Raw genomic sequence first — 144,179 nt, forward strand, 5'->3', positions numbered from 1 at the left:
ACATAAACATAGTGAGTGTGGGAAGCAGCGGGAGGTTAATTATGACATAATACTCCATGAGCTATGTAAATCACAGTTTGAACCGACATTCCTGCACATCAAAACCCTTCTTTCTGTCTGTATTGTTTTCTATACAGCAGATGTACTCAAGTTAAATTCCTTTGAATAGGAGTTTTCCATAGGCAATAGTTACTCCACCTTTTCTTTTTTAATTCTTTCTGATAAAAACATCTAAAAGCCATTTGATTTATAGCTACATCTAACACCTACACCACAACATTTACATCCAAGAGCATGACATCCTCATGTGGAGCCCAACTAACAGTGTATCAGAAGAGGAGAAAAGAGAAGTGCTATTTATCATTTGCAATTTCACATTTATATGACCTGACAGATTAAATTAACTACAGGACTCATTGTCTTTTATCAACTTCACTACTCAGCAAACACTTTTATGCACGTTCTTTTAAACATTCATCCACTTGTGTTTTATCCTGTTGTTTGTTCTGTGCTTTGTTTCTCACTCTCTGTGAGGCACTTTGTTAGGACTGTTTTTAGAGGAGCGCTATATAAAGAAAGTTTATTATTATTCAGGGTCATGGGGGACTGGATCATTTCCCAGGATGCAACAGACGAAAGCAGACACTCAAAGCACAGTGCCAGTCTACGGATGGACAATCGCTGATGTCGGGCACCTATTAGTAGTTTTGAAGATGACCAGATAACACAACATTCAAGGCTATTTCACCTATTTTAAAAAAGAAATGTAAACAATCAGACGACCATCACAAAAAGTATTGTAAATTGCCGTGTGGTTCACACAACTATTTAAGACAGATATATACTGTATTAAGCTTCTCAGTGAAATACCGAGGAGGTACAGATTGTTTACATTCATATCCTCTGGTTCTCTTTATAGCTGCAATTAAATATGAATGTTTATACAACCTAAAGTCTTTTCACAGATCCAGTGGACATGCTTTAGTTGGTAGCCTATGTGCGTTACACGTGTTGAAATGCAGGTTCCAGCGAGTGGGCCTGAGTTGCTGACTCCGCTTTATCTACATCCACAGCCATCATGTGGCGGTTCAGTAATTCATTAAAATGAGGGAGTGGCAAAGAAGATAAAAATGATAAATGGTCACATTTGGTCCTTCCTGACAAGCCATATCGACGGCAGATGAATGTTCTCTCAACAAGTAGGTCCATTGTTTGTGATTATGAAGAACTGAGCTCAGGATCCTGACTTCCTCTCCAAAACAGACCAATATACACACAAGATGCAGATTGCAGACTTGTACTGAAATTTCCTGAACACCAGGATGTCATATGAAATGGAAAATGTTCATGTCACGTAATGAATACATGGCTATCGCTTAGCTTAGCTCGTTGGCCCAATAAGTGTTTATCTACACAAGCTTGTCACACGATAAATACATGAAAAAAGATCATGGGAACAATTGAAAGAAAAACTATTCACTGTTGTGACATATTATTCAATAAAGAATTAAACGTCAGCTCTCATCAGTTTTGTACTGTTGCACACCATATTGTCCTGGTCTTTATTGGGATTCAGAGCTGTTCAATGTTCCCAAAAACACACAGACACTAATGTGCCTTCAGGAAGTCGATTCCTCTGCTGTCTGAAAGAAACCACCTATGGATAAATAAAAATAAAATATCCACCTGACGATGCCGAAGTTTGCAAACAGATACATGACCCTTTTCTTTCTCAATGGACCGCTGAGCTCCAGTTAAACGTCGACCTTGCCACTCCCACGGCTGGGCAGACTGGTCTGGCCTGGACGTTCATTCTTACCTCCCTCCTCCATAACCTCCCTCCACCCCCTCCGGGCATCAGGACGGGACTACAGGGAACGTCTCTCTTCCTTTCGCTCGCAACATATTCTCCATCTGACCTCCAACCCCTGTATCTGCAGGAGCATGAGTAATCCTGTCTTTCAGGAGCTGTTTATACACAGTTACCGGAAAATTGTTTAACGCTGGAAGCTCTGTTGTATCGATCATATGCTGACCCTGACCAAAACTTCTCAAGACGCCTACAAGTATATAAGGACTGTGAGAGACAGAAGCAGCATGTTAGATAGAAGCATTGGTGAGAAAAAAAAATACAAAGCAATTTTCTTTTAAAATCATACTTTCGAGCCTGGCAACTTTTATTGTTTACTATGAAGACAGAACCGGACGACAGATTGGTGAACAGGTTGTGAGATATAAACCCATTGAAGTGAGCTTCTGAGTATTCCGGGTTCCTATTAGTTCAGCAGCTCTGATACCACACCCCCATTTTTCTGTAAAAAGTGAAAACAATCACATTCAGTATGATTGAGCACGAGTTAAGGGCACAAGGTCAGGCGAAAACCGCCGCTGTGATGACACAACTGAATAACAGTATTTACGTTGTTATCCAAACAGAGGGGACGTTACTGGAAGATATGCTATTTCCGGGACCTTAGCGAAGCAAATATCTAAAAGAGGATATTTATTCTCGGCAGACACGCGCATCGCTGAGCCTGAAATGCATTACTCCTCTTCTCTCATCTCTCACTTGAATGGCCCTGGATGGCCTTTCGATGGGATGTGGCGTTGCACTGCACTGATGGCCAGCGCCAGTTGAGCCGAGTGATGACAATGAATTTAGGGGAACTCCTCATTTGGAGAAAAGAGTGTGGGAATGGGCACAAGCTCCCAAGGGGTGGCGGGAAAATGGGGCAATTTCTCACTAAGCAACTCGTACTAAGCCGCAACAGCTCATTCAGAAGTTCGCTGTGGCCATGAGAAGAAGCAGGCAGCAGTGTCGGAGGTGTGCTTTCTCTGATCTCCTCGGCTTCCCGTCGCTCCTCCGCTGCCAAAGACGAGGCGATCCGCGCCTCCTCCAAAAAAGGCAGAAACATTTAGGCTAGCAGTGCGCATCCTTAACCCAGCCCACTGTGTCCCTTTTCAGGTCTGCTCTATAAAAACCAGACTCAAGGAGTGTGTGTACCTCGCAGGGTCTGTTTTATACCAGGCCACTGTGTTGCTGTTGCACTCAAAGCACCGGGGATGCAGGTCCGAGGCGAGCCTACCACTCAACACGGTGTACCCGCCGTGTTTATACTGAGCTTTCAAACCAACTGCTCTTCTTATCCCTGATAGATGATGATGGTGACGCAGACGGAGCTCTTATGCAAGATTGCATTTATTGTATTTCCAAAATCTCAGGTGGAGACAAAACAGTTACATATCAAAGTTTTGCAACTATGATCTGGGAACATTATATTTTTGTAGGTTTGTACAACAGATTTTTTGGGGGGGAGGGGGGTATGAATCAGCCAATAGAAAAGACTCAAACTGAGAAAGAAATTGAATAAAAAAACCTGAGGTGAGACACTTACCTGGCGAACAAGGCTGTTGGTTGTGGTGTCAGACGAAGTGCTGCCATCTGAACCTTTGAAACGACTTTTTCTTCGAGCTCCTTTGTTTTGACACTTCAGAGCAAAAAAGCACAGTGACATTGTTAAATTAAATAGAATTTACAGTGTTTTCAAGTACATCTTAAGTATGTGCAGCCAAACTGTCTTATCATCATGACATCTCTTGTTAACATAGTTGCAGTGAAAGAAAATAAGGATGGATCAAGGTTCAGTGCAAAGTAATACAATGGTTAAATGGTGTGTTTTTTTGGTTATTTTTAGAAAAAACAAGGATAAAGAAATGTGGATATTTTTCTTTTCAACAAAGTCTGTCTGTAATTAGTTATCTGACTCTAAGACTTTTGTAATGTATGTCTTTGTATTTACATCAACACCCTTTTCTCACCACGTTACAAAGTTTGGAATGTTATGGCAAAATTAACCTGTCGTCCAAACAAAAGTTTGTGTCATTAACTCAAACTTTCTGTGGCCTCATCAAATCCAAGAGCCAGGCACAGCCATAAACAATCGCTGTAAGTAACATTATCACAGTTAGCAGCATTTTATTCAAAGTATAATATTATGACGTGTCTCATAAGATGATGGCAATTATGTGGGTGGTCGACTGTGCAAGCTGGAAAAGTAATGCACAAGTGCTTATATGGCATATGTTGCCAATAGCAACTGAAAACCAGAAATTCATTCTGAAGCTTCCTTTTATTCCAGCCTGCTCCCTCGGGACATGTTAATCATGCATATGAAGAGCGAGCAGCAGAGATTGTTTCTAAGGAGCCGGTCCTTTAGACCAGTTTAAGCTGCCAAGAGAGCGAGAGACAGTGGATAACCGAACAGGAATAACATCATATATGTAGGAAGAAATACATTTAATTAATCATATTTCACTTTTATATTCCCTCATTTGTCTCGTATTCAACGTAAAGAAAGTTAGAAGAAAGACTTTACAGATAAAGCTCGTGGTGAGACCAACATTTACTAAAGTAGAGTTGTGGCTAAAGTACAGCTACTAAAAAAAAAAAAAAAAAAATCCACTTTATTTCAGAGAATCAAATTCCATCCAGACAAAACATATATGTTGCCATTAGATGATAAAGGTCATTTGAGCGGGGTTGTTTTTTTTTTATATAATTATATCTTGGCATATCATTGGTTAAAACAACATATATATTGATAGATAGATAGATAGATAGATAGATAGATAGATAGATAGATAGATAGATAGATAGATAGATAGATAGATAGATAGATAGATAGATAGATAGATAGATAGATTTATTTACAAATTACAGCTTCCAGGTTTGTTGTAGTTGATCCAAACGTCATTTATTTATTTGCCACATTAATTGTAAGACATTTTATTTAGAGATAACTATTGTTTTTAAACCTAATGATATTAATTCTGAGCATACTTTACCCAGATCACCCATGGTAGTTTGATAGACCAAGTTGACATGTCATGTAGCTTCAGGGCAGAAAGCCTGATGAATCATTACCTGGGTTCAGCGACTGAAGACATGTATATTTAAGTTATACATTGTTAACCAGTTGGTTTAAAACTATTATTAATATTGTAAAGATATGGGCAATATTTTCACAGATAAATCCGTGTAGACATTAAATGCCTCAGGCTTCCAAGACAAAGACCAGAAAAAGAATTGTGATTTGACAAAATCACTCATAGCAAGATTTCAAGATTTCTTTTGAATACTATACAGATGTATAAACAATTAGCAATATCTCAATACCATATGTGTAGAATATAACACACTATATCATAATATAAATATATAATGTTATTTGCTAATTGTTTGTTTTACAGTATCTGGGTTTTTCAGTATATTGCATTGTTTACACAATTAAATGATACACATGGGATAAATTAATACATCTAACATTTAGTTTTTGGTATTACAAAAACACCACGTAAACTAAAACCAACCTTTTGTATTTATAAGGACATAAACATATTTCACAAATACTCAAACTATGCAATTATTATGAGATTTAATAAAAATGTCAAATTAAAATCGTGCCGACGCGCGTCAGTCCTTGTGGATCAGTGACAACCAATGGCGTCGAGGGAGTGGAAACAGGTGAGGAACAGGTGAGAAACAGATGAACTCTTCCACCCAAGTTGACTCAAGTTTGAGTAAAGAAAACTACACACTACTTGTTTAAAGTGGGATTATAATGAACTTACTTGTAACGTCGAGTGCTCGAAGGAATCCATGTGTTTGTCCGGAGCTCGTCTGGTCTGTGGAGTATTATTGAGGACCATCATCACAGCAGCAGAGAGAAAAGAAAACACGCCTGTCTGGACAAAAGTCGCAATTGTAGAAGTGCATCTTTACACAATTATTTCAGGCAGTTGATGAGAGAAGACGCTGCTGCTGTTCTGCTGCCAGTCGAGAAGTTTTCAGAGAGAAAGGAGGAGCCTGTGCGGAAGAAAAGAGTCTCCCTGCTTTTTTTCTTTCTTTCTCTCTCTCCCTCAACTTCAGATGATGATGATGATGATGACGATGAAGGGTGATTCGAATTCTCGGATAATGTAGCTCTCAGCCTCACTGAGCCTCCTCATCGCTGCACGGCAGCTCCTACCCACATTGACTGAGAGCCCTCCTGCTCCATGCAAAACCCTCATCCAACGCCAACACCTCTGCCTCCTGTCAGCACAGAGGCAACATGCAGAGAATCCAACAAACACTAATTAACACTGTTGCAGATTGGGAAAAGCTCTGCAAGTGAAATGACAAACCTGCAAGGTGATGCACAATGAAAGTATTCAATATACTGGGTCATCATTCATTGATAGTAAACATACCTGCAGGGTACAGCGAGGGCGGAGACTTAAACGTGTGTTTTTATTGATCTCTAACAATGCAAATATGAGTTAGAGATCATGTGTGACATTATATATGAGGTACAGGTGATGCAGGAAGTGACACAGTAAAGGTTTGCAGGTGAATCACCGTCATCCATCTATGTTCTGTAGTTGTTTTATCCCTCTTAGGCCCTATTTACACAACGATTACAAGTTTATCCGCAAAACTTTCTTCACTTTTTTTTTTTTGGGGGGGGGGGGGGGGGGGGGTTACACGGCACCAGTGTGTTCAGTCAAAATAGAATAAATGCATTTGTTCATATATACAGTATATTATTGTAAACCAAGCTATGTATTGCTCATTTTATTATCATTAAGTATAAATGACCCAAACCAAAGTTGGCACACTTATAATTGTTAACCAGATATCTAAAAATTTAAATACATTCTACCTGCTTTAATAGAAAACAGAATGGCATCAGTCTTTGCATTTGTATTCCTGAGCAATTGCAATTAGAAATTGTAATTTGTCATACAGTTAATAAAGAGAGCTGTGTCACACATCCTGTTTCTAAAAAAAGACATTTTCATCCAGCCCTCGAGGTTTCTCATCTTCATTGCCCTCTGGTGGCTTCATGTACATTTACAATTTGGAAAAAACACTATTAATAATGTCATACAACTGTTTTTAGTGATGGAGAATTCTGTTGTTGTCAAGGGAATTCGTGAATTTAAATGATCATGGATAATGAACTGAAGATAGTGGTTGCATGCTGGGAAATTTACTATCTAGGGGGTTTTTTTGTGCTGAAATTTAGCAACCCTGAACCGGATAAAGCCAATATACTAGTATTTATGCGAGTTCAAATGTAGACATTGTAAATGATAAATTATGGTTTTAGAAGATGACTAAAAAAAATGACTCATTCTATATAAATATTTTTTAGAAAAGTAGTAAACAAAGACTGAGCCGGTGGGGTTTCATTTGATAGCAACATGTGCAGAAGATTGTTTTCATTCAGATCGTTTTGTATAAAAGGGAAAATATCTCTCCATTTCCTGTTCTGCATTTCTGTCTTCGCCTCTCTATTGTTTCTTTGCTCTGCTGCCCTGATGACCCAGGAGTTGAACTCTTCTTCTGCTGAGCAAGTGTTCACACCAACAAGGTCCAGATAAAAGCGAGCCTTTCCTTCCTCCATCCTGGCACCAGTTGCCCTGAAAAGGTGCACACATGCCAAAAACAAAAATGTGTCTTTGGTGCTAAGGAGCGTGATTTGCGCATGAAAAAAAGTCAGTCTGAAGCTTTCCTGGAAATGCCAAAGAGGTTGGGATTTCTAAAATAACAACAAAATCGCTCAAATAAGAGAAAATGCTCTAGACTTCCTCCTATTGTTTGAAGGGTACTGGGGAAGTCACAATAATCAGCGTCAGCTTTTTCTGACTTGATCGCAAAATAATCTTATGACACTGTTGATACATCTGACTTTGCATTTTGCATAAAATGACAAAGGAGCCTAATCACCACACGAGTTGAGTAATGAAACTAATCTCCAGCACAAATAAGAGTAAATTTCACTCAAATATGTTGTTGAATACTCTTAAATAATATTAATTGAAACTAGGACGAAAGTATTCCTGTTTGCCCACTACCTCTGTTGGTTTTCCAAAAATTTGGTACAAATATTTGATTTATTGTGTTTCATGTATCTTATTGTGCTAATGTATTCATCACAGTCTTTCTTCCGCCCCCTCCCGTTTCAGGCCCACTCTGACCGGCAAAGAGCGTGTGCTCTGTGTGGGTCGGATCGCTGCCGCATTTCTGTCTTGCACGGCAACGAGCGTTAGTCATCCAGGTTGGTGGATGAGAAGAACAAGTAGCTCAGGTGGGTGGAAGTGCCCTCATATTGGATCACAGAGAGGCCTCAAAAAACAAAGAACAATTCCTCTGAGATGAGAGGCTGAAGCAGAACAACGGTTTTCAAATCGGACCTCCATAAATAACCTATTAGAGAACAGCTTATGCCTGACTAAAAGCTTTTAGTGCCTGTTTTGTACCTGATGTTAGACTTTCTCATTTACCCATTTGCTCCATTTGGTTTTGTACACTTCTTTGAGAATCTGATGTCGGTCATGTTCAACTTTATGGGTTGAAATCTCCTAATAATATCTCTCAGCATTATGTAACTTTCCTGGAAGTCACTACTTTGTGTAATTTTATACGTATAACAGAAAATGCATTCTTTGAAGTATTAAGGGTTTTTGACCTCAGCAGACTAGAGGATTGCATGACTGAGAGAAACTAATTAAATATGGATTAAATATTGACTCAACGGGGCCAGATGGTAGTCATTTTGCTTGCACTCTCACCTCACAGCAAGAATATCTTCAGTTTGAGTTTATTTGGGGACGTTGTGAGGAGTTTCTATTTTTCCCTGAATGGGGAAAAAAAAAACATGCATTTCACATTGACTGGTCACTCTTGGTGTGGATGTGTGCTTGCTTGCTGCCTTCGTCCATAGTGAGCTGGGATTGCTCACTCACCCGTCTCACTATTGATAAAGCTGTACTGAAGATGGGCAGATAAATGATTTTTCCCAATCAAGATCGATCATTTTAACACATTTTAAATGATTACTTTAATCATATGGGGAAAAAGATCAACTTTGTCTAAATCCTACTAAAAAATAAATAAATAAATCCACAGTTTGTCACAGGACACAAGATTGGCTGCTCCTTTTGTAGAGTTTCTCAGAATGATAAAAAACAAAAAGAAACTCAACTAGCATTAAAAAGCCATTTTGCGGGTCGGCAAATTACATCAGGTAATATTCCTCTCTGAGATCAGAGAGGACAGTGATTCATGAATCATGTGGTTTTACTGCTTAAAGGAGAATCAGACTATCCAATGTTATGGCAACATCTGGTACTAAGGTAGGCAATAAATGTCCACCAAATACTATAAATTAGTGTGTATAAATAGAATATACATTTGTGTAGTTACTAACTTTTTTGCAAATCTACTGGTTGTTGAGCAATGTAAGCATCTTAAATCAGACAATTTGAGATAGTGGGAGTTTTTTGCACTTGTCCATGTTTGGTTATGTGCCAGACTCACACCACAGATTGATTACTACCTCACAGACAGTTTGGAGACAACAGAAGATCCCTTCAGTAATTTAATTAACATGAGATATTCAAGCACAGTCTCTAATGTCCTTTGAGATTCTTTGAAATGTCACAGTTCTTTGACATGATATATTTTAAATCATATGAATATTACACATATTTAAAGTGACACCCAAACCAACAAAGTACAAAAATCAACAAATCTCCATATGAATGTGATGATTATAAAATTAATTTTTCATCGGTTTGAAGGTGATAACAAAAAATAGATTTACAACAAATGTAAAATAAGTAGTTTTACAATACTTGACAATACTGAATCAATTTGATTGTCTGAGGCAACATGAACATTTCACAGAGCAACAGTTTCAGCTGTGCTGCTGGCAAACTAGACATTTAGTGTCCAGATACAGGCACTAGTCATACATAACAGAAAAATAAATCATCACCGGTAAAAAAAAAAAAGAGGCTTTGTTTAACATATACATGGTATTATTCTAGAGACTACAACCTCATGAAACACTAACAAACAATAATTCTGTGTTACAACATGATGCTTTAATATTCATCGATGTGTAACTAACAACAATTACTTGTCAATGGAAAAAAAATTAAACACCCTAAAACATGTCAATGTTGGCTTATGTTCAGCCTTGTCTGGGGAGATGTGTGCTTTGCTTAGAATTTGAGTTCATGTTCAAAGAGCGCGAGCAACAAAAGACAGGTCCAACCCAACAGGAGGCCGAGGTTCTGGAGGAGAAACATGAGGCATGGTCGTTCAGTCTTCACTCGGCTCATCTCTGGAAGCTAAGGAAAGAAAGGAAAGAAAGCAAAAAAAAAAAAACGAGTGGAAACATTGTTCATATAACACTGCGAAAAGACCAAATGGCCACAGTGACAAGGCCACGTTACTGTAGATGTGTTGCTTACCATTTCTACAAGCGACAAGTAGAGAAAGATCCCAGCAGTGACGGAAAAAATCCACTGCTGGACCTCTGTCTCGGAAGATACAAAGAGTCCAATATAAAGCCCCATGAAGGCTGTCAGTGCGCTGAGAAAGTTCATGAGCACAGCGGTCTTCACTGAGAGTCCTGAACTGAGCAGGACGGCAAAGTCTCCTTCAAGACAAGAAGCAGAGAAGAGGAGATTGTTGTCTTTCAGCAGCCAAAGGAACAAAATCATCTCAAAAGTAAACACTGTGACCCGCTCACCCATCTCATGTGGGATCTCATGGCACAGGATGGCGACGGTGGTCGCCATGCCGGTTTCGACCGAAGAGGAGAAAGCCGCACCGACGACCAGGCCATCTGCAAAATTATGAAGACTGTCTCCAACGATTACCATCACAGCCAGCAGAGGAACCCCTTGTCCTGGGAACACAAAGGGAGTCTGTGTTGTCGGAGCTCACCGGCAGACCGTGACAATTGCTTTGTGGTGCCCGGCAACTGATTAGATAGTACAACATGTTCATCTGTGTGCAGACCAATGTGCAGCACTTTCTGAAGAGGCAGTTTAGCTTACTCTGCTGTGAAGGCCTCTGTATACTTGTATGTTCAGGAGATATTTCTGTACACTCCAAGTCATCCACTGGTCCCTGCAGGATAGAGCATATGTACATATACATATATACATAACTATTTACAACACAGATTCAAACAATATTCACCTTTGATTCAATCATTGGTAATCCAACGTAAAGAGACAAACAAAAGGTTTATGTTCTCTGACTAGGAATGTTGCCTTAAATGGAAAGGTCTTGCTCTTTCACACCCATCTTCAAGACCAAAGTGTTCAACCAATTAGGTATGCACTGTATGTACATGATTCAACACAAGCGTGAAGTGCTTTCTGAATGATTCAATGTTTCTCATACTCCAACATCCTACATGCTCTGTTCCTTTACCCCCTCCCACACCACTCCTCTTTATCTGTTATGTAAGAGCAATGCCAGAACGGTTTATGTGGATTTCACTGGATTAATACTACTGCCTGTTTGCCCAAAAGTTTTGGATGGAAGATAATTGGGTCAAAATCATGCCAATGTGTTGCACAGTCTTTAAACTTGTCACATAAGCAGTTCCCTTTATATGACTGAAGGCATTATTGGGCTGAATGAAACATAAACCCGAATAGGGCCAAAGTGTCACAGGTCAGCCACCGACTGCACTGAAGCCACATGCCCCTCTTTAGTGGCTCCCTGTAACCTTCACTGAAGTATATGTAAATACGCTACGTCATCTGTTATTTAATGTTACTTTTATCTTTGAGGTGATAAATGTGACTCTTAAATTTATGAAAGTTTCAGTAATTTGATAATAAAGCACTGTGAATACTTGCCGGATGCATTGTTAACCAAGAACAGTAAAAAGTTACCTGTTTAGTTTTCAGGCATGTTAATCGGATATATGAGATATGTATATGTGTGTGTTTGTATGTATGTATGTTCATAAGTTGGTCAAATTAAATGGAAATTCTATATTGTTTTTATAACTATACTTTCTTAAGATATTATTTATTTATTACCATCAAATTGTGTATATATTTTTGGATGTATGTGTGTGTATAGAACTATTAGATATGTACGTGATTGCACAAAATGTATTAAATGGCACATACCTGAAATGAATAAATAAAAAAAAAAGGTTCCTTTAAGCCAGTGAAACAGGCCCATGCTTCAGAATAACTCAATCTTGTCAAGAAACATATAGCTCCAACATAGTGAAGAATTAAAGAAATGCACAGCTTCTGAAAATCCCAGCATGAAATCAAACCTGTACATCTGAAGTCTTAGCAATAATAACTGGATGGACTTCAATGAAATATTTAAAACACTTGGTTTCACGTCATTCAAAATGAGCATAACATCAAAATAACACTAACACAAGTGAGACAAATGTGTTCACTTCAGCTTTAAACCCTTACTTCCTCTCATGTGCACTTTCTGTAAAAGTGCACATGTGTGGTGCAACGTGGTTTGATGGTCAATTTCCAAGAACTGTCTTGTCACCGTCCCTATGGACTTCGTTATCACTTAAGTAAATGGCACAAATGATGACAGGAATCAAGGCTTTCTGCCAAGAACATTTTAGAAAAAAAATATCAGAGCTCAGTGTTGGTTCTGATAAGACTCACCAGCTGTATGGTGGAGATTGACTTGCCCCTCTGTGAATGACCATTGCAGCTCAGCTCTGACGACAGGTCACTGAAGTGACCCTGCACACAAAAGAAAGTCATGATGCTGCTGTTTCTCATCATGCACAGTCATGACAAACATCACTTCCTCAACAGTCACTATATCTATACTCTGTGCTAATACAAAGGTGAGCATAAAAAAAGAGAAATCTTACGTGGCTATGGGAAGGAATTAAAAAGGCAAATATTCTTTCAATAAGGAAAAAGCCATAGATTCCAGCTATGATGCCCAGAATCTTCCAGAGATACTCCTTATCTCCAATGTCATCATCATGACTATGAGTGAAATCGTGGAGGCCAAGGATCTGCAAAACCAATGAAAAGGAACAAAAGTAATTCACACTCGAGTCACACACAAAGTTATTGATATTTGGCTTTAGGGAGAAATCTATGGAAAATGTAAGAAATTCACGCGGCACTGAAATTATATCATGAAAGCAGGGCATTTAAGCATAAAATTGTGATTTTCTCATCTCAACAAATCAAATTGAAACACAAGCCAAGAACAGTGGTGGATATACCACAACAAAAATAGTAAATATCCAGCCTCTATGTTCAACCTGCTGATTACACTTTAATTCAGACTTCTGTCTGGGAACATCCTGTTTGAAGCGTTAGTGGCGAGGTGCTGTTGATCACTTGTAAGTTGTTGTCTTGCTCTCATGATGTCAAACAGTCAAACAGACATGTGCATTGAAAAGTTTAGAGAGGGTCACATTAAAGTAAAGGTTATTGTGCATTTTAGGTTCATCCTGAAATTTCGCCCGAAAGCTGAACATCCTAACGCTTTTTCTGAGCAGTGTACCGTCGATAGCTTTCGATTTATAGCGCGGTGTCTTTGTACCTGAGGTATGAGGTGCAGGAGAGCATCTCCAGAGAGGGTTCCCACTGCCAGGCCCACAAACAGCTGCAGGATGAGGGAGTAGGTTTCCTGACAGGAGTTGAAGAAGATCAAGCAGATACCGAACATAGAGCCCACTGTGATGAGCAGCACAGCAGCTGTGCTGTAGCCATACTCTGGGAAAAAAGAGACAGCCATGAGCTTCAAAAGCACTGTATGTGGTCTATGTCCTAAGTGAACCAAATAAAGGAACTATCTTCTTAAAATGTCTTCAAAAGTAAATCGATTTTAACTGAATTTGTAATGAAATTTAAAACTGTGCTCATTATATTAAGAATAAAAATAATAATCTGGATATGTTTGGTACTTTACAGAATAACTTACATGACTAAATTTCAATGGAAAAGTAGTTATTTCAAGTTAATTTAAAAGCTAGTTTTAATATGTGATCTACAAATTAATTTGAATTAAGATCTTAATTTATTCAAAGATTATGTGTTATTTCTTAACCATTGTTCTCTTTGTTTTCACACAGCGTCCTAAAATGTACTAAAATATAATATTCAAAGGAAAAAGTCCTCCCCTAATTTCTATATGTATTTCTGTTTGTGGAGCGAAGCAATGGAGTAAGATTTCTTACTCTCCACAGCAGTGGGTAGAGATCCTCTTGGTTTTTGCTCTGCGGATTTGCAGGCATTGCCTAGCAACTGCTGAATGATGGCTGGGCAAATATGTCTGAAGTGCTCCTTGGAAATTGGCAAATGAGGATCCAGAGCAAAAATATCCACCAACTGATTGGCTGAAAAACACACCTGATTGGAATCAAAGAAAACAGATAAATGTGAAGATGAGTGGGAGGCTTTTCAAGTCAAGAGCCACTGTACCTGCATGTAGTTCGCCGCCATGTACGTTAGTGTTTCTCCAGGCTATACCAGTCATTTATTTCAGTCTTACCTGTGCCCAATCTCTGCCTTTTCCCTCAGAATCATGGTTGCAGTCTTCAAGCGCATGCACGGCCAACTTCTTGGAATTGCTTGTGATGCTCCGCCTCCTCCTGTGAGAGTGCGTTTTCCCTTCTCGTCCTACTCCCAGCTGATGAAGCAGCTCCTCTAAGTCTAAGCAAAGAAACGGTGATGATATAATAGCATTGGGTGAAATTCAGCAAAGTGTAATTATATGTTTATTTTTTCTAACCTCTTTAAATATTTCACATGACTTCTTGCATCATTTAAACTGAGCCTGAGTCCATTTTTCATACTACATGAGGGGATGAGGAAGCAGCACCCAATGGTGGCCGGATAAATGGTAACATGATGAAGACCTAATGTTGTAATAACTACTAAACCATCGACGTGAAATGCACAAAATTAATCTTAATCAGATTTCAAGTGTAAAATTGGCTGCTTGTACAACTACAGCAGTAAACAGAGTCAATAGATTTATAATGGTCAGAAAATAGTGGATCAAATCACTGCATGCAATCGTCAGTTTTCCAATTTGTGTGTGGAACTGTGATGAGGTGGGATTTCTATATTAGCTGCAACATGTTTTCCCGAACTTACCAAAAATCTGTAGATTACTTGTTCTGTTTAAAGATTGAAAGATGTAGTCTGTAAAGAAGGCAGGTGACGGGAGGTTGGTTCGTTGGAAGCAGTGACCCCGCAGAATGTGGCTGACGACCGCTGCAGCCACTTTGGGCACCGTGGATTCCCCGGCACCTGAACTCCCCGTAACGTCAACGCTTTCTAGTAGATGAGCTGCATCAATACACTGTGGAATCATGGATGGAATATTTATATACAGGAGCACGTCTGTGATGACGGGACAAGCCCGTGAGAAAACAGTCCCTCACTTGCAAATCCGATGCTGTATTCCCATTGGAGGGGTCATAGTGCTGGTTGATGAGCTGGAGAATACTTTCTGTTTCACTTGAAGAAAGGAATTGGCTGTCCTCCGCTGGATGTAGGTTGGTGAGGGCCAATACGTAGAACTGGAAGTTCCCAGATGAGGAGGATGAGGAGGGACGGGGAGCAACGTTCGACACACACAGGTCTTGGAGATTAATTATATAGTATAGTAAAACGGTTGACATCCTTATATAGTCCTCTTCTGTTAAGGAAGCCTTCCCTTTGTCCTCAAGCACAGAGAGGACAGTATCAGATGTCAGGCACTGCAAAATCAGAAAGACCATTTGGAAAAAAGAGCAAGACGGATTCAGTTGGACCTCAAAACAGAAAGCTGTGAATATTGACTTTCAGACAAACTTGAACGTTTAGCATAGACGTTCAGTCAGCATGAGGTGCAGAATGGGTCAGCTTGATAAAAGGTCTGTTTTCTTTCTGCACACACTGTACCATGCTTCTTGGAAAAGGTTTCATGGTGCTGTTAGTGTTGTGGTGACTTGAACACAAGCCCAATTACACCCACGCACAAATCAACCAAGGTTAGGAGAGTGGGTGAGCAGTCTTCAATTTAAGAAAAAAAAAAAAAAAACATGCTTATTCCGTGAACAGGGACGAAATATAAAAGATTGCTATTTCAATTCATTACTTTTACAATTTCGTGGCTTAACAAATGCAAACTCTTATTGTCAGTCCGCCTGCGTTTAGTACCTCTAAATCCACTGTCTGGAGTTTATTGTGTCAAACTTAAGGATGTCTAGCCACTCAGCATGAATGCCTTATACAGGTCAAGAACTTAAGCCTCAACATTCACACACATTCCTGCCATAACAAGCATGCCTCCAGGATACAGAACAGGACAAACACTTAATAAAAATAAGATTATAGAAGTTATAATATATTGTCAGCTAAGTGACAGCACTGGGGTGGGCCTTACCTTCTCACACGTGTCCTGTGATGTACCCGTCTGCTCTGCACAGTGCACTGCCTGCAGCAGCGTGCTGATCAGGTCCCTCGTCCTGTTCGTCTGGAGCTTCACCGCGTTGCTCATCCCCACGGGCAAATCCAGGGCTCTGAGAGCCTCCTGCAGGTACCCCTGGTCCTGCCCTTTCACCTCCAGCCCTCTCAGAAGCAGACATAAATGTAGCAGCAGCAGAAGCAGACGTGGAGCGCTGTTCCTGAAGTGCATGTTGCTACCAGGGCTGTTTCTCCAGTTCCCGACACTGTCTGAAGGACTGAATCCGCAAGGAGGTGATACACAAAAAATATAGGCTAAAAATAGAATCGAGAGAGGAATTTACATTAAGGTAAATGATCATGGAGAACGGAGAAGCTTCTCTAAAAGGAGAGCAGCAATGTGTTCTTGCTGAGGGAGGCGTTAATAATAGGCACCGCTGATGTGCTGGGGGACACGAGGACTCGCCCGGCACTCTTCAACTGAAGCAGCCCTTACTGTGCCGAATGGTCAGCCAAAGCCTGGGCCCCTCAGTCCACAACAAAAGGATTATTGCAGGCAAGGGAGAGAGAGCACAGGGGCAGGGAGAAGGGGGCACGAAGGGGGAGACTACAGAGAAAATCATTAGTAGTAAGGAAAACTGGAGAGAAGGGATAAGTTGTATAATGTCGTGAAGCTGGAGACAGAGCTACTCATCTAAAATGAACTATCTCGAAGTAATTTGTACAGTGGGGATGTATAAAGCACCCTTTATGTAATGTCAGTTTAGAAAATGCCTTGACTTAAAACACTCATTTTCCTTACAGTGTGTCAATCAAAGCAGTCTCCTTTTTTTAGCATCAGGAGGAATGGAAGCATTTCTGAGTATGTTCATACGCTGACATGAATAAATCACTTGTGACGCTTAAATCGACGGTTGCCTAATTGTGCGTGATCTCTGAGTCATCAAGGATCAATCATACAAAGCAGAACATGCTTCCCAGCATCCTCCCACACCCCGCAGGTCGATTCAAGCCAGCAATGAGAGGACATAATGATTGCAGAAAAATCCTGAAAGCTACAGTAACACCTGCAATAGAACCGATTAAAAAAAAAAAAAAAAAAAGAAAGCTTACCAGAAGAAACAGGCCTGCCGTGCTCCCCTCTCCGGTGCTTTAACTAGATTTGTTTTCCCTCTGAGATGAAGGTTTTCCCGGCGGATAAACAGAAGACGCAACGCTCGCTTGGGGAGAATTCTTGGGCATCAGTGTTGTTCATAAAGCCCTCTTACGAGAAGTAAGAATTGAGTAAGCTCCCGAGGATTAGCTGCGACAGCCTTAGAGGACTGTGGTTTCCATGGAGAGCGCTGCCTCATTTTCAACAATGAGGTGATGGAGGAAGGGGGGGGCAGCCTTTGGTAGAGGTGATTGAATGGCTGGGTTTTATAGGGTAATACATAAAAAAAAGAATTCCCTTGATAAACAGATTTTCTGTTGACCTTAATTGTTTTGCTTTTGTACAGGATTCTTTGTACTCTTTTACCTGGAGTTTGCACTGAAAAATACCCTTTTGCTGCCAAAATTTCTCAAAAAGGTATTCATTTAATTTTCATATAAATTTTGTTTGGTCTTTTATGTGACAACACGTTGCATTTTATTGGGTCATACACGGAATTCCTATGCAGTGAATATATAACGTTAAAGACAACCTATGTCATCCTCACATTGTTGCATATATATCACCAGCAGACAAAAAGCAAATAAATGTATTTTAAAGAAATGTAAAATGAGCTACCAACTCTATCTCACACTATTACCCCTAAACACACACACATACACAGCACAACATGTGAAATGTGTTATATTGTGAATTATGACATCTGCACCTTTTGTATTTTCACAATAAGCATCATGTTAATGGGTCATGGGGGTCCGTGCATCAAATTGTTTTGGTTTTGATTTATGACATGAAAATATGAAAGGATAATAATGAAAACAGGACAATGTAACTGTATCATTATTTACGGGACATTTATTTACAGTATCAAAGACCCGAGCAGAAAAAAATAACAACTTGGTTGAGAAAGATCTGCCAAACTGCCTTTAAGGACATCTTCTGATTCGTATCATGTAAATGATGCTGGTTAAACTCATTGCTAAAAGTAAAAAAACTAAATATCTGTACACATCCCACAAACTGTCTTGATGTGTTTTTGTATACAAAGAACATCTTATCCCAAATACTCAGTTTGTGCTCGAGTCTATATCAATTATTAGACAACGTTTCCACAGAACATAATCAGTTTATCAATTCAATTAAAAAAAAACAAAAACAAAACAAACAAAAAGAAAAACACCACAGGGTTTGTGTGAGACCCAGTTTCCCAGTAAAGTGACCCCCCCCCCAAAAAAAAGTTGATATGATCTGCTGATATTATTTGACCTGCTTGCATTGTTTATCAACCCGTCCCTCTATGCTTGCTCATTTTGCTCGATGTTGGCCACCAGACCTTTGGTGTCTACAGGAGCTCGAATTGGATTGTTGAAGTACAAATTGTTGTCAAAAGTGCTTTCTCCCAGGACGGGGGTTGGTATTCGTTTGCGGAAGAGGAGGAAGGCACCAAGTCCAACTAAAGCGATCACGATCAGTACCACCGCTACAGGGATGCCAGCAGAGCCATGCGAAGGCTCTTTCATTTGTGCTGAGGAAGCAAAGCAGACATCAACATTATCAGTGGCCAAGCTTTCATTTGCAATGTTAAAATTGGATAACTTTCTTGAACATACCAACAGCTGGAGGTTTTTCTGTCGGAGTGATAACTGAAAAACAAATAAGAAATAAAACCAAAGTTAAGCTAATTGATCTTCATTCTTAAGCCTAATGTCTAAACTATTCAAGCTTTGACATCCTGTTTTCTGTTACTTTCCAAAGAGAATCTCTTTATCTTCACATCAAGCCCCTGCCTTTGAGATAGTGCTACTGTTGTCTAACCGTGCATTACTGCAGGTTTCATTACTTTCTCACACTACATTTCATTTGCCTCAGACTGGTTTCAACAAGTACTCAGATCAACTCTGTACCTTTGCAATTTTTACACCTTCACGTATCACCCTTGTTCTTCAAGATCAGTACAAGCGCACTCCTTTTCACTCTTCAAGCCATATTTTAAATTGCGCTCCACCCTCTCGCCAAGGTATCATGCCGCCACAGGTATGGCATCCCGACCAACTGCCTTTAAACTGCTCATTTTACTTAAATCCAACTCCCTAATGATTGAGCTTACCTTTTGGTTTTTTGCAAATGTAGGCTGCGTATCTCCTACAGCTTTGCGTACTCCACTGTCCGCTGTCAGAAATTATGCTCACACACTTCTCTGACTTTGGATTGTCGTTTTTCCAGTTGGTATAGTCTACAACGGTGTTATCGATCCACATCCAGTCATCTGAAGAACAAAAACCAAAAAAATCTTCATTGACTCTGTCGATCACTCACAGCATTCCAATCCATGAGCCACATGAATAACTGACCAACAGCGGGAACTTTTAAAGTTCTTTTATAGGCCCTCAAGCTGGATTTCACATTATGTGCTCACCATCATTGGACTTGTACATGCCAATCCATAACACTTTAACCTCATCCTGCAGAACCTCCAGGTTCTGCTGTATGAACAGACCCTCTACAGGGTCCTGAATGCTGAGTAGAGCAGCGCCTGAGAAGAGCAGCCACAATAGTGCAATGTTACAGTTTACACACAATAGTATTAGCTAATAGCTAAAATTGGAATTCATAATATTTTACCGAATTTTAGACATTCCACTGAAGCATAGGGCCAACTGGCTGATTCTGAGGGGAAAAATGAATAACAATGGCCTCTGAAAGGTATCCAGCTGTGATCTTTTGAGTCTGGACATCTGCCAGGAAGCTGTGGGGGTTCAGTTGGAGCTGCGTCTGAAAAAGAGGCCCAAGATTGCATGTCAGTCTTCAAAATATTGGGCTCAGAATGCTTACTGGTAATATACAGTGCAAAACCTGTAAGTCCAGAAATGGTCTGACCTGGTGATTTTTTGCAAAGAGCATAGTGAGTGTTGGTACACGGAGCAGTCTTCCATTGTTTGTCCACATCTATGTAAACACAGCCGTAGTTGTTTCTGGGCTCATTTCTGCCCCATTTGGTGAAAGACAGGAGCCAGTTATCAACCCACTTGAAGCGACCCCCAGTCTGGAAATAGACGTTTCTGATGAAAATATGCATAAAGCCGGATACGAAGTAGTGTCATGTGATATTCAATAACACAGCTAAACAAAATCAGTGAGAAGTAGCTACAGAAGTTTTTTTTTCCTCTAAAGTTATGAAACTGTCTGGTTGTTTTCACTGTTTTTCAAGAGATATATTAAAGTAGATTCCTTACCACATTGTTGTTGAGACCAATCCAAACAGAGTGATTGTGCTTAGAAATCTGCAGTGTGATGTAAGCTTGGGTTGCAGGGTTCAAGACACTGGCCAGATCAGCATCATCTGCTTGGCACTGCCTCCGAGCTTCATCCCATCTCATCTTCTGAGCCACCAGTTTGTAGGAGTCATTGCCAAACTTGTAGAAGGCATTTGGTAACACAGTGGTGGGTGCCACTGCAATCTGTGGATCTGAATATATGCAACACATTAGAGGATTTTCATGAAGCTCGACACGAAATTGATTCTATCAGTGACTGATAAAAAAAAACAAATGTCACTCACCATTGTTTCTTTTACAGATGAAACCAAGTTTCGAGGTGCAGTCCTCCACCTTCCAGTGCCCCTTTATTTTTGAGACACTCCCCACCATCATCACACAGTCATAAAACTGTCAGACAGAGAAAGGTACATCAGCTCCCCTGGCATCATGGAATTTCATGACTTTCATTAAAGTTACTTGCTTTTTTGAAACTTTGTGCAGACTTTGTAAGTCTTCCACCAAATTTCACACCATCGTTTATATTTTAGAAATTTAGTTTCTAATGTGCCTCCTTTAACTACTTACCTACAAATGAATTATTCATTATTCAGGACAGCATAATGCCATTGGTGTCTTATTAATTAATCATCAACTTTGTATTATTTTGAGTATTTAAAACCCATCAATAGTTTCATGGTAACAAATTTGAACATGTCGTTGCTGCTGCCTCTTGAATAACCCGCAAACTCTAAAATGTGGAAATAAACAAAATAAGATAGTTATAAATGTTCATCCAGCTTCTTTTGTGCTTAGTCACAGTGGCAAGAAATAAAGTCCCAATTTGTTGGACATAGATATTTACTTTACTTTACTTTACTTTACTTTACTTTACTTTACTTTACTTTACTTTACTTTGGTAGACCAGAGCCTTCCCTCACACCACATAAACAATGTACAGCTCCTCCACAGCTTGTTCGATTTGTGCCTGACCAGTACACATAGACTACGTGGCCACCAATCGCCATTGTTCTGGGTGACCCTACCAGAAGTATTAATAATAGAGTGAAAAATAACCTCTTCCATAAAATAGCCATGGTCAGGTGCTGACGCCGGTTGCCCTTTGGCCCAGTTGACGTATGTAATGCCTCTGCCGTCTGTCCACACAAAGTGCATCTCCCAGTTGATGTCATTCATGCCAATCCAAAAGTCTTGATTGTAGTGGAGTAGCTGTGTTGTTAGGAATGCTACAAAGAAAAAAAATTATGAGATGATAATGGGGGAAAAAAGACAGAAGAATAAGTGTTTGGTAAAATAAAATATAAATTAAAATGGAGGTGATTTTACGCCACTGCACATCGGTCACCTTGCTCTTTTTCATTCAGGATAGAAACCAGATTTCCTCCCTGGTTGTGGCAGTATTTCCTTGCGTTCTGCCAGTTGTCATTGTCTTTGCCTGTGACTACTTTGTAGCACTGTGTCAAAAGGAGGAAGTTATAGTTTGATTTGGAATAACAACACACCAGTAATTTTCAATTAGAGAGAGAATTCCAAATCAATATGGGAGGAGGAACTTTTCTAGAAAAAGGACTTACAAGTCATGAATACATGTAATTAGATATTTATTTATTATTACCTTACTTTGGAAGGACAACCACTCTGGTGCACATCCTCCCGTAGGAACTGTGGTTGGGGCCATTGTTGTATTGATTGAATGGATGCTTCTTTTGCAAATGGAGGGTAATGCGAGGCCACAGTTAATATCATTCCAGAATCCTAAACAAGCAGAATTTATGAAAATTTAGAATTTTGAAATCATGAACTGAACAAACAAACTGAGCCTTGCATTAGACTGACCCATGCTCTTGTATATAGTGACGCAGTTTTCATCGTTGTTTGCAAAGTTAGGCTCGTTGTTCTCCCATGCAGTATACGTCACCGGAGTCCCATCTAGCCAGCTGTAAATACAATGAGGAAATGAATGACACCTCAATATTATGAGATTTCTGAATACATTTATCAATGATTTTTCCCGGCGCTTCTAATATCGTGCTCAAACATTGTACTTTGATTTACCTAAATGATTTATCCAGGTTCACTGTCAAGCCAATGTAGTACTGTCTTTCCGAGCCTCTAGATATCTATTTGAAAGACAAGATATCAAATACTTGGAAGTCAAACGTTTGCACACAGGATTTTTGAATGCTTGCACCATGGTGATACATTTTGATTACGCATTGGTTTTTCTTGCCTGTTTCCAAAGAAACCTCCTTTCACTTTCTCCTGTGATGATGGCAAGATCACCAAAGTTTTTCTTGCAATAGGCCCGGGCAGGTTCCATTGGCTGATTTTCATTGTTGATGTAATATTGTGTGTCATTATATATGATCCATCCATCCGTTGTAGTGTTATAGACTGTAAGGAGAAAAGAGCTGTTAGGGGTCATTTATGGCACATCCACAGTGCTGTTCTTTTGCCACTGCAATGATAAACAAAACTATCCAGAATTATTGGGTTTTATCTTCAGGAAACCAAAAACATTTCACATGCAGTCTCATGCAATCCATTTATTGTCAGTCTTGTATTATGAATCAACAAATTAGCATTGTGTTACTCATTGAATAACAGAAATTATTTTACTGTAATAAATAGCGCACACTGAAACCTACCTGTCTCCACAATTACAGGCTCAGGTTTGGGCTCTACACCTGAAAACACAAGAATCACAGTACACACACCCCCAAAAAAACAGGTAAATTCTTTAATCTAACAGAATATATTAGCAAGAACTTCTCTGTACGGACTGTTACTGTCAGTGTTACCTTTGCGTATCTGGCAGATCCAATTATTGTATTTCTCACAGTGTGCATCATTCCAATGTTGTCCGTAGTAATTATAGACCTCTGCACAATGTTCATTGTTATTGTGGTTGTTTGGTTCTCCATGGCCCCAGTTTTCATGGGCAAACTAAATCCAAAAAAAAATTTTTTTGGGGGGGGTGCATATAATTAAGACAGGGAAATCAAAATATATAGTAAAGCTTTGTGTGATTGTGAAGTCCCACTTACTGGCGATCCATCACTCCAGATAAAACCTTCATGGATGCCACGATAGTTGAGGCCAATCCAAGCTGGTTCATTTCTGCTCAATCTTTAGAAAATACAAGCATAGATTACCTGAAGGTTACCTTCATTTTCTTTAACATGAATTCTGATGTACAATACAGGGTATAAGTGCTTCCGAACATACGCCACATTTTGCAGGTCCTCCGAACTGTGAACGCTTATCAGGTTTCCTCCAATGGCCTGGCAGAAGTTATTGGATTCCTGCCAAGTCTTCTTGAGGCTCTTTTTGTTCCTGTAATGCTATTTGATTAATAAAAAGGTCAGTGTAATGTATTTCAAACACCACGACTTCCGCTGTTCAGTTTCTTCTCCTACTTTGAAGCAGACATTCCTTTTTGCGACTGGTCTCCAGCCGGATGCACAGCTCGGGGCCAGAGTGGTGGGCGCAACTGTTGTCACATGCACACCCTCAGCCGGTTTCTTGCAGATATATTTCTCTTTGTTGCGGCAGCTGATGACGTCCCAAAGCCCAGCAAAAATCCCAGTTGTCATTGCAACGCATCCCTGATGTCTGTCTTTTATTGAAAAAAAATTCAAACAGAAAAAAAAAATGTAATTAACTGAGTTGAAAGACATACTATTTAAAGTATTTAGAATGATCAAACACAGAACCAACAATTCTAATGATCCCTATGTATAACTATATTATCACTATAATCAGTATGTTTTATTTTTAGGAAAATGTGTTACTTAAAAGGGTCATATTATGCAAAATTCACTTTCTAATGGAAGAAAGTCAGTCATCTCTCTCCCTGACTTGTTTAAATTTGGAACCACAAGAGGAAGTACTTCCTTCTCTTCCCAAGATGGGCATGTGTGGGCGGAACCAGTCCAGCTCACACAGACACAACAGATTCTGAATGCAACTCATATGATCACATTTTCAAATCAATGAAAATCTAGGAAACACTGGATTTGGAGCAACAAACTTTGAATGCAACGTTTTTGGATCAACAAGATCCATGTAAAAGTGTTTAAAATCTGTATAACATCACTACTTTAACTCTAACATGCATCCATTGATATTCTCTACCACTCTAACCACAAATGTGTGTTTTTGGAATGTAGGGAATAAATCGCAGTACCTGAGAGTCAAAACACAACCCTTGCAGAAAGGCAGTTCCAACCTGAACCGGAAGTCAAACTTTCTTACTATAAAGCAAGTGTGGTAACAAGTGATGCCCCTGTACAGGCTTCTAACAGGTCTATACATTATGAAACATGGAATCATGTATCATAAATAAACCTTGAGGTCAAAATGTTTTCATTCTACATGTACTGTCCTTTCACCAAATGTACAAAAATATCTTTTGTTAAATAGCAAGGATATTCTTTGAACCCCAATCTCCTCTCCCATGAGCAGGAAGATGCTTATATCTCACTCCTTTGTGCACAATTATGTCTCTCAAGAAATCAATAAGTAAAAATGTACAATGTTTAGTGGTCAGATGATGCTTTGTCCTGTAAACTAAAGCCTTTTTGTTTCAGTGTCTATGGCATCCTTGGCCATATTTCATCTTGACGATACTCCACAGCAGTGCACAATCATATCAACAGCCTGTCCTCAGAAAAGTAAACATTGTGCTTTGTCGACTTTTCTTGAGGTATGTTTTTCAAGTTAAACATTTTTGTGACTTTATAGAATGGCTTGATTTCCAAATCTAATTTGTGGTTTTTACATGTCAAAACATTATTTCACCCTTTTGGAATTGAGGTTGCATCTTTTTCATTGTAGTCTCGAAAGGATGAATAGTGTCATTTTGTGTAGTTTACCTGGCATGCCTGCATTGAAATGAGTGAAGGTGACTTGTCTTCTTGTTGTCCACCTGAAAGTGCTTTTGTCATCTGTGTTGGAAAGACCTGTCCAGAAATACTTCTCAGGCCTCAAACCCACCAAACTAACCAGGAAAGCATTCTCATATCTGCAAGAAAAAGTATAGACTCAGAAAAGTGCAAAGCAACATTTATGAGATAATTCTTTCACAAAGCTCTGGTTTTCCTTATAAATGAATCTCTTTTTAAGCTATAATAACGCAAAAAAGCTTAATATAGTCACAGCAATCATCCCAAAAGCATACATTTGTTTTAAGTGTTCAAAAAAGCTGCTCATGGTATTTTTATGAAGTGGATTCTGCATGCAAACATTACATCAATATACCTGTCACCCACATCCACCAGACGAGCATTAGCCCTTGAGCATGCCTGCTTTGCTTCTTCAAACGTTTTAGTTTCCACTCCAGTGTTATAGCAGTATGAACCAAACCTAACAGAGCCCTGAAACATGAAGACACTGTGATATTAAGTAATATTCCTGCTTTGTTTTTAGAATAATATTCGTTGTCATAAAGCACCACTCACAATTGTACATCCTGGGTTGATGTCCTCCTGGATTCCTTCAGCTGGTTTGGTGGACCCTTTCTTCTTACAAATATAACCATACGTCTTCTCACACATGTGATCTGCCCACTTCCCATCCTGCATGGAAAACATAGTAATTATTAGAGCTGATGTTTAATGTCTTAACATTTTTGGTGGGTCCTTTTGCATTTGTTTCTCACAGTGATGGCTGTTACCTTTCCTCTGATGAGGACACAGTCTTCTTGGATGCTGGCGGCATGAGAGGGTTCAGCACTCAGCCACTGGGTGAACGTGACGTCTGAGTTATCGGACCATTCAAACAGCATCTGGCTCCGCTGATCATTCAGGCCGATCCAGAGGACATCAGTCGGCACTAAGGTTAGAAATACCCAGAGCAATGAGCAGTTTTGATCCTTTTTAATGTTTTTTTTTTGTTTGTTTTTTTACACTGGGTGCTTTACAATGACTTCTAACAGCTAATAAGCCAAGTTAAATTGATCCAAAATGCAACTTTTCATTTGTTGAGAAGATATAAAAACAGTATCAGTAATTCCATAACTGTTATAATACTGTGTACCATTATCAATACTTTGGTGGAGATTGTTTGGGATCATTGTAAACTTACAATATCCACATTGAGAGATAATGAAACTTTGTTCCTCTATATGGTGTATGCTGGCCAAATCTGCCTCCTCCTTGCGGCATGCAGCCAAAGCATCTTTCCACATCTTTTTGCTCCTCTCCAAGTAGTAACAGTTTCCTGCGTAAGGGATCCAATGATTGGGGCAGAAGCTGGGCTCTTTGCCTGTGAGCAGACATCAAAACAGCTGAGCTTTCATTCTTGTGTCACCTTGTTCTCTTCAGGTCATTTTTGAATAAAGATCCTACTTGGTGGTGGAGGCAGACTGGTTGAGTTTCCTCTCCGACAAATGTAGCCGAGTTTCTTAGAGCAGGCGCTGGTTTCCCATTTTGAAGCTTTGGCAGGATTCAGGGTCGCACAGGAGAGCCCAGGCTCTGATGAGGGATGACCTGTAGGAAATGCAGGTTGTAGTTTATTTTGCAAACTCAAAATAAGAAATAAATGAGTGGCTATTTAATTTACTTAAACTCTAAAAAAAAAACAAACACATCAAACAATACCAAATCCTCATCTACCTGGAGCCCAGTTCAAATATCTAAATGGGTTCCCATTGCTCCACTGCCATCCAGTCTCAGAAGTCAAGCTGTTCAGTCCAATCCAAACAGGGGACCCAAGATGATTTACTAACCCTGTTTCAAAACAAATATTTAGAAGCAACAGGTTTTAGACAATGTGAAAATAAATGAGTATGTGAGAGAGGGTTGCCATGTACCTGAGATGTATGACTGCTCATGGAGCTGCACGATGCTGAGGAGGTCTGCGCCCTGCTGCTGGCAGCTCTTCCTGGCTTGATGCCAGGTCAACACTGACTGCAAGTTCCTTTGGTATTGACCCCCTGTGACTGGATCAGTCTCCCAGCCAGTGGAAGCTAGATTATGGAAAAGACAAAAAAAACATTGCAATCATTGCACTTCTGGAAATTAGTTGTGAACGTAGTGTAAAGCAGGTTGAGTTAAACGTGTATGACAAATAAAGGTCAGCGTGTGTTCTAATACTGATTATCTCTGATTTCTGCTGTTTTCCTGCTCCAGAGTTAGAGCAGCGTCAGGGGAAAGATGTGCCCGTGGAAAGAGGAAAACAAGGACAAGGCTGTGTTGACAACTCATGACAGGAAGTGGTGCTGTTGTTCTACCAGTGGTGCAGAGTAAAGCGGGGTCAGAAACCAGACCTGTAAACACTGACCTCAGTAAAATGAAACAAGATAATCGAGGGGGTCGACAGCAGTAACGGTGAAAAGTCACACTGATGTCCAAAAGAGCAAACCGGTCATTTTGCGCTGTGACACTTACTCTTAGTTGGACAAAATCCCCACTTTTTGTCCTTGTCATAATCTCGGTCAGTGCCACACCACAGTTGTCCATCTGCGCGTCCGATCTTTGTACATTCAGAGTACCACTTATCTGCGTACTTGAAAGGAAACTGACAAGGTGCTCCAAAGGTATTACCTCCGAGGGTGAAAATCTCTGAGGAGATAGAGATCAATGATCTAAAGTCAGTAATTATTAATGCAAAGCAAATAAAAAATATCTTATGCCATCATTACTTCACTTATTAATACAACTCAATTTGCACACAAACACAAACTGCACATTGTCATCAGCTGGACTGTCATTGATTGTGACATGTAGGAGACAGTTGATCATTTTGCACAGCGCATTCACAAAGAATAATAATTCATGAAATGTGGAGTTTCAGCATTAAATTACAGCAATGTTAATTTGAACATCATGAGCATACAAAACACACCACTATCAAGCACCACAAACTTTAAACTATGAATTTATAAATATGTGCTGTTTATAGCAATTATTATTCATCAAGCTGGCTTCCTGGAAAATGATTGTTTTAAACATTTGCACAATCTCAGATCTGAAAAGTGGTCGTAACATCTTTTTGCAACTCGGAATTAGATTTGTTCAATATGAATTTTTTTCTCATTGATATCGCCAAAATCAACCATCATGTTTAAAGTTCCCCAAGGTATTCATATCAATTTAAGCAAGTCATAAACATGTGCAAACTACTATTGTTTCTGTCGCGTGACTCAACCTTTTGAGGCCGCCAGAGAATAGTTTTATGTTGTTTTTTTAACAATACACTCCAGTTATGGTATCATCACGGCTCCTGTGATTGTAGGAATTGCTACCTTGAAAGCCCTTTGAGCACAGGTCACCCTGAGTGCCATATATCCTCCAGCGACTCCAGGTTCCCGAGCCTTTGAAGATCATTATGTTCCTCTCATTGTTGTTTCCGTAGTTCAAGTGCAGGGTCTCGTCTTTCAGGCCAAAGAGGGTGTCGTTCTTGCACTGCCAGTGCTGTAGTTTACTATTCTCATCGCACTCGAAGAGGAGCACCTTCACCCAGTCCTTGATCTCTGTTGCACCCAAACACAGCTTGAGGGAGATACTGAGGATGCGGGACTCCGAAGCCCAACGGAACTGCTGCTCTTTGGCATGTGGATTGCAAGGAACCGCTGTGATGGAGGAGGCACTCTCCACCTTTATGCACTTGTTGTGTTCACTGTTGAAGATCAGGAACGTACCGCTGTCTGGAATAGAGCAGGAGAAGCTTTATGTTGACTGATTTTAAAACACTTCACAAACATTTTACTCACTGAAACAACAGTTGGATGTGTGGTACTTACCTATGTCAGCAGTGATGCAGAGGGCTTGCAGGAGGCAGATGACTACAGCAAAATGTGAACATGGTGACATTATCATTCCAGTGGTGGTTGCACTAAGTGGTGGACAAGGCTGCAGAAGGGTTTTCCAGTTGTGTAGTGGAGTGGTCCGATGTGCTCAAAGGTATGTGACATGGAGCAACAATGACACAGAGACACGGTGCCTTCCCCTCTTAATCACTCTGATGGACATCCTGTCACATGAGCCGTCACTGCAGGTCAAAGAACTGCAGCATCCATGAGCTTTCACTGACCTCTCGGCTGAGGAGAGGAAGGCAGGAAGTGGGAAACAATCTGATCACATTATTCAGCAAGAACATTTGTGAACCAACATTGTTAAGCTGTGAAAAACTAAAAGGTGTGGAAAGAGAAATTTGAATCGTTTTCAATGTATGTTGCGGTTTTTCCCCCCCAATATATGTTTTGATATATCAGTTTGTGTTTGACTCTGCACCTGTTTAAAGATCCAAGAGACCAGATGTTGACTTCTGCACCAAAGTGAATGAGGACTGAATGAAGTTTGCGGCGTTTTGCTGATGGTGTGGATTTCTTTGTGGGACAGTACCTCCCAAGAGGACTACCAGGCTTCGGGTGAGGAGTGCAGTGATGATACAAGTCAGTGGACGGAGAGGACAGGAGGAAATCCTGCTTCCTATTGGGGGAAAAGACTGTTGATGTGACTACTGAGGCTTAAAACTGCATGAATACCCAGTAATAACCCTCAGATCTGTTGATGTACAGCAAGATAAGTGAAGAGTTCTGACTTCTCGCATCCGTTTCAAATTAAAAAGCCTTCCAACATATGACCCAGACACATGTTGGGCTTTGACCTATTTCTGTTTGTCGAGGAATGACGGGAAACCTTGCCTCTTGGGGCCTGGAGTTCTATGTTGGACATTTACAGTAAAGGAGCGTGGAATGCTTCTGTCAGCTCATATTCTTATCAGTAAACACTAACTGCAGGGATTCATGGGTAAGACTTGGAACGGGAACTTTGTCAGATCTCTGTGAAGTTTCATAAAATGTAGAAACTCACAAACAGTGAAGAACATACAAACACTCCATATTTCATTCAGTGACATGATAATTATATTGACTATGTGCTCATCAGTTAACCATAGCCACTGTATAGTAATGTTATCATGTTAATGAACAGAATTGATCTCATCTTGTTCTAATATAATCAAGAGTCCACCGAGCTGAGGAGCAAAAATGGCCAGATGGCTCACAAAGCACAAGTCCCTGTTTGTATTTTTTTTTTTTTTTTTTTTTTGGTCAGTGACACTAAATGTGCAAAAGCTGATCATTATTGTAAAACAACTGATTATTATTATTATTATTAAGGCTGAAGCTGATACTATACCAGAGAGCACCACTCAACCCATTCCTCTGTATTGTCTCACCTTAAAACTATACAAAAGTCACACAAAATACAAAAATACTTTTCTTCTTGTCAAGTATATGCTTTCATTTATTGTCAGTCAAAAATGAATACAACTGTAAAAAAAAATACCCCCACCAACTCGTTAAAAAGTTTCAGTCAAAACTGTGAAAACTGCCTCATTTCAATCTACATGATAGTGCATCCACATTATTTATTCACATTCATGATGACTTAGAAACCCTGTTTGTGCATCAATTAGGCCTAACATGTGCATGGGAAATTACAGACATACATAATGAAACATACATGTTTTAAAGGAGCTTATTTAATAACACGACCAAAGCAAAACAAAGAAAAACCTAATCATTACAATAATTAATATATATTTTCACTGCACTTTATGATAGAAAAAAAAATCTGTGATCTCTTAAAAGGTAAAAATAACATTAAGTATTTAAATTAAGGTCATCATACATAACTCAACCGATTTATACATGATGTCCATTGCCGACAAGCTCCCTTTTGGCCTGTAATTGTTACCATCATTGATATCTAAAGTAATTATGTAGTGTGGATGCAAATTCACATTTCTATTAGGTTGCACCAGCTTTTATTACATTCGTCAAAAGTCAAAGGCTGAAGCCAAATGAAGCATGTGTCAGATTTTGATCAGTGGCTATGCTGTGGAAAAAGAGAAACCTTTTTAAGACTTCTGCTCATTTTCATCAAATATCTTACCTGTAAAAATGGGTGGATTTCAAATATCAAATGTACGCAAATATACATGCACACTACTGAAGATTCTAGATTTGCCTGCTTTATATTTTTTGGTTAAACATTATTTCTATGATGTCAGGCATATTATGCATGGAATTTTAAATAGAAAAACATTACAGTTTTTGAAAGTAGAGGTTGTGTTTCATCTTGGCTTTTTTTTCCCTGAGTGCAGAAACAAATGCAAGTTTGTTCCAAAAGACACGTTTCGAACATAAAACTACATTACGTTTCTGTATTTCAGTATTAGGTTCACGTCGTGTTTGATTTTGTGATGCTCGCTGAATAAATGACTTCAAGATTTTTGTATTTTGTTGTAACGTGACTTTTCAAATTGGATGTATATAGGGCAGTTTTAAGGAGGTTGCAATATAACATATTTCTTTAAATGTTTTTTTGTTTTGTTTTAAGACATCAATTGGATTTAGGGTGAGCTTATAATGCCTGACCTTAAATAGTAATCTTTTCCATTAATTTAGTTTGGACAGGTAGAAGTCACCCTCCTACTGACATAAGAACCTGCTGCTTCTTTGTTAAAATAGTTTTTTGTAAAAGGAAACCTAATTCAGTTGCATCCCATTTTAATTGGCTAATATTTTTTTTACCGTTCTCACTTCCGAACACATCATTAAGTTCAAGCCTATTAAAAGCTGGTGCAACCACCTATGAATATACTACAATGCATTTCCTAGTGTTGTCAGGCTGTCCTTTGTTTGTCCTCGAGATTTTTGCTTCAGAAGAACATCCTCTCTGTATTGAAGATCCTCAGCTTGGTCATGAAGTTAAAATAGATGAAGGCCAAGCACACCAGCAGGTTCTTCATTAGGTAGAGGATGGGAGTGACAAAGCCAAAGAAGGCGATCAGGCCAACACGCACGAAGAAAAAGGGTAAATCCTGCAGGGCCACTCCCAGGGAGGACAGCAGTGGGCTGTGCGGCATGACCACCACACGCAAACAAGACAGGTAGCTGAAGATGTAGATGGGGAACACCCAGCCTGAGTAGTACACCAGAGGATGACCTGCCACCCTGACCATCTCCACCGTATCCATCCAGAACATGAAACTGTCCACAAACACATCGGCTCGGGCGTCGCTGGCACACAGGAATCTCAGAGGCCCCGTGTAGTCATAGGGAGATAGACGGTACGCTGTGGTGCTTGCTGATCGGGAGCTCATTCCAGAGATGCTGAATGGCCTCCTGGGGTTTCCCGGTACCCCCGGCACTATCCCGTTGGTCTCCGGTCGAGCTGCTGCTCCATTCTGGTTCCTGTCATTGTGCTGGTTTGCGCCCGGTTGCAGAGGGGTGGGTACAGCCTGCCCAGGCACTGCTGGCCCCGGGACAGTTGGAGTGATGGTGTTCGCAGGAGTGACCTGCTCCACATGTGTCAGGACAGTGGAGGGGATGTCTGCATCTCTTTCCATGTCGTTAGCTGAGGAAAGAAAAGCAAAGATGATAGACGACCAAATGAAACAAATAGAAAAAAAATTATAATAAACAAATAAATAGATAGATAGATAGATAGATAGATAGATAGATAGATAGATAGATAGATAGATAGATAGATAGATAGATAGATAGATAGATAGATAGATAGATAGATAGATAGATAGATAGATAGATAGATAGATAGATAGATAGATAGATAGATAGATAATATAAAACATTTTTATATGTAATTGGTGTTTGGCCAAAGGTGAGAGAGACAAAACCACTACTTCAACAGTTATCCATCTTCTATGTAATCATGGTCACAGCGCTAATGCCGAGTGACACAATCACACACTGTTACAAGTTCATGCCTACAGGCAATTCACAACCTCAATCAAACCCAGTTAAGCTCAACAAGCATGTCTTGTTGGAGGGAGGTCAAGTATTCAGACAAAAGCCACTTAGGTACAAGATGAACATATATATACATATATAGAAGCTACACACAGAAACGCCTTGAGCTGGGAAATGAAACGGGATCGTCCAGCAGAATCTGCTACTTGTTTTTGCTTATTAGATCCTTCAGTGTCAACATTTTTGAAATGTACACCTAATTGACTGAAGTAGAAGGGCAGATACTAGGTACTATAAATAGATATGTAAAAATAACTTGTTTACAATAATACTGAATCAACTTCTTTCTTGAAATAAAGGTTAAAGAGTACAGCTGATTCTGTTCTTTTGCTGAAAACTTACTTGAGTATGTCTTGTTAGTAATGCCAGGTATTACTGCATTGATCTTGATATTCACTATGGCTTTCTGTTTCACACTTTATGTCACATACATCATGTTCGAGAGAACTTTCCTTTAATATCTGTTGGTTCTGGTTACATTTTTATGTCAGTTTCATCTTTAAAGTCTGCCAAATATGAAAAGAACTTAATCCTCCTCTTTTCATGCTTTGCTGTGCCCTCATTTATGTTCAAGTCAGTGGGGATGTTATGACAGTATACAATGATACAACAGACACACAGAATGGATATTGGCGCTCAAATGCAGACTAAATTATTGTACAATAAATCCATTTAGCAATGTGGGTTTTAATCACAGCAGGTATTTGTTTGAAACGGTAGCAATAGTACAACGTTTCTGTAAAGTGAAATGCTCAAGTGATAAGTGCAGCAAAATTGTTCTCCATGTCCTTTGACCGCTGAAGGTGTGATTGAGTGAGTAGTCGATGAAAAAATCAGTATCTGCAGCACTCACCGAGTCATTTGCTACTTGAGTTGTGCTCACCTTGGCCAGTAAGTCTGCAGTGGCGTATCCTCTCCACCACGTCTATACAGATGAGTGAAAAGAGGACGAGTGACACAGGGAGCTCTGTGAACGCATCGTGTTTCATGTTGTTATTTATCTGAACCTGTGGGATGGACATTTCATATTAGTAGTTATTGTAATTATTCATTTCTGATCAGTACTATCAATTTACATCCGCAATAATGCACTGAGCAAGCTCCCATCACTTGCAGCTCTGGTATTTGCTGGAGTCAGGGCTTCGTGCCAACAGGACACAGAACATAGCAGACGAGCTGGTCATCTTAGCAGAATATATTGCTCTTATGTAAAAGACACCAGATAAGGAAGGGCCAAGAGGTCAGCATAGGCTTCAGAAAAGAGCCTGGGCTGCAGCAAGTGAGGAAGTGAAAATGTGCCTCATAGACAGATGATTTGACAAGGGCAACATGGACAGGAAGAGGAAAAAAGCTGCTTATCAGTAGCTTCTTATCCATAAAGCTGGATATTCCTCCCCCGAGAACTGAAAGGTTTCTCACAAATCATCACCTTTGTTCCACTCATAGTGGCCCCACACTGTGATTTTCACTCACCCGCAAGATATCTTAGTACCACTTGTTCCCTGCCACTTCTTTTGAAATAGAAACACAATCGCCCTCAAAATAACTACAAATGATCTACAAATACAGGCTGCTTCTTGTTACAAATATAGCAGCACTCAGGTTGGAATTGACAATCAGAGTAGAAATAAGCATCAAATGAGAAGCAAATCGTCTGAAAGTTGTACCTCAGAGCTGGCGATGAGGAAGGCAAAGCAGGGTAATGTGGACAGGATCACATATACCAGGGTCACAGGCCTCCTGATAGGAGCACAAAAAGAGGGAAGCGCAGAAAAGTTAGGGAGGAAGACAAGTGCAGATGCATGGACTTGTCAAGTCCTGGTATTTCCTGGCCAAGAGCTGCTCAAACCAGCCACTGATCTGTTCAGACTCAAAGGAACCGGTCAGGTGTCAGTCAGAGCTGTGCATGAATCCCAGAATCTGGAAACCCCTGCAATCAGGTCAAAGGCCGGAGACACTCACCACTTCTTCCTCCCAATGAGGAACTTCTTCTTTATGAAGACCATGTACTTCACGGGTACCCAGACCAGCAGGGCGGTGGAGGTGACATAAGCTATGGAGGAAGCCACGATCAACCAGTAGGCCGTGCTGCTATCTCCGGGGGGGTTTGCTGATGTTTTGACTGTGGCCACGATGACAGCGAACCTCTGCATGACGATGAAGAGTGGCACACACAAGCCTGCAAACTGCAGCACCTCACACAGAGCGAACTTCAGCGTCCTTCCAGAGCCCATCCTGTGGTTGTGTACACAAAAAAAAAAGGCAAAAGATGGGAGGGAGACAGGGGGGGGTTGTTGTCGCAGTGAGGCGACCCCTGTCCCTCTGAGGGCTGGTCCGGCCTCGGACTGCTGCATTGTCTGCCTCCACTAGCATTTTCCACACACCACAGCCCTGGCTCTCCGCTCACCCAATTGCTTACACTGCACTAGGCATTGTGTACTTCGATGTGACGGTGATGTGACTGGCCCTTTACTCTCTTTTTACACAGGATACAAACAAAGTTCATGTAACGTTGCGACCCGAAGGATGTGCATCTCCTACTTCAGCCTTCTGACGGGGTTAATCTGATTTACAGTTGACATTTCTAGCAGTATTATGAAGCGTACATCTGAATCATGTTGTCCACTTAAGGCTAGTTCACAATTCATCAAACAGAATTGATGTTGATGAATCCAAAAGCAAAATCACCATCTAAGAATCAATGGCTGTAAAGTCAGTGAACGTCCTATCATATCCATACGTCTCCATCTAGCGGCAAAAAGTGAGAACTACAACGCGAGAACCTGTATAGTGATGCAATAGGACAAATAGTTATCCAACCATCTTCGTCCAACTCAGAACACACGAGCCTGTCCCAGCAGACATTGGGGATAGTGCAACCTGGGGAAGTCTCCAGTCCATCAAACAGGAAGATACAGACAACTAGACACACTTACAGCAACGGGCGGTTGTATAGCCAGCAATTAACCTCAAACGCATGTTGGCTGTTTGGCCATAATGGAGAAAACCCACACTGGCACACAGAGAACATGCAAAGACATTTTCCAACTCATCATATTCACATGTTTGACTTGCATTCTGAAGATGACAGTGCTGTGTTTATTTCATTTTTTTCAACATTTTAAAGGCGTTAGGTGCTCTGAAGAGTTTGTTATCATCACTATTTAGTCTCTTTATGTCACAGCTCAGTGTATCCGCACTCGTGCACGCTGAGGATGGGGAGAAAATGTTGGCGATTTGTTTAATTTGGACTTGAAAAGAGCAGGACATTGTGCTGCTGCTGACCTCAGACACCTGAACACCTGATCATGTAACTGCATCAGGATTAAATGGTGTCAACTATATTTGGCGCTGTCTTTAGTTTACACTCATTTCTACACGGTGTCATTAGGAAAGCTAATTTTAGTTTCTGCATCAATGCAGTTTCTGAGGCAGTGACTTCATGAGAGGTGAACTGAGCCCGGCACAGACTGATACATGTGGTGTGTACGAGTTAAACGACGTTACACCTCATTGACGGTCCAGCAGCTGCTCTGAGCAGACTCTCTTCTTACAGAGGAGAGCTCCACAACCAGAGCACCGCAGGCTGGGGAGGTTTTGTAGGACTCATTACATCTCGTAGCAGCATGACATGTGTTTTGTATCTTAGGATACAATATTTTTGGGTCCAAAGTGGCAACCTTGCAGCACAAAAATGTAATGAATTAGTGCACACGTCGCACCTTTTTTTACACATTTCATTCAGTGCTGAGAATCCAAAAATAGCCTCACAAAATTTTATTTTCTCTGACTTTGTTTTTCATTCTAGTATGATAAAGTATTATCTGACAGCTTAACCTCCTGACTACTGGTAATTCAAATTTTTCCTCTGGTGGACATTAGTAAACCTGTCTATCTCCCACCCACTGTATCATACTGAAAGAAATCATATTGGTATCTACAGAGAACATTTAAGGCTTTTCAACGATACCAAAAATGTTTTCAGTATTCTAATTGCCTTGCAAATATTAGGGAATTAAGAAAAATGTGATTGGATATTTCTTTTTCTCCTGGTTGCATGAAAAATATGATTAGTTTATGACAGGTGGTTGTGTGGTGGTTCTAACTTTTGCCATACATTGAGTACCCCTGGTTTATTATCATTGAGTGTTACATTTTTTGGTTTTTCCATATACATGGGCTTTCTCCAAATAATACATTTTCCTTACATGGACCCAAAAACATGCATTTGAAGTTAATCGATGACACTAAAATGCCTTCCTTTGCTGCAGCCCTGTGACCCTGACTTGAATACAGAAGTATAAAACATGGACAAATAGAGTAAAAAAGAACAACAAACCCAGTATATTCATGTGGATTAGAGTGAAATGACTTAATTCTGGATTCCTCAGTAGAAGTGGTAACAAAAACAATGTTTTTGTCACTCAACAGCCGTGGTATGCAAATCATCTACTGGCCTCTTCTCACAGCCTCTTCAGATGCAGCAGCATCAATACAAAAAACAAATAAACAAACAAACAAAAAAAGTCCTTTTACTCCCTGTGCTAGAGCTCTGTGATCAGCTCCCACATAATCTCAATATCTCTCTTAATCGAGCTGAGGAAAGTTCAACTGTTAAATACAAACAAAACATTCCAGCAACATCTTTTGTTTTCAACCAAAACAAACTTTATTTCATTGTATGTATGTAGATTTTTTTTTTTTTAATAGAAATGTTTAACTTCCAAATCCCTCTTTAAATATCCACATTGCTGTGGTGGTGAGGAGAACGTGCACCTTTCTCTCACCTCAACATCAATGCTGATGCTGCAATTTGGCCACTGCAGGTGCCACTCAACAGCACTGTCTCTCCTGTCAAATCTCTGTAGTGTGCATGCAACTCAACTTCTAACCTGAGCATTGATTTACTTTGCTCAGACCATTGAGTATCTTCTCCACTAACTTTAATCCCTATCTTAAGCTAAATCTTAAAACGTCACCAGAACTGTTCCTTAATCATTCAGGACAAACAAGTCAGTTGATGCCATTTTGATACATCTGGATGACTCACGTTTCATCAATTCTGATTAAATAACTGTCTGGACAAGCCACTGGTCCCTTCAAGTGTATTCAATCCAAGGATGAGCCATTATCAGCAATGAATAAAGGCAGGACACGAACACTCACATATGATATTGGACAATGATCCTCAAGTGTTTATATACTAAAACGGGTGTCTTGAGGAGGGGGAACGTGTAGGAATAACTTGGCCCCTGAGGAGAAACAAGTTCACTGGATTTCACGTGCTTATCGCACTAGAAAGAGAGAGAAATGCAGAGCAGAGAGAGAGAGAGAGAGAGATGGATGGATGGATGACCCTGCTGCCTGCCCCCCTCCCTCCCAGCCCCAGCTGTCAGCTCCCTTCCTGACTTCCCCACCCTGCCCCCGGTGCCATGGCGTCCAGCGAGGAGGACGGCACGGTTGAGGAGAAGGAAAACAACAACAAGAAGAGAACGAAAAGCGCCCTCGCGACCGCATGGCTCACTTTCTACAACATCGCCATGACCGCCGGGTACGTGCGTAATTCCGCGCCCCCCCAGTCGCCTATTAATAAGAAAAAAAGCGCACAAGTTCGCCGCTCCCTTAAAAAACTGTAAGCGTGTGTTGCTGTTTATAGGACTGTGTGTCTCTGTGTCAAAGCCCAAAGTGCCTCGTTCAACTCGCTGCTTTCTGCGGCTCTTCGTCGCGCAGGAGTTGGAGAAAAGTCCGCCGGCCGGCGCGACGTCTCGAAACTGAAAAAAAGAGGATTTAAAGTGTTTTCGTTTTTAAGAGTGTTTGGAAATGAATGGATGGCGGTTGGGTAAATTGACAGGCTGGCGCTGCGTGCTGGCCGTGTCCAAATAGGGCTGACTGCGTGGTGTCAGCGTCGAGGCCACAGCGCGTCCCGCAGCCGCAGTGATAAGTATAGAAGGAGCGCACTGACACTGGAGCTCTGCGCTGCCGTCCGGACACCGATATGCTTCAATGGGCAGTTTTTTAAGAACAACGCCAGTTTTGCGAGGTGAAAACGGAGCATTGTGACAGTGTGGGACAGACACGTGACCATATGGGCTCCGAGTCTGAGTGGAGTCTTCGGATCAGCAGGAGCGACCGAACGCGCTTGTAGAGTTTGGCACAGTGCCTCTGCTGTCTGTCACCCCTTTATTTACAACCCGAGGAGGATAAATAGATTCTTATATAAGTTTAAAACCCGGATTCCTCTGTCCTGTCTGGTGAAAAACCTTTCATTCAATCAAAGCTTCTTATAAATCTAAACACTACCCAACAGGGAGTCACCATTTGTTGTGGTGGAGGAGAGATCAGCTGTGCTCACACAGTAAGTGAAACAATACGATATTGTAGAGGAGCACCTTTTTGCCTTTAATTGATGGCGTACACAAGGCATGCTGTTGCAGACTCTGGTCCAGTCTTTTTCAGTCTCTTTTTGGGGCATATCAGACTGCTATAACTCCTGTCCCTAAACGTCCCTGTAAAACTTAACTGGTTGACCTCAGAACTGCGGATGTAAAAGCATAGCCTAGTATTCCCACGTTTGGGAATACCCCAGTATTTGAAACATATCATAAATGTAAGTTAATTGTTCACCAATTCAAGCAAGGGGCTGAAACTCACCATGGATGAATACAAAATAATAATTTATTAAAAGACTACTTTGTGTCACTGGGATTTGAACACATTAAGAGTTTTTATTCCACAAGCACAAGCAGTTGTCAGACAACATATTCTAGCTATTGATTGTTAAAACAATTATAACACATTATTGCTTTGATTATGGTGTATTGTGTCACTTTAAGTGGATTTTTTCTATAGCTAAGTCAGATTTTCAGAGTGATAGTACAATTTAAATGATTTGGATCTTTCTTGAACTCATTATTACAACCCACACGTGTTAATCCACACTTCTTGTTTAATTGTTGAGGATTGTTTAGCTTGTAAACTAACAACACTGAACTGATTAAGACCTGTGTGTCAGCAGCAGCTATAATACTTCTTAAGGAATGAAAAGAAAAATGTATGTGCAAGATATTAAATAATACCTGTTGCTTGATGATGTATGTAAACTTGAGCCACAGCTTTATTTTACATACCTGAATCTAGACACAAATTCTATTTGTTTGTGTGTGAGTGTGTATTTTCGCAAACACTTTGCTTCACTTCAGTCGATGTACAGTCCCTGTTAACACCGAACATAATCAAATAAATTGACTGACACAAGGAGACTCCTGAGGCACAGAGATGATAAGTGGCCTAATACATTATATTTATTGAGAAATGGGCACCTCTTCTTCTGTATTACTGAGCTCTGGAACAGCTTAACATATAACTTATGTAACTTCCCTCCAAAAAAGTATAAAGAGATATAACCACAAAATAAAACAGCTCTGAGCAGTTCTCTAACATGTTGCACAAAAAGCAGAATAAACTAGTCTGTACTGTGTGAAGAATTGATTAACAGTAACACACATATAATGAGTCTTTTTGAATGATATATGAAGCACAATTTATTGGTGATGTTTCAATGTTCTATTGATAGAAATTGTCTTAGTAACATTGTCAGGTTTTGACCTAAAATCAACACTTTTTACATTATTGTATAATGTACATCATTAAAGACCATTCATTTGATTATCACAACATTTCCATCTTGGCCGCTCAAATATTAAGTCTCCAAAAGTCTGAAGGTGTTGAAGCCAGTATTAAACAGCTCTGTGAGATGGTTTTTATTGGCTGCTTTTCTAAGATGTTGTCAAGTTTGAAGAAAAGGGCAGTCAGAGGCTTTAGTGGTTTCCTGGTTTTTACTGTACTGGTAGCTCCTTTGTTCAAATGCAATAATAATGATAATAAAGTTTTCTGTTTTGTCTCCTGCCACATGACTATACAGAGGGTATTAGAACTTAAGGAGAATATAACTTTAAAGAAGGTTTACAGTATTCCAGCCCATTACTTGTGCCATTAATGTTACAATTTCAGGTATGTTGAGGAGCCTATAGTTGCCATAAGACTCACAAACAGCATTAAAAGCTTTTGTTTTTCTTGGTTACTATGGGAAATCTTGATTGTTACATTCAGATTCCCAGTAGATATGGACTCAATATAAATATATGTATATATGAAAATAAAAACACTTCAAATGAATTCTTAGCCACATGACCTATACATCAACCAAACCATAAATGCGAAATTTAATTTGCCCCCATGGATTTCCCTAAACTGTACTGTACATGCTGGATCTTTCTGTTGAAGTCAGGAATAAAGACTCTATGTGATGATGCATTTAATGTTGTTCCTTTGATTAAAATATTGTATTTTTCTAATCTGTATTTTGGCTTTGTTATTAGTCCCATTTGTTGCATTTCATGATTTTAACCAAGTTACTAACTTGTAGTGCAACATGTAAAGATCTCACTGAAAGGTTAATTGTTTTAAATGTATTAGCATTTAGGGATACAATCTGTTTATTTTCTATTGTGAATGAAGTTATACAGTCTTTTGATCCAGGTTCACAATGGTATGGATTATGTTGTATTTTCTACACATTAAATATAGTGGGCTCAACATCCATTTTTATTGTTGCGGTTTGTATTGTTATTGTTTGTATTATTACTGCTCATTCACTCTTTAATGTATGTACTCAAAATGGATGAAAAATTATAAATCCTGTTTGGCTTTTTGTGTGCCTGACTGTTCCTATAACATCAGGCTTGTATCTTATTCATTCCGTGTTGTTTCCTGCAGGTGGCTGGTTCTGGCCATGGCAATGATGCGCTTCTACATCCAGAAAGGCACACAGAAGGGTCTGTACAGGAGTATAGCAAGGACGCTCAAGTTTTTCCAGACCTTTGCATTAATTGAGGTAATAAATTATGTCACCATATCATTTTTTAAGTATGTTTCTTCTGAACAAGTTAGTGGAAAATTGACTAAATGCATTTTCTCTTTCCCATGGTTGATGCCTTACAGGTGGGACATTGTGCCATTGGTATGTGATCTTTAAGCTGATTTATGAAAAAGAAATGTATTTCCTACACTTTTAAGAGAGTGTTTTTGTAGATTTCTTTTTTCTCTTCATCTCTTTGCTGTAGGAATCGTGAGGACTTCTGTGATTGTAACTGGGGTTCAAGTGTGTTCTCGGATTTTCATGGTTTGGTTCATCACTAACAGCATCCGACAGGTAAAAATGAGCGCAACTGTGATACTGCTTGGATGTGAACATGAACAATGGTACCATCATTTCTTTACTTTCTTTTTCAACCAAACCATTATTTTCTCATATTTTCGCTGTCTTATTATTGCGTTTGTTGCATAAAATGTTGGTTCCTCACATTGACACACACAACAGATCACAGCAACTGTTTGAGAAGCACCTGCCAGGTTTAAATGCCTTATGCTATGTTTTTTCCCACCTTAAAATGAAGATCCAGAATGAAGAGAGTGTTATCCTATTCCTGGTTGTGTGGACGGTGACAGAGATTACCAGATATTCCTACTACACTTTTAACCTCCTCCACCACCTGCCATACTTCATCAAATGGGCCAGGTGGAGACGTTGTTTCATTACATTTGTGTCGGGTGTTGTGTTTTCTGCATGACTTGGTGTTTTTTTTTAACTCTGTGACTTGACTAAATTGAGACTAATTTTGCATCGGGATGGAGTGTAGCTGAGTGTGTGTTGAATATTGTGCAAGTAAGTAAGAGTAGAAGATGGCTATCTGATGAGGTTCTTGAACTCTAAACAAATTCTAGAACTCTCACAGATGGAATATTTTCAACACGTTCTGGAAATCTCACACATTCACAATCTCTTTACACCATGTAAACTCATACAATTCTAGAAGCTTCCATTTCAACATACCTATTTCCTCCTGTATTCTGTGAGTGGCATTCACTCATCAATAGGAGTTTGGAAAAAAAACAAGCAGAAATGTTTCTTGTCTGCTATTAGCACCTCAGTAGCCATTCTCCTCGTGGTTTTAAATTCTAACAGTATGGATGATACCAGTACAATGGTTTATACAGCTTATAATGTTGCCTAAAGAATATTATTTAAATCTATCAGCTTATACAATTGAGGCAGTTAATGAAACTTTCTCCGTCGTGGAGTGACATACGTGCTGCTTTCTACGATATGGACACTACTTATAACGTGTCGGCTTGCCCTCACCTGAAATCAGAGTCGCTGCAAGGAGCGTCGGCTGTACACACTGATAGCTGTCCAACACAGGCTTGGCACCTTGCCGCACAGACAGAACAACCTCTCTGCAGATTAGCAACGTTTACATATTGTATCAGCCTTTCTTGATTCGCTCAGCCATTTGTCAGGCTCCGGGCTTCAGTCTGCAAGTGAGGATTTAGATTTATTTTGCCACTCTTGTGCGCCATGTGATCCTGAAGGGTCTGTCTAGTCCTTTGCCAGCTATCCCTTTGTTCCTGGTTTTGATTCTTGCACACTGAATGGCAACTCTCCTCCCCTGCCCCCACCCTTCACCTCTTTCTTTAAGCACGGAGGAGACGCCAGGCCTCTAGAGAGGGGCTCATGTTCAGCTGCTCCTGTTTTTAAGACCATCTGTTTTGGTCATGGAATGTTCACCCAACATTTCTCTCACATCCGCTGAGACGCTCCCCCGAGCCTTTGCTGTGGTCTTGACTAAATAGAGGATCTCTGTAGTCCTGAGTCATCGCATAGCATGCTCCTCGAGAGCCCTGCTGTCACAAAAGAAAATATTCCATCTGACATTTTGCCGGAAGTTGTCTTTGTCTTTGTAGATTAGGTTTTTCTCAAGGTGGTTGAATCCTATGGCCAATTTGTGAACTTACTGTATCATTTATACATGTGCATCCATCACTATGAAAAAAACTTTCAAAAATCACAGTATGCTACTTGTGCTCTGGTTGAAAAGTAACAAACCCCCCCCCCAAAAAAAAAATAACAAAACAGCTGAGTTATTGCTTTTCCGATATGAAACATTGGTTTGGAAATGAACAGCCTTTGATTTTCATTTGATTGACCAGAATGCATTGCTTGTCAGTGCAGTAATCAATCATGTCGTGCAGCGTTTCACTCGTTGACGTTTTGTCTGAGGACTCGATTGCAGCTATAACTTGATCCTGTGGCTTTGCCCATCACAGTGCTGTGCCAAATCAAATCCTTTACCACTGGGGAATCCCGGCTCTCTATTCCAAGGCTCATGCCCTGCCCATCACCACTGCCGCAGCTGACTTGCGTCACTGGGTCACAATAATATGGATGTCTTCAGACAGTGAACAATAAAATCGCTTAAAAGTTGAAGCCAAAAATCAGTTAATTGAAAATCTGACTAACCTCAAAACCTGAACCTCATCTCCTTCTTTCCATAGCTCAAGTTATATAATTCTCTCGAAATTCCTACTTGTTGTTTTTTGCTTTACATTTACTAGAATTCATTAATCTCATGGAATTTGCTCGAAAGCAGCTTTTAAAATTGGCTTCTGGTTATTCGTGTGTTTGGGTTTGTCAGGTTTTGGGTTTGTATCCAGAAGTCAAACAAATGGCCTAATATACACACAGCACTCGTGATAATATTTCTTGAGGTTCTTGACATTTTGCGCACAGAATAGCAGTTTGGTCGCCAGCATTTAAGCCTCAGATGTCATGACTTCCCACAAACACCTTGGTGCATTGGCGTAATCAATAACACTTTATGAAACCACATGTGCTTTTGCTGCAGATGTGAACGCTGGGCATGTGAACAGCTGACATGAAAGTGACATGAGTGACTGAAGACAGATGACGAGCTAATGGAAAGTCATGAGAAATACGTTAAACCAAGCAGCTTACAGTATGAAACATATTAATCAAATCGGCACCATGTCTACACGTTTTAAGAATCCCCATTTTTGCTTTTAAACACTATTTGCTTCTGGAGAAGTTGCTGACTTTAGACTAACTGGTAATATAATGTTAATATTAATATAATACTATATTATTATATATATATAATACTAATTCACTTTTTCAGAAGGCCAGAAAGTTAAATTTTTGTCTTTGTTAATTTAATCTTGCATTGCACTGTTTTATGCATTTGTGCATGCAAGTGTGCTAACATCCTCGATAAGACCGTGCAGTCGCATTCCTGTATTTGTTGGCGATCTGAACAAAAGATCTGAAGATGGCTCACCTGCTCTCTCTCTCTCTCTCTCTCTCTCTCTCTCTCTCTCTCTGCTCTTGTCACAGATACAACCTCTTCATCGTCTTGTACCCGCTGGGAGTCGTCGGTGAGCTGTTCACCATTTACGCTGCTCTACCGTTTGTGCGCCGGTCTGGAATGTACTCCATGAGGCTTCCCAACAAGTATAACGTGTCGTTTGACTACTACTACTGCCTCATCATCATCATGCTGTCCTACATCCCACGTAAGGAGCATGGAGTATGTTGGATTATCTGACGATCCTAGTGCATCCTCTTACACATGACGCTTCAAACTGCAGTTTTAACTTAAAGCCGATTTTTCTGTTGCAATATGAGTTGCATGAATTTCTCCTAATTTCTCCTTTTTAAACTCAGCTTTTCTTTAGTCATGATTTCCTTGTAATGCTGGATGAAAAAATACATTAGTCTAATCAGACTTTCTTAGTGTTGTTTCAAAGCAGTGTCCACCCTGGGTGGGTCAAAAGCAATACCACGTAGAAACCCATGCAAGCACATTGTGAACATGCAACTACCCGCAGAAATTCCCCCCTTCTCGGCTAAACTCATGTCCCATTCAAGACGGTCAGCATTTACAACATACTGCTATTATGACAGTGTGTTGGTTTTTTCATTTGAGCGTTAGGTCAAGATAACTGAGTTCTCTTTCGTCCGCTCCGTTCCGCAGTATTCCCTCAGCTCTACTTCCACATGTTGCGGCAGAGGAGAAGGGTGCTTCACGGCGAGGTCATTGTGGAGAAGGACGACTAGACGAGACTGACCTCGTGCCTTCGTTTTGAGCCAGCCCGCCTCGTCACGTCGCCTCCCGTCCCTCCACCTCCACCTCATCCCGCAGCAGCGCCGGCCGTCACAGTTTTCTCTGCACCGGGACCCGAAGAGAGCCACCCAACCACTGATGAGAACCAAAACCCCTGTATCAATGATCAGAGATAACAGCCCCCCCACCCCATGGAGTAATGTTAACTGATCCAGAGAATTTCTTTGCAGGATGAATTCCCACCTGGACGGTAATATTGGAAACATGTTTACAGGAGTTAGAGACAAAAGCCCAAGTCCTTTATTCAGCCTTACAGAGTACTGTTACACTTGCAAGCATTGCAGCCTGAGCGAAACCAGCACTGAACCTAAACACTGCACCCCGAAGGAATTAAGAGGCAAATGTGAAAAAAAGGAAAGAAGGTTGTAGGTGGTGTCTCCCCACTCCATTGTCCAGCACAACAGATTCGACAGATTCGTCACATGAAAAAGTGTGACGGCAGGAAACCAGAGAGAATATTCATAGTTCCAACATACCTCAACAATAAATCCACATTTAGACAATGTGCTGCTTCTTTTGTGTATGTTTGTTTTACCTTTCATGTATATGATGCCAAATGAAATGAGCAATATTGATTGATTCACCCACTGTGTCACTTTGAGCAAGCAGAGGTCAAACTTAACATTTTGTCTGCCTGGCTCAGCTCCAGCATTCTTTCATGTTTGTTTTGATGTTTACAATGTCAAACTAAGTTACAAGAGTGCATCTTAAGCAAATTTGAAGTTTCACAGAAACTTTTCTCTAGACAGCCGTTCAAATCCTTGTGAGCACTCACAGTCTTCAGTCTTTTTTTTTTTTTTTTTGGTTTTGTTTTGTTTGTTAGTTTTGTAAGACCTTGGTGTCCGTATTGGTAAAAAAGTAGTTGGACTCCCTCCTACTGACAAAAGGTGCTATCATAAGATCATTTCAATCTTCTGTGCAGCTGAAGGAGTGACTGTAACTGGAGTTTGACCTAAAGCAGGAAAGCAGGATGTGAAATGACTTGAGAGGAAACGTTAGCCAATGAACTGCAAAGCCCGAGATTATTGAAAAATATCTGCATCTTTGCATCTGATCTGCGTGAGAGAGGAGATATTTAAAAAAGGCTATGTCCAAATAAAATGGACAAGACAATACAACAAGCAAAATGTGAAAATACCTTTTTTCTGTGCCAAATCAATAAACTCAATCAACAATGATACCAAGGAGTTTTGTGATGGACTTCACACTAGATACCTGTTTGTTTGTCTGCTGTAATTGTAGGAAAGAGTCAGTAAATACAAACACCCCATGGGTTTTACATATTTATTTATGAGTTCTTCCTTCATTTTGCATTTATTTAACAGGAACAACCTGAGTGCAGAGAATGGCACATTTTATATTCATAACATCCACAGATTTTTGAACTCAAAGGACATATTTAAGAGTAATAGTGAGAAATAAATTGCATATAGTGTAAAAAAAAAAACGTATGAACCTGAAAGTGAAACTGAGACACATTTCTATACTTTATTTATATTTATTCCTGTGTGTGTAAAATTAACATGGCATGAGGTTTGATGACAGTTTCTTTGGCACATCAGTGGCATTGTGGTTTTTTTGCACCTCATTTTGCACTTTTTATTCAGACAATTACACAAAAGCATTATTTTGAGTCCATTTGGCTTCATAGATTTTTATATTTTCCTACAAAACTTGCATAATGAAATATACATTCAGATATTCAGTTGTACATGGAGTACAGTTTTATAAAAACATTTTCATACATATAAAAATCAGTTGGTGTTTTGGTAATTTAAAAAAAAAAAAGAACCGATCTCCCTCCATTGTTTGCCCTGCTGTATTGCACTTGCTGGTGATGTGGGCTTCATACTGGAGGAGAACGGCGTCTCGCCAGCGTTGGGCAGACATTTGCTGCTGCAGCCCCGAGCTCCTTTCAAAACTGTCCCTTTGCTCTCTCCGTACGGACCGCCCCACGTGTCGCGTCAGTGGACCCGTGCCACATGGTTGAAGTCTAGCTGCTCAACTGTGCGCTTGCCATTATCATCACACCGCTATGATTCAGACGATCTCGCTGCAAAGAATACAACGTGGGAAAGTAGCCATGAAGTGAACACTGCGGTGAAAACATCCAGATGTGAACAGAGTGACACAAAAGTAGACTCACAGGTTTCCTTCTCACAGATGTAGCCAATGAGATCTCCACAGAAGAAATCGTTCCATAACCCTTCATGGATGAGACCAGCACAGTCTTCTCCAGTTCCATGGCCATGGCTCCAGTTGTCAGGCTGACCGGGCTTCCACTTTCTAAAATCAGACAACAGAGGGCAATCACATCACATTCACAGTGGCGAAACTTTAGTGCAGGATGAGCAACTCTTGACTGTTGTAGGAGCCAGAAGGAATTTGATCCTCACTATGAAAGGGCCAAATTGTGATTGAGCACATCCAGCAATAAGATTAATTGGAATTATGGCAGCTAATGTAATGAAAAGGACTAACTGTGTGCACATGCATTTGATGTGTTTGACCTTGAAATAAACCCATTATAGCTCAACTGTGCTTAAAATGACCATTAACTTAAAATGACCCCATAAAACACTAATTGACTTAATTTTTCGAACTAGCTCCCAGGCTGCAAAGTATGGGGATGGGATCCACAAGCCCCTCATGTCTACTGTACTGGAAGATGTAATAATCTATCTGTTTGTATTGCTGGGTTATGCTTAACTGTCAGTTATTTTACAGCAATGTAGGCCTTCATGTACCTAATGTTTATGAATGGACCGCTCCCATTGGATGATTCTGTAGAAATAATGTGTGAGTGAAACCTTAAGAAAGTGTTTTGTTTGTATGGGCAGCAGGACGGACACATGATGTGGAGTTCCATATGTAACCAGAAACTATTTGAAAGTTGAGAATATTGCAAGGAATCCACATGCTTACTTGATGCTGTTTCATGCAACCAAACACCTACATCTTTAACAATGATAAGTTTGAGGCCAATTTGTGGGATTATTGTTGGGAAAATAAAACACCCATTTCTGGAAGTTATTTTTCTGATATATTACTGACGTGAAACTGGGCTCAGTCCCATCCAGCCAGCGCCACGTGTTCTCCTCCACCATGTCGGTCAGCCCCATCCAGAAGTAACCCTTTCCAGAAATCTGCTTCTCCAGCCATTTCTGAGGTCACAAGAGTCACAGGAGGACACATAAGTTGCACTTTAAATACACAACACACCCAAAGATGCACTTCAAAGGATGAAAAGTACAATTTACCTGCTCCTCTTCATTGTTAATAATCAGTAATGAGGCAGAGGTGGATTCACAGGTTCTCTGTGCATCATCAAAGCTGTGCAGGTCTTTGGAGAAGAACAAGCATTTATCTTTGTAGTTCAGCCACTCCGGAGGACACCCTGCAACAAATCAAATCACTTCATTTACCACTCGAAGACATTATAATCAAGGTTTGCTTGAAATGTAATTGGAGCCAAGAGTCAATTATCAAATGTATCTCTTTATCAAAAATGGTTGGGTTTTTTGGGGGTTAAAATAAACGTATTAGTTGCCAACAATAGCTTCATAGTAACACTGGTTTAAAAGTGTTATTGATCTCAGTGGTTAAAAAAAAAAAAAAAAAAACTGCATTGGCTATTGCAATTACATGAGAAACAAAAAGGTAATAAAAGCCAAGTTTACGCGTGTGTGATCCCTTGAACCAGATAATACAGAGAGGCTCTTTTTGCATTTTGACTAAATGATGCAAACGGATGCTAAACTGATTGCTTTTATGTAATTTATTATGTGATAGACCTTTCAAAATACCCAAGGCAATGATGTGTAGCCAAATGCTCTCATGGGATCAATGTACAGTGACAGAAGTTTTACAAAAAGTAACTTTTAACACGTATGTTGGGGCACAAGAAAACAGCAGTCTCTGAGACACATCAACAATTGCATATAGAAAAAGATAATGGCTGGTTATAGCCTGTGTTTGGTTGGTTCAGGAGTCTTTGATCTCGTACCTGAGGCCCACAGAGTTGGAGACACTGCCTCATCCTGTAAAGACACAGGTCCAAAAGGATCTTCGCCCTCTAGCTGAACTGGTTGTCCAGCTGGTCCTGGTGGTCCTGCTGGTCCTGGAGGCCCTACTGGTCCTGGCAGCCCCCTTGGTCCTTGCTCTCCAGCTGGTCCAATTGGGCCACGAATTCCCGAAGGACCCTGAGCCCCCTGAGGACCAGGTTGTCCGTCTCTTCCGGGAAGGCCATTAGTGCCTGGCTCTCCTCTATCTCCAGGGGCCCCAGCCCGGCCTCCTGACCCCCGAATGCCCTTGACTCCGGGAATACCAGGTGCGCCTCGTGGGCCCTTAATCCCTGGTAGACCTGAAGGTCCTTGTTTGCCAGGCACTCCTTTAAGTCCTCTAACTCCCACTTGTCCTACCGGTCCCATGTCTCCCTTTTGACCTGTCAACCCAGCTGGTCCTGTAGATCCTCTTTCTCCTTTTTCGCCTCGGGGACCAGGGGGACCTGAAATGAAAAACAAATGTGTGTAAAAAGAACAGTCAGAAAGGAAATCTAATTTAAACTACTCGATGGAGCTTTTGGAAAACAACAATTTACTGGTTCTTCTTCTTTTTTTCACTTGGCTCTTGGCAGAAGAGGTCTACCTAAACTTCCAAATCCCCCTTTTTTTGTATAACACTCTATAGCCACACATCTCTCACCTTTTAAAATGGTGAAGTTGGTTATAAGTTGTGAATGCTTGGTGTCCACTAGCTTCATTTCCTCCATGACCATCGAGAGGTCGGTGACCTCTTTGTCCAGACGTGCGGCCAGCTCCTCCTGCTGGGATCTCAGAGTGGCAGCGTCTGAAGTCATGTCCGTCATGCTGCTGTTGAGGCTTACCAAGAAGTCTGAGTGACGTCCGACTGTCTCGGAACACGTGCGTAAATCATTCAGGTTGAGGTTGATGGATCCCAGAAGCTGCGTGGAGAAGCTGATGTTGCCGGTCACACGGTCCACACCCTGTTCGTACTCATCCAGTCGTACTTCTAACCTATCAAAGTTTGCAGATGTGAGGTTCCCAAAGTCCCTCTGCCAGTCCATGATCTCCCTCAGGGTTTGGTCATGACTGTCCGTAAGGCCGCTGGTGTTTTGGAGTTGGCTGGTCATATAAGTAAGCTGCGACCCGACATCCCCCAGGCTGTCATTGTTGGCTTTAGCTAGAACCGAGACATTACTGGCTATGACGTGCAGGTTCTCCACTTTCCCACGAAGCCACTCAGTATCAGAACGCGTCTGTCGGGAAGTTTGCTCAATACTCTGGAAGTCGTTGCGCATTTTCTGTATAGCCTGGCTGGTGTCATCCACAGAGCGCTGCAGTGCAGCAATGAAGCCTCTCTGCTGGGCCTGAGTGAGATTAAGGCTGCTGATGCCGAGCAGTGCCTGGTTTTGGAATTTTGCCTGCTGTTGGAGTTCTCGCTGCAGCCTGGTCGTGTCTTCCTGTAGGCCTTCGATAATGCTGCCATAAGACTGCAGGGTGCTATTTACAATACGTAAGCTGGCCGTGTTGCTGGTCAGCAGCACCTGAATGGAACCCTGGCTGCTCTGCAGGTCCGAGCCAAAGTGTTGCAGCTGATTGAGCTTAACTTGATGGCTGTGGCTGCGTTCTTCCAACACCGACAGCTGCCGCTGAAGAGTCCAGATGTTGTTCTTAAAGGCCTGGATGTCTGTCGTGGTATTTCCAGACTTCTCCCCAGACTGATCACCTGAAAAGAAAACTAAATACAGTAAATCCCACAAATATTCCAACAGTTGTTTCTTCAACATGAGCCCACACACGTACCTAGCTGTTTCAAATCCGTCTCAAAAGCCGTTATCTTTCCTCCATATTTTTCGATGTCTTCAGACACATTGTCAACCTTTTGCACCACTGGAAAGAAACAAGTAAAGTAGAACAAAGGTTAGTGTCAGAAGCGCTGTCCAAACAGGGATGAGTGAACTGTCTGCAAACACAGATGTAATATATAACAAAGGATCAGAGGGGGAACCAAAGCCAGTCACCAACTGATACTATGAGAGATTCATCCGTATGTCTTGTAGGCATGTAATAACAGTGGACTCAATTAACGTAATCTCATGGGTTAGGTAAGAATTAGTCTGTGACACAGGCAGAGTGATGTAGAAAAATAGGAATTTTGAGCAGTAGCGCATCTGCTTTGAGTTGAGATGCAAGGTAAGAGCTGGAGGGAGGAAGAAATGCTTCAGAAAAGATGGAGTGGGTGGCCAATGACAGAGACTGACAGTGGAGGTGCACGGGAGGACACAGGCGATGGCCGGGGGAACAGGAAGTGACCTGGGGGGGGGTCTGCAGTAAACAGGAGGATCAAAGGCGACCCAGTGGAGACAGACACTGTGGCAGCGAGGCTCTTCACGCCCCCACAGGCGACACCGGCGTTCATTTCCTTTGGTATGTGTCTGGGATTCCTGGGAAGCAGCCCACTCCAACCACCAGCCTCGCCAGGGGGATGCATCTTATAGCTGAGAACAGCGTGGGCTCCTCTGCTGGGAAGCTGCATATCAGCAGTTTACTCCAGCAGTTTAAAAAAAACTGAGAGACTTTCACTTCTACCAAAAAAGACTAGTGGAATTGCTATAAATCCATCCATCGTTCAAAATGAGGACACAGACTGAACGGTATTAATGTTGGCCTGAAGTGCAATTTTATTTAATTTTGTGTGTTTCAAGAGAAATTATTTCATCTCTTACTGAAAGTTTGATGAAGTCACCACTGAAGCCAGTGCAAAGTTCTATATATTACGCTGTGGTACCATCATACACAGATTTACAACTATGTAGTAAACAAAGCACTGCAACTGAAACTTTGTCAAAAGGTATAGTGGATATATACATGAAAATTGCATCCACTCAGGCATGCAAATCACAAAGCCAGCAGCAGTCAATGAGTTTAGCTCAATATAAGGAAGGAAAGCCCTGCTAATAATCCCACACATACTGTAACACTCAACATAATTATTGAGAGCACTGTTTGCAGACCTGGACAAACCTGGGAGGGAGTTATAAACTGGCATTGATGTTAAACAAATATAACCTTACCTTTAGCTTTATATTAACATATCAGTCATATGAGTGGCTAGGAATAAAATATTTTCCTCTGTTAACCAAGGTCCATCAAAAGTAAATACATTAAAGCCATACAAAGCCCTAAAGTAAAAGGATAATTTCGATGACATGTGCACCACGCAACGATCTGCCAAACGTGTACATTTCATTCAGAACCTGGAAACAGAAAATTGTTCACGAAGAGGATCGCTGCATCACTCTGCAGTAAAACTAACTACAAAACACAGGCTGAAATTGCAACAACAACAACAAAACTACAGAGGAAAGCATTATTTCTGCTCATGTGTCTAAACTGTTGGAGGAATGGTGCTGGTTTCTACCTAATTTGAACTTTTTCCAGATTTTGTGGGGGTGGTGACTGGAAGTGTGGATCAACACTGGCCAGACTCTCTTATAAAATCTTACAGATAGAATTATTAACAAGAGAAAACTTGTTTTTTAATACAAAATGCTATTATTCCTACATAGCATAGGCCAAGGCAATAAAGGCTTAACGTCTGAGTATGTTCAAACACCAATTTCCATTCACTGAGTGTTTAGTTTAATAACTTATGAGTGCTGCTGGCAGATATTGTCAACCACATCAATGCAACAAAGGCCACTCCTAACCTATTTAGCAGCAGTCAATAAAGTCCCACAGCAGAACAGATGTAATCAGGCAAGTCACCCCAACTACATCCCACTGTAACAGGAAAATAGCAAAGATATGCAAACAAATTCAATATACATCTTTGTTGAGCTTCACATGGCAGATATTAATTTATCTTTCAGCATAATTGTATTTTTTTCTTGAGAAAACCTTCTAAGATTCTGCATGGAGTTGCAGCCTAAAGGTGGAAATCAGGTCTTGGAAATAGTTAATTAAGAAAAGCATAGTGATTGTCATTTATTTGAGACATGTAGACCTTGTTTTAAATAAATAGGTTGCCTGTAAATACGTTGTTGTATTGTATGTCTATTATATTGTAATTATTGATATTTTATATTATGGCTTCATGTGAATATGTGCAACTATACCTAGAATATTATATTACGTTACATTATAGTGTATTTGTGTAAGTGTCCAATACCAATTTACTATTTAATATGTACCTGCATCCTCCAAAACCTGTTTGACTGCCTACAATGATTCATTTGGTTACGCCCTTCAATAGTGGTCAAAACAGCATGTCATTACAAATTGCATGGTAGACTTAGATAGACGTTTGCAACAGATGCTGTTCCTGCTGCAACAGGGATTCAAACCTGGGTTCCCTGTACTCAAGGTTAAAAATTTAACTCAAAATACCACCAGGAGGCACTAAAAACTACAACAAGGAATTATGCTAAACCTGTATTGTTTATTTTAAGTATTAACTTGATGTTGTGTGTTTTACAACTTGACAAAAGAAAATGACAATGCCACAGATAGGTGGAGCATTGTCCCTTTCTTTAGGGAAAATGAAAAAGACACGAATCTTCTGAACCCAGTGAGTGTCCTCATATTGCTTTAGGTCATGCCAATCAAAAAACAAGCTGCAGGAGGTCGCTGAATCCCAGTTATACTTCTGGGGTTTTGCTGCACCAAAACAAAAGGGAGCACATGGAGGACATTTCTGTGGGTCAGCAATTGAGGACAGAGAGACAAGCACACATGTTAAGTGCATAGAGCAGTGTGGATCTCACTGCATGACCATCTGGTGCAGAGGTCTGTTTAGGAGCTGTGGTTCCCCTGACAGAGCAGCGCTTCAGTGCCAGTAAAAAGCCCAATTTCAGTGGGTTCTGCTGGAGTTGCACCGAGTTCACTTGCTGCTCATCTGGGATCAATTAGGCCAGGATGAAAACATGCAGCATGGAACAAGACGGGTCGACTTAACCGAACGAGAGCGAGGGGACATCGTTCTTCCTGCACCCGACGCACTGATAACCACCCCCCCACCCCCCCAAAACATACTACCTTCATGTCATTTTCACCAAATGAAAACAAAGAGGGGACATAACCGAGTCACATATGGGAATGTTTAACACAATTATGGTAGGAACATTCAGAGTTCAATTCTCCGAAAGACGGCGGGCTGGGTTCCCAAGCTGGAAAAAATGAGGAAAGGCCAACCAGGAAGTTCAGCTCCACAAAGCCTGAAGAACTTCGGCAGAGGTGTGAGCTTTGGGGCATTGGTAATACAAAGGAAGAGGAGGTTTATGGGGTGGAAACGGAGGGGCTGAAGCACAGAAAAGAGGGGGGCAGACAGTCAGAAGTTTAAACCTAAAGGGTCTGTTCACTCAATTGACAGTATAAAATTGTTGCAGTCTTCATATAAGAGAGGTGCTACATATTGGGCAGACAAACATGGATTTAATAAGCAAGACGACAGTATTTGAGCTATCTTGCTCGGCTTTAGGGAGCAAACATCTGAAATCTGAGAGACATCTCAAAACGTGGGCAAGCAAACACTGCATGACTGCAGCGTAATTGTGTTAAAGGAATTGTTTGCAGTAAATAGTCTGACTTTCTGACATTCACTTCTATGTCTCTATCTGAGACTAAAACTGCTGATTTGACTTGGAGGTGTAGCGGAACATATGTCAAAGTTTCCATTACTGATTTACTGCCATTAAATAATGACCACAAGGCTTTGCCAAAAATCATTCATGTCATGCTCGGGCACGCTAAAGGCCACCAAGGGGACAGAGAGATCTTATTTCTTGGCTACACAAAGAACAACCTAATGATGTGTTTGGATAGCAGCTCTTTCAACACAGTGTAAATGAGTGATCTGAACATTTTAGGAGAGAAAGAGGTGCGAGGTCCCTGCGACAGCAGAGAGCTCAACGGAAAGTAACCTCATCTCACCTTTGTATCCAAGCACGGCCACAGCGATGGTGAGGAGGGTGCACAGCACGTAGAGCAGAGCTATGGAGGTCTTCAGCGCCCAGTCATTCTTGCACTTGGTGCACTGGGAGCCTTCCTGGATCGCTGTGTGAAAAAACAAAGAACAGGACTCAATGCATTGTGCCGCAGCTTTTCTGAAGCAGACGTGTGGGCAGGGGTTGGTTACTTCGGGGCTCCGGGACTTCCACATCTGGACAAACAACCCTGTAGTCTACATTAAAAGAGTCCAGCAGTTCCCTCAGGGCCCGGGTGGTTGAACGGGTAGGGGACACAAAAACAATCCCCCCTGCTGACTTGTTTACACTTAAGGACCTTCTTGTTTTCCTGAACTCAGTCTTCACTCAGCCAAGTTGCAGAGCAAAGTGTGTCTGCTCCTATTGTGTAACAGAAAACATTGTGTGCAAATCTTTCACCTGTTTTCCTTCAGTTTCAGAATCAAATTTAACGAAAGACCCTTTGCTGGTGGGTACACTTGTTGATTATTCTTTTTTTTTTGTGGATAGTTTTCATGACAGATGAGTGGCAAGGCCCACAGTCCTGCCGGGAACACAGCTGCGTTTCATTTTCAATACAGGAAGTGTGTGTGCACGTGTGGCTGTGTGTGTGTGTGTGTGTGTGTGTGTGTGTGTGTGTGTGTGTGTGTGTGTGTGTGTGCACGCGCAGAGGGGTTCTAACGCTCATGCACACAAAAAGAAAATCTCCTTACATATGCAAGAAAGTAGTCATCCGGCATGGAAACACAACGCCGGACACAATCATGTGAACAGAAGCCAGTCAGTTACCATCATGCATCAACCTGAGAGCTATAACAACCACTTGCTGCCAAAGGCTTCACCACACATCTCGTTTCAAGTGTGTTTTATATGATGACGTAATGCTTAAACCAACACCAAATGCAGTGCTGATTGGCTCGTCAGCGTCCCGCTGGGCCTTCAGATGCCAAAGTTAACAACATGATTTGCTCTTACAGGTGTGAAGGGATTGTTAATGATCATTGAGAGCTTAACAGCAGGTCCAGCTGGGGGGGGGGGGGGGGGGATTTACCGTAAAGGAGGTTGACGAGTCCAGCTGAAAAACAGGCGGTTTCTACCATGACTCCTCCTGTGTTAGAGAACCGTCAACTCATGGAAATAAGGTCTGAGTTTATTCCAAGCTGGGATTTTCTGTCTCAGATTTGTACCTCCTCAGAATATAAAGTATCTCAATAAACATGTGATTAGAATTGGTGTCTGCTTTAATGCAGAGGAGACAAATGTGTCTGAAAAATAAAATAAATCCCATCCATAACAAATAGAAGAGAAAAGACGTCAGGATGTTCAATAGAAATTTTGTGTGTCACTGTGTTGGTCTCTTTAGGGTGCATCTTCTCAGCAACCATTCTTGAAATTCTCAAAATTCATGGAGGTGTCAATAGACAAGGTATGAGGTATTCAAAAATGGATCACAATGATTTGCTGAACAGCTTTCTTTGCTGTTGTTCTTCATCAACAGCTTTCTTCAATCTTGCAGCGTCTTAATGCTTCTTCCACACATACATTCACCAGATTTTACGTCTTCTTTCTTGACTGAGAGCAAAAAGGTTCAAGCGAACAGATCTGTTCCTTGCACAAATAAAGTTTTACACATTTTAGAGGACATAATCTAATTTGACCTATTGTGAACCATTTATGGGGCAATATCTTGGTCAGTTTTACACTTTTCCTCAGACTTGTTTACATCAAAGTGGCGTTTAGTTGATTAAGTCTTAAAAGTTAAAAAAAAAAAAAAGATCAGCTTGATTAGGATAAAACTGATGTTAGTACAGTTTTAACTATTTTTGACTGCCAACACAAATGACACCATCACATCTCATCATTGTTTCAAAGCACAGTATCTTTCGTCAAAAGAGTAATTTCTTGTCCACAATTGGACCGTCAAGTGGAAGTGGACGCTGCTCAGAGTGACCTCAGCTTGTAAAGTGTCAACATGCGGCTCATAGTCACATACAGCTCACATAAAGAGCTTTAATTGGGTCTTTAAGGCATATTAACAAGTATTTATACGTGAGACATCGTTCCTTCATCAGAGAGTGACTCGTGCAGCTGTGTGCCATCACAAGTTACTAAAGTCTTCCCTCACCACTCGTTCAACTCCAAGCAGAGAAGTGCACTCCGGGAATCCAGCCACGATAAATGATTGCTTTTTTGAATCATTGAAGAGTCAGCTCATGCGTGCTTGCACAATAAAGGAAACACATGAGCTTGACGTAATCAAATCGCTGCAGCTCAGATTTTCTCTTGGAATCCAAGCACGAGGACCGGGTTTATAAATCCACTGCGCTGAAATGATACCAAAACAATTTGTATTAAAGATATAAACTTGCACAGGGACATATTTTTCTCTATTTTGCTGTACATTTGAGTGACGATTCTCCGATGCCGTGCTCAGGGTAAGTGTAGAGTTTGGAGCTGGCTGTCAACTGACAAACACAAAACAAGTTCCTGATATCCCAGCAAGAGAAAGATTTCACTTCAGGCACAAAGACTAAACAGCAGGTCAGCAAAATCCGATTGTTGCCTCGGGTGAACTTCTGAAACACACAGAAAAATCTGAAACCCTGTTCCCCATTAGTGGACAAACAACAGAACGCTTGGTGGATCGCTGTAGCTTGAATGGTAAAAGGATCTTTTTAACTTCTCAACTGAGGAATAAGTTATTCCAACAGACAGCGCTCTCACGCTGTCAACGCTTCAGCATTCTGGTAAAACTGGGGGATACAATAGATTTTGCAGAAATAGTTTTGGACACATCAAGGAAAACTAGAATGACAAAGTTTCCAGAATCCTGTGCAGATGTGGGAGAATAACTAATGTTTTATCTCCAGCAAAGTTAGATGTTAGGCAGAGAGAATCCATGGCTTTTCTTAGTGAATCGAGCTCTAAGACTCATCATCTGGTCTAACTTGTGTCATGACTGTCTCATGTTGTGGCCTGTGAGTGATTCTTGTCATATTAATGTCATTCTAAACAAATGTACAAATATGACAGATTTTGTGCTTGGATATGTAGAAAAAAGACAAATAGCCACAATGGATTGTCATTTTCTCTTAATAAGAAAGCACAGATGTATAAATGCATGGGTAAAATATGCTGAGGTAAGTAGCATTTAATGATAAATCTGAATGTGAATTCATGTTTAATACTCATGCGGATAAAGAAAAAAGAAGAAAGTTTTCCAATAAATATTCCAAATAATATTTAAAAAATAAAGGAGTGAGTGGAAAAACATATGCAAACATTAAACTAGTTGTTCGCAGTTTGCCGTGAGAGACTGGTTTTCCTTCAGTTTGGCCGCTCATCATTTAGGCAGACACTGATTCGTCATCTTTCCCTTTTGCCTACGGAGCCTGTCAGATCATATCGACCGCTAACACAAAAACAACCCAGTCTCGGACGCTGGAACCACAGACTGACAACATTTTTACTGCTCATAGCCAAATATAAATGATATTCCAATACAAAGGGCTTTTCCACAAGAACAACAAGATACCAGTGGGTTTTTAAATGTAAATGGGTCTCCTTTGTAATTGTATGCTCTGCTTCAACAGTCTGCCATTGTTTTGTTTTGTTTTTTAAATAACCTTATTTGTTGTAAAGAGGTCTCAGCAATGCACACCTTGGTGATAATAAAGTGTATTCAAGCCTTTATCTTTCACCAACCTCATTCCCTGAAACAAAGGGCTCCACAAACATGGCCCCTGGAATACCAAAATAATATCCATGAGGCCACGATGACGCCCAGCTCATACACAGGCCCTGTTCACTGAGTGGCCGTGTTTATTTACTGTAAATGTGCAGTAGAAACACTATAGTAACGGATGAAAACAAAACTGTGAGCTGAGGTCACACAAACTGTGATTTGGCTCAAGGCATTGCCTAACACTTGGGCCTTTCCAGGAACCGAAGCACACAACTTCTCCAAGAGGGCAATCACAAAGTTATACCCACCGCAACTGCAGAGAGCAGTAAGTTTAACATGAAGTCTTCAAGTCCTTTTTACACATTCACCCATAGGTGTGTTGGTGAAAAACTGAATTGTGGCCATGCATACTGTGCATGGGTACTGGGTACAGTTGATACTGGGTGATATGATGATGTTGCTGCTGTCACAAATCAAATTAAAGCCTAAAAGCCCTATGGTTTATAAAAGGGAAGAAGATTTAAACTTGAATTATGATCTTTAAAAAGTAAAAACATGTGCACCATTTCATTTTAAATCATTATTCATTTTGCAAATGCTACTGGACGTCTAATGCTTTATGGTAAACTATTAGCTCAGAGACCTGACCTCTATCCAGACACATGTTTATATAAGATATGTCGCAACCAAGACCATTCAAGCATGAGTGACTAAAATAATAGCCCACTATACAGGACTACATAGATAAGTCCAATAAAAACAAACATTACTTTCATAATAATAAATTATTTCTCAGCTACATCCACACAATGAAGCTTAAAGGGCTATTATAAAGTCAGATTTGACTGCGAAGGCCAAAACTGTACATGTTGTTGTTTATAAATAGCTGCCATAGTTCCAGACATCTGTCATTCATTATTGAAACAGAAAAAAAGATGCTTTACAGGATCTCTATCTTAATACACTGTAATCCAAGCCAAGTTGTTTTACAGTCAGGGGGGAGATGATCACCCAGTGAATGAGTCATACAGAGCTCAGTCAGCAATGAGAGGTGGCCTGTTTTAAGTCCTGCCCTGCAGTGTGCGTCTGGCGTGTATGCGTAGCTGCACACGTGCATTTTTGGACATAAATCAATCGTTTTCAAGTACTCAGACTTCTGAGTCTGTGTCAATCAAGATGTTTCTCTAAAATCAAAGCTGTGCTGTTTGTGATGTTTTAAGTTACCTGTCTCTACCAATGTCCTTCTGCAGCAAAATATCCTCGAGGCTTTTAAGTCTGACCCTGTGCCATGTATCCTTAGAACTTGGATGTTGAAAATGGATGGTGAACAAGATTTTCCAGTAAAGAAAAAAGCTATTTGGATATCTTTATGCAAAAGTCTGGAACCTCCTAACAAATAAAGCCGTCACTTACAGCTCTTGTAAATGGCCCTGTTGAGCAAAGGGGACGGGTTGTGCATCCATGCTGAACACTTTCTACTGGCAATACACACATTTCACTTGCAGTGGAGGTCCTGGCGGTGTGACTGCTCCACCTAATAACTGGCTGTCTCTGAACAGCATGGAGAACATATTCTGCATGTGCAATTTGAGGCTGTACCTGTCAATGATGCAATCACAGAAAGTACAGAGTTGGGGCAGGAGGATTCTGGGTTTGTGGGATGCTCTGGGGCCCTTGCAGGAAACTGACTCCATCCCGGCTTCATGTGTGGCCTGATTTTGGTTCCATCACTTTTATTGTGATGGAAACCATACGCCTCCATCATAGACATGGACACATATGTGGGCATAATGACTGTCAGTTAATGAGGTAAAAGAGAGAGGAAGGGTGAGGATGGTCGAGACAAAGCCAAAGTTCTGTCACACAAGAGATATTTTAGAGAAAATCTGAAAAAAAGAGAAATAGAGGAGGCAAAACGATTTAGAGATCCACAAGGTGGAGGGGAAATAGTGATTGAGCGCGATGAAATGTAAAAGCTAAAACCACTATGACATCCATAACCACAAGCCAAGAACCTCTCAAGGACTGTAATAATGGCCAGATCGTCTAAGTAAAAAGTGGAGGAGGGTGAGGAAAGTAAAAAAAAAAAAAGGGTGTCTCTTTGACAGTACTTCTCTCCTTGTGCTTTCTATCACTGCCAACAAAAGGCATTGTCAAATTGAGAGGCAACCAAGATTACAGCATCCAGCAGCTCTCACAGGCTCCAAATGTCTGCTGCTTCAATGAAGGGGAGAAAAGCAGATTTAGATTTTCCACATAAAGATCTAATTCATCCGTCAGACCCTTTTTGATCTATAGGCCGGCTTCCATACTCAGGTGGCAAGACTTTGAACATTTTGTGAACATAAGGCAGTATTTTAGCTTTCAGACTGTATAAACACTGATAAGAGCATGGTTCCACTTAATATATAGCTGTGACAGATGTGGATGATTTCTATGGCGGGAGGTAATCATTTCCTTTGAGTTCATTTCCTTCATTCAGGTGTTTGTGGTTTTCTAACACTTAAATTGTACTCACAAACCTGTGAAGTAGCCATATTGTCAGTACATTTTGTGAACAGGGAAAATTGTCACATACACATCAGAAAAATCCTCCTCGTCGAGGTTACAGTGACACGGGCAGCTGCTCTGACCAGACCAATGAATCTCAGCTCAGACGGCACTGTCATTGATGAGAAAGAGTCCAATAAAGCAGAAAATACAGTTATCCATGCTAGATATACACGTTAGAAGATGTCTCCTACACACACTGAAATAGGTATGATACAGGACAATGTTTTATCATACAATGGAGGAGCTGAGTATTCATGTCATGTGTGCATTCTTTCTCCCATGTGTTGCACTTTTTGGAGTTTTATTTTCACAGTTGTGTGGCCTATCAAAGTAAATGCTGCATGAGTGATTTGTCTGATGGTTGCATACATTTTGTGAGCATTTTTATCATCTGTTAACTTAAGATTATGGGGAATGTTTTTACAAGTAATTTCAGGTTGTTGCAGTTGTTAGGGTAATCCTGTGATGTGTGCTGGTAGAAAAAGGGGGTTTATTTGGATACTAACCACACTCTGGATCATTAGCATCAGTATTAGTCAATGTCATCAATGCAATGAGGAAATGCAGACAAAATAAAATCGGAAACATCCCCACAGCAAATTGCACCATGGTTCCATGGACACTGAGGTGAAATATGCAGCGCTGAAGAGTCACGGTTGTGTGATGGTGATGATTAAAAACAAAAAAAACTGGACTAAAAGCTACAGATTTTGAAGAGATTGAACAAACAGCAGCCTACTGTAAATTCCTTTGGGTTTGTTATTAGTATACTTGGATATATTGACTAATTGCAAATAAAGTGCAGACAAATGCTCAGCGACTTTACCAGTGACACGCAGCACTAAAACTGAGACAGGCTTCACATGATGAGCGCACAGTGACGATGTCGCACCAACTGATAGTTAAAGGGGAAGGAAATAAATACTTCCAAAAAGGTTTTCAGATGAGTTGTGGTCTGACAGGCGTTCAGGCAGCATCCACAACCTCTCCTGCCCCGCCCCCTCCCACCAACCCAGAGGCCCCGCTTGGCTCTGCACAGACTCACACAACACAAACAGGTCGTCTTTCCAGAAAACTTCACCAACAATGGAGTGGGGAGTGGAAATGGACTTACTCAGCTCAGGGATTTGGGGCCCATGGAGCGACTTGGGTTTTAGTTACAAAGGAAAACATTGGTGCTTGAACACTGCAAATGCTGCAGCTCTCTAGTAAGTGTGTGTGTGTATTTCTTATTTTTTCTGTGTCTGAGTGTGTGTGTGGCCCACTGGTTAATGAGTCACACATTAGCATCCTAAATTTGATATCGTGCCTCGGCTTGACTTTGAAAGAAATACAAGGCAATCAGCAAAAAGTGTGGAAACGGTGAGATCAAAGTGAGAATGCTGGGAGGTAGGACAAGAAAAACAACAAAAACACCCAAAGGACAACGTCATTCAAAGGCCTTCTGTCTTAGTTAGCTGCAAGAAATTATCATGCAGCTCCTGATAATTAATGAAAACATAACACAAGGGAAACAAAATTCAGTATTAAATAAGCTCCTACCGAGTTGTTTCTTAGCTGCAAAATGAATTTCATCAGATTTTATCTCTCCTGAGCCAGGTCCCCTGCTAGGTTGCCAGTCAAAATGTGAAACCCACTACAAAGACCCCCAGTGCTGACGGAGCGCTGGCGAGCGCTTCATGGAAAAACAAACAGCCAAATGTCACCAGTCGGAGAAAACCAGAAATAAAATAAATATCATGAAGTTCTCCGTCTCTGATGAGCAGCTGGGATAATAAACCACAATACAGTGTTTGTGGCACGGCCTCCTACTGGAGAGGCTTTCGTCAGTGTTTTGGGAGATTGGGATGGAGGCTTAAAGCATCTCATACAGACCATTTACTCTTGAAATAATGTTCAAAATGGGTCTGTGCTCAGTGTTAATTTTCTTTATCATTCATCTTTGGCCATTACAGAATTTGTACCTCTGTGTAAACTGATAACAAACCAGACAGAACTGTAGATATACTGTGAGATTTGTGATTATGCATGTCATCACAAGTCATAAATAATTGTAATGCTGTTCTGAAGCTGTGATCTGTAAAAACCCAGCAAAACAAAAAAGCCAACCCCATATGCATTGGATCCCTCTGAAACAGTCTCCCGCATGTTAATGCACTGGTTCCTGTCTTGCTGGGGTGCAGCCACATCGAACCTTGAAGCAGTAAAACGGCTATGTGGATATTTGGGATGTCTGACAAGAACTGAAGTGGTTGGGAAAAACTCTGCAGGACGGCTCTTTTTACAAACTGTGCTCACAGTAGCCAAACTCATCACCACTTGGCCACATTCACCACGGACTCCGCCATATTAAAGCAGGACTGGTCAAACCCAAGGCCAGTGAAGAAACACGTTTCCTTCCCAAAAGACATTTTCTTCTTGACCCAACAGATTCTTCGTGGTACTTTGGGTGTCGCTTGTGGGTAACGTCTGTATACCATTATGGTCGACGTAGAATAAGCCGCTCTGTGATTTAGGGATTTCTTGCAATAAGAGGTTATATCATTTAATGGTGGCTTTGAAAGCAATAAGCCATGTCATGTCAGATATATTCAGTTTGGCATTCATATACATTTAAAATATACTGTGATTCAGTGAGAGCAGATCTTGATCAAATATGCATTTCCTAAAGTGGAGGCAAATAAATTCCAATCATGTTTGAGCTGTTCGCCACAGCGATTAATTTACAAGAAGGAGGTCAACCACATGCAAATTGTTCAATTATTAAAATTGTACGCTTTCCCCAGAACATTCTGACACCTCCAAAATCAGCAAGACAAAGTACGAAATGGAGCAGGGGTCCATTTGAGGAATGAACCGATGCTCCCGCTCTCTGTTCACGCTGCATCGTGGGTGCTTTCTTCTGGGTGGCCCGGTGGATCTGCGGTCAGATGCGGGGGTGTAGCGTGTCAGTCTGACTGACAACAAGCCATCCTGGTTTGGGAGAGGAACTGTGTTTTAATGCTGAATCCTGTTTAGACAGACACACTCCAGACTTGAGGGTGGCATGCTCTTTTACCTCCGAGCAGTCAAGGCAAAGCCTCGCAAGGCAGAAGGAGCCGTCTGACATCTGGATTGTGAATCACGTGGCGGCAAGACCACTCACCGAAGGCGGTAATCGACACCAGACAATTGCTCTAAATTACTCTACACAACTGTTTGTTTAGAGTAATTTAGAAGGAGTGCTTGAGAAGAGGCTCCTGAAGGATGGGAGATCTGAATCTATTCTCAAGCGCCACTAGAGACCACGACACACTTGCAAAAGAGATTCTTAATCTCAATGTGTTTTTTGCTGATGAAATAAAGACTAATGAAGATTGATGATTTTTTATTAACCAAACATTCAGATTTCATTATCTAAACCTGCTATCAAACTGATGGGCCATTAAGGTTATAGATGTTTTATTTTTTTCTCTTTCTGTTACTTAAGAAAACAAATGTATTTTGATCAGACATCGATGTGAAAAGAGGCCATCTAAGTGACAGCATGGATTTTACATCTTCATATAAAGTCTCACTAAAGAAAATATCAGATTGATGATTGAGATGAATTTATGTTCAATGTCTCTGTAGGGAGGAAACTGAGCTCGAGTTTGGAGATAAATGTCATCCACTCATCCCCTCACACAAACAGTGCATATCCCTTGTCAGTTCCACAGCATATATTCAATACATTCTCATGCTGCTCCAAAACCACTTGGCAACTGCAAAAAAGATTCACTTTTGATGTCAACCTGCAAAAACAAACCGTGTGGACAAATCAAAGGGAAAAAATGCCAATTTATCAAGAGAATGAGGTGAATAGATGGATGGATCATTAACACAATTTTGGTTGTAAAGACAATTCTAATGCAAATGAAATTTCCATACCTAAGTCAGTAGCAAATTGTAGCATTTAAGTAGAATTTTGGAAGTATACTACAGTCAACATGCAGTAAATTGGTATCTTCCACAGAGAACCACAGCATAATTTACCTGAGCAAATACCTCAATATTATACATGACTTAAATTATGTAGGAGGGATGAACATCGTCCTACCTGTGAAGGAAATCAGGTGATTGTATTTTACACATTTTTGGTCAAAGTGTCATAAAAACACAGCATTTTGGGAATTGGTAGTAAAATAGACTAAAACAGTTTTGACAATATTTGACACATGACCGTCATCATGCAGCTGCTACTTTGGAACCAAGACGATTTGTTACCATCGATCATGCATTTTAGAAAGCAATTCTGATTTGAACGTTTTAAATATTTCAAAGATCCAACACCTTCTCACTGGGCATGTTGCATTGTGACAAACTGAATTGAAAGCTTTGCATTGCCTGGTTCTGTTAAGAATTTTATCAATAATAAATAAGTCCAGCTACTGTTTGTCTGGACAAACAAAAACATCATGAATGTTCATGTTGGAGCAATTATTTCAAATAATTGCTCACTTCTTTGGTCAATTCCTAGACTTTGCTACCAAATAAGGAAACTTGGAAGCACCAAACATGTGGGGTGACTGAATACAGACAAACACAAGCACTATAATAGTACAATGTCTATGTGTTCAGAAATGCTTTACTTCTGGGTTAACGGGCACCCAAGTGTGTCAGGTATGTGCAATAAGAGAAATGTGATCCAGCTTATTTTCCTAATATATTAATTAAACATGCATGAATGCATGGAAAGCTTTAAGCTTTAATTTAGTGAATTCCATCTGTCTGCCGTCGGAGCCACACATGGAAAATGTGATAGTCATTATGGATCTGACAGGATTTTGGAGCTGAACACCATTCCTCTCTGCTTCAACTCCCTTTTGCAAACCAGGAAGCTGTGAGTTGATGTTGGCAGCCATCCCTATCGTCACCCCGCACACCCACCCACCCCCACCCCCATTTCATTAACATTTTGCACTGTGAATACGAGATTTGGTTCGGCTTTATTGCTTTAACTAAAGGAAAAGGGATTACAATCCCCAACTTCACAGTAAAACTGAATGTTCCTGTGTGTTCTGCTGCCGTGAGGTGTTGTACAAATCCAAATGTGTTCACGAACACAAGAGACTCGCTCACATGAAAATATCACTTTCTATTACAAGAGTTTGCGTTCTATTCCAGGGCGCATGTACACGCAGAGGCACACACACACACAACACAAACATGAGACATTTCTCTCTGCTCTGCTATTAGTTCATTCAATATCTCAATCAGTGACTCAGACCCCCTGTTTGAAAAGGCAGTGAGATAGGCACTCCACATGGAGCACAGCACACTCCAGAAATTCTCTCCTGACATCTGCATGTGGGTCACGTCAAGGACACCAGCGTTATTATGGTGCGCGAGCGCCGGAGGAGGGACATGTGGAGCTTTGCTGCTTTTCCTCACTCTAAAAGGTGAGTCAGAAGTCAGAGACACTCAAGACGATCACAGGCCAGATTTAGCTAAAAACTAACTACCAGCACATGTGTTGTTCTGGCAAAAACATCATCAGTCCATGTCTGTTCCTCACATTGGAAGCCTCGTCTTGTTACTGTTGTGTTCAGTGGGATAATGATAGTGTTCAAAAGATAAAAAGAAGCAGTAGGTGGAAGGTTTGGGTGAAGGTTTACAGGATCTCTTCAATCAGACGCTAAAACTATATTATTTGTCTACATTCTATCTAGTTGTGAGAGATGTCTTTATCTGTCTTTATTTTACATACTAAAGATCAAATAACCATGAACATTAAAGTCTCATTTCAGCCTCACGAAATAGGTAAACTGTGAGACCCAAAGAATTATACGGAAGTGCAAACATAGATCATCTAAAGTATGAAATGAATCCTGTAATTCCACCTTTAAAAGGTAGCAAAATTCACTATTGTGTAAGATCTGAGCTTCAGATGTAATAGTATGATCCTTTCAAGGGTTGTAGCTTGCATTCTATCAAGAGCTGTTTCTAATATTTTTGTCAATATTTGTGTTAATAAGCACACATGAGAGAAGTTCAGTATTAGAAATACTGCTCAGCATAATGCTTGTCGAGTTAAACACACAAACACAACAGAAATAACATAGCCAGCAAGGTTGCGCTTCAGAGAATCCACAGGGTTAACATGCAAATCCCCCCTGATACAACACTTCTAATCCAACATGCTCTGTATCCATCATTCATTATCATATCGATTATCTACTTAAAGTATTTGATACAGTGACAAGTTATGTGAACAGCACATAATTTAATCAACAATCAACAGTAGATTTTTTAAAGCAATTGTTTGTTTCACATGTTAAATCTTAACCTGAAACTATAGGGACCAAAACATTCAGTTTTACCCAATTTTCTAGCTGCTTATGGGCAATGGCAGGGTACACTCTGCACGGTAACCACAGGGAAATTTTGAAACTATTAAGTCACCTCAAACACTGGTTTTTGATCTGTGGAAGTAAACCAAAGGATGCAGAGGGGGGGGGGGGGGACATGCATGCACAAGGATTACAGACAAACTCCACACAGAAAGGACCAGCATGGACTTGAACTGTGAATTTCCTCCCTGCGAGATGAGAACTGACAATCACTGTTTCCTCCTCCTTGTGGAGTATACAGTAGCATCAAGTTGGCATTCTCAAGTTTGTATACTCAAGACAGGACCTGCTTCTGAAAAAAAAAAAAAAGTAAAAAAAATAACATAACAAAACTGATGTTATTAATGTTCTTTCTGTGCCTGGGTGCTATCTCAATGTATTTATGCCATTAGACAGTTTGTTATAATTAGCTGAGGCAAGAAGAGACATACATGTCTGAGAGAGAAGTCTGCTGTTATAAACTGGGGATTTCTTTCAACTGCATTTATGTTAATGTGTCATGAATGTGTGTAGGTTGGCCTTTATATAAACACTTCTCGATAGATCTCTTACTGTTACTACTCCCTCCTCTTTTTTGTCCACTAACATAACTCACTCATACAGCCGTTTCTCTTCAGACAGAGCTCCATTCCGGCTCCTCCACACCCATCCATCCCCTCCTGCTTTTCACTTTACACCGGCTGTATTATCTCCACCTTCTCCCACTTCAATTTCCCTCCCTCACCCATCTCCTGGGATGAAATAGCCTGTAGCCCGGCACCTCTTGCTCTCATAGCTCATTCAGCATTATGTGTTATCTCTTCTCCCGTCTGTTGTGTGGTGTGAAATTCTCCCTAACCCAGATAAATGTAAATCCCAAATCCCCCACCTGTACATCATTGGTTTGTTTACATCCTAAAGTCTTGTCTCCTCTGTCTGCAACGAGCAAGAGGTTAAAATGAGACATCAAGCTGCTCTAAAGGCTCTCTCCTACATCTGACTTTATTTTCCAATCACTTTACACTCTATTGTTTGCTGGTGTCGCCAAGGGAAATAGCTCTTGCCAATATTTTTCTTACTTTCATTCACTCAATCGTGCAGATTTAATTCTTCACTTTATGTTGTTGTCACCACATTAATCATTTGCTTTCCTCTCAAATGTGTTTTGCGGAAGTTTCAAGGTTCTCCAAGGACTTTGAAACACATTAAAAATGCTTGTGGGTTTGAACATTTTGAAGACCGAATGTTGAAGTGATTATGGATCAAGAGTGTTGAACCAAAAAAGAGTGTGTGAAGAAAAAAACCAGAAGAAACGCTGCCGCATGTGATACCAGATGGACTTAAAAGAAGAAGTCAAGGAAAGTCAAATTTGCGTAGTGAGTTAAGGTGATACACGGCCAAAACTATTTTTTTTTTACTTCATGTTCGGGATGGATTTCTTTATGTGTTTCTATAATATATTTTAGTTGTGGGTACAATTGGACACAAAGCCAATTAGCCAAGTTGGAATAAAGCATACATGTTTTCAAATTAGCCACAGGTGTTATGACAGACTTCACATAGAGAAGTATTGAGATATTTTATTAATTTGTTGATGCAGACTATTTGTTATAAGTGATACAGGTTGGTTCTGGGGGGGCACCCATGCACACAATAAGAAAGAGCATGCAAACTTTGCACAGGAAGTCCCAGAGTCAAACCAGGGATATTCATTTCACGGCTGGTCACCACTACACTTCTGAGTAGTCAATGTCTGTCTCTATGTGCTGAAAAGAAAAAAAGAAAATGCAGGCTCATGATCTGTCCCTCATGCACTCTAACATGAATGGTTTTAATACAAAGTGTTAAAACTCTAAGCTGACCTTAGAGCACAAGCCAATTTTAACTTCCAGATTTTTCCTCCACAAGCACAGGAATAGTAAAAGAAAAAGGCCCAGTGTTTTATAGCTCTGTCTGCTCCACTTCAGCAGGTGACTTCAGTAAGTGTTTTCCCATCTACAGTATGTCTGCTGTCTGCAACAGGTGTTAACCCACTGCACACGTCGCTCAGCCTGACGTTGCTTCGTCTCGAGCCTCTGTGAGCGCCCGCTTCAGCACAGAAGGTCACGATGGAGCACTTAACCTAAACCTGCTTTCAATAATTCTGAACCTGTTGGGAGACACAGGACCAGGTTGTGAATGCAGTACCATTTTTTGAGACAAGAGGAGTGATGTGATCAGTTTGGAGCTGTGCTTGAATACATCTGTTCAATGTTGGTTAAAGAAAATGTGATTTTAATTACTTCTGAGGGAATTAGCTGCTCAGTAATTCATTATATTCACATAGTATATTCTTGATATATTGTGGGGCGGAGAGATTTGAATGTAGTTCTTAGCATTACTGCCTCACTATTAAAAGGTCCCTGATTCAAGTCAAAGAATTTATCTTGAGTTACACTTTGAGTTTGTTCTCCCTTTGCATTCTCTCCTGTTGCCTCCGACAGCCCAAAAACAGACATTCGAGGCTAATTCATGACTTTAAGTTAACACAAGGTGTGATTGACTGTCTATGTTTGGACTGGTGACCTGTCTACGTACCCTGGTTCCAGCTCCCTGCAATTCCAAGTTGATAAAGCAGTGTAGAAGTTGCATGAACGATGATGGACAAAGCCCATATTTAACTGGACTTGCAAGATGAATTTTGCAAGGGGACAAAAAAAAAACAACATTGCAGGGGTTTGCAATTTCCTTGTGCTAGTCACAGGGCCTTGCAAACATGTCACATTAAAAAGATAGAGTACATTTTTTTGACTTGAGCCTCATATGGAGCCCAGAATTGACTTTTCATTACTTTACTTTCAACTAAAAAGAAACGTGGACCTTCAGCATGTCTGTTTGGTCCTAAAGCAGCAGTGGCATCTGATTAAAAAAAATGCATGCTTCCTTGAGGAGAGATATCATGAAGTCTTAATTGTTTGTATAACACTTGGGTGAATGTTTATATCCGTGCAACATACTCAAAGTATCAGTTGTAGCAAATTCTCTTTTTTTCTCGCAATTTTTGAGCATCTACCCAGTTGAAAATTGTCTCAACCCAGTGAGGAGCTTCTGGGAAGAAGAAGAAATAGGAATGTGTGCTGCTGCACTATGAAGATCATACGAGTGAGATATTAGTAGCAAAGAGAAACACTCAATCACTGGAAAGTCAAATAGACTTTCACTCCTCCGCAACCATAATACATGTGCTTGCGAAGGCATGCTGGCTGTAAAGTTTCAAGGGCAGAAGAAAAATCTGACAGTGGCATGGTAAAGAGTGAAAATGTTTTCATTTTCTTCACACAAGTATTAAGTGATCAAGAGCAGTCTTGCAGTTGAAGGAAAGAACTAAGAAGCAGAATATGAGAATCCCACGACACAAAAGTGCAAATAAAAACTACAGAAACCACAGCAAAGTGCATAAAAATCCACATCAGAAATTCTGACAAATGGTCTGTGAAGTATCACATGACAGTACATATTAAATGTATCGGTGTTTTTACGAACACTGATGTTGGCGTGTTTGATTCTCTGCTAACCAGGATGAATGAGGTGATCGCTGATGTGTCACTATGACTCCGGCTGAAGGCTGCCGTGAAGCCGCGGAGTGTCCTTTGCCAGAGAAACCCACCGGACCGAACCGAGCCCGGGCTGTGCTGACACAGCTGGTTCCAGGCCCAGACGACCCAATACCAGCGCTCACATCCAGGAATGTTCCGGGTCTCACTGGAGAAACCATAACAAGTGCAGGAAATAGATTAGTGCGCTCTGGGTTCCACACCAGCCGCAAACCTACTGAGCCCGGCTTCTCCAAACCCACATGTGTGGGAACAGGAGACATGGCAGCAGGAGGAGTTCAACCCCATCCAGACATCAATGCACACGAGAACGGCCATGGCATGCACTTTTTTTAGTGTGTTGACTTGGCCAACCTGTCTTGCCTGTTTTCATTTATCTCCATCCTTCGCAGGATAACCTGGGGGAAAGGTCCCCATTCGCCAGTTTTCCAAGACCTTCTGAATTGCCGTTTTCTGAGAAGGTCAAATTACGAAGTCTACCACTGTATACACTATGCTAATGTCACTGCACCACTATTATTACTGCCTATCGGATCGTAATTGTAAACACATGGTGGAGTAGGGGTTATTACTCCTGCTTCGCAGAGAGAATATTCTGAGTTTGAGTCTTGGGGGGGCTTTCCATGTGAAGTTTGCATATACTCTTTGTATGTGCATGGGGTTTGTCCTCAGAGAGTACAACAACTTCCATTTTAGGTTAATTGGTTTCTTTAAATCTCCTGTTAGTGTGAAATGTAGTGCTTGAGAGTGTCTGTGCATTGTGTGAGCCAACCCAGAAGTTTCCCAATGGTGTTTTGGGCTAAGGTTATCACCAGGGTGTAATTTGATGGTGGGAACGAGAGGATGTACACCATTTCTGGTCTACATATTGGTTTAACTGCAGGTATCAGAAACTGTATATTACCTTCATTTAATGCAACTTAACCAGCAGGCAAAAAAACAAACCTTAAAAAAAATAGCAGCAAAGCGGCTTATTGTATTGATAGTGAAACTCACCCAATTATGGACCACCCCCATCGAAATACTCCCCATCTTGTCTTGTTGCTGACACACAACAGAACAACTGAAATACAAATTTAACTGGAATAAAATACATCTGTGCAGCCATTTTGACTCCTTTCAATAATGCTTCATGAAGAGTTCATGGTTTAAGGCAGGCCAAAACCAGCTGCTTACTTCCACTGACTTCAACTGGCCCAAGTGGAGCTGTAAGAGCAGTGAAAGTTCAGCCAAAGCTCAGGTAGGTTTTGTTTTTATTCTGATGGCCTTCTTATGTCAACCCCCCACAGAAAAATAAATATGTTCAAACCTTGAGCTCTGTGGAAGCTATTCTGGCCTGGTTTCAACTTGGCAGGAAGACAGATGGGATTACCATATGAATACACTCTGGTGTGTGTGCTTATGTGTATGTGGCGTTCATTTATATCTGTATATAAAAAGATTGGAAAATGTCTATATGCGTCAGTATAGGCATGTAAATATACATGATGTATGCTTGCTTTATGTATGACATTATGTTAAAAAAGATATATCAGAAACAGCCCACACCAGTAAAAATGCATGTCTGTTTCCCTATCTGGCTTTTCCTGACCTTAGGGAATCTGACTTTTTACCTTGCATGTCAGCAAAAGTCTACAAACCCCCCAAACACACTTTTAAAAACATTTCAACACATGGCCATGATGAGTTACTTAGTCCATATGTGTTGATATTATACCATGTAGTTTTAAAACAACCCTTACAAAGATCCTTGAAACAAGGAGAGCTATGCCTGAGTTGGCTGGTTTGTTGAAGTTGTCGCCAGGAAACTGGATGAAAGTTGTGCAAATTTTCATTCCAGCTGCAATACAGCAGAACTGAAAGCACTGCATGAAACGAGGAAGAGGGTTTGATAAACAACCATCTGGGAAGAAGAAACAAACAATAAAACAATGTGGTACTTTATGGCTCCACTAGCATTTCTCATATATTCTTTGGAGAAAGTCAAAACATCGAAGTTGCTCATTCAAAAACAGGCTGAAAAGCACAATTGTTGAAAGGACACATTACACATTGTAGATTAAATTAAACTGTAGCATGCTTTTGGTTACCTAGCAACTGGTATTAGAGCAGATTTGTTCAAACATACTGAAAACATTTCTGTTTCTGAGGTGATGCTTTTGTAATTCAAGTGTTGGTGGGAAAGTACAAGCTCCAGAAGCTCCACAATCTCTGCCACCTCAACCTCACTGCAGCTGCTAATAACCTGTGCCACGCACATAAATTCATAGTCCAATGAGAGGTTGTGCAAGTGTCTGTGTATGTGGTGGAGTTTTTTAAATGTCATTTATTACATTTAGCTATTTTCAAATTGACTGCATGTATGATGCACTGACTCAAACACTGGAGGCCACTTTTTAATTTCCTTCTGACCAACTCAGATTATAGGAATGTTTTCATTTTGAAACCACAATTGATTTATTGGGCATTATGACAAAACACTTCACCTTTGAGTTGTATATTGGTTATTCACAGATTCTCACACACTAATGCCAGTGAGCAATCATGCAAGGCGTGGGTCTAAACTTGGGGAATGCATGATCTGCTGACAGTTGCCCATTCCTGAGGTATCCCCCGTTTCAGGCCTCTGCGAGATGATTTTCATTCAGTGAAAGTATTTGCAGTAATTTGTTGCTGACAAGAATGACTCATGAAGAGCTTCTGAAAATATTCAGGGGCCTTGCAAAGTAGATAAAATATACTAAATATGGCCGTATGCACTGATGTAGTGGCTAGCAGTCTCTCCTCATTAGAGAAAAGGTCCCCACTTCTGGTCCAAGCTCTGGAGCCTTTATGTGTGGAAATTGCATGTTTTTCTCACTATGCCTGCAAGGGTTTCTTCAAGGTATTCCATTTTTTTTTCCTCACAGTTCAAATGCACCCATTTGAGACTAATTGGTGATTTTAAATTGCCGAAGGAATGAATGTGCGACAGACAGAAAAACACAGTTTCGTGCCAACAATCAATTTAAAGACCCCAGCTCACCGAGAACGTTTGACTGTAGAAGAAACCAAAGTACTCAGAGAAACCCATGCAGGAAGAACAAGCAAACTCCACACAGAGAGAATCAGAACTGAACCGGGGGTTTAGGGTTATGGTTAATTATGGCCACTGAAGCTGGTTTTTTTTTTTTTTTTTTTGACATTTTGTTGTCAATATTAACAGTTACTGCCAAAATGGACATTTTCAGCTTGTTGATGAAGATTTTAGCATCACATTTAACTCTTTAGAAATGAAAATAAAAAACGGTGGGTAGCTCTGATGCTCAAGCATATTTCTTTCCCCTTGTAATATCATCAGTATTTTTGAATATCCAATCCCATCCATCTTTGTTAATAAATCGTTAAAAGAAAAACGGGGACACAAAGTGCTGCACACAAAAATAATCAACACAATACTAAACCTTGAAAGACAAACACGATAAAATAATCTAGTGGAGCCTCCATGAAAGTTCATTGCAACGTAAGTCAAAAAACTTTGAAAACTAATGTTGCCACACTCTGCACAATATATTTTCTTGATTTTTTTGAATATCCCACTCTAAACATGGTTCCGACTTTACTTTCACTTTGTTAGAAGCAAGATTAAGTGCTGCGTATCCCCCTGCAAAGTCATCCCCTTTTAAGTTTGGCAGTGGCTTTACAACTGAACACAACATTAGCAGCTTTGACATGTCACAACACGTCCAAACAGCACGAGTCTCCTGGGAGACCAGAATGAATGAAAGCAAAACATGTTGGAAGGAAATAACAGTTTGCTTCCCCTTGCTGATGTTACAACACAGATCATGGTGGTATGAGCAGCTTGTGATGGTTTGTATGAATACACTTCTATTGCATAACGGAGTCTCTGGAGGAGTGAGGCAGACCCTTGGAGCCGGCCCCTCCAAACAGCTGCCGTGTCCCTGCGAGGGCCAACGGCACTCGGCGAAGAGTTCAGCGGCGCTGTCTTCCTCCTCTGATGAATGTCAAGAGTTCATTTGAATAAAGTTAAAAGCGAGCTGGATTTGGATCGGTTCCATGCTGCGCTCTAATCTAACCCACGAATGGGACTTTGCACGCGCCTTCATAGAAAGACAAACAGGATGCCTGGGCTTGGGTGACTGGGGATGAAAGACATTGTGTCTCAACACAGTTTGAATTCGTCTCTGCCGCTGCTGAGTTAAGCAGCCTCGTCTGCCGCCTCCCATCTCCTCTCACGGACCTCATTCAAAGTGTGTATGCATGTGTGTGTGAGTCATACTGCAGTAACACCCTCGGTACAGAGACACTCTGACTCCTGATCCCAAATCACTGTAACGGGACACGAGACGGAGCGAGTGTTCTGTCTCCACCCCTAGTTGACAATGACGTGTTTGAGTAAGTGTGACAAGGCAAATGTCGTTTGGTGCCTCTTTTTAATTCTCTTCCAAAAGCATGAGCGCATGTACTTGATTTACAAAATCCTGCCTCAGAAAATCTGGCAATCGATTCAATCGTATCGGTTGCAACTTCAGAAATTACACTAGCATGAATGAGTGAAAGAAAGTACATTTAGAAGTACACAACATGGACCAGAAAGGATGTATCCTGTAAATGTCTTTTCCTGTGATGTGTGTTCGCAGGTAAAAAGGACTTCTATCGAAGTTCCCACAGGAAAACAGATCATATGAGGGCAGATTTCTAAGCGTTTTGTTGTTATGTGGTTCCTCTAAACTTGGAAGTTGGACTTTCCCTATTGCTAACTTTCCCAGCTGTTTGGACACACTCTGACAGAAAAAAATATTATTTGTTTTAGCAGGGGAATTCATCAAAACGGTTTGTTTAGATTTAGAGCAATGAGAGACATCTGATTATAAAGACAGTGCTGTTTAATTTTACAGTATTTAGATAATACAAAGCAATGACTCGGGCGAAGGTACAGGGAAGGTACTATCATCAGTTCCCAGAGTGATTGTCTTACATATATATTTAATGTTTTCATGTATTCATCAACTCGCACTGGGGGAACATACCACCTCAGTACAGAAAGGCCACCAAGTTCATACTTGAATGAGGGATTTTCTTGCTGTGAGGCAAAAGAGCTAACCACTACACCACTTTGCAGCCCTGTGTTAATAGCATGAGCGAGGTTGTATACACGATGTGCACAGCATTGTCATAATTATCCAACTGGATATAAAGTTTCATCTGACCCCCTTTGTGGGTCTGAGGCATCGTTATCAGTGTTTTGAGGCAGAACAAAGAGAATCCTGGGAAAATAAAATGCTCAAAAACCCACCACATGAGAAACTGAGTGATAAGTGAGAAAATAAGTTTACATGTAATTTGGGTTAAGTGATCCTTTAAGTTCTCTAAACTTTATCTGTAAGGTCCGGACCGGTTCACTGCAAGTTTACAACTGTACGAGGGAAACTTGTAAAATCTGTTTGGAAAAAGGGAAGGACGACTTCGTCAGAGCTTCACAATTGTGGCGCTTGTTCGCAAAACAAATGCTTGTGTTGAGCCACAACAGAGAGATCCGCTTCGACTGCAATTTCAGTCTGAGGAACCACATCTTTGAGGCATGCTTTTGTGAGTCAACATGTTTAAGTGACTCCGTTTAAGAGGATAAAAGAGAGTGAGGAGAAACGGCTTGATGTCTGAGGGGCTCTGATAGCAGTTGTTGGGCCTGTGGTGAGCCGGACCTCACAGGCTGTCAACCCACATTCATATTCAAACCAAATCCTGCATATTCAAATCCTGCCACAATATTAGAGCCAAATATCAGAACAGATGAGGCTCAGGCAGCCAGCTGTCTGTCCTGACGTGAAAAAAAAAGGACTCAAGAGCAGCATGTCGATAAAATATAAAGCTAATTCTGGGCATGTAACAGCAGGGAAAAGAGAAAGAGCAAAGCCCACACACTTAGCACTTTAAATCCATGGACATTTTCTTTTCACAAAACAGTAAAAGTTTTATGATTGGAGCTCCAAGTGAGCTGGCCTTTTCTGCCCTCCACCTTTAAAAAGAAGCAAAAAGGTTACTCACCGAATCTCTTGTATCCAAAAGACTGTACTTCCTCCTCGTCTGCAAAGTCGTCTGTGTGACATAATCAGAAACACATGACATCAATAGGCTGAACACACGCTACTGGGGGTTATGTTGTGTTTAAAGCATTCGGTGGGGGTCCATAAACAAAATGAGGAGGGAAAAAAAACCCAAAACAATGTGGAGAAACAGCACAGAGCCAATAACGCTATTATATTTGAATTAAAAAGATAAAACACAGAGCAAGGCAGGGTGGAGATTTGGAGTATCGTGTGTGTGTGTGTGTGTGTGTGTGTGTGTGTGTGTGTGTGTGTGTGTGTGTGTGTGTGTGTGTGTGTGTGTGTGTGTGTGTGTGTGTGTGTGTCTGTAGATAAGTCGGAGGGGGGTCAGAGAACTGTAAAAGCCACAGGCTGCGGTTTCTCTGGGTTGTTGACAGTAAAACCTAATTACACTCTGCTCCACGACACTGAGGACTGGAGCAGAGCATGGAGAACATCTTTGCTAATGGTAAACAGATGGAGAGAACTGGGGAAGACAGGGGAGACCTGGGATGAGCTGAGTGTGTTTGTTGGTGGGGGGTCAAGAGTACAGAGGTCCACTGATGCTGAGAAAATCATTCATTCATGAGTTGCTTTATACTTCACTTTCTGTCATTGGAATACAATTGTTGTATTTACATTCTATTCCTAGGCTACTGATTGAGTATGAACACCAGCCCAGCTGTTATTGATGAAACTATGCAGGTCATCATTTGTATCATTTGACTTGCATCCGGATCTGACTACTGCCCTTCGAGGTTTTGGGGGATTTGTAAAAGCTGCGCATGCATATTTTGGTGTTTCAATCTTTTTAATAGCAACTGGTGGAGGAAGAAGGAAAAAAACAACAACTCCCGAGTATTTCACAATTTCTGCACCGCAGCACCGTAATGTCATCCAGATGTGGCTCTCAGACCACAAAGAAATACGCACGGATTGAAAGAGGTCCCTGAAGAGAGGAATTATGTGGATTTACATGTAAAAGCATGCACTTGGCTTTGAGCTACACGCTACCTACCTTTCATGGCGTTTTATAACTTGTTGTGGACTGTAGAAGCGATGAGGACCAACTGTCACTTTTTACTTTGCGCGCATCTCCGCATCCAGTGTTGAGGTGCGAACTTTCTCCACAGACACGCACCGTGGCCGATGAACCAGAGCAACAACAAAAAAAAAGTTACAGGCGTATGTTCATGTTTGGTTATGAGTTTAAAATCCCATCGTCAGCGATGTGCTGCTCGCTGCGGCTCGGAGGAGTTTCTTCTCTCTGTGGCGGAGCTGTGATGAGCTCAGCGCGCACAGCTGGAGGAGGAGAGCCGAGCAAAGTGTCAAGTTACAGGACATGAGGGTCCAACGTGCTGCTGCTGCTGCTCCTGCTGCAACACGCAAATCCCGACGGTACATCTATTGTTTTCATCACCGAAAACAAACAAAAAATACTTTCAATGCAAAGCCCTCAAACATTTTTGGTTTGTTTTGTTTCTCAACCCTCAACTGCTCAGGTTGTAGGATTCTGTGAGACACGAGTGCCAAACCAAACATGACAGGAGCCACTGGAACTTAGTTTTTTTTTGGTTACTTAAGTATTGTTTTCTGTTGTTTCGACGTTTTTTTGTTTTTGTTTTTTTGTATTTGGTACAAGATTAGTTCCATCCATTCATTTTCTTTACTTCTTCATCCAGCTCAGACTGACACCCTGGACACTCACAGTCACAGCCACAGTCACTCCAAGGGCCAACTAGAGTAATCAATTAACCTCAAGTATGTGTTTTTCGATACTTGTAGAGAACGCGCAAACTCCACATTAAAAAAAAAACTTGATTCAAACAAGCTTTTGTTTCTACTAGATGGGCGCACGAACCTTAGATGTGAGACCAATAAACGCAGGTATTTAAAAAAAATACAAAAATTGAACACATATAAAACACAAATGTCATTTTTCTTTAAGTGGAAAGTGACAAAAACGTCTATTTGGATGAAGACCTGTGGCACAGACCATCTGTGCACACCCTTGGCAGTGGTGCCACCGTTTCCTCTCATGTCATTTGTGGTTATCTGTGTCTCCACATGGTCTCTCCTCCTGGTGCCCGTCCCGTTGTCCCGTTGTCCCGCAGAGAGGAGGTGCGCGCACGGCGGACCGCTTTCAACACCGCACACCCCGGGACGTCCGCACTAATCCGGGCGGAGGTGAGATTGAGTTACTGGGGGTTTGATGATGGCAATCGCGTCCCCGGGTGAAAATCTGGTACCCATTACAGATCATTTCAAAGGTTTTGGGAAGGTGGAGGGGAGGGAGCGAGGCTGTGCACTTCCTCAGTATTTACATTATACACACGACTTTCAGGGGCCAAAAAAGAGAGAGAAAACTTTGAGATTGATGTGAAAATCCATTGAATTTGTCATTTCAAGAGAAATTAACAGTGAGTTCTCGAGAGATAACACAATCTGACATGTTTAAAAGAAATGGAGCGAACAGCTACATATATAGCAATGTATAACAGTGTAGTGTATACATAGAATCCACGGAATAACATCAGTCAAAAGCGTAAAAAGGTGTAGGAATGAAGAAAAGTTTACACTTCGTCCTACTCCGCACTCCAACAGAATACATTAGAATTTGCTTGATTATTTTTCTTTTTTGATCGAAATCAATAGTTTGTCTTGTGCATTTTCTGATGTAAATGGAAATACACATATGAACGAATTAACGAACGAATGAATGAATGAATGAATAAGCAGGTCGATTTGAGAATTTAACATTAAAAATTATTGCACAAATATAATTTTCCTTTTTTGTCCTGTAATCTCCATGGACACATTTTATGTTTTACTTCAGTTATTTTCCAAAGAAATACACAATTTACAAAGAACAGCAACAACAACAACAACAACAACAAAAACAACAACACAGCTATATGTTATACTGCTTTTCTGGATTCAAAAGTATAGTGTTTTGGACATTAACATCAGTTCCTGGTTCCACTTGAGGTTTGCTTTTCTGTGGAGTTTGGATCTTCTCCCTTTTATCTTTTACTCTGGAAATTCCCATTTTCTGCCTGAAGAAAATGTCTTTTATGTGAAAACTGACAATGTTTTGTTTATATAGACAAATAATGGACAAACATTATATACAGCTATAAGAATTTTACTTTGATTCACTCAATGTGATTGTTATTTGTCAAAAAAAGAATAACGTTCGCAAAATAGACATCTGCAGTTTTCATTGCTGAACTGGCTTTGTCAGGCTCCTCTTTGCTTTATGATAAATTATACAAGCAACTTGTGGTTATTCAAAAGCAGAAAACATACAAGATATTTAGATTTGTTTGCTTTTCCCCAACAATTATCAATCGTAGACTCTGGGGGTGCATCAGTGACCATTTCTCTTTAACTCCTCCAGGTGCTGTGATAATTCCAACACATCCTGAGTCTATAATCTCTCAGGTCTGCAGATGCAGATCACTCATCAAAGGCTGAAAACCAGCTGCATCCTCCCAGGCTTACGATGGCCATCAAAGAAATGACAGAGCCACTCTCACAGCTGCACAGTGCCGTTCAATGACACCGAGTTACATGATGTGGGCTCGATGTGGATTTTTGTTTTTTATTATTACAAACTCGCTCAGGTCAAACCAGTCGTTTTAGAGGAAAAGTTAGAGATAACATCCTCTGTCTCAGCTGTGAAATCCTCAGCTTCTTTTTTCTAAAGCCACACAGACATCAAACTCAGATCTGTTTTCCTTCTCTCTTTGGATAACACAGCCTTCAAACCCAGGCTCAGCACTAATAGCTCCAGTTTGACCCAGCCTGCCACATATTAGATTCCAGACCAGCCTGAGATGATAGAGGGACTAATTACTTGTTTGGCTAAAGGCTTCAAAACTGTTATTTTACTGTCGGCCATAATTGGAGCAGCAGGCTGGTATTAGGGCCCAGATAGAGATTGTGGCAAGCTGATAAAAAGCAGCTGAGGGTCAGGTATCTTACAGGCTGGCTCCTGCTGGTCCTCATTCAGGGGTTGGGACCTCATTTGCTGGGTCAAGGCTTTCGGCAATGGGCTGAGATTAACAGAAGACTTAGAAAGCACACAGAAATTCCACATTAACCACGCTGCTCCCATGTTCAGATCTCATGATATGAACAATGACGACTCAGATCATCCAGCTTGTTGCAGGAAAGTCAGTCGAGGGAGAAGAGAGGCAGTCAGGAAAAGATGCACTTTTTCATACGTCACTACAACAATAAAAGAGGATCCTCAATTTCCAAGGTTATGATTACCTAAAAAGTAATAACTTTGATACTATATGGAGTATAATTAAAATGTACATGTTTTCTGTTGGATTTTGAAACAGAAACTTTCAGTAAACTGCAAAAACATCTTGTTTTTGATAATCCAGAGGCAACAAGGACAAGTTTAATTCACAGACATATGATTGGTTTACAAAGTGCAAATCTGGCCTCCATTAAAACTTGGTGTGAGTAATTGAACCGAAATCACAAAGTATCAGTTCTGAATGAAATGCATGACAAAAAAATCAACCACAGGGAGAAAAGGCAAACAAGGTCACAGAAATATAGTTACACAATCAGGTCTATAGCAAGGGCCAGGAGTAATATACAATAAATGCAACAAGCTCCATTTAATGACAAGAGCAGCCAGGCACTCTTTTGATTGGGGACTCCATCACCAGGCAACTCAGACTGCATAAATCTGAAAACTTTAGAGTGCAGGAGCTGACAGTGATGTTACCCATTGTTTTGCCAACACATCCACAAAGTCACAAAGTATTTTAATATTAGACCCTGTTCCAAACCTGGGAAAAAGTAAGTGAATGATTCTCTTACCTTTTAGTGATGATTATGTGGCTGCCTTTAACATGCATCTCCAATGGGATAAAGTTAATTGACACTTCATCCAAATGTCATTGGATCCAGATTGCTACCTACGTCATGTCCTTGGGATAATTAACCCAAATAGTAGCTCACTCTATTTTATTCAGATTATCGTGATTGGGACTGAGTCTTTAACAAGGTCAATACAAAGAGACAGACAATCATCCACACACACACACCTATGACCAGTTTGGAGCCACTTTAGAAACCTGTCTTTGGATTGCTGATGAAATTCAGACTCAACTACTCCAATGCTTCTCTTGGCTTCACAAGATTTAGTATCCGGGCATCAGGGGTAAGAGGTGGTTTTGCAGTTTGGGATTATTTTTAATGAATTGATGCATTTTATGAGAGTGTATAACACACATTTCACAAAACATGCAGCTATACTTTTGTAATTTGACAGAGATTTTGTATTTATGGCCTGTTTAAGCCAAAGCAGTCCCGACCATTAAAGTTAAACCACTAACCACAGACAGTGTGATGTGGCTCTGCTCCAACACCTCTGACTTGACTTGTATTGACTTGATACTTTAGGTTTATTAAAGTCTCTTTGGTTGACTTTAATGACAGAGGTCCACAAATAATATGCATGCTTTGTGGCCAAAGGAAACCATGTAAACAGCTTGCTTTTCTCTTCGTGGTGTTTAGTACACGTGCATGGAGACCTCCTGCTCCTGTGGTGCTCTGCAATGCGGAGCTTAGTCCATGATTGAAACCATGCTATTATGTGCCAGGTCCCCACAGGAGGTCCAGGCTTACTGTCAGTCTGATGGAGATTAAAGCGTAACGTTTCAGCTGAGGAGGGCTCTGGAGACCATTGAGTGAGAGAGATAGACCTGCAAACAAGTGAGCATGTTATATTTACTGTGCATTAAGGCCCAGCATAATCTGACGGTTTGCATTGCACATGAGGATTAATAACCAATAATGCCAACGCACTAATAGGATCTGAACCACTGAGTAGATCAATAAAAATAGAACAACCCTCCAAGCGAGCAGATTCCCTCAGTCTCACCTCACCAACCTCTCAACAGGCTGCTTTTTTTGTGCTGGAGTCGGATGTTTTCAGAATTTCCAAGGTAATTTGCCGCTCTACCTTTCTGTTTTATGGAGAATCACACAGACACACACAATTTGGAGTGTGAAGGCAGATCTGGAAGTGATCTTCCATAGTAAGCATATAATAGTGTGTCTATGTTGGTAAACTTGAATTTGGAGACACAAGCTACTTAAAAAGCAGAATTATGTGAATAAATTAAAATATAATACAGTACTTGCAAACACACAGGAGTTTACTCAAATTTGAAGATGAAGAATATGTGCAAAACAACCTTTATTTTTTTGAGTGTTGCATTATTTAAAGAGAGTAAGATTGTTTATATCTTTGGAGGTGATTTCAGTCCAAAAGGTAAAGAGTAAAAACAAAGTCCTCCATTACTTATAGTGTACACCTCTTCTCCCAAGAAATACAAAAGCATAAAGAGAGAGGCGAAGGGAAATATCTTATAGGAGGGATGTTATCATATGGAACAATACAAATGTACAGATATAAAACTGATTATGTTCCACTTGTACTGACTTCAAATTGCTTTGTGTTCTTTAAACTGTGTGTCATGTGCACTTAGACATGCAAATCTCTCTTTGAGTGACAATTATTACCTCTCCAGGTGCAACAGCAGGAGCATCTAATGCCTTTTCAGCTAGAAATCCACTCTGTAGTACCTTTCAGTTACATGTAGTATGAAACGTGGTGCTGTATAAAGAGGACTGCATTACTTAATACGGATTTCATCAGTTAGTCATGTTTGTTGAAACACTGACTAGGTGCATGAAGATAATGATAAAGCCTTTATTTCTACAATGGGAGGTGGTTTATTGTTGTATATGCTTATAAATGGCCTCTGAATAAATCTGCTTGAAAAATGGCACCATCTTGTGGTGTGTTTCAGTTTTGTTTTATTTCCTGTTCATTGTGTCATGAAAATAATAATTTCTTTACTTTTTCCCAAGATGAGGAAGCTTGTTATTGAACTTTTCTGCATGACTGGAGCTCTGCTTTGTGCCGCTGAGCCTCTTCTGCTCAATGAGGATGGTCTGACAAGTAAGGTCCGGCCAGAAAACAACATTTTAAGAGTTGGTGTTGGAGAAACTAAATGCAGTGCATTTCACTGGTGTGTTCAGAGCTGTCGGTGGCCGGACAAAGGTACATTGATGAAGAAATAAAGCAGAGTTTACTTGGAGTGATGCAGGTGAAGGAAAAGATGCTGGAAAAAGAAGAGAAGCACAGGCACCTGATGGAGGCCGTGAGACTCAGCAGTGAAAAGAAGAAGGTATATCATGAATTAGTGTCACAGTTTTGTGTAAAGATAACAGCCAGTAGATTTAAATAGTTTATGAAAATCCAGGTTTTTCCTGGTTTAACATGTCTGGGACTGAGGTCTTTTGTTTTGGGATCCATTCAGGGAGCCGCTCACCTGGCCAAAGAGACAGAGGGGAAACTCAAGGAAGCTGAAAAACATTGTCAAGATTCAACCAAATCTTCTTTTGGGAAGTGTCGACCTTGTCTGGAAGACAGTTGTAAAGGCTTCTACACTTCAACGTGCCGCCGCGGCTTTGCCTCCTTCTCCTCCAAGGTTTGATTTCAAGGGTTTAATAGACAAAAATGCTTTTACTAATTGAGTCAAGACCGATGGTACAGATTTATGAATGATTCTCTTTGTTTAGATCGAAGACTTTTTTAGGGAAGTGACCATCCAGTTGGAAGCAACAGAGCATGTTGATAATCAGAAACAGGAGGATTCCGGTGTGATGTCCTCGGCTGACAAACAACTCACAGAAGATGGAGACAATCTGGAGGTCCTGCAGGCTGAAGCATCGTTCAACCACCTGCAGTCAAATGTCAGCGTCCTGTACAACCACAGCCTCCTTCTGATCAAGAAGATTCAGCAGGTGTCTGACCGCTCCTTTCTTGCAGCCTTCACCACAGAGCCCCAGATCAGCTCGCGCTCAACCACACAAGGTGGAATGAAAGCGTTCCTCTTTGGGTCTGTGGGTTTGGATCGAGTCTTTGACTCAGTGTATGATTTTGGAAAGAATGTTTTGGAGGATTTCAGCTCCACTGTGGCTGAAGTGTATGAGGAAATACAAGAAGCTGAGGAGTATGTCCAACAATCCACCGCAGGTACTGCATGCATTCTGTTCCAATATATAGAAGCTTGTCCACTTTATTTGTTCCTGGGTGATGATTGGTTGTCTCAATCTGCAAATTTACAGGATCATTCTCTGCCTGGCAGTATTCAAGTGGAAATCTGTGCCGGCGACTGCGCAGGCAAGCGTCAGAGTGCTGGCAACTCCAAGGCTTCTGTGAAACATGCCGGGATCTTCTATTAAAAGGTAAATCACTTGTGCTAGATCTTTATATTTCTTTCATCTGTGATTGAAGATTTGTTCAGTGGTCCTCCACGTTGAGAGCAGCCAGTTTGGGTAGTTTCAGCCGGGGAGACGGCCTCCCTCCCTCTCAGATCTTTGGCCACTGGAGGGATTACTTCTCTGGGTTGGTCTGTCAGGGGCTTGGGGTTAAGCCAAAGAGCTGGAGAAAAGTCGCAGGGGACCAGAATGTCAGCTCTATGAGTAAAAATCTGCAAATGAAGCTGTGCAGCCTTCTCTGCATGCGTTCTTCCCTGTACTTGTCTGTTTATCCACGCTCCTCTATGGCAGAGTGCTCCAGCGTGCAGCAGTTGTACTCTGAGTTGGAGCAGATGTACATGCTGCTGAACGCCTCCCGTCAGCAGTACGACGACAGGCTGCAGCTGGTCCACAGACACACGGCAGACACTTGGAGGTGGCTCAGATCCATGGACGATAAGCACGGCTGGGTCAGCCAGCTGTCTGGCAGCACAGTGGAGCCGATCAACAGCTTCCATGTGATCACAGTATGTTTGTGGTTTAATCAAATGTTGTGCTCAGTTTCTATTTGACGCTGTAGAAATATATTAATAACTTTCAGTTTTGAAGGAGGTGAACAAGTTTAAAAATCCAAGAACAAGAACAGCATTTTGTCAATACATAGAATAATATTTTTGTTTAATTTATCCAAACAGTAGCATAATTATCTAGCATTTTATTCCCCACCTATTTTGTGTTGGAAAATAGACCTAATGTGGTTCCTCCTTATCTCATTTGTGCAGGTAAATCCACAGCAACAGGTGATGGATAACAGATCTAAAGCCGACACCAGCGTGGTTGTGTCCATACTCCACTCAGCCCCACTTAGCATATCAGTCCCTGCAGATCTGGAAGTGGATGAACCGGCTTTCATCCAGTTTGTTGCTCAGGAGGCCCTGGAGATTCATAAACATCAAATCAGAGGTATTGATCCCACCAGCATTTTGGTTCCAGCGACATCTGGTGCAGCTCCAAATAGAGAATGAGCAAAATTTTTTACTTTTTTTTTTTTTTAATTCAAAAGTGCACATTACTAATTACAAAGTGTTTAATGAGATAATGAAACAACCTAAGAACCATATAAAATTGACTGGCATTTGTAACCAAAAGAATGTTCACAAACCAGTTTTATTGCTATTTTTTTTACACAGGAATGGGCAACTGTGAAGATCCCGACATACCAACAGTTTCTGTAGATGCCAAATAAAGAGTTCTGCACAATCATGTAATCAAGATGATTCTTTTAACAAAACAATTGTCTCACTATAGACTTCTAAACTTTCACATGTACAGATTATGTTGTTATTTATATATGCTGCTTATTATTTGTGTTTTATCTCTTTCTGCAATAAAACTGCACATTGCATCAGCCAGTCTTTCATTTGTTTGTTTTTGTCAAAATGCCTTCAAAAGCTTTAATGTGTGTTAGCTCTTTGGTGTGTGAATCATTCAGTTATAATGAATATAATGGGGAAAAAAATTTCTGCTTTTTTTTTTTTATCGTGGAAAAGAGAAATGACACTTTTCTATTAATTTACATCATTTGCACACCTTCTTGTAAAGCAGGGCTTTGGAGCCAATCCCAGTAAACTATGGCCAAGGGCAGATTACACCCTGGAGAGGTCTCTCGTCCACCACAGGGCAGAAACACAAAGACAGACAACTGCACATATCACATTCACCTCTGGGGGCAGTTTAGGGCCAATTAACTTAACATGTAAGTATTCTAAGTGTGGGGAGAAGAAATACCTGGAGCACACAGAGGGAGAACATGCAAACTCGACATGGAAAAGTATTTGAATCGATGGCCTTTTTTTCTGTGAGGTGAGCGCAATAACCATTTTTATTGATTGTGAATACAATTGTTATATCGTCTGAAAAATGACCTAAATATGTATTGCAATGGCAAACTTTATACATAACATATGAAACATTTTATACACTGGACATTTGTTAACATGTGTATTTCTGTTTTGGAGGGGAAAAAAGGATATCTGAAGTCTATTCAACTAAATTAAACTATATATTTAAGATCGTTGTCTTTTGATATTTGATCTCACTTTTAATAATTTCATTTTAATCAATGCTCTTTCTATTTGTGGTCAGTTGGTTGCGTTTCCCTCCTGGATTTGTTAATAAAGTTAGAAGGGGGAAAAAAAATAAAACATCTCCCGCGTTTTTAAGAAATCGCGCGAGATTTCGCGATACGTCTCGTGTTTACGTGCCCACTCTTTCCTTTTGGCTGTTCAAGCTTCTCAGCGGATCATCAGTTTCAAATTAAATCACCCGGGAAAAGTGGCGCTGGCCGTTTGTGCATTAGTGCAAATTGTTCAGTGAAAATGCCTTCCGAAATCCTCAGCGTGCAGCGAGAGAAGGAGGAGAAGACTCCTGCGGCGGGAACCAAGACGTTTGGTATTTTCTGTGATGAGCGTGGATATTTGGACCAGGTGGAGTTCATCCTGCAGCACGGCCGAACGAAGGGGGACCGAACCGGGACCGGAGTCATCTCGGTGTTCGGGTCTCAGGCCAGATACAGCCTCCGAGGTGCAGTACTTTATTATGAAGTATCCTTTCTATGACATTACGTCCAGAAATCTGACTTCTGATAGTTATTGATATATACACTGCATTGATATTCAGATTGTTAATCTTATAAAATCAGCATGATAATAATTAGGTTTAATGCACTCAGCCTCTACAAATGCCAGTGACTTCAAACAGTTATACTGATTTTAGTCATATAATTATTTTCTAGATGATAAATGAAAGTATTAAAACTACTTTCCCTTATATCCACTTCTGTTCTACAAGTTGTTTCTATTTTTAATCAGATATCATATTAATCATTTTTATATCTTGAACCTTTTTAGTTCAAACGATAGGAGTATATCCACAACCGATATAAAAATGACATTTTCAATAATGAAATATTTTCAGATGCATTTATATAAAACCCATTACATTTGTACTTTTATAGAAAAGAGCATCGTTTATGATTCCTCTCATATTTATTGTGAAATAATGTGTCCAAATTGACTTATATTGGTAAGAGCAAACCGGTGTTACATGCTGTAACTTGTCTTTATTATGTACAAAACTGTATTAAATCGTCTTTCCACCAGAGAGCGCTAATAAGTGGTTTTAGTTTAGAAATACATTTGACATGTATAATGTCACTCAGTATCTTTGATAACCAAACTAATGACACCTTTAATTAGTACAAGTGTCCAGATGTTCATTGACATCATGTTGAAATATTTTAAGATCTTGTGAAAATGTCCCATCACACTATAATGTGTTTCTGTTATTAACATTTTCAGATCAGTTTCCTTTGCTGACCACCAAGAGAGTGTTTTGGAGAGGGATCCTAGAGGAGCTGCTGTGGTTCATCAAGGTAAGACTGATGAAGAGGATAAAAGTTTCATTCTTTTCAGTGATTGTTTGCTGTGGTGACACAACCTCGTGTATCACAGGGATCCACGAATGCCAAGGAGCTGTCAGACAAAGGTGTGAAGATATGGGAAGCAAACGGATCCCGTGCCTTCCTGGATAAGCTCGGCTTCACGGACAGAGAGGAGGGCGACCTGGGGCCTGTGTACGGCTTCCAGTGGAGGCACTTTGGTGCAGAATACACCAACATGCATGCAGGTACGTTGAGAGATGGCTTCTACTGCCATCAATGTGCACTTATTTATTCAAGGTGAAACTTTCAGCGTTCATTACAAATAACCCTTTGTGAAATTAAAAGGTTTTCTTTTAAATCAATATTAGTCAATTGCTTTGTCCTTTATGCTTTGTGGTTCACGGCACAATGAGCAGGGGTAGTGTCTACTTCATTTGGTATCAAGATGTGCTGACAACCCTCTTTTCACTCGACAGTTTAGTTGCACATCTTGTCAGCATTCCTCATAACGCAACGTCAGCATAATGCTAAAGTGTTGGTTCGACCTCACCTGGATCTTTCACTAGTTTTGACTTCTGAGAAGAAATCATGTTTAAGACATTAAGGTACAGCAACTCATCATTTTTAAAATAACAATTAATAGAAGTGAATTTATTGTGGTGTAATGGAGACTAAATAAGTTTAAAAGTTGCAGACTAGGGTTGGACAAAATATCATACATTTATTATTTCAATATCAAATGCAAATTCAAAGCACAATAGCACAATTCTTGGTGAATTAATTGCAAATGATTAACAACCTTGATTATTTCATACCTGGTGGCCACAGGGCAGAAATCACAAGCACAATTACATTGTCACCATCAAATTGCAATTAATTCTGACACACACTGTAATTTAGGTTGATGGCTATATTAAAACAGCACTATTATAATGTACGTAAATTGTGTTTAATAAATCCTAGAGGCTGATTCATAATGGATCACTTGAGGTAGTTTGGACACGTCTTTCCTGAGTTACCATTGACATTAATTCTCTGGACAGATTACTCAGGACAAGGTGTTGACCAACTGCAGAATATCATTGATACCATCAAGAAAAACCCGGAGGATCGACGGATCATCATGTGCGCCTGGAACCCAAAAGGTGAGACGGATGCAAAAAGACGTTTGAGAGGTGGAGCGTGTAAAAAAAAGAAAAGATGAAGTCAACACTCCTGTTGGATTCTTTTCTCTTGGTGAAGAATTGTTGGTTACTGTGCCCCCACCCCCGCAGATCTTCCCCTCATGGCTCTGCCCCCCTGCCACGCCCTCTGTCAGTTCTACGTGTGCGACGGCGAGCTGTCGTGTCAGTTGTACCAGCGCTCCGGCGACATGGGCCTGGGAGTGCCTTTCAACATCGCCAGCTACGCTCTCCTCACCTACATGATCGCACACATCACAGGGCTCAAGGTGACGTGTTTTTCTCCTGTAGCGAGCCCCTCGTCATCGTCATTGTCATCATCGGCTCATCTGACCTGCATTTCTTTGTGCTTTGCTCCTTCAGCCGGGCGACTTTGTTCACACCCTCGGTGATGCTCACATCTACGTCAACCACATTGAGCCCCTCAAAGAGCAGGTGGGTTTGTCATCCCCCACCCACCCCGTGTTTTTCTTCTCTGGCGACTTTTTAACTCGCTGTCTCTCGTGTCAAAACGTGCAGCTTCAGAGAGAAATCCGAGCGTTCCCCAAACTGAAGATCCGGAGAAAGGTTGAGAACATCGATGACTTCCGGGTAGAGGACTTTGAGATCTGCGACTACAACCCACATCCCGCCATAAAGATGCAGATGGCTGTGTGAAACTGTCAAATGGTTTATGAAAGAATTCTATATGTTCTGTATTGGTATATATAAAATGTTTAATCAAAGTTGTACATTTTGATAACTGAAAGTGGTTTTGTTGACTAAACTTAATCTGTTTTGTCTCATTTTGTGAAAAACACGAAATGAAATGAATAGATTTTCTGATTCTGTAAATAAAAAATATTTCTCATGTCAACTTGTGTTTTACAGATATATTAAATCTGAAGGTCTTCCACAGTTAGCTTGTTCCTGCATTAAATGTGTTAAATTCAGAGTGGAGCATTAACGACGGGAAGCTTTGTGACAGAAACCCATGACTTTAACGTCACATAATGTGTGAATCATGAAAAAAAATCAATGTGAGGTGAACTCATGAAATCTGTGTGAAGCAGGATTTGTCACTGGATTGATAAAACTGGTGGGGAAGAAAAGTGTGCTTGAATGAATGAAGATTCTTGGATAAATGCTTTTTTTCTGACACAAAAATCCACCATGTGTGTCCATGGCAAAAAAAGAAGTAGTCGATGCACCAGTTTCTGTCTTGTCATCACCACAGTTTATCTTGTGCATGACCCGAAATGGTGCAAAAAATTATTTATGTATTAAACTCATTTCTTCATGTGCTGCCTTCCACATTTCTCCTTCAGGGAACTCGTGCGTCTTCACTGATGATTCCAACATCTCACAAGAATAACCTGGATCCTGAAAACAAAGCACACAACCCACCAACTCAGGCGAAACAGGACTTTTTTTTCACATTTTTAAGCTGATTAATTCTTCCCCACAAAGTGTAAAGTGGCTGTTAATACTGGATTCAATGCAGACCTTTGGGGGCATGTAGCAGGCGTTCTGAATCACCACAGGACTAGTGAAGTGCTCGTGGAGGTGGTCTACAAATTCACACATTCTGGAAAAAGAAATGAGTCAGATCAGAGACAATCAGTTAAAAAAAAAAACTAAATGCAGGCAGGTGTTACCTGTTGCTCAGATCTGCAGACACGCAGATGTAGTCGAACAGAATGAGATGTTGCATGATCTCACAGAGACCAACACCTCCGGTGTGAGGACACACCGGCACTGAGGAACAAGAAATACAGTCATACACACACGGATCATTTTGTAATACAACGTACTAACTGGCGCTGAAAAACTTAAAAACACACTACCTAAACCTCAGCTCACTGGTTTAATCTGCAGTGCATTTACATTCGAGGATGTTTTACTAGTAAATTATGACATTAAAGAGCAGCGATGTTTAACGTACATTTCTACACAATTGAACTGACCAGACTGACTGTATTGCTTGGTTGATCTCTGAGTAACTTTTCAAAACTTTAATATTTAAATCAAATCTTAAAATACACCATGTAAGATATGATTTATGAAAGCTGCTCATTTGCTGTATTCTTTGTAATGTTTTTAATGTATTTATAATTTTTGGGTTTTTTTTAAATGCTTTTAATTGTGTTTAGTTTGTCTTTTAGCACTTTGGCTTCATGAGGTTGTTTAAAAAAAAAAGAGCTTTATAAATGAAGATAGATTGAATTACATTAAGTTAATGAGAAACATGTCATGGTTTTACATTGGGGCTCCTTGTGAGTTGTGGTCGTCAGAATCTCTCAAACGTTTCCCCACCCTGAAACTTGTGCGCCATCAGCAGCACGGCGAGGTTCTCGTTGACGCTGCCCAGCCGGCAGCCGTCGATCTGGACGAACTGCAGCGCAGAGGCCTGCAGGAGCTGCTTAAACATCACCCTGTTGTGACACTGCAGGGGAAACCCAAATAAACTCAGAACATCCCCCTTTTTTGTGTGTCTGATGAAATACAAGCTCTGACCTGCTCTCCGGTAGCCACTCCAATCCCAAGGGGAGCCAATGCCTGCAGCAAATAATTAAATATGCAGTGCAGTAATGCATGAAATACACAGCTTGAGAATCTAAACGGTGTCCCCGCTTAAATATAAACCTCTAGTAGCTGTTTGCCAAACAGCTATAAGTGATAAAACCTCAAAGTTTAAGGGAAGTGCAAAACATCCACCTGAGAAAACAAATTTAGATAGACGTGAAACTATTAAGACACAAAACATCTTACAAAAGTAGCCAAAGAGATGAAAAACAACTATTAAAATACTCAAAATATGACAAATTTAAAATAATCAAAAAGAAAGTAATTGACAGATAAATGATTGTGGATGATCTCGCAGTTTCCTCCATTCCCCTGCATCTTGAATGTCCCATTATTCAATCTTGATTCGGCTTCAACACCTATGACCGACGTTTCACCTTAGAAATAGCGGCGTGTCCGAGGATGTCATCGGGAGACGTGGGCTCTTCGATCCAGAGAGGCTTGAATTCAGCCAGATTGCCCACCCAGCGGATGGCCTCCGCCACGTCCCACCTCTGGTTGGCGTCAATCATCTGACACGCGACAAAACACTTCAGTTTTGCGGCCGTTTGTTTGACGCACAAGAGACGGGAGTGAAACAACTTCACCATGATGTTCTCGGGTCCGATCATTTCCCTTATGAGGCGACATCTGCGAATGTCGTCCTGGAGATCAGCTCCGACCTTCACCTTGAACCTGGTCCAACCACTCCAGAGCGCGTCTGTGCAGAGCTTGGGGGGGGGGGGGGGGGGGGACAGAGTCGCACATGAAAACTCGTGGCTGTCACTGACAATGCGGCATTTCAAGTGTTTTTATAGCACGGAGGACCTGTTTGAGCTGCTGGTCAGTGTATCCAAGCCATGCGCAGGAGGTCGTGTATGCAGGGTAACCCTCCCTCAGCATCTGATCCTCTGGTGGGTGAAGAAGGAATCGACTTCAACAGATGAAGCTTTACTTGCTGCTGAAATCAGCCAGATGACTGATCGATGTGCTCACCTCTTTGCCGCCTGCCTTCCCGAGCTTTCACGAGTAAAGCTGTGTGAGAAAAAGGGGAAGCGGAGATGATTTCTTTTACTTCTGTGCTGCACATAGAAGCAAGGGATTTCTTGTCTTGACATGTATTGGACATTAACCATGTCCTTTAAGACCAGTCTTACCCAGAGCTTCCTCCTCTGTGAGCACATCCATGATGTATCTGAAGTCGATGCATGACACAATCTGCCTCGGATCCTTGGATCAACACACACGAAGACCCGATATTTCTCCCCCTGTGATCATGTCCCCAACATAAATCAATGCTGGGAATTATCTGTGACTCACCATGTCGACCAGCAGCTTCCACAGAGGCTATAAAGAAAATGATGACAGCAGGTTGTGAGTCACCAAGTGACGCAGTTGTGACAGAAATTGCGGTTCACTTGTCATCCACCATGTGGAGGCCTCACCTTCCCCTCGGCCCTCGCCCACAGGTCCCACACGGCGTTCAGGACGGCCGCGGTGGCCATGTGGATCACACCTTTCTCTGGACCCAACTGTGACAGACATGAAAAAAACAAAACGAAACACTCTTGATGTTCTCCTAATAAAATCAGTGTTATATAAACATAACTGAGGGACACTGTCAGTGAATCATTTTTACATGTTGTCCTTTTATGACTCTGCTTTCAACTGATTTTACTCAATGTCTTAACTGATATGTTGTAATGTGTCATTGATGGGAGCAGAGGCGGCCTAAAATTTAGAGAAGCAAGCTTCTCACGGGAAGGTTCAAATTATGAATCTGGAAAAGAATTTGGTGGGGAAAGTGAAAGGTCATACTTGTTAAAAAACAAGAAAACGGCCTGAGCAAGGCCCTTAATGTCCCCCAAGTGATAACAGTGGCTGCAGAGGTCAAAATGTATTAAAAAATACCAAAAAACACTGGTCGGTCAAAACATGTAAGATGTTAAAAAAGACAAAACAAATACGTAATTGAATGTAAATTATTAGTAATTTTCAGAAATGACAAATAAGTGACAGAACAGCACAGTATAAAGAAAAGCTACTTTTTTGGCGCGGTACTACGATAAACGTTATAAAGGTGTGTTTGATTGCTCTTACCCATCTCATCTGGCCATCACTTGTCAGGAGCCGGTAAAACCCACCAAAGTCGCTCACAATCTCCTGTAAAGTTTTGCCAACCAGCAGCGGTGCCAGAGCCTTGACAGCACACACCACTGCAGCGTTTGAACAAGCAGAAGACAGCCTCTCAATGAATGAAAGCTTTCAGGGACACCTTAAAGAGTTTAACAGTTGTATAACTCTTGCATTCACGAAGGTTGTGACTTCTTGATTTGGGTTTCTGTTACATGATACTCAGTGGTGCGTCCTCTCATGAGCACAGGTATTTTATAACAGGGCAGAATAGAAACAGCAGTCAGTGTAATCAAACAATATTCATTAAAAAACAAACAAACCAAAAAACCAAGCTGCAACTTATAAAATGCCCACATAAATAAATAAAGCTCCCAATACCTATCAGAACACAATCCACACACGAAAGGAGGATTGTTTACAGTATTTATCAATTGTATTACTATCAAAATAAATCGCAGTTATAGAATAGCTGTGCGTTTGCTCTGGACAGATGCAGCTGAAACCACTAGATGGCGCAGTGAGGCGAGTGCGAGGTTCAGGTACAGTCAGGAAAAACAACATCTGCTGTTTCAATGATTGAATTATGCAAGTAACTTACGTTTCAAGAAATAAAATGTAGCTCCGTTTACCCTCCAGGTTACATAAAACACTGCGCTGTATCATTATACATTGTGGGTGTATTAAATGTTTATTTAAAGTAGCAATGTGGAATGCAATGTGTAAATTCAATCCATGCAAATGAAAACACTCTTGCTAAACTATGTGTATCTAATTGTACGTATTGTGTTTTTCTAACTGAACAGAATAATTATATACGAGTTTACATATTACGGCTTTAGTGGGCGTTCCTGAACGCAACAGCAGGCTGTGGCCTTGGTGTTTTGTTTTTTGTTTTTTAACTACTTTATGGACTTGCTGACTAAATCTTACCGATCTCAGTGCCTTTCCCCAACGTGAAAGTGAAGCCGAAGCCTTTCAGTCCGCAGTCCGTGTGGAGGATCACATAAGCGGCGGAATAATCCGGGTCGGTGTGCTGCAGCATAAAGTCACTTTATTCCTGCAGGCATGCAGTTGCGTTCACGGCGCAGGAAGTCCTGCAGAAAGATCCTCACCATTGCATCTGAGCCGTGCTGCTCCAGTGACGTCGGGAATCTCACATCCCTCACGGTCACGTCAAGGATTTTGTGCAACATCGCACCTTTCACACTGCAGTAGTGTTTTGGAACACACAAGAAAACGGTTGGAATAAGTTTGTTTGGAAGCGACCTGTCAAAGGTGATCCCACCCACTCCTGGTTTAAAGACACACACAAAAACTAATTACTTGAAAAACACAAGCACGCGCTTTTAAAATCACATCTTTATTGTACAAATACCCTCAAAAGAGTCTCAAATCACTTCTACTGTCTTGTCAACATTATTAATTGCAGTACAAAATGAGAACTCTGAAATATGCAAAGCCCTTCTTGGTGAGCTCTGCAGTCCACTGGAGTTGCTTTCACTTTAATACCGTCCATGTGAATCCATCCAGGAACAAAATACCAAACGATTTCTGTAAAAACTGCCATGATGGTGCAGTGCAAATGGTTTTGTTGTGCCACCTTCAAACACGTGACCGTGAAAGTCAGACAGTTCTTCAGCGGAGGATAAAACGGTTGATTCTGTCTCTTTTGTGGCTTTGATCGCATCAAAATAGTCCCAATAATCAGTAAAATTCTGCTTTCTCCAAACATATGACTACTACACCCTATGTGTTAGTCTGGTTTAAAAAAAACCCCCAAAAAACAAAAAACTTCCACGAATTTAAATCAAATCAGTGACACTGCATTCAACCTGCTGTTATGTAAGCGTGTCTCTGTAATGATTACAGTGAGATTATGAGCAGGGCAGAGAAGGGCAGGAGGAATTATGGCCTCAGTTTCAGAAAGGACTTTTGTGGAGGACGATGAACAACAAAGGAAGTGTTGAAATGAGGCTATCAAACAAAGTCCATTTGATATGAGTACGCTCGTGATAAAATCTTAGTCAAACATTACAAAAAAAAAAAACAGATGAAATGTGAATAAAGTTAGGCTGTGTGGGACTTGCTTTGAAATCATCACTGCCAACTGGGCTGTGACAAAAACCATCAACCCCCTGAGTATGTTTGCCTATTAGGAAAATATATTAATTTTCAATAACGAATCATTTGGATGCATATTTTGCTAATGTACCACAATTTGGAGGAAAAATCAGCTGAAAATGTCCACATTCAATCACTTATTCGGGTTAACTTTGGGGTTTATTTCTATTTTTTGCAAGCCTTAGTCACAGCTTATTTCACAGAAATATAATACTGCGTTTGTCAGAAAGAATGCCGCATTTAGTGAAGCTTTTTAAAACATCTGATCGAATACGTGCGGTGGAAACATCCACGTACCAAAAAAAATGTAAATTTCACACAGCTAAGACTTATGCAGTAATGAGAATTAAAAAAATATATAGAAATGTAATAAAACCATATAATTCAAAAGAATGAGGACCAAAGAGGGGAGCAAGTTGTTGTTTGTGCGAATGACTGTCGTAGACGTGTCCGTCTTTAACCAAGCCTCCATCCGGGGGTAGGCATCCGCCGCACAGTGCAGGCAGGCTATAGGTTCTCTCCAGGCTGGTACTGAGGCTCTGTGGAGGTGAAATAATCCTCCAGGAAAGATTGGAGGTACTCGAAGGTGGGCCTCTCGTCGGGCTCTTTCTTCCAGCAGAGCTTCATCATCTCGTGCAGCGACTCGGGGCAACCCTGAGGGCACGGCATCCGGTAGCCGCGCTCCACCTGCTCCAGCACCTCACGGTTCACCATGCCTGAGACAGAGGAAGACAGACAGGAGGACCTGAATAAACCAAGACATTGACTATACCAGGGGCTTTCAATGTGCAGGAAGATCAATCCTGGTAACGTGGCACCTTTTCAAGAAATGTTGAGAATACAGTTTTAAGAAATTGGGGGGGGGGGGGGTCAAACATACGGACCACGGGGACAGAACAAGTCCAATCTATCCCACAAAATTTAAATCTGCCAGCTGTGAGAAATCACATTAACTGCAATGTGTTTATTTGGCCACCAGGGGAGCAGTTTTGTTTGTATAATGTGGCAAGTCAGACCAGCTGAACAGTATTACTACACAGATGTAGAAATATGCCTAAAGATCATTTCTAGAAGTTATTCTGATCAAATTCTGACCAAATGTTCGATGCCTTTGAAAAGGTAAATAGTATAATAAAAATCCATATTGCTCTGTAAGTGTTAAAACAAATGGGTGAACTGAGGCATAATATTGTTGAAATTGCAGTTCTTTTATGGAAATTCCAGGTCTGTCATGTGTTGTAAAGGGATAGTTCATTAAATGGGAACCTAGTAATGATATAATAATAGTTTGCTGTACAAGATAGAGATTTGGAGTTGTAGTTATTTATACATCACAGGCTGCTGTTCCTGATTTATTCACTGGGGGTCGCTGTGTTTCATCATGACGATCATCAAATTCAGAGCTCCTCCTTTTTTGAAATGATTTAATCTCTATCACCTTCTGTAAAAAAAATCTTTAAGATATATCTAAACAATAATACACCTTTATTGGAGGAGACTCTTGTGTCACTAATCTGGTGTATGTTTATATTTTTTCTCTGACTGGTTTTTAAGATTGAACGTTTTAACGACTTGCTATAGTGATATGACTTTAGGCTTGTTCCTTTCTTGTGCAAGACTTTGTAATTCAACTTTTCTATTCTTTGTGGTTAATTCACATCAATCTTTGTGTGAATAAATAAAGAAGATAGAAGAATACACCATGAGACTGTAAAGTGAACAGCAGATGGCAACAATAATGATTACAGAGATCAGTGAGGCAACAGTTAAAGCTAAGTTAATGCATCACAGCACTCACATGAGGGTGAGTTGGTGAAAACATGAACTCAAAGGTCTGCAGAAATCCTGTGTAGTGAGAAAAACAAGATGCTTTTTCTCATATTAAGCAAATTAGAAATGCTGATCAATGCTTTCTGGGGACATTTTTGTCAAACTAATCCATTACAGAAGAACAAATCAGCATTTATTTGTATTTTTTGTGCACTGAAGATGTGAAGAACCTCAGAGTTCTTCACATGTGTAGGTTATTAGAGAGTCATCTCACTGATTTGAGATCAAACTGTCAATCAATTTTCTGAGGTCAACTGATAAGACTGACAAATCTGGTAAAATTAATAAAGTTAAAATACTATCTTGAGGATAAATATGAAACATTGAGAATACTCCAACTTTTTTGTTTTTTTGCTTCAACCTTTTGATTTTATCCTTGAAACACCAAACAACAGCTAATTTTTGTATTTTCCTGGAAGGCCTTTGTGTGCGCTCGTGAAAAGCATTTCTTCATCTTTTCAGCCTTTCTAAAGTATTCACACGTCAACATGTTTCAACACAATCGTAGCAAAATTGTGAAAACTGTCTGTACTTTCATTTTCTGGCAAACTGTTGGATGAAACGATCGACACCACTCTGACTGAATCACATAAATTTTCCAATTTGACTCTCGTCAAAGATGCAAATGAGTCCATTTCCCAAACTGCAAACTAATTATCTTAAACATTTCCCCCCATTATTTCCTCTCAGTGAACCAATCTATTCATTGTTTCAGCACGACGTCAGGTTTGTTATTGAGCTGTGTAAAGGTAGTGTAGAATGCCGCAGGCGACGGCTCCCCGGGGCCGGATCAGTGTGGCAGATGGTTAGAAACAAGAATGGTGTTCAATCTCCCGATCGTCCGCCACCAGATGGTCTCGTCTAATCTCAGATGTGTGTGTGAGGACATCTGTGTGTGTGTGTGTGTGAGAGTGTGTGTGTGAGTGCTTTCCCTGCAGAGGCATAAACAACCGGCACAGACAATGTCAGACAGCTTCACTTCATCCTCCGACATTAACAAGCACGACAGTTTGACGTCTTTTGACAGAGAAGAGGCCGATAACTTTGGCTATGAATCACCTCCCTGTGCTGCCACAACCAATGCACGTTTAATTCACATCAGTGTGTGTGTGTGTGTGTGTGTGAGAGCGAGAGAGAGAGAGAGAGAGAGAGAGAGAGAGAGAGAGAGAGAGGGTTGACCCTGTCACATACCTGGGTAGGGCACTCTGCCTTTGGTGACAAGCTCGGTAAGCAGGATGCCAAAAGACCAGACGTCCGACTTGATGGTGAAGCGACCGTACAGCGCAGCTTCTGGGGCCGTCCATTTAATGGGGAACTTGGCTCCTGCGTGCAGTGGAGAGAAGTCGGTTGACATGTTTCCACTAGAGGGCATTTGACTTTACTCCTGGCTTCCAGGAAATGACAAAGCTCAGTGACACACAATTACAGCAATTACAAGAGTCATGAATCACGTTTGTGTAACGAGTCTCATGCAGCTTTGTGAACGCAGCTCAAAGGACATTCCTCCAATTCGGAAAATTAGGTTTTGAGGGATGAGAATGAGGGAATCTGGGGTTAAAATAACTTGAGTGTGACTTCCTCTGATCCATGGTCCAAGGTTACTTTGTCAGACAAGCCGTCAAGAACATACAAATATATCCGTGATGCTCAGAACATAAAAAAATCAAGTGAATTTAAAGGCAAAATACTACAGAAAATATTTATATCTTGAATTTGAATTGCATCTATTCAGTTGGGCTACCTGTATAAATACATTCACCACTTTAAAAATCCAACACAACAAAATGTGTTTAAAGGCATGCAAAAGTATAGAAAAAGGGCCTTTCTGAGTGAAGTTTACTGTATGTTCCTAGTGCTTGCATGGATTTTTCCTCAAGTACTTCAGTTTCATCACAAAGTCCAAAACAGACTTTTAAGGTTAAGTGATGTCTAAGATCACCTGTAGGTGTGATGTGAGTTTGAGTGTCTGTCTCTGACCAGGGTGTAACCTGTCTTCACCTATGATCATCTGGGATTTGCTCCAAGCCTAAATTGCATGGACGGAAAATTCAGAGTGGAAAAGATTGAAATTGTAACAGTCAGGAAAAGGTTTATTCCCAGATGCTCCTGAAGACAAAGAAAACAAACTAGAAATCTCTAATAATCAAACAAACAACAAAAAACAAAGAATCATTCAAACTAAAACAAAGAATCTAATTTGTCCTGAAACCAGAAATGCGAAGAAAACAAGGAAACACGGACAAAACAGAAGGGCTGTTAAGTTTTATATATATACATATTTCTAAAAAATTATTTCAACTTCCTGCAAAACGAGTGTCTTTTGTTCAGCAAGCTTTTTTTATGTCACAAGTTTGTTATAAGTAATGTTCCATTGTATTTTGAACCACCAACAAAAGTCTGTTTAATCAAAGGGTGTTTGACTTGTTACATAGCTATGCAGGTAAACCCAAGAGCAGAAACTCTACTGTAGTGTCAAAATACACAAACACTCAATATTCTATCCTTCCATCTTCAAAACCACCAGTGGAAAATTTGATTTGTGTGTGTGTGTGAATTAAACACCCGATATGGCCGAGAGATGAACTCTCCCAGCACGAGAAAAGTGTAACTAATCAGAGAGAATAGAAGCGTCTGGTTTCCACTATTCAAGTAATTCACCATGATAGCAAGCAACAGGGAGTCATCCCAGCAGTGAGGTCACTTCTCGTTCCATTTCTACCCTGACATCCCGTTCACCCGTGACTCACAAAGTGTGTGTCTATGCGTGTGTGTGTGTGTGTGTGTGTGTGTATACCAACCTTGCCTTGCTGTGTACTCGTTGTCCTCTATCAACCTGGCCAGGCCAAAGTCGGCGATCTTGCACGCCAGGTTCTCACCCACGAGAATGTTGGCGGCACGCAGGTCCCTGTGAATGTAGTTCATCCTCTCGATGAAAGCCATCCCATCGGCTATCTGGAAAACAGAGCATTTTGACGGCGTTTGAGTAAATATTCTCGCCGTTTCTCTCGCGTCGAGCATCTGTCAGAAAAGCCGACACAAAGCAAAAGAACAAAAAGCAAAAGCATGCCACGGCAGGAGGAGGGAGACATGGTTACCCGAGGTTCTTTCTTTTTTTAAACCCGAGACTTAAAATAGAACTCCAAATGTAACAATTCACTGGCACACATTCTGCTCTCAAGGAAAACGCAGGCGTTTGTCTCACCTTTGCAGCCATGTCCACCAGCAGGATGAGCTTCAAGTATTTACCGTCACCTTCTTTGAGGAAGTCGAGCAAGCTTCCTGTGAAAACAGCAAACACGAGAAGCTTTTAATACAGGGCAGCAGTGTGATATACTACACATGCGAAGAATGCGAGTGAGCTGCCTACTGATATACGGCTACATTATACAAAATGCTAAAATAAACTGAATAATACATGTGGCAGCTAATCCATGTTTTCCATTTAGAGTCTATCAAAGGCGATTTCTGAACAACTTTGCAAGATACAACCACAGTCGTTCTATGAAATCCCAACAAAGTGCCGGCACGCACAAGTAGCATATGCCATCGAGTTAAGCATTTACACAAACATAAATCTAATTACTCATAAAACATTAAAAATAAAATACATTGCAGCTAAAGCTGTGGAAGCTGCCCACAAAACTGCTGCAGCTTTCAATTAACCATCTTCAGCTTCAGGCTTCGGGGAACCACAAGAGACTTTCAAGGACTTTCAATCTGTAGAGGGTATTAATTAAAACGTACATAAAATTTACATTTTCTCCTCTGAGGAAGTCATCGTGCATAACTCTGACATCACTCCTGTGCTTGGCAGACCAAGGGTGCGTGATCAGTTTTGTCCGTGAGACGCGTGCAGGTAAAAGCCTGATTGCATGCAACTTAAAAATGCATTGTGCTTCAGCACTTCAGTGTTAAAACACACACAATGAAATAGTTTGACCGCCACAAAAACATGCCAGAATTTTCGTTGAAATTTGCAAAATATCTGACTTTACCTTTGGCCATGTACTCCGTGACGATATAGATGGGTTCCTCAGACACCACTGCATAAAGAGGCACCAGTTTATCATGTCTGAGCTTCTTCATAATCTGCGCCTCTTGGAGGAAGGCCTCCGGCGACATGGTTCCCGGCTTCAGCGTCTTTATGGCTACCTTCGTGGTGCCATTCCATGTGCCTGCAGAGATAAAGGGAGGAGAGTGAAACCCCCACAGGCCACGGGGGTAATCAGAGTTGTTAATGGGCTGGGAGCAGGACAATATCATTAATTAGGTCTTGTAATTTGCTCAGACATGTGCTGTCATGCATGCACTTCTTGCAATAATATCCCTGGGATGAGTGGATGCAAGCTCGCAATTCAAAAGCAAGTGAATAAATTGTGCCGGCACAGTCCTCCTGAGTGAGGGGATCTCTGGAGATTCGACAGAGGAAGCAACTGCAGGACGTGCACAACTCTTCACTTTGGAAAAACACAAACACAATAAATATCAAATGTACTTTTCCTGCAGTTCCCTTATAAACCTGGTCCTATTTTGTATTTCCACCTCCAGATGACTGCAAGCAAATACTAATCATTGATGACACCATGAGACATTTTCCCTGCCGTGTTGGTTTTGCTCTCTTACCCATCCAGACCTCTCCAAAGCAGCCCTGGCCCAGTTTGAGCTCCAGTTGCAGGGACTCCCGGGGAATCTCCCAGGCATCTTTAGCGAGCCCCTGAGTCTGAGGCTTGACTGTGGGGCATACTGTGGTCAGTCTGTGGCAAAGCCCATCTGCATGCTCTGTAATGCAGAAAGAGAGAGATCAAAAAGCAGCCTTACTCCCGTCGGTGCCGCACTCACACACCCACACAAGCCTCTGCAACAGCAGGAAGCAGTTTTTTAAATTTTTTTTATTAACTTCAGTCTGTTACATGCATCACTTCATTCCATTTAATATGGATGAATTTAGATGCTCTTATACTAACTGTGATCAAATATAAATGAGATGAAGTGGCTTTTTAACACACCATAGCTCTCTCTGGAGTCAAACTGAAATGAAGTGGGATCACAGAGACTCAACCTCAGTCCTCCTCAGGCGGGAAACAAGGCGGGAGGCTCAAAATCATAAGTGTGCCATCAATTGTTATTAAAATTAAAGGCCATTCATCTCCCATGGTAACGCCGCGGTAGCACAGCAAACTGTATGGCGAGGAGCAGCGGGTGAGACTGGGACTAATTTTCAATATCATTCCTGGAGGTGTGATGAAAGACTGATGAATAATGAATGAGAGGAGATGCAAGACGAGAGCGAGCACATTGCAGCAAATGATATTGACGAAATACCTGTGTAGTGTTTGACGAGTTTCTGTAATGTGTCGAACTGTGCTCGCGTGGTGATGTAGTACCCTCCGTTGTCAAGCTTGCGGATCTTGTAGTGTTTCACATTGTCTCCTTTGGCTTCATCCCAGTCTCTTATGGAGAGAGAGTAGGCACCTGGGGGAGACAGATGACACATTGCTCACGCTTCTAGTCCCGAGCATCCATAATGTGAGAGCATGCTGCGTATAAAACCGTACATCTTTTAAACGGAAGGTTGGAAACATTTTTAACATGGAAATTTCACAGGTTGAAAAAACCCCCCAAACAACCCAGTTTTAAAGTGCTTGAACACACACAATGAATGTATTACCAATCCATAATACAATCATGCTAAAAGCCTCAACTGGAGAAGAAAAATAGACACAATGATGAGATTTTAAAGAGATTTAAGATTTTTTTTTTAGGCCTGGGTTTTGTTTGTATGCCTTGTTGTGGGGACATTGCATGTTCTCCTTCTGCATGCATGAGTTTTCTCCCGCTGCTCAGGAACATACATTTGAGTGTCTGATGAGGTTTGAATATTTGTAGTTCATTGATCAGTGCATGACTCTCATGCTCAATGCCCGGGCGTTGGCAACTTCTTCACGAATTCCTTATATATTCACTAATGTATCAATATTGCATTATATGTTAGGATTTAAATGAAACCATTTTCTTTCTTTGGGTGTAACTGATGAATAGCTGCGTTAACATGAGTAAATAATATCTAACATAAAAAGTCAAGAAGGGTTCAGACCCACTTAATCCTTATTGTGTTTGAAGCTTGTAAGCACATAATATCACGCGAACAGGCTGATGAATTATAATAAATTTGCTTTGAATCGAAGCTTCAGAAAGTGTTTGTGGTCTTTAACTTTGAACATTTATTTCATCATCTTCTTCTTTTAGTTTAAAAATTTGCTTTGATTTTTTGAACATTGCAACTGTACAAAACAAAGTCAGTGACACTACCAAATGAAGGTTGCCATTATGTTTTTTCACCTTTCAATATGCACCATTGGATCTGGAAATACCATGATGAAAAGCAGCCCATCTATTTTCTATTAATCATCTTTCCTAGCTGTTGCTCAGCTGTTGATGTGCCAGCAATATATTTTTGATAAGTTCTGTGATGATTAATTCTTTTGTCTGAAAGTTAATTAATTTTTTCAGATTCTAATTACTGTACCTGATTACTTCCTCATAATTTGTAATGCTGATTATATAAGTGATTTTCCATGTCGGTTTATGTCGAGACTAATGAAGATGCTCACATCATCCAGACAGAAAATGAATTAAGACTTGAAAGGTAAAGAGTTCTAAAAAAAAATCTGTGTTAAAGAACTGAGAAAATATGCACATGAGCGTCACAATATTTTGTCTGCCCGACAATGACATTCCTCATTTTTCTGCTTCGTTTTAAGAAGACGATTATCACCTTTAGTAGTTTCACTTTCTCGCACCAGGAATGTACCCCGATGATTCCCAGGATTCAGCAGCAGCCTCTCAGCATCTTTGCGTCCCATTTTACCAAAGTACCACCTGAGAACAGAACGACATATGAACAAAACGGCAGTGAAACTAGATTATGAAACAATATAAACATCAAATTCACATGAAGAAGCTTCCTCAGAGGGACACTGGAGCTGTTAACACTGGACTGTATACTTTAGGCCACAAGAGATGAGATCGTGCTTCTGCCATTAGCTTTGTAGCGTAAATGCCATGAGGTGCGAGAGTCTGAGACGTTGTAACAAGGTCTTACTCTTCAGCCTGGATGGAGTCAGCAGGAGCCACATAATTGCTGGGGATATAGCCTTTCTTTCCCGTGTTGATGGAGCGAGCCTCCCACCAGTCTCCTTCCCTGCAGGATGACAATGACAAATGAGAGATGGGATTAACGACTCATTTTACTGTCAACCAAGGACCACCGCTCATATATTGTAATGTAGCTGATACCGAGGATGAAATACTGCTAATGGTTGTTAATGATTCACAGGTCACCCTCGTCTAAAATTATCCAGTCTTTAACATGCCATTGTGTTTTACAGAAAGGGTTTGGAGGCACGTAACTTTAAATCTCATCCCTTCTGCGAGAACTCCAGATTTGACATAAAAGGTCTTTAAAGGTGTTTAAGACTGAAAACCATCATCACAATGGGATTGAATGAGACTAATCTACTTTACATTACAAAGCTTTAACCTCAGGCAACGGCAGCGCTCTGTGTGAAACCCGCATCAGGGAAATGAGTTGCAATCTACCTCATTCACACAACGAGCAGGTGCAGCTGTGCATCGCCAACCACAAGAAAAAGTAGCTCGTAATCACTGCGCCACTCGCAAGAAAACATTTTGAAACAAACACTGCGTGAAGTAAGAAAATCTTACGTGTTGTTGATGATCTGGAAGCGATCGCCCTTTTTAAATGTGAGATCATCTGATGTTCTGGCTTCATAGTCATACAAGGCCACAAAGAATGTAACACCACCTGAAAACATAAGAGCAGACACACACACACACACACATAAATAAATAACCAGAGTTACTGAAATGTAAACACAGACATTGATGTGGGAGGGCAGCTTGATGGTTGGTGGGAGTCTTTATATCTGTGACTGTGTAAAGGCCAGTTTAGGTGGATAAATCTGTCTCGCCAAGGTCTGTATTGATTTTCTTTGCTTGTAATTTTATTGCGTCTGTACTTTGCCTGCATGAAAATACACCTGAGACTGAGCTCTAGCCGTCGGGCATAAACAAGCCAAATAAGACTCCATATTTCAAACCAGCTTATAAAATTCATTGAGGTGGTCATAATACACATCACATTAAAAAAGCTTTACAACATTAAAAAGCCACAGTTTCTTTTTCATTACAATTACTGGTATAAATCAGGTCCTCATTTTGTCTTGAGATCCAGATCCAGATAGATGACAGTCATATACCCACCGCCGACAACATTGTTGTCATCAGTAATCCCATTATCACCTGCAGAATGAAAATACAACGCCAAAACCACCTTCATCCCCCTGTGAGATCAGATAATCCAATAGCGAGGAGGATTACAATATAAATCCCACCTAAACAGGAGGGTTCAGCAGCAGCGTCTCTCTGGCTCTAATGTTTGTTATCACATCTAATGGTGGGCCCTCTGTCTATGGCCGGTAATAAATGTGACTTTGTGAAGGTGAATCTGCATACTGATCAAGCCGAGTTGAATTTCCAAGGTGTTTACAAGTTCTATCTACGACATTATTAAATGCCTCTTCGTATGCGGAACATGTGCTGTTTGTAAGGCAACATTATGTTGAGAAAAATTACCTTCATTCATGAAGGCGGGGAGTCATTTCACCTTCAAAAATAAACATGTTCATCCACATTGACAGGTTTAAAGTCCACCTTCATGAATAAAGGTAATTTTTCTCAACATAATGTTGCCTTTTAGCCTTGTGGAAGTGACTTTTAATTTCTCAAAGCAATATCATCAAATGGAACATGGATCATTCAGAACAGGCCTGATGGATGTAAAAAGCCTGTTCAAGCAAGTTCAAGTGATACATATGGACTTTGTACTACCGAGGATTCTGAGAATCAACAAACATTTGGTTAAATTTGCTGTAACTTTGATATTCAGGGTAAGGAAAGGTATTAGTTCTGACCTGGTTTATTTATGCAGTCCACTTAGCAAAACCGCTGGAAGCACATTGAACCAATTAACGCAAGAGCCATCAACCAGTAGTTGAGCCCTGCTGCGCTTTCAATTGGATGCTAAAGGCCCTAAAGTAACACTACCTATATTCTTTTTTTAAACAAATATGCTAAGATGTGATCTGTGTGCCAGTGTACCCTCAGATGGAAACAATAAACGACAACAATAATCCCACAAGCACTGCACTAATCCCCAAACACAACATTATTATGGAAGACATTAAGGTTACGTCACAGCAGCTGTTCAGAGTGTGGTCTCGTTACATCTCTTGTTCACTTGTGCGTGTGTTTGTTTGTTTTTAAATCACCTTTGGTCCAGATCAGTCAAGCACATCATGAGACAATGGTGCATCCACTACTCACTTGAGACAGCACCGGAGAAGGAGTTGGATACAGGGCCTGAGAAGGAGGATGATGTCCCTCCAAAGGGAGTCATGACGGACGAGGACCCCCCGAACGGTGTGAGGGTGTGGTTGAAATTTACAACCCCGGAGCCAGACGACGATGAAGCAGCTTGATTCTGCTGTAGCTGAGTGGGATCTGGCCCGTAGTGGCCCAAATGGGGGGTGGTGGCGGCAGTGTTGGCGTCCGACACCGGGGAATTCTCTGACTGATACTTCATGGCAGGGCCTTTGTCCTCTTTGCTTTTAATGCAGCCCATCGTCCCACCCTGCCAGGACAGACGCAACAAGAAATCGTCAGTCTAATGCAGACATGATAGGACAGGAAAGTGTAGAGAGAATGGTCCCGCAACACAAGGCCTGCAGGCGCTGGAACAAATGTTGGGGAATGAAACTGAAAGATGTGATATTGCCATGTGAATCATCTTGTTGTTGATACAAGTGTTAAGACTATAAGCCTTATGGTAACTAGGACATATGGATAAACGGTAAATCTGCTTTAAATCACTCCTGACTGAAACATGGCTATGTGGATTTAATTGTGCATGCATGTTTTGAGGTGTTTTACACGAGATGAAAAGATAATGCAGATGATGTGAGTTTATGGTTGTGATGTTCCATGACAACTTGGTCAAGAGATTTCCTAATGCTTGTAAACAAATGACAGATTACATTTTATCCAAAGCCGCTCTTGTATGTCTTCAAATGTAGAGAAAAGATTGTGGTTTATACGTTTCTGCCTTCTTCCACCCAAACAGCTCTCTGCACTGCCCTCAATACACAGATGGTTACCCAATAGATCTACCAGACAACCTCACCAGGGGTCCTCGGGGTCACAGAGCTCAGAGATCTGAGCATCTGTATTTTATCAACAAAGACAAACAATCAGACCAGTTAGACACACAAAAGGAAGACAAAGTGATGAACGACTCCAGAAACAAATAGACAGAGGAGACAAAAACAGTCAAAACACAGACAAATGGTGACAAAACATACAAAATCAATCACGAAAATACACAAAGCTGCTCCAAGGAGGCATGAAATAATCTGAAATGAGGAAGAAAAACAAGTACAAAGAGAAACAATAACAACACGATGGGTAGTGATCTTTAAAGACACACAATGTGACTTGAACAGGATGGACACCAACCAGACAGGGAACTAAAAAAGGGCTCGAAAAATGCGACAGACAGACAAGCGAAGACCAAAGGCCGCAAAAAAATGCACAACGAGAAGAAAAAAACATCTGAACACTGCAGAAGGTTCATGGAAAGAGACACAAGAGAAACCTCATCCACTCATAAGCTCACATTGGAAATCTTACTGGTTTGCCTCAATTCACATTTTTTTTTTGTTTGTTTGTTCAGAATTCACTTGTGTCACCCCCATCTGCCGACCTGGTTTGTCCTTCATCATCATCATCATCATCAATTTTTAGAAACTGTCTGAAAGCAAGAAAAAAAACGAAAACAAATTTTACACACAATACCTGCCAATATCATGGAGGCAGGATTTACACAGTATATCCTTACAATCACAGCCAAGATTCAGCAGTAACATAAGCTTCTTAATACCATCAAACATACAAGAAGGCAAGATACTGAAAGTTTACATTATCCTAGAATGGAGCATTCCCTCACTTGACAGTTCTCCAGCCATAAGATTCAACTAAAACCAGATGTTATCAAGCCATTGTAAAGTTAATGAGATATAAATCAATCCTAAGGACACAATATTATGATGGGAATAGAAAAAAAAAAAAGATATTCAAGATGAATTCATAAATAAATCCTTGTGGTTTCATGCTGTTCATAAATGATCTTGTGTGACTGTGAATACAGTTGGATGTAAAAGTCAGTAAAACATTTCATGGTTTAAGATTCATGACAGAAAAGTTACTCATAACAAAAAATATAACTTCAAAACTACTCAAAACAACAATAAAGAGAAGAAAAACAATATCCAGCAGTCCCCAACAACCACAAAAAGAAAGCGCCACCACAGACGTTGTCTATTCATTACAAGGGAACTCAAAACAAACTCAATGCGACACAAAAAGAAATGACATTCTCAGTAAGTGAGGTGAGGTGAGGCGAGAACAGTGATCCACTGATTCACAATTCATCCGACAAGGCCAGAGAAGATGCAAAACACTAGAGTGTGTTGTCTCCATCTGCGTGGTTGTCATTCCTGTTTCCAACATCATTTGGACTCAGTCACACTGAGCCATTCCTTTGTGAGGTGAAGGCCCGGAAAATGTGGAGACAATCAGACATGCTCGTAAAGTAAGTCAGGGCACAGAGGGGCCTGAGCCATTTCGCTCGCCAACAACTACGACCACACGAGGAGCAGGACGCGGGTAAGTGGCGTTGACATGTTAAAAGACAGTAAAAATAAATAAATAAATAAAAAAAGAAGAGAAATTAAGTGAAACTGAATGTTTCACTAAAAGCAAAGGAGATGTTTGATGTGATTAAACAAACAAGGCGACGGAGCAGCATGGTGGCACAGCGGGTGACAGAAGTGGCAAGGACGGAAGTTCACAGAGTCGCAGCCGTAGTTTCAAAAGACAAACAAAAAATGATCTGCTGGTGCAGAAATGCATCTTTCTCTGGTTATTGGAAGTGTGGCCTTGGTGTTAGGAGGTGGGAGAGTGTTGTTCGCCTTCATCCTAGAGGGAGGTACACAATCAAGAGTTCATCGAGTTCTCCAGCTGAACTGCCAAAGACATCAGCAAACCATGGACAGCCACAGAAACCATGTAGAGATACTGAACACTTTGCGCAAATATAAATGTACAACTGGTTGAATTGTAGGTTCAAAGTTGTGCTACTTTAGCGGCTGTACTCCAAAAAAACTATTTATGAGTGGTCAGTCAATGGAGGTGATTCCGAATTTAACAGATTTCTTTAAATCCCTTCAAATTAATACGCCAATAAATCTAATCTTAGACGTCAGATGTGCTGCCAATAAGCTGAGAGCGCTGGCAAGGGAAAAAAAAAGAACCCTTTCTTTTTCTGAGCCAACCTTTCATTTAACCTCCAGACAAAACCAAGCGTCATGGAAAGCAGAAGGCTCGCTCACTGGCTTGGTCAACCACGGTGGGCTTTGAACTTTATGATCAGGCAGATGTGAGCCTTTCTCGTCAGGTCAGGAGAGAAGTTGGGAAGCTGTAAGACACTGGCCCGCATCCCGGGAATATCTGCACCTGAAAATACTTTTTGCCTGCTCAAACATGAAACGTCAGCAGTTTCACAATAGTGATGTCAGTTAAACTAAATCCTTAATGATGCTGAACTCATGAAGCCATAAACCCATCAGGTCTTGCTTGCTCATTTTGTTGTTGCTTTTTCTTGAGCTATATTTGCTGTAAACAACTTTGCAGGTATTTCTGATGTTCTTTTATTGAGAAATTATGAAAGTTAGAACTTTTTAATAGATATAATAGCGCCTGTGAATATCTTTATAATTTTTTTCACAGTGAAGACAATGAAGAAATAGCTTTACCTATCAAATCCCAAATGTTGCATGAACACCAGTAGATTGCAGCATGCCAACATGCTGCATGGAGATGCTGAAGCTACTGCATAACAACGCACTGGTGACTCTTGTCATTATTCGGACTATTAGTCATGGAAGCCACCATAATGACCTATGTATGGGCACAAACGTCTAACCTTTGAATTTACTCCATGTCATATGGGGGATGGTAGTTTAATTTTCAGTCGCGACGGGACAGGAGGAAAAGGGTAAAAGGGATTTAGTGTAGCAAATGATCGGCCAATGACTAAATAAGTGATCCAAACAAGCAGATTGTGAACGGCTGTTGAAAATGTGTTTTACTTTACCATTTTGATTTTGAATCAGAGCTACAAAATACACAGATTCCCAAGAGAGCAACAAGCACTATAAAGCATTCCTGTCACCAAAGGGATGCGTATATGCATATATATTTGCATGAACACAGAGGAAGAAAATATGATGTTTGCTTTTGTGTCGTGCAAGAGGATGAGTGAAGCACTGCAGAGGGAAACATTAAAAAAAAAAAACCCTCAGAAAAAAAGAAATCCCTATTAGGGTCTGTTTGGGCACAAAGAAAGGGAATGAGATTTATGATACATGCAGAGAGAAGCAGGGAGACAGCAGTTTGGGTGAATGAAAGGTGGTGGGGGGGGAAATCAGGCACACACTGCCAGTTTGAACTACCAGGAGGATTACGAGGATTTTGGATTTACCCTAAGAGGATAATACCTACAAACAAAAAAACCCAGGAGTGGCCACCAATGCTTGTAGCCTAAAAAACAGAGAGGACCCCTGACTCTGCAGACATCTTGGCCAGTAGCATCCTTCAGTATTTGTTGTGTTCATTCATGTGCTTTTCACATGATTAAGGTCTCAGTTGAAGAGGCTCTTAAGGACTCCGGCTTGTGATATGATGTGGCCTGGCGTTGCCCCTGAAATCAACTCATCCCACGGTATCAATCAGTTAAACCAGCCAACCATCACATAATGAGACCGCGGCCTTGGTGTACTCTTGCAAGCATTGTGCAAGGCAGCATCAAACCAAGACCGCACTAGTCCTGAATAAAGATGCAAAGCAAACAATGTGCCTCGGGTGGCATTTTGAGGATGTAAAGGGCAAGCAGTTATAATGCAAAAGAAGAAGTAGGAGAAAGAAGAAATATTCAACTTCACATGAAATGTCACACCTTGGCGTATAAATAAAGCCAAAACTGTGAGGCCATGAATCTGAAACAATAAAATATCTCACTCGCTTTTTAGATCCAGGTTTATTCAGCTTCACACACCATCATCCCTGAACAGCAGAGTCACGAAACTACAAGGAAAATCTGCTTTCCTGCTAATTATAGTAACTCATACCAATTGCCAACAGCATCCCTCTGCTCCTGGGATGATAGCATGACCTACAACAGTGGCTCGCATGCAAACAAGGTACGACTGCCAGGCGCAACCGTTGGAGCCACAAAGAAACAATGCATGGGACAGACGAAGAGCTTCAGTGAGGAAGTTTTTTCTACACACACAGAGTAAACTGAGGCTTCCTCGCTGTCTGATTAGAAAGGTGTGGCTCCATTGTCTGAGCGCTTCTGCATTCTGCCTCACGGGGACGGAAAATCAGGGATAAGTCAACTTGTCATTTCACTCAGCCTGAATCAAAGCGCACCAATTTTCTTTCACATTATTCGAAATGCTTTGCTGAAAGTGAAAATCCCATTGTGCAGAGAGAGAGGGAGAGAGAGAGAGAGAGAGAAAGAGAGACAGAGCGAGAGAGAGAGATGTTAAAAACAAACATGTATTCACTTGACTGCTATGCAAGTCTTTTTTTTTTTTTTTTTTTTTACTGCTACCAGAGTTCTTTTCTTTTCACAAAAACACCAAAAAGATGGAAATATATTGCAAAAATGCATAAAAATAGATATTGGAAAAGCCACTGTTAATGTTTCTGTTGGTACTGGAATTAACAACATTTCTCAACAGTTCTCAGGACCACAGACTACACTACTTTAGGTGTGAAGAAGAGTAGAAGAGAGCACAGGCAGGGTTTATGGTTTAAAGACGGTGGAACTGACAAACAGGAGATTTCTTCTTTTTTTTTAACTGAGAGAGAGCAGAGTGGACAGGATTAAGAATGAGTTCATTTGAGGCTCTGGTGGACAGATTGACGGGAAAGTGAGAAGGACAAGGTTGAGGTGGTTTGGTTGTGTATCTAGGACACTTGGTCATCGGGAAAAGGATGCTAAGGATCGAGCTGCTAGGAAAGATGGAAAGCGGGAAAGAGGAAGGCCAGTGAGGAGATTCATCGGAGGAGAAGATATGACACACAAGAGGATATTGGATGAAAATGATCCTCTGTGGAATCACTCACAGTCCCCTATACAGGCCATTATACATGTACTTTACAGTGCTCTCTATTTAGTGTCCGACTGTATAGTAGTCATTATTATTCCCTGTGCTGTGCTCTCAGTCATACAGACTATCGGCCAAAATGGAAGTAAAAGAGCAGCTAAAAATGTACTTATCCCAAAAACTAATTTCTGTAATTATTCATCATGTTATTATGGTTGCTCTGGTGCAAAAAGAAAAGAAAAACAAGCAGAAACATAAAGAATTCCATAGTGATTGAGCGAAGGAATTCATACATACTTATCACCTTTGTTTAATATATTTCCCTATATGAGGTCCAAATGCTCTGTCAGGGACTCGACAGCGGAAAAGGATTCAGTGTCTCACAGAAGGACCCTTCATGGAGGGACGCATTTGCTGGATGCCTCTACAGCGAGTCAGAGGTTAGTACAGCAGGCTTGCATTGAGATGACAGGAAATGCATGATAAACAAATTATATTTGCTGACATCAGACGCAGCAGCAGATGTTTCCCCGAGAGACCCCAGTTTTTTCCGCCAGAAGTTCATACATGCACGGATGTCCAGGGGCTGGTGGCTCCATAAACTCTTTGTCTGTGTCCTTTTCACATACTTTAGCTGCACACTTTCACTTTCCATGCATTTAATAGCTTTTGGGATCACATGATCGTGGAATTAGTCAAATTTTACCAACATGAAATGTTTAACAGAGACTGAGGGATGGTTGTGTCCAAATAATCAAGCTGTTACGGCAGTTGTGGGACAGAAAATAAAACTATTTCTGTATATTAAACCTACACAATCACTATTCACGTATTACAAATGTGACAGTTTTAACCCGCATACTTCTTATCAATGACCTTCCTACAGCTGCCTTCCCCCTCTGCAACCACAGCATGATTATCTCATACAGGCTTCACAAAATGCTGATAAGAGGAAGGACAGTTCAGGGGTTTTTTTTCCTCCTGCACTCTGGTGGTGCTGAAGAAGTTTGTGCATCACGGTGGTCATGGTACAGAATTTTAAAAAGCACTGCAGAGACAAAGTTTAGTTAAAGAAGATAAAGACAGCCATGGCTGAGGGAGGCATCGTCCCTGGCTACTTTTAGACGAAGAGACTTGTTAAAGCAACAAATTCTCAAAGAAATTATAGATTGATCAATAATGATTATAACAGTTACACGCAGCCTTGCTTCAAGAATCATGTTTAGAAACAAAAATACTTGCAAATAAAATAGATTTACAAAGCTGAATCTTTGAATCAGTCACTGAATCATTTATGTAAATTGTATTTATTATTTCTCCACTCCTCATATGTCAAGATTGGTTAAAGGTTTCTATATACGTCATTTTGACCTGAAATTGTTAGTTGAAGTAAGATCATGGCGATGCAGACATTATTGAGGATTGAGGTATTTCTGTGTGGGATTAGTATTTTCTCCCCAGGTGAGCATAATACAACCTCCACTGACTATGCATAGACATACTTGTTAAGTTAATGGTCGACTTCAAATGGCCTGTCGAATAAATTTGTGTTTTATTAATAGTTTTCCTTCCAGTCTTCATTAATTGACCCTGTGGTGGACTGTTGGCTTGTCCCCTGTCGGCGCTGCCTTGTCTGGATTAAACGGGTTGAGGAGACAAATGCAGTTTTGAAACGATAAATCAAGAAAGCTTTTGATTTAAATAAATATAGAGTTAATAAATTATTATATACAGAGTCCATGTCTTTGGCTGTAATGTCCTGTTGATTTGATATCACCAGAAAGAAATTTAAGACAAACGTTCACCATAAGAAACCCGTTGAAAACCTGGAATCTCAAATTCTGTCACTCTTCCTCTCATTGGTGTTACCTCCTTCTTGACCTTTTTTTTTTTTCTTCAAAACATGTATCTGAACAATGCCCACACACTCGACTTATAATTACACTCCTCAACAGTCGTCACTGCTGGGAAAACTGATTGAGGTCAACTGTGACTTTACCACCTGTGGTGGCGCGCGACAAGGCTCTAATTCAAGCTTGGAGTTTCATCAAAAATACACCTCGATGCACACGCGAGGAGCTTTTACCCCGAATATGAGGAGTAATTGTGAAGCACATATTAGTGGATCCCTCAAATCTGAAGCTAACATTTAAACCTTTATTTAGCATCGTATCCATTATAGATATCTTGAAGCCTCGTTGTCAATTATAGTTAGAGCCTCATTAGTTCAAACAGGCTTCATTCCTCGGAGGTTCACACAATCTGAAGTCGATGTTTGGTTGGCTGACAGCTGGCGGTCTAGATGGAGGTTGGCCTGACAGTGGCGCTCCTCCATTCATCAGTCTGACCGATGTCTCAGGCCCGACAGCTGTTAGCGGCTGACGCTGTGGCTGCAGACAGGAAGGGTCTGTGGAGCTTTACTGGGCTTCAGATCCTCAACAGATGCTGCTCGCCACATTCCTCTGATTCCAAAGGGTTAAAAACCGGGTCCGAGGAGTCGTCATGTGACCACGGGTATGCGAAGCCGCAGAGCATCAATAAATGGCTCATAATGACATTTACACTGTGCTGGGTTTCAAGTTCTGTGGCGAGCACGCTCATAGTAAACGGACCGGGAGGCTTGAAACGATTATATTTCACTTCAAAATACAGCTGCTCAAATTGCTCCTCGTCCGCTGGCACTTTCATACCAGGATAAATAAACAGCCATCCTAGATTTGTTTGTTTGTATCATGGCCAATATTTTTTTGTTACTTAAACGGACTTTCAACTTGACAAGCGTGTGAAGCACAAGACCTCGGCGAACAGCTTGCAGCGGTGCTCATGTCAGTGGTGCTGCCAGAGAACAGACATCACACACTTTGGAGAATAACAGGCCTCCTGGGAATACCTGAATGGGAAGGTGTGTGAGCTATTTTGGGAATCCGAGTGCACCGTCTACTATCATCTTTTTTGTCAGCACATAGCGGGGCCGGATGTTTAAAGTGTCAACATCTTGTAAAGTGACAGTTGAACACATGCGAGATCCTGTATTTGACTGTTTTCTGGCAAAATTTATTCAAAAAAATTCCCACTGAATTTTACATGCGGATTTTGGCACAAGGAGCTTAAAATTCAGGCAGCAGTCTCCTGCATTTATGCTGAATAATTCAAGTCAGACAAAAGGAATGTGAACCCACTCTTCCCTATCGAAGGCTGATAAGAAGGTCACCTTCAGATTGTTTTGCTTTTTGGGTCATGCATGATGTATCATCAGTGTGGGCACCAAAAGGGTAAATGGTGACCTACTTAATGCCGAGAGCCGAAAAAAACTTCAGAATAATGGCCTATAATTTAGCAGTTAATGGCACAAACACACATTGAATACAGCTTGTTTGTGAATTTCAAATTCCACGTTTGATTCATCTTTCTACAACCAGTATGACATCGATTCATATATTAAATTAGTGATGCAGGGACATAGTGAAAATGACGCAGTTATAAGATAAGATATTCTGGCCGGTCTGTTGTCGGCCAGGCCATCCATCTTTTATCCCACTCAGGATCCAGCTGACATTGGACAAAAGGCAGGGACGGGTCAACAGTCCACCACAGGGTCAAGATAAGAAAAAAAAGACGGATAATTATACCACTGCCAGGAACACAATGACATTAATTCAACTAATTATATGCATTTGAACTGTGGCTGGAAGCAGGAGACCCCGTAAGACATCTCAAACAGGCACAAAGGAGAATATAGAAAAAGACCCAAGCTGAAAATGAAAGGCAACGTTTTCCCAGTGAGGCAAGAGGGCTGACCTATCACGCCACCATTTGTCCTGTTGGCATGTAAATCGACTGCAGAAGGAAATCAGAGCACTCAGAAAAGCCAAGAAGAACGTGCAAACTCCACACATAAAGGCCCCAGACTCATGAAACCATAACTTACAGGTGAAGGTCTGAATTTGATTCCTATACAGATAATTATTTATCAAAGTAGAAAGTATATATTAATCTATAGATTTTGCATGAAGCGGTCAAATCATATGGCCTGCTTAATGAGCTTAAGGAGGGTAGAAACTATTGTAAAGATTCACTTGCAATTTTTAATTGAAAGTAACTGCAAATTGTAATTCCTGATGTCACAGTGTGGACATTGTCTTGTATAAAAACGTATGCTAAATTTACATGTAAATATTGTAAAAGTACAGTACAATTTTGTTATCCTTCTAATGGTTTGGCCCAACTGAGGGACCTCAACTAGAATTAGTTTGAAACAAGCAACAAATCTTCTCATTTGAAAACCTGAAGCCATACAATAAGTATGACATGACTTTAGAGAAACATTAAGATCAAAAAGGTATGTTTTCAAAACAATAGTGTCGACTCATCAATGCGGTGTTTCTTACTTGTTTATTTATTTATTTATTGTAAGTTTATGTTTTCAAACAATGATTGTGTGATCTCTCAGAGATCCTGACCACGATTCAGTGTTCAGCTGTGCAAAAGTGCAGAGCTGTTCAGGATATGACAGCCTAAATTGGTCACTATAAAGCCGAACTTTGAAAAGAGTTGGAAAGAAGAAGAAAAAAAGACTGTGGGTGAAAAGTGAAAAGTGCAGTTCCCCAGTCGGTGCCCTGAAAGTGGAGATGGAAAAGTAGAACAATAAAGCAGCAGCTTAAAGTGTGACTCAGCTGTTATATCAGTTACTTTGAACTTAAACTGTGCAACATCATCAAATGGACCCAGACCTCCTCCTCCTCCTCTTCCTCCTCCTCTCTCTCCTTCCTAACCCCATCTTGATCTCTGAATAATCTGAATCAGCATGAGTCAAACACCCAGATGATGAGGTGGCAACTCTCCCAATACACTTTCATCTAAATGAATCGTGCAAAATAAAAAAAAAAATTGTGCACGTAAGCTCATAAAATGTCAGTTTTAGGAGTTATAAGTTTCAACCTTTGTGTTCCCTGTGCAATCCATCAATGACAAGCCAAACCTCATAGTGATAATTAAACCCAGACATGAATACTCTTTACTATAATGAAAACGCTATCTATGCTGTAACATACTGTGCTTGCCCTACTTTAGTGTTTATCTGCATATGGTCAGGTTAATTTTCCTCATGGGGGTCAGTACATGCTGTCTTTTCACTGACACTTCATCTGCGTGTAAACCATTACAATAATTATTACGTGGCGCCAGATTAGAATGAAAGAAACCTGGAGGATGAAGTCCAGGGTCATCATTTTATTACTACTAAAGGAAAGCGTCATTCCTTTGTTAATGACAGGTCGGACAGGCGGCCCATCTTGATTTAAAACCCTGCTTCTCCCACAAAGACTTTTCTCTATTTACCTTCGCAAATCCTCGTCCTCCTGAGCTGTTTTCTCCTTTTTCTCCTCCGATCGGAGCGGGAGAAGAGAAGAGAAGGGAAGAGAAAAGAAATCCGAGTTATTCCAGCCGGGACCGAGCCGCCCTCATCCTCACTTCATCCTCCCGGCAGAGAGACTGAGCTCAGATTTTTTTTTTGTGTGTGTGTGTGTGTGTTAAGTTGAATCAAAGCGGCTCAAGTGTTGCGGTCCTGGAGTAGGATGGCGGCGGCGGAACAGGGAGAGACGCTCATTGTTGTGGGCGCGCGCAGGTCAGAGAGAATGGATCCCGCAGCGGCATGGCAAAGATTTAAAAAAAAAAAAAAAAAAGAAAAGAAAAAAGTATCCCAACGCTTGGTAGGCTTTTACTTCCTACTACTAAACTTCCATCAACCCCCACACAACAACATGGCCGACCCAGCCTGCGGGGCTGGAGCCACACAGCTGGAGATGCAGGAGGCGCACGAGGGGGAGCGGATCCGTCCTGGAGGAGCGCGAGCAGGAGGCGACCGCTGAGGGTCCAGCCGGGGGAAGCCGCTAGAATAATTAATAACACCAACAACGGTGGAAAAAGCTGGAGATCTGTGTGAGAAAATAAGGAGAAGAGAGCGGCCGGAGGAGGGGTGGATTTATGTGGGGAGAGAGAGGGAGAGAGAGAAAAAAAGGAGGACTCAGTTTGTGTGGTTTTTAATCACAAATGTAGGTCTGTGACGCCTCCTGGTGGTTGAAAGCCCTCTAACGCAGCTCACGAGGCAGCTGTGCAGCCACGAGGATTCAGTTCACGCAGAGGTGACCCAGGCTCACGTGAGCCTGCTCCAGGTACAAAGGGCGGAGCTGCCATGTGGCACAAGGGGCACACCTTTAATCGTATCCTCCCCCGTCATTGCACAACCCTCAGTCACTACTGCTCAGTTCAGGGCTCAGTAACACTCCTTCATTCCTTTGACTTGTCTTTTATGTGGTAGTAAGCTTTTTTTCTTCAAAGGAATCAACTTTTCTTCTTCAATTTTATTTTATTTAATCGTATCTTGCAGCTGCGCTTTCAATCGACACAAGGTGTCATACGAATGAGAATCAGTTTCACTTGATAAACAAAAACAATCTCAAACATTTTGAAGAAGATATTCTAAATTTAGTGTGAAAAGTCACTGACAGTGTATCCAGGAAGCATGTTATTAACTGTTTTCTGAGGTGTTTTCAAGTCTTACGCATGCATTCACATATGTAGTGAAAACTATAGACAAACTACACATAACATGAGAAATAGTGTACTCATACAAGGAAAAAAAAGGCCTTCTATTGTATATTTGTTCATTATTGGGTTTGTGCTTTTTTTCTCTTTTATATGCATATAAATATGTTAATTTTTTATGAATTGCTTATTTCGCGTGTTATTTTTTTTCTTTTTTGTCTTTTTTTGACTGTAACTGTTGACCAATTCAACTGCATCATATGACAAAATGCGCGCGCGTGTGTGTGTGCGTGCGTGCGCGCGTACACGCGTGCATGCGTGCGTGTGTGTCTTACACCTTGGGTTATTAAGGTCAAATAAGTTCAACAGGAGAAGCTTTCACCGTTTCACTCTCAGCAAAATAACATGGAAAAAAAAAAGGTTTTATTGTGTTGTAAAACTTTTTATGGACAAGACAACGTGCACATTAAAAAAATAGATATGTATATCATAGATTATTGTTTCCACTACCACGTTTGGTTATTGCTGTTGGTCTGTTTATAGCTCCAGTAAAAACATCCTCAAGTTTACAGCCCGCCACCTCCAAGGTTACAATTATTTTATGTGTACTACGGCCACATGGATGTCAGGACAACAGTTTTAATGGCCTGTCATTACTGATTGTGCACTTTGATGTTAATTAAAAGATGAGAAGATGTGGGATAAAAATCACAATGAGGCAATAGCAAAATGTTTGCCATCAGATATTACCAAACAACAACAAAGTCATGCTAACAAGATAACTGGTGATACATTCAGAGACAGTTTCCCAAATCACACACAATAAAAAAAAAAAAAAAATCAAACAAAACAGCAGTTACAAGTGTTATTGCTGGATTGGAACGTTTGAAATAATGCAATCAAACATAAAGGATTATTATAAAATATATATGACCATCAGTGTTGATGAGTCTTCTCTGAATTAATTCACCAATATTTTTTAGATTTTGTTTTGTAAGTTGTCACATAAATAATAATCAGCTGTTTGACGACGCTTGCCTGAGGTTATTATAATTCAGAGTGAAACTCTCTCTCTCTCTCTCTCTCTCTCTCTCTCTCTCTCTCTCTCTCTCTCTCTCTCTCTGTCTGTCTCTCTGTCTCTGTCTCTCTCTCTGCCTTGAAAACCTCTTTTATTATAGAACAAATTACCACTTTAATCACAGCACTTCCACCTCTTATCAGGAAGTTTCTCCTCACTAGTCAAACAGCAGCCACCGACTGTAATTGAGGCCACACTATAATTTGTTTTTATTCAATACAAACCCACTTCTCTTTTAGTGTTGATTGAAAGGTTCCACCTATGTTAATAAAGACTGAAACATACAGACAATATTATATAAATCATAGCATGTAAAAAAAAAAAAAAAAACAACCAATAAGATTTTCACAATGCAATTGTGTTTTTATAAAATACCTTTTGTCATAGATGCTGCTGTTAAGAAGACAGTTTGGCACATTTTTGATTAATATAGAGGCTGGATGTGTGTAATGTGTTTTTATATAGAAACCTCTTGGATTGTATTTGTATTTTTATCATACAGTATATTCCATACGGAAGCAATGATGTTTTCCATTGAAAACAAAAACCATTGAATAAACTCAGAAGCTTTTAAATGATTTATGGGAATAAAGAAAATGGGGAATTGGGGAACTTGTATTTTTAGGAGTACATTTTCCAAATGTGGCAGATAGGATTCAGACCCATGTCATGGTAGGAAGGGGATCTGGCAATAACAAAATAAAATAGTCAAGTCTACAGTATAATAAAAAGAGCAGCTGAACAGTATTTGTGTGTGTGAGTAGTGGTTAGTGGTTAATATCAATGGTGAGTCCAGCAGTGGGTCTTTCTCTCTGCAGTTTGCTGTGTTCTACCCACTTTCATTACTCTCATTTCCACCCACAGTCGAAAATATTGAACCCAAGGTTAATCTGTGTGTGTTTGATTGGCCGTTCTGTGTATTTGACCTGTGATGGACCGTCAACTTGCCCAGGGTGTACCTTTCCTTCACCGACAGTCAGCGAGGATCGCCCCCACAACCAAGAGTCATAGAAAATGACTGGATATATCGAACTCGAGCGGAAGATTTTCAGTACTCTATTCCAACGATGAGAACAAATGCCATCGTTTTGTGTTTTCATCTGTTTGAGAATGTTATATTGCTGTACATTAATTTCCTTCACATAATAAATCGTCTCCTTCACCATTTAATTGGATGACTCACAAAGAGAGGCTTTAGTGCATTTGGTTTTTGTCCACATCCCCTACAATGTACGTCAACTGTACAAATGTCTTCCCACAACATGAGTCACCCAAACACAAATGCACCTTTCGAATTAGATTGACACAAGGTCTGTCAGGACTTAGTCACAGACAGTACAACCTGAGTATTACCAACTGAAGCCATGACACTGCATCATCAATAAAAGTTGACTTACTCTGGCAGGTGCTATTAAAAGGAGAACAGTGCTAAAATTAGAATGAGTCATATGTTGTTCCTCCGTGTTGTTTGGTGTGATAACGTTCTGGCAGACATTGTGTGGTCTGGTACTTTTCCAAGCAAAAGGTAAAAAAAAAAAAAAAAATAGCAAGGAGGTTCACAGAAGTTCTTTTTACCACAACAAACAGCTCGAATCACTTAACACCCCCGTAACTTCCATGTCATGCACACTTTGTCTCACACTAACTAATGTCTAGCTGAAATATTACAATATAATATTTTTTTATCAGCTCTTGTGATTATAGGGAGTATAACAATAGTAGGATTCCTTTGCCAGTTAGATGCTTTCAATTGAGTCTTTATATGTAGTCTGCAGCTGCCATAACTGTTATAAAACTAAAGCTTATTTATTAACTTTAAACAGTTTCTATTATGCTTATTCACTTAATTTCTAAAGGTTTTGTGAAATAACCAATCATCCAGCGCTTGTCATCTTTCTTTGTAACATTATTTATTCATTAAAGGAATAAAGCATGCAGAGGAAAGTCATTCCCATTTTGTTCTGCTGCTGTGTTCTGCTCAAGCCTGCACCAGCCCAACTTTATGTCTGTTTTCCTCACTAGCTGTAAATTAGCATATCTCAGCATTGTGAAGAAGCTTTTCAGCCAACTTTCTACTTGAGATCATAAAAAGATATGTTTTTTAAATTGCCAAATGGGTTCCTCGGGGCTGCAGGAATATTAATAATCTGCTACGATTGTTGCAGCCCTAAAAAGGTGTGGGTGAGTCAAGTATGGTGTGATTACTGGATAAATATCCTGATTTACTTTATGCTCTCTGTAATTAGATTTAGATAAAGCAACATCAGAGCAAATGCTTATTTAACATTATTAAAAGATGACGATCAGCGCTGAATGAGTAATCACCACTTTGCCCTGATGGCTCTGATTCAACTCAACCAGAGACAATTATGATCATTGTTTGAGTGTCTTAATCGTGTTAATTATAATCACACAGTTACAGGTTCAAGAAACAGTTGACCCATTTAAAAATAATGCAGTAGATAGTTAACAAGAACACTTTGAGTCCATTTAGCTTCCCAAATAAAAAAACAGCTATGTTTACATTTTGAGTTCAGATTATCAGTTTCTTCTTCCCTTTAGTTCTTGACACTGAAGGACCAGTGAAAACATGCATGAAAGGTATTTGATTTATCCCCTTTATGTGGACAATTTCAGGTAAGAGATGTTTGAAATTAAAGGGGGCATATTCTTGTTCTTTCTTTACCCTTTTTAAAATTCTTCCCGTGTCATTTTAATATGAAATGCAGGGAGGTGAATGTATAGTGAACAAAATGTTTTCTACCAGACACACGCCTTTGTCCTGGTCACACTTTTGATACAACTGAATATTTGCTGCTTCTTTACATTAGTCAGCAGTGACCTTTGGCTGTTTCGGTGCCACTGCAGCAACTTGCTCGCTCTCTGAAAAGTTACTCTATTCCACTTTCAAAGTGTGGCTGAAGGTGTGAATACCTGAATCACTCACCTTGTAAGTGATCTTGGGTAAATATATCAGAACTGCTGTTGGTGCAGAGGAGAAGACGCTGAAGCTGCTTCCGCATTTACATCGGATGCAGAGCGAGGAAACTCCCACGGGTGCAGGATGAGTCATCCAACACTTGGCACCATTTTATAGAAAGAGAAGAAAGGGAATGTCGAAGGAAATTATATTAGTATACATAAATATACCATCTGTATATATTAAGATTATATTTGTTTTGATGAGGCCACTGATACAAGATCATAACTGTGGAAAAGGTTTGCTGCTGTTTTGAATCTTTGTTTTCTCTAAACTAGCTATTTGTGTACATTCACTGTTGTTTTAAGTCTGCTATTTTTGCATCACTGTTGTAATTATACGTGTGTGTTGTATAATTGTAAAATTTGTTGGTTTTAAATATGATGATGTGCTGTGGACCTCTTGGCCAGGTCATCCGTGTAAAAGTGGTTAGATAACAGTTAAATATTTTTTAGAGTAAATTTGTTTATTTGTGTGATTGACTCAGTAGGCTGTACCAATTATGGTTTCAAATATTAAAACTGTTCTGTCTTTGCATGTGTGGATATTTTAAGGTATTCTGCTTTCCTCCCACAGTTTAAAAAAAACATTTGATATTAACTCTTGGCCTTAGATTTGAATGTGAGTGCATGTCCTGCCTGTTTTCTTGTTGAGTAAACTCCTCTCCTTTAAATAAAGTCAGCTGGGATTGGCTATAGCTTCCCGTGACCCTGACTCAGATATAAAACTTTAAGATCTAATGGAGCATACTCTTGTCATAACCACTAGGGTGCAGTGTTCACTCACAGCTGGAAACGGAATCATCTTGGAGAGGCATTTTCGCAGACCACCCCTCAACCCTTAAAACCCCCCTCCTTAAGAATTCAGTGTGTCGGGTCACTCGAGCTGAAGCACGTGACGTCAGAAACTATACCCCCGCGCCCCCCGCCCACCCCCCTCACCCCCCACAGGATTATGATGCTGAGAGCTGGTCACAACTGACTTTCAATAAAATGTTTCCATGCTATTAAAGCAGCAGGAGAAAAAAGGTATAAAAGCAAAGGTTTGGGTTTAAAAAAACAGGTTCTCTTTATTTTCCCATACTAATAGAAACATGAGGGTGCTATTGTGCCCCCCCCCCCCCCCCCCCCGATGTTTCAGATCCCAGTTTTACGTCTCCTTCCCACATTTCTCATTCAAACCTCACACATCATAAACATTTCTTCATGTATGCCATTTATCAACAATTGAAAAACGACAAGTCCTTTTAGATGCCGACATTGGATAGATGCATATATTTGATAAAAACAAACAGCAATAAAGGGTCCAGCTCGAGTAAAAAAAAAAAAAATCATAATCCTTTATCATCATTGATTGTGGTTTTTAAGAGGCATAGTTTGGGACCCATGAGACCAAATCAAACTACATCAAGTAGCTCCACATTGATGAGCAACAATAGCATGGTGATACTTTAGTATTAACAATAATGAGACAATAGAGCTCTCTGTAGAGGGAGTACTTTTTGTTCAATTGTGGCGGAATGTACATTTGTACTATGAATGCACTTGTATCAGTGTGTTTTGATCAGTTATTGTTCTACTAATCTACAGGATAAGAGAGATTTCCAATATTGTATTCATGTTTTTCATTTCATGACAGTGTGTTTCATAAAGAGAATCGTCAAAGAGAATCACCTTCAAACAAATGACTCAGCTTCAAAGTCTCAATAACTTTAAAGTTTCTGTATGATACATACCAGTACTGAGAAGTCAATATAAGCATTTTGTTATAGTGACGAGACGATGACTCATATTTCAGCTGTGGGTCGATCCACAAGAGAATAGTTTGTGTTACATCTGATACAAGGCACTACGAATGATAATTTATAACAATTTATTTTAATGTGGACTTTTTCATATGAAGTGTCGCTACAATTACATCATTTATTTGGGGAGGAAAAAAATTTCAAAATTATTAATCAAATACAAAGTATTAGAAAAACCTGGGTACATATCATCACTGCGAATAACAAATAATAATAAATGCTAAATTGAATAAGCTCCCTCAGCCATTTCTTTGGTACTATAACTTCCATGGGGTGCTGCTAAACCGCTCCATAAGACACGATCCAGTCTTACACATATATTAATCTTTATAAAAATGCAAATGTGACGGCTTTATGATGAAAGAAAGCAATAAAGCTAAATTTATGTTCAAAACTGGAACCAGAAGGATGCAAAACTCAATTTAACCATCGTATTACGACTCACGAGGTACGTCTATGAGCTGGATTAAAAATCTAATGTGTAACAAAGCCTCATCTCTGACTTAAGTTAAGAAAGTAAATTAATCACCATATATTGATCATTTTTGTGAATTAAATACCAAAGAGACATATTTCTCATAGCATTGATTGAAGGAGCTTCGTGGAGAAGACAGATCGTGAATTGTAAGGTGAATTTCAGCACTGGACAGCTCCTCTTCCTCCCTGCTGGCTTCAGCGGGCCTAGCACGTGGTCCTCTAAAAGGTGTGACGTCAAGTGTTGATATTAATCCACTGTTTAATTAATGATAATGTGTGAATCTAAGATCCATTCCTTTTTTAGGACTTGGCTCGGGGTCTTTCATTGACGCGGAAGAAGGATCCACTCCGATGGGACAGGGGCAGATGACGCAACTACCCACCTCCCCTCTCCACACCCCCCTGCACCTACGTGACAAGTGAAAAAGGCATGCCTATCTGATTCATAGATAAAAAACCAAAAGGAAGACAAGTACTTAGGACGCAGGAGGGGAAGTGTTTCTGCAGATAAATGTTTGGTGGTCTCCATTCCGTCCATGACCGGGTAGAAATTCCCGAGAACTGAGCTTGCGGGGCGCACGGAGGGGCTGCACACTTGGAGAAAGCACAAAGGCGCTGAAGAAGAGCTTCACTGAAGGGAGAGAGAGAGGGAGTGTGTGTGTGTGAGAGAGAGAGAGAGACTGAGATAGAGATCCTATCTCACTCTCCGAGTTGAGATCTTCAGCGGATCGCGTTCAGCGTTTGATAACGGGTAAGAGAACGCACTTCTCTGGGTTTTCACACACACATACGCACACACATACACACACACTCACGCACAAAAAAGAGTTTGGAAAAAGTCTGAAGTGACTGATCCTTTTTTGAACCAGGGTGTGTGGTAGAAATTGCTATATATAATATAGGGAAATTTGACTCTACCTCTGTACATTGGTGAACTGTAAATTCTACACCTGTTCACTCACTTGATGTCTTTTTTCTTTTGCAGCAGGACAATGTCAAGTAAAGCGACCTTAGCATTACTCATCTATGGGATCATAATGCATTACAGCGTGAACTGCTCACCTGTGGGGCTTAGCTTTCCCAGTGCTAGGTAGGTACACCCTTTTCAGGCTTCACTTCGATTTCTCTCAGTTTTACGCATTCGAAAGCCGAGTTTGTCACTTTTACGCAGAGCATCAGACGCAGGTCACAGGCTAAAGACCAAATTTGCTTTGCTGTAAGTGATTATAATTGCCCATTGGATCAATGAGTAACATCATCTGACAGCCAATCCATCGGGCTGAGAAACATTCACAGGGAGTCTAGGTAATGTAATTGACGCTGCTGTGGCAGTAAAGTACAGCGTCTGAATCTGATCTGCAGCCAGTGATCGACCGTTTATGAAATGATTAAGAGCAAATGATATGATGAAAAAAAAAACCCAACAACGCTGTCAACTTGTCGCATCTTTGGAAAGTTGCACTATAACGTGTGGTTATAACGGTGCGTAAAAGGTGCAACGGTCTGATCATCTCCTTTTACCCGAATCTCACTTGAATGAATAAAACTGTTATTGTGCGCTCTCAGAATACAAACTGGACGACTGATTTTTGAAAAAGTGACATCTTTTTGCAGACTTGACAGTGAGATTTATGATGAGGATGGCAATTCCCTATCCTCCCTGGATTATGACAGAGACCAACTGGATGTGAGAAGCGCTCCGTCTGTAGCTGACGACGTCTACACGTTGTACTATCCTCCGGAGAAAAGGTGACTTCTGCCCCCGCGTTGGGGAAAAAAAAACTTTTCCCCATTCAATACATCTACATGTTCGACATCTCATCTTATTTCTGTCCATATGTTGTGCGTTTTTGTGTCAATCGTCGAAACTGTGCAACTTCCAACAAGATAAAAACATTTTTTTGTTCATTTAATTTCTTCTAATTTCATATTGAATTAGTCTTGTCTATTTTTTTTCTTTTACTCAACTCCAAGGGGAAGCTATTCGAGTGAATTCGTGCTTTCTTGGACTGATAGAAATCGTTTTGCGCAAAGATGCGCTGAAATGGTGCTCCCTCCGATGGAGCCTTAAGGTCATATTTTTTTTAGTTGAGAAGTAGATATTCCGATATATGGTGGGTTTTAGTGTTTCCAAGCAAAAATAATGCAGTCAAGAAAAACAACCCATATTCCCTACACTAACATACATTAACATAAAGATATTATATCACGAAATGGCTTGAATAATTTAAACCTTAAACAAGATAAACGCTGTTTAAGGCCAGTTTTTAGGTTCATGCTTGAGATGGATGTGTTTTTGCAGCGTAGGGAGTTGACATTGTTGCCTCTTGCGCTGGGTGTGTGGTGATTTTACTGTGTGGCTATCTATCATCCCAGAACGGAAAGGCATGCAGACGGCATGTTTAATAAAGCCTACAGGAAAGCGCTGGGTCAGTTATCAGCAAGGAAATACCTTCATTCTCTGATGGCAAAACGTGTAGGGTAAGAACACCTTCTTGGCTGTCTTCTTTTTTTTATGTATATATTTGTAGATTTATTGTTTCCTGTCCAGTGTGCATTTTTTTTTCTCCTTTTGACTGATTCTTTAAAAACTCATAATTCACGCTGTTATATGTCTTGTGTGTGTGTGTGTCTGCGGTCCCATTATCTTCCAGCATGCTGTTAGAACTGGCGTCCTCACCCTCCGAATCAGTCTTTATTATTGCTATAGAATTGTTGGGGCGCACAAACGGGCACTTGATTGATTAGGGAAAAGTCGTTTCCTGAGCTCAGTGCAGTGCGAGGCACAGAGCACCGAATTAACCCACACAAGTTTAAATTTATTTCCATATGAATAATTTATAGGTCTGAGTCTCAGTGATTCCCAGTGGGAGGAGGGGGTTGCTGTTACTCTAGCGTCATGAGCAGGCCCAGCACTTCTTATTGTAGGTGGGAAAGACATGCCAAATTATTCTTGGCTGGGCTAAAAGTTAATAAGAACGAGAATAGGAATATTTTTCCATGTTAAAAGTCTTTTGGCGGAGCATTTGGGAAACATGCACAATCTGTCTGCTAAAGACAGTCTTGCTTCAAACAAGCAGATTTCTCACTGAATGCCCTTTGTTTTGTTTTGTTTTTTGTATTGTTTCTTATATTTTTACAATGCCCTGAAAACAAGAGCTAAGATTGTGTTTGGTAGCAGAAAAAAAGGGAAATTCTCTCAGGTCCTTAAACAAAGAGTCCATGCTCTACACACACGGTGGCGTTGACGTGGGGAGGATGGGTTCATGTGAATGCACATGTGTCAGTGTGATGGTAGTGAGACGAGCCTCTCATCTCTCCTGCAGTGGGGGGAAGGCGTTGGACGACAGCTCAGAGACCCTGTCCAAGCGACACTCAGATGGGATCTTCACAGACAGCTACAGTCGCTACCGAAAGCAAATGGCAGTCAAGAAATACCTGGCAGCAGTCCTTGGGAAAAGGTATAGACAGAGAATTAGAAACAAAGGACGGCGGCTGGCATATTTGTAGCATCCTTCTCTCCCCTCCTGAAAAACTAACAAAAAAAAGAAAAAACAAACAAACAAAAAAAATCTTAAGTGTGTGCAGCCCCAAATGAAGTCATTTTGAGATCTGACCAATCAGTGGATTGCTTTTGTGTTCCTAAACATGTATTTATGTATGAAGTAAGCCATTAAAATGAATATTTTGATAATAATATTGTTTTTTATTTTCTACTTAATGCACTTGAGGATGCACATATCTACTTTGTGGACCAATTTTTGTTGATTTGAAGAAGAAAAAAATAGCCTCTATTTATGTATTCATTGATTTGATTTTTTAAGTCTTATTTATTGAGGGGACACAATTGTTTGACATGATGATATGCTCCAACAGCCCTGTCTTTTAAACATTTAGTAAAAAGATATGAATGTGCAGAAAATAAATAGTTTAAAAGACAATCAATGTATTGAATGCTGCTTTTGTAAAGTGACACTAAGAGATTAGTTGTCTTTATTCACAACAGCCTTGAAGACATAGGTTTTCACCCTATCCTACAAGACATAGACTTTGATGCCCTTCCGGACGGGGATGAGTTTGAGGCTTTTTTGGGAGACTGGCTGAAACAGTTCTCTCCTGAATTTCTGGTGAGTTTTAGGCTCTTTCCTGAGGCCATGTCCTTGCGGGGGTGTCTCATGCCCCTCCCTTTATTTCCCACCTTTTAACTCTTGTGATCTTGCTTCAAACACTCAAACTCAACTCTTCTTCCACCTCATTTGTGCTCCTGTCTTTCCAAAGTCTCACAGTTTTTTGTTTTGTTTCTTTAAAGCCACCTGTATGGTCAAGAGCATACAGGTTGAATGTGGGGGCTCTTTGAAGAGACCAATTTTCAACATATCAGTGCCGATTGATACAAAAAAAATAATAAATCAATGTCGTTATTCTTGGGTGGGTCAGATCAGAGCCCTTGTTGGCTTTGAAGTCCTCCAAATGATAAAGTGAAGTCGGGGGTCTAAAATTCCAAATTTGTGGTGAGAACCAGAGTACTTTTGAGGTTTTTCCTGCCGTTTTTCTCCTGCAAGTGTTTACAGAGTGAGCTGACACCTTTGACTTATATAAAGTGCCAATCTTGTGTTTCTATCAACTGGATTCTGTGTTTGGAAACCTCCGATTCTGCTGAAGGTTTTCTCATGTCTCTCTGCCCATATAATAAGTATCAGTGGCATCTCAAGCACCATCAGGCAAAGTTTAAAAAGTATAAAAAGAAAAAAAAAAAGAAATGAAAAAGAAAATGATACTTGTTACATGGTGACTTTTAAAATCAGTTTGTCAATTGTGAGAGACATTTGAGGCAGTTAAAATTTTTGTGTTTGAACCTTTTGGGTCTATTGTGCTTCCCTCTTCTGTCATGTGAACCAATGTAAAAACTACAGTAGATTGCATGATTAAAGTAATTGCACTAGCCACCGCATCCGTGCAGACGACTCCAACAAGATGATTTTGCTTGCTTTCTGACTACTACAAACATACATCTCTGTCATCTCTGGATGTCGTTTTGTGTTCTGTTCTCCTTACTTACATTTCTACACAAGATGTATGTTGAACCTTGTCCTCCATTGAAGTATCACTCTGAATGTACTTTACTGCCGGCAACAGTTTCTCAGTCTAATGTCTAATGCTTTATAGATGCTGTTATTTAGACAACGGGAGATTTTTTTTTGTAACCTACTGTTAAGTTGTACATGAAGAAAAAGCTTGGAACAATGAAAGTGGTCATTTTCAATGATCTTTTCAGCAGTGAGGTACATTAGGTGCCATATGTCTACATTTACAGAAGAGAACAGGGCGAGAGCCAGAAAACTGAATTAGAGAGAAACCAAAGGAAAGAAAACAAATGATAAAGAGTCAGGGGTTCTGGAAATCTTATACAACAAGCATGGTTCAAGGAAAGACCAACTGTCTTACTGGTTCACCAGTCTGCACACACTTTTGTGAGGAAGGAATACACATTTTGAGAAAGCTGGGCTTTAGCCTTTCAAGCAGCAGGGTGAAGTTCTTCGATCTGTGTTTACTGTATCAATCTTTCTTTAATTTTGCATTCCCCTCTAGGCTTTGTGACGCAGGAGGCAGTTTGCGGCTGTGGTGCCTTGCATCGACTTTAAAATCGCCATGAATCACAGATGGCTATTTAGTGGCCCTACAATGCTGCACATCATCAGCTTACATTTCACCCTTTTGTTGTTGTTTTTGTGTTGCACAGATGTTTGATTAGGATATTTAGTATCATCCAGCTTAGATGCCAAGCATTCCTGCTTGCTCTGCTTTCATTTACGTCGTTGTTTTTAGAGCACTAGTTGTAATTTTTTTGTGAAAATACAGGGAACGAACAGTTTCCTGCTCTTCATGAAACATTATCTGTATTATAATGAAAGCGCCAATAGCCTTACAAAAATGAAAGAATCTTCAAAGATATAAATATATATATATATTTACTGTGTGAAAAGTGAGTATTAGATTACTTCTTCAAATGGCGATCTGCAAAGGGTCAAGTCAATAAATGTCTAAAAAAAAAAACGTGTTGTAAGATTTGTATGAATAAATTTTTGTAAACAACAAAAAAATTTCGTCTAATCTTTGGAGCAAATATCACCATAAGTTTTAAAACATATTTAACAGGAAAAGTGCAACATTGTTTGAGGAAACACTGGAAGTAGACCCTCCCTCAACAGTTCATTGGGATGGTGTGGTACATTTAAATGTGTAATGGTAGTGAAATAGTTGTAGCATAAATAAAAACAACAAAAACAAAAACCCCACATGAAGTCAAATATAATGCAGCATCATAAAACAAGTCAGACTCAACCGGCGCATGTGTGAAGCAGACACCTGCTACTCATGCTGGGAAAAACAAATAAAAGGAGTGTGCGAACTGTCTTCTTTATTGGTGTGGGTGTTATTTGTGTAAATGGTCGGAAACTTAAAGAAGATGCAAAACATGCCTGCAACAAAGGGAAAAAAAAAAAAGGGAGTCCAGAAAGCTCCAAGTCTCAGCCCCATTTTCACAGTGACTCAGTCGGTTTGGCGGAGGAACAGTGACACCAGTTGGCTGGGTGTCTACCTCCCCTCAGGACAGCATGAGTAAAGAGACGTGGGAGGGATCACCCAGCCCGCGCCGCACACTGCCTCGCTGCACTTTACACTTCTCCAGGACTTCAGCGTTCACCACCAAAGGCTTGGGGGACTGGTTGAACAGTTGGCCAGTCTCAACACTGGTACATGCACCTTTTTGTGCCAAACACAACAATGTGAAGCAAATGAACTGGTGCAAACTGGTTTCAACTACGCGTGCTCTGGAATCAGGGAGTACATGCATATATGCACACATGTTGGGAACTGAAATGCCGACTTTGATGTAAAACCAGCAGTTACAGCTACTCTTTGAGATGGACTTCATTTGAATATCTCAAACTATTAACTGAAGGTGAAATGATCCCATGACAATGAATCATATTTTCCGGCGCCGGATTGTAGAATGATAAGGGGTCAATTTGCACACGAAGGGGAATAACAGGAAGCGAGGGAAAAGCTTCTTAATCAAAATTTGCACTAAAAATACAACAATAATATGTCAATAAACAGCACAAAAAGTGAAACTTTTTGATGAGAAACATGCCAGGCCAGTTATCAATGAAAGTAAACCCATGAAGCCGAGCTACGCACTATCACAGTTATTTCACAGCTCAATATATGTCAGTGGTTATTTTAATACTATATTGAGTATTTTTCCCCCCTCTCACATTTTCACAACAAATCTCAAGTTGATTGTGTGATTGTTTTCTTGTCTTGATAAGAAATGACTTGAACAGTTCACAGTGGGAGAACTATTTACAACAGCACTGTTTTCATTGTAAATTTCACTTGTAAAATAACAATGTCAGACTGAATAATGGAGTGAAAGCAAAATATTTAGCCGTAGCAAGAATATCAGTGGGATTTGAAATACACAAACTATGTTTATTTAAAAGGGGAATGCTAGTCATGAAAGAGTGAGATGTGTGGCAGTATCAATTTTGTGTGTCACCCACCCACCAAGACTCCTACATTATGGGTGCTGCAGGTGACATTTGGAAAAGCCCTCCACCCTGTTCTCTTTCCCCACAAGTGACACCTTTTTATAGTGGCATGTCATTCTCAATTACATCTAATGACCTCAAATAGATCCCCCATATATCATGATATCTGTTAATAGGTCACCAGAGAGCAGGACCTTTTCTACACTTTGAAAGCTTGTCTGCACACCCACACTGCAGACATGCTCACTGTAATGCCTGAAATCTCTTTAATGGGCTTCATTTACAATCACATCACTTGTGCCTGTGAGTAGTTGCGGCAGCACACTGCCGTGTGTGGTATGGGATGTTAGACTGAGCTGCCACACAAAGCTTGTCGTGTCTCTTTCTGTTCCCCTGTGTGCGTAATAACTGCCTCTCAGACATGAAGGCAGGGCTTTGATTTTGTGACCACGGCCTTGGCTCTCAGTGGAGCGCACACAGAGGATGATCAATGGGAATGATCTGATTCCTCTGGCCCGTGCCAGACCCTTTCTTAACCCCGCTAACCCAATCAGCCAGTGTTGCTAGGCAACCGGTCCCAGGAGGATGCGCCGGGAGTGGGTAAGGTGCTGGTGGCCTCCCCGAGAATCAAAAGATCACGTCGGATATATTTCACTCAAATGGCTCCGGTCTCAGCTATGTTGTCTTCTGCAGGCCGAAATGGCAAGTTGCAGGGAGGGGCTGATGAAAGAACTCATCCGGGAAAAAAAGAGGTTGAGTAATTCACAGTGATTCATAGAAGTGCACAGACAGGAAAACACACAGTGTAACTAATATCTCCTCACAGACGAAACACAAAACAAAGGATGTGATATCGGAGTTTAAAAAAAAACCAATCAGAGGAAAATATGAATCCCTCGAAGTTGACTAATGCTAACACCACGGCTCAAGAAAACAACACTAATGGATATATTTATTGATGGATATAACGCACACAATGAAAGAGCTTTTTGGACTCCATTTCCACCTTTTTCTGTTTCCCAGGTGGTAACCTGAACAAGACGTAAGAGGCCTGATTCAAATGGACTGTATGTTAAGTGTAATCATGTGAGGGGGGAAATACTTTAGTTGGAACAACAGCTTGCCGACTCAGAGAACATTTTGTTCTTTTTTGCTGCACTGCTGCCGTACGTGTAGAAACACGACAAACAACAGTGAACATTTCATTGATGGCAAAGAAGTTTTATGATAACAGTGCAGTGATTTGTGAACCTTTGTGGAGCAGTTTTTTTTTGTGGCCTTACAACTGATGTAAAATGCATGAACCCTCTAGAGAAGAATTAAATCAAAATGTGGGACCGTTGGAAGTGCACATAAATTCCTCATTATTCCCCTCCTATTAATCCAGTTGGAATAATGGAAATGATTGATTTGTTTGTTTGTTAGTTCCTTTGCTTGAATACTACTCATATATATATATACAGGTATGTACCACTCTACAATAATAAAATTAGTTTATTGAATTAAATCTTGACTTTATGACCATCGGTGAAAATGCTCTGTGCCACTCTCGACAGCAAAACCCCGACGGTGTGCATGCCACACATTATTTTAAGACACAACACAGACGTGTGCTCAGATGGGTGCAAACACATTTGGCATTTGAAGAACGTGATTGCTCCAGCGCTGTGGGACTTTGCTTGAGATCGGTCATCTCGTAAGATAGATGCTAAAGATAGCCTGTGAACACACTGAGGTGAGCAAAGTGTTCCAATGAAGAAGTTATTTTCTGAGATGTTGTCAGGTTTTATAATTTTTTTCTTGGTAAAAATTACAAACAAACAAATCAAAAATAAAGTTGAGCCATTTGGTTTTCTACATGATTTTTGAATGAAACTAAAAACTAATTCTCATTGGATGGAAGATTGCACGCACATCGATCCATGTTGCCACTAAAGGTAACACTCACTGTTTGCAGTGGCTGCTTTAAAGCTTGTCTTTCACACTTTCGGCTACTGTTGCACAATCTAAACTCCAAGCATCATCTCAGGATCCCCCATGCTCCTCTGGGGGCTTGCGTGAGTGACAGCTTTCTAGAGGGGGAATCCGCATGAAGCTCTTTCATCAGACCTGCCCCCTGGGCCTTGCTTGACTGACTGCAGCACGGTGCAAAAGTTCAGCCCTTATAGAGAGTCTCATGCAAAGCTATAACAGATTTTCAAGTGGCTGATTTCTAATGAAAGAGAAATCTGTTAAGTAGTTGGATTTAATCAAAGTTTTGCCTTTTTTCCCCCCCTTTTTTTTACGTGTTTGAGACTGTGAAAAAGTCCACGAAAAACATCCCTGTCAGTCTATTTCTGGCTCCGTGACCTTTTAAAAGCAGAAAAGAAATACAAATGCAACTTACATCAATCTTGCAGAGCTTGATAGTGATCCACTCATTTACATCAGACATACTGGAGCAGAGAGATAGGCTATGTAAAATATGCAGTACATCTAACATGTATGTATAATACTAACGTTTACTAAACATGAATGGATTCATATTTTCAAGAATAAGCTCTCACAATTATAATTTGATGAACTGATTGATCATTGTTGTAGTTAATAGTTGCAGTTGCTTCATTTGTACCATGGGTATGATTTCTTATTCTTACTTTTAACAGCAACCTTTCAAGGTGATGTCATTCAATTTGAAAAGGACAGGAAAAACACAATACACCCCTTTCATAAATGAAAAGTCAATTTTACTGCAACAAAAGACAACCTTGGTCAACTCAATACACACTATGCAGCTATACAGTGAAAATGTCTGGTATGATTGGTGGAACATTTCTAAACTCATGAACATAAAGACGGATTCAGGATCAATGTATCATGCATACCATGACACCTGCGTCACAGCAAGAAAATAAACAGGATGAAACTATTTTAGCCAGAAAAGTTAGTTTTTGATTGAATTGGGTGTTGGTGAATGTTTTTTTTCTTTATGCAGGCTTTTATCCAAAAGCATCTAACAGATTTAAAAAAAAAATTAATTGTCAACAGCCATATTTCAAAAATCCACAATAATGTTTCAAGTAAATAGTGCTGATGATGAGGTGCACGTTACACTATTGCTGTTTCGTGAAAAGTTGGCTCAGAGGGGATTTAGTGACTTATCTTGTTACAAATGTTTATTTGTGCTGTATGTATTAAATATAAATGTTGAGTCAAGGTGTGGCTGAATCTTCATATTGGTCATATCCCTTTTCCCTTTTCACTCTCAGCTTGCCACTTTGCTTTTCTGCAGATTTTACAAGCAGTAGTGAAAAAGACTTAGGTCTGTGCGACAAATCAATTATTTCTGCACAACACCACGTTCACCTGAGAAGGTAAAATGTAGACAATGCTATCTTCTGTCAGACCTTGACTCATCCTGTTCTTATGTCACAGACAGATAAATATTGATGTTATTTCTAACATTCACATTAACATATTATGTTCAAGACATATCTATGAGCTTCACTTTGGGGATATGATAAAATGATAGTTTACAGTCAATATCACACAGAGTTGGCCATATGACCTCTATGAGGACTAATAGCTTTACTTGGGTGATTAATCTTTTTTAATGCCACATCATAAAGAAAAAGTGAATGCAGACAAGCAAACAGCACTTGATATACAGCTTTTTTTGTAGGCATTAGAGTGAGCATGTCAGTATTATTACCTGATTCTGTAAAGTTATTTGTAATTTTTTAGTCTTTTATATTGACTTTCATATTTTCTTCAGTTATTGTTGAATTATTAAATGTTTCTCCATTAAATAACACATATATTCTTGGGGTTAGGGTTACGAAGGTTGCATGTTGTCCTTGGGAGTGACAGCACCTTGCATGGCTGCAGCCTCCATTGGTGTGTGAATGTATGAGTGAATGTGATGATGTGAATGTGAAGCGCATTGGGGCTGCTCATGCAGCTGAAAGCCACTTTATAAGTGACGCCCATTTACTATTTTTATTTGTTTGTACTGGTAGTGGAAAATGTGAATGGTGAAAATGTGACATTTGAACATTCAATAGAATAGCAATGGCCGATGCAGTAATTTGTTTATCGTATTCTCAGGTAAAAAAAAAAAAAAAGTACAATGTGCATGCATGTGGGTTTTTCTGTGTGTGTGTAGTATTTGTTTCTTTCTATTGGTCTTCATGAGAAGTGTACGGTGAGTGGAAAGAGCTGATAGCAGTTGACGACATACCTTGTTAACTGGTTAGAATTTCAGCTTTTTATCTCTCCTTTCTCACTGAATCAGTAAGTGCTGGGTGAAAGATAACAATCAGATCAATGAGAATCTGTCCAAAACAAAGAGTCTTATTTGAATTGTGAATTCAGAATATTTCATTTGGACAGACTTGTCAAATTTGGATTTGTAGCACATTGCACAGGTCTTTTTTCTTTTGTTTCCTCCTCAACCTTTCCGCTTTCTTTCTCTCTGCGGATGCTGTTCAGTACATCAGAGCCCAATTAGCATTCTACTGCCTCAGACGTCATGGCGGTCGGGTTCAGAGGCCAGAGTTTGGGGAGCATGTTCCTGGATTTGGACTGAACGTTGTACTCATTACTGGGCTTGTCAACTGACCCCTGATGTCATTTCTCTCACATCATTAGAGACACTGTGGGTCTCAAAGCTTAGCTGGACTCACAGATACCTGCGTCACAGTGCCATTAATATGCATCTTCTGTCGTTACGCTATCGATCCATCCATTAGCAGACTGTATTACCCCATGAAATCATCACTGAGAGAGACAGTGGTTGTAAGTTTTGTGAGCATACAGGACAAAGAAGGTCAAATACACATGACGAGATCTGGCAGTTATGTACACAATTAAAATCACACTCATGTCTCCACATCAAAAGCTGCTCCTGCACCGTGCCGGGAGGTTGGAAAAAATAGTGGAAAACAAGGCTGTTCCTTATCTTCTTGCATTAGTTTTCTTATCTCGATGGTCATCATTCATCTGACACCAATGAGAAAGTGGTAATCAATCAGTTTAACAACTTGCTCCAAATGCTGTGAAAGACAGAGAAGTAAATTCATCTCACTTGTGCTGACATGTATACCTGTCTTCTATTATTACAGAAAGCACACCGCAAGCTCAAATAAATCATTCATGACCAGAATGGTACAGACGTTTCTTAAAAAAACAGTATCAAATACATCAAGTGCACTTATTTCATTCATTCTTACCTTCTGTTCTATGTTCTTCAGCAGTTCTGCAAACCCCCCCCCCCCAAAAAAAAACACTTTTTAAAAATCCAACCAGTGATTCACCATCTACATGAATAAATGACAAAACTGTGCGTGTGTGTGTGCATGTACTAAAGATGGGACAAAATACAGTGCTAATTACTACCTGGAAATTATACCCCTAATGATCCTACTCAAATTTTATTTTCAGTGCTGCACAAAGTTAATGCAACCTAAATGGAGAGAAGAAAACACTTTCTTTGAAATATCCTCGACAATAAGTTAACTTGAATGTTAGTATAGACAAGATACTAACCATATGTGATGATTTACTTTCAGCATAAGCCAGACAGACAATGAGAAATAGTCGACCGATTTGAACAAGTTCAACATCCATCCATCCACCCATCCATCCACCCATCCATCCACACATCCATCCATCCATCCATCCATCCACCCATCCATCCATCCATCCACCCATCCATCCATCCATCCATCTCCTTTCCTGTTTGGTTCACATGAGGTCACAGAGGAGGTAGGGAGAGCAAAGAAACCCAGACGTTCCTCTCTCCTGCAACTCCTCCCAGCTCTTCTGGGGGAACCCAAGCTGCTCCCAGACAAAACAAAGGATGTAATTTCTCACTGACCTCGGGGCCTTCTCCCAGTTGGACGTGCCGCGGAAACTTGTAACCTAACCTAATAAGATACCCGGATCACCTCAACCGGCTCCTCTCAATGTGGAGGAGTAGCAACTTTTTTTTTCTTCCAGTCACTTCACAATCAGTGTACCATCTACACACACACACACACACACACACACACACACACACACACACACACACACACACACACACACACACACACACACACACACACACACACACACACGCACACACACACACACGCACACACACACGCACACACCTCAGCATATGAGTACAAGCGTTGCCTCCTATCTTGCCAATACCAGCTTTTCTATGACGGGGGCCTTTCATTTATTTTATTTCACATCGGCGCAGCACAAGGTTTGCGCTGACATTTGAAGAAAAGCTCTTGTTATTTGTCTTCATTGCAGATTTTCTCCATCGGTCTCCCGTGTTGCCCAAGTGAGTGGCAGCCTAATCAGATTTCATGGAATCCTTTAACCCCTTTTTAGGTGGCCACCGTCACAACGACACGTAAATCAACAAATGATGAATGGGAAAGGTAATTAGATGTGACTCAACATGAAACATATTTCTAAATTAGTGGAGCAATAGCTCCAAGGCCATTACAATCTGCTTTTTGGAGTCAAATTAATTTCCTGTCACACATGATTAGACAGCTTGTTCTGAACCTGATCCTCTTCATGCTTAAACAACTGAGTCATCCATTCCTCTTTGGACTTTACATATCATTAACATCTTTTTGTAAGGTAGCCAAACATTTTGCTGCACATTATCTGGATGATTCTGATTCCCACGGCATTTGTTTGATGTGCTTACATAATGAATCAGTGGGTTCATGATGTCAAACAAATACTGAACCAATTAGCAGCTCAGTTACATTCGCTTAAACATACACTTTTACACAGGTGGACACCAGGAACAGAAATATCTAACTGCAACTATCAATTTCTTTTTTAAATGTATATTTCAGTAGAATTTACACGATTTCTTTGGCTTTGCCAAGTGGCTACTGTGCCATATATTCACCGTGAGGCGTGAGTGCTCATCACTACACCACTGTGTAACTCATTAGTTTAGTGATTGAGTACAATTTAACAAAAGTAACAGAAGTCATAAACTTCAGTATAAATGTCCTGTGCCCTGATGGTCGCTGACTGACCTTAAGATGTTTCATTGAAGTTGTTTTCTGGTCAGCTACTGTGTGAATGAGTGCGCCATCTTTCTCATCTTCTCAGCTGCCTGTTTCATATGTATCTTTAATATCTCCAGTTACTAAAATAGAGTCTCTATCTTTAGCTGCTCACAGTTCATCTTAGCAGACAGTGACTGCTCCTGAAATAAAGTCTCCTGTCTTCTCAGATTCCTCCTGAGGTAATGCTGCCGGGCGGAAATGTTCATGAAGCAGCAGGGAGCGAACGGCTCAACAATCACAAAGCACTGACATCATCATTTTGTAGCTGATAAATAATGCCAAAATGAGTTATTATAAAGACAGACGGCCATGAATAACTCAGCAACGCAGCTGCTCCAGACTTTAAAGATGAGTGAGGGTGGAAACAGTTGTATTTCTTACATAAAATCTACAGTCTCCTTCAAGTGTGGAGCCTTAAAATATGCATGATTCTCATTTATTTGTCCCTTGCATACACTGAAAAATCTCTGCTGAGCAACAAACAACCAGTTATGACAGAATCAGCACCATAAATGACTAAAAGTGAACAGTACTGTTAAGCTCAGGGCTTATTAAAAAAGACTGAGCACGCCATATCTACTGACAGCCCTGAATCATTCAACAAAGCCGTTTTCTGGGTGAAAAAAAGTGGAGGGGCGAGGCTCTCGGGTGTCATTTGTATATCCTCGCGCTCCATTTGAACCAAGCTAATTACGTCATATATTTACTGAACAACATTATCAAGCACCACAGTGAGTTAAAAGAGCAGGTTTTTTTTTCCAGATGAATGGCCACATTATGAAATAGAGAGGAAAAGATCTGCAACAGACTTTTATCTGCTCTCGAGCAATTTATGTAAAAATGGCCCAGTAAGATGAAATCACTTTTATCAACTATTTTATTAGAAATTAATTTGCATGTATATCTTGCTTTATAGGTTATTTTTACACTCAAAAGTTCAGGCAGGTTTTCTCATCCAGGATTTTCACTTTTTTTAATAAAAAAAAACCAAAAAAAAACTTTTCTGTGGCTACTAAAACAAAAAGTACCCGAGTT

The 144,179-nt window shown here is 40.6% G+C and overlaps 9 protein-coding genes across 11 annotated transcripts; 4 read left to right on the forward strand and 5 right to left on the reverse strand.

The window, feature by feature from the left end:
• Nucleotides 1–10,056: 10,056 nt before the first annotated feature.
• On the reverse strand, nucleotides 10,057–16,501 carry LOC308143880 (zinc transporter ZIP12-like; the record flags this gene model as incomplete). The annotated part of the gene is made up of 12 exons (XM_080514822.1): nucleotides 10,057–10,185; nucleotides 10,309–10,496; nucleotides 10,590–10,748; nucleotides 10,900–10,972; nucleotides 12,511–12,591; nucleotides 12,726–12,875; nucleotides 13,415–13,587; nucleotides 14,052–14,223; nucleotides 14,366–14,526; nucleotides 14,974–15,181; nucleotides 15,264–15,581; nucleotides 16,250–16,501. The coding sequence occupies 12 exons, from the start codon at nucleotides 16,499–16,501 to the stop codon at nucleotides 10,057–10,059; spliced, it is 2,064 nt and encodes a 687-aa protein (XP_080370948.1).
• A 1,781-nt stretch (nucleotides 16,502–18,282) lies between these two features.
• On the reverse strand, nucleotides 18,283–35,715 carry LOC308143944 (macrophage mannose receptor 1-like; the record flags this gene model as incomplete). Its single annotated transcript, XM_080514899.1, is given in 34 exon segments — nucleotides 18,283–18,947; nucleotides 19,033–19,065; nucleotides 19,530–19,688; nucleotides 19,839–19,955; nucleotides 20,045–20,194; nucleotides 20,300–20,465; nucleotides 20,656–20,888; nucleotides 20,982–21,087; nucleotides 21,754–21,923; nucleotides 22,043–22,151; nucleotides 22,313–22,452; nucleotides 22,534–22,634; nucleotides 22,753–22,817; nucleotides 22,928–23,091; nucleotides 23,346–23,384; nucleotides 23,499–23,643; nucleotides 23,745–23,826; nucleotides 23,926–24,041; nucleotides 24,117–24,316; nucleotides 25,575–25,723; nucleotides 25,960–26,075; nucleotides 26,160–26,276; nucleotides 26,375–26,532; nucleotides 26,785–26,964; nucleotides 27,048–27,188; nucleotides 27,315–27,428; nucleotides 27,512–27,667; nucleotides 28,089–28,262; nucleotides 28,946–29,342; nucleotides 29,345–29,347; nucleotides 32,545–33,068; nucleotides 34,365–34,488; nucleotides 35,149–35,221; nucleotides 35,444–35,715. Coding segments are annotated over 34 exon segments (5,223 nt in total). The 3' UTR covers nucleotides 18,283–18,717.
• Nucleotides 35,716–38,904: 3,189 nt separating this feature from the next.
• On the forward strand, nucleotides 38,905–47,624 carry hacd1 (3-hydroxyacyl-CoA dehydratase 1). 2 transcript variants are annotated; one of them, XM_080515351.1, is made up of 7 exons: nucleotides 38,905–39,032; nucleotides 42,257–42,374; nucleotides 42,482–42,497; nucleotides 42,595–42,692; nucleotides 42,937–43,058; nucleotides 45,732–45,910; nucleotides 46,372–47,624. In XM_080515351.1, the coding sequence occupies exons 1-7, from the start codon at nucleotides 38,914–38,916 to the stop codon at nucleotides 46,452–46,454; spliced, it is 735 nt and encodes a 244-aa protein (XP_080371477.1). In that variant the 5' UTR covers nucleotides 38,905–38,913; the 3' UTR covers nucleotides 46,455–47,624. The 2 variants fall into 2 exon arrangements, with proteins under 2 accessions (XP_080371477.1, XP_080371478.1); XM_080515352.1 differs by having other exon boundaries at nucleotides 42,482–42,500; nucleotides 42,604–42,692; nucleotides 46,372–47,603.
• A 195-nt stretch (nucleotides 47,625–47,819) lies between these two features.
• Nucleotides 47,820–80,019, reverse strand: LOC308144266 (collectin-12-like). The gene is made up of 10 exons (XM_080515350.1): nucleotides 79,792–80,019; nucleotides 78,736–78,786; nucleotides 56,475–56,597; nucleotides 52,347–52,433; nucleotides 51,226–52,269; nucleotides 50,528–51,028; nucleotides 49,782–49,918; nucleotides 49,576–49,685; nucleotides 48,668–48,807; nucleotides 47,820–48,574 (listed from the first exon to the last, which is right to left on the reverse strand). Exons 1-10 carry the CDS (start codon nucleotides 79,796–79,798, stop codon nucleotides 48,555–48,557), a joined length of 2,220 nt encoding a protein of 739 aa, XP_080371476.1. The 5' UTR covers nucleotides 79,799–80,019; the 3' UTR covers nucleotides 47,820–48,554.
• Nucleotides 80,020–85,686: 5,667 nt separating this feature from the next.
• LOC308143881 (clusterin-like protein 1) lies at nucleotides 85,687–88,320 on the forward strand (the record flags this gene model as incomplete). The annotated part of the gene is given in 8 exon segments (XM_080514823.1): nucleotides 85,687–85,770; nucleotides 85,851–85,999; nucleotides 86,132–86,302; nucleotides 86,394–86,916; nucleotides 86,919–87,062; nucleotides 87,387–87,601; nucleotides 87,857–88,037; nucleotides 88,265–88,320. Coding segments are annotated over 8 exon segments (1,500 nt in total). The 5' UTR covers nucleotides 85,687–85,709.
• A 1,132-nt stretch (nucleotides 88,321–89,452) lies between these two features.
• Nucleotides 89,453–92,375, forward strand: tyms (thymidylate synthetase; the record flags this gene model as incomplete). The annotated part of the gene is made up of 7 exons (XM_080514824.1): nucleotides 89,453–89,657; nucleotides 90,434–90,507; nucleotides 90,587–90,761; nucleotides 91,560–91,661; nucleotides 91,791–91,966; nucleotides 92,061–92,132; nucleotides 92,217–92,375. The coding sequence occupies 7 exons, from the start codon at nucleotides 89,453–89,455 to the stop codon at nucleotides 92,352–92,354; spliced, it is 942 nt and encodes a 313-aa protein (XP_080370950.1). The 3' UTR covers nucleotides 92,355–92,375.
• Nucleotides 92,376–92,391: 16 nt separating this feature from the next.
• enosf1 (enolase superfamily member 1) lies at nucleotides 92,392–97,592 on the reverse strand. 2 transcript variants are annotated; one of them, XM_080514905.1, is made up of 15 exons: nucleotides 97,490–97,592; nucleotides 97,308–97,410; nucleotides 96,342–96,457; nucleotides 95,687–95,773; nucleotides 95,562–95,588; nucleotides 95,399–95,471; nucleotides 95,238–95,276; nucleotides 95,070–95,152; nucleotides 94,850–94,972; nucleotides 94,640–94,774; nucleotides 94,194–94,235; nucleotides 93,993–94,122; nucleotides 93,335–93,434; nucleotides 93,183–93,264; nucleotides 92,392–93,059 (listed from the first exon to the last, which is right to left on the reverse strand). In XM_080514905.1, exons 1-15 carry the CDS (start codon nucleotides 97,568–97,570, stop codon nucleotides 92,949–92,951), a joined length of 1,332 nt encoding a protein of 443 aa, XP_080371031.1. In that variant the 5' UTR covers nucleotides 97,571–97,592; the 3' UTR covers nucleotides 92,392–92,948. The 2 variants fall into 2 exon arrangements, with proteins under 2 accessions (XP_080371031.1, XP_080371032.1); XM_080514906.1 differs by lacking the exon at nucleotides 94,640–94,774.
• A 164-nt stretch (nucleotides 97,593–97,756) lies between these two features.
• Nucleotides 97,757–121,559, reverse strand: LOC308144044 (tyrosine-protein kinase yes). The gene is made up of 12 exons (XM_080515052.1): nucleotides 120,977–121,559; nucleotides 109,734–110,040; nucleotides 108,054–108,153; nucleotides 107,431–107,529; nucleotides 107,104–107,207; nucleotides 105,651–105,800; nucleotides 104,952–105,107; nucleotides 104,324–104,503; nucleotides 103,531–103,607; nucleotides 103,127–103,280; nucleotides 101,520–101,651; nucleotides 97,757–99,214 (listed from the first exon to the last, which is right to left on the reverse strand). Exons 2-12 carry the CDS (start codon nucleotides 110,029–110,031, stop codon nucleotides 99,006–99,008), a joined length of 1,659 nt encoding a protein of 552 aa, XP_080371178.1. The 5' UTR covers nucleotides 110,032–110,040; nucleotides 120,977–121,559; the 3' UTR covers nucleotides 97,757–99,005.
• Nucleotides 121,560–129,513: 7,954 nt separating this feature from the next.
• adcyap1a (adenylate cyclase activating polypeptide 1a) lies at nucleotides 129,514–137,120 on the forward strand (the record flags this gene model as incomplete). Its single annotated transcript, XM_080514825.1, is given in 9 exon segments — nucleotides 129,514–129,611; nucleotides 130,136–130,270; nucleotides 130,898–131,002; nucleotides 131,848–131,982; nucleotides 132,528–132,688; nucleotides 132,691–132,731; nucleotides 135,130–135,273; nucleotides 136,251–136,377; nucleotides 137,098–137,120. Coding segments are annotated over 9 exon segments (969 nt in total).
• Nucleotides 137,121–144,179: the final 7,059 nt, after the last annotated feature.

The sequence above is a fragment of the Blennius ocellaris genome (genome assembly GCF_963422515.1).
Source record: "Blennius ocellaris genome assembly, chromosome: 19".
Classification (NCBI taxonomy): Eukaryota; Metazoa; Chordata; class Actinopteri; order Blenniiformes; family Blenniidae; genus Blennius; species Blennius ocellaris.

What these genes read in the sequence shown, in the direction of transcription:
- enosf1 (XM_080514905.1), bottom strand. Translation starts at nt 97,570, where the DNA reads ATGTTGCACAAAATCCTTGACGTGACCGTGAGGGATGTGAGATTCCCG. An exon ending in GGGCGAGGGCCGAGGGGAAG is followed by an intron (nt 95,589 to 95,686) that starts GTGAGGCCTCCA and finishes TTTTCTTTATAG; the next exon opens with CCTCTGTGGAAGCTGCTGGT. An exon ending in GGAAGGCAGGCGGCAAAGAG is followed by an intron (nt 95,153 to 95,237) that starts GTGAGCACATCG and finishes TTCACCCACCAG; the next exon opens with AGGATCAGATGCTGAGGGAG.
- LOC308144266 (XM_080515350.1), bottom strand. An exon ending in TCCAACTCTGTGGGCCTCAG is followed by an intron (nt 49,919 to 50,527) that starts GTACGAGATCAA and finishes GATTTGTTGCAG; the next exon opens with GGTGTCCTCCGGAGTGGCTG. An exon ending in TTAACAATGAAGAGGAGCAG is followed by an intron (nt 49,686 to 49,781) that starts GTAAATTGTACT and finishes TTGTGACCTCAG; the next exon opens with AAATGGCTGGAGAAGCAGAT.
- hacd1 (XM_080515351.1), top strand. Translation starts at nt 38,914, where the DNA reads ATGGCGTCCAGCGAGGAGGACGGCACGGTTGAGGAGAAGGAAAACAAC. An exon ending in AACATCGCCATGACCGCCGG is followed by an intron (nt 39,033 to 42,256) that starts GTACGTGCGTAA and finishes TGTTTCCTGCAG; the next exon opens with GTGGCTGGTTCTGGCCATGG. An exon ending in TACTTCATCAAATGGGCCAG is followed by an intron (nt 43,059 to 45,731) that starts GTGGAGACGTTG and finishes CTCTTGTCACAG; the next exon opens with ATACAACCTCTTCATCGTCT.
- LOC308144044 (XM_080515052.1), bottom strand. Translation starts at nt 110,031, where the DNA reads ATGGGCTGCATTAAAAGCAAAGAGGACAAAGGCCCTGCCATGAAGTAT. An exon ending in CTTTGGAGAGGTCTGGATGG is followed by an intron (nt 104,504 to 104,951) that starts GTAAGAGAGCAA and finishes TTATCTCTGCAG; the next exon opens with GCACATGGAATGGCACCACG. An exon ending in CGAGTACACAGCAAGGCAAG is followed by an intron (nt 101,652 to 103,126) that starts GTTGGTATACAC and finishes CACTGCACGCAG; the next exon opens with GAGCCAAGTTCCCCATTAAA.